We start from the raw sequence: 105767 nt of genomic DNA on the forward strand, positions 1-105767 counted from the left end.
TGGGTTCCTGCAGCTTCGCTGCTAGGACCCCAATAAAAAATACTTTTCAAATAGATTTTAAAAACTACAATTATTGAGGCATTCCCATCAGACAATCAAGGGTTTTTGTTGAAAGTGAACTTTTCCAAAAAAATGAAATGAGAGAAAAAGAAAAAAAACTTGACTTGAGAACAAGTAAATAAAAAGTTATTGAGAAAAAATTCCCAAACTGCAACCTACCTGTTGTGTCCAAAATCAGGAGGGTTCAAGTACCCTGAGATAATCTTCATATTTCACAAAACAAAGCGCCGAGAAACACCTGAGGTGAGATTTTTATTTAATGTCCACTTTAGCGATGGCATCGATGATGTCACCATCTCCAAGACCGTTGCTACACCAACAAAAAGCTGTGGAAGACTCAGAGGTGCGTGAGCTGCTGAAGAACCAAGACTCCATCTTCAGAGCAGGCAATACGTCAGCCTGAAGATCAGCGTGGGTCAACCTGTGTCGGGCCATCCGAGCAGCAAAGTGCATACATGGTCAGAAAACATGCTGAACCACATGACAGTAAGGAAAGTCCACCCCTTCTCCTCGTGTCCAGGCACTGTGTCTGACCACAGCCGATGTGAGGAGTTAACTCATGCCCCCCGAGAGCACGCCTGCTGTAGCAGGCCTGCTGGAGCATGCCTGCCATAGCATGCTGCTGTAGCACGCCACTGTAGCAGGCCTGCCATTCGCTTTCACATGCTGGCAAACGTCTTTACACAGACAAAGAGGCCACAGATCTCCAGGTAACATGTGGGCTACATGTCAACCATTGTTGAAGCTTCTCTGACTAACTCGTAACTTACTGAGCACATGGTCACAGCTGCCATCTTGTGCCCTCACCGTCACATGATCACGGCTACCATTTTGTCTCGTGGTCCTTTCCTCTTCTCTTATACAAACGTCCATACACGCACACACACAGACTAATAGTTTTCCTTCCATTGCTCGTTTACTTTGTACATAGGATTAGCTTAGTAGACAACAAAACCATTGATTTCATCATTGTGCCCACTTTAATAAACTATTATGCTATTTTAAAGGAGAAGTGGTTTGTGGTCATTGTGTATGTTCCCTGTGATAACTGTTGGTTGTGAAGGTCAGTGCTCGGATTCTTAGCCCTCATATCTGTTCTGTACGTATCATTTCTGTCCCACATTTACACGTGTAGACCATCATATTTTGAGACTGATACTGGCTTTTAGTTACACGCCTCTGACTTTTGTCAGTTGTGCCCTGTAGGATAATAGGATGTAATAGGTTTTAAGAATTTCACTGAATATCAATACCTGTCCTTTAACACTTTCAATATTTGCTAATAATGAATCCATCTCCCATTTGATGCCCCAACCGGAGTCTCCTGTGTCCTGCCTCAAGACCCTGCTGTTACCCACAGTGGACCCCTTGCAGCTCATCCATCGCCCTTACCGTTCAACGGACAATGCCGCTGCCACCACCGCACACTTGGTCCTCACCCACCTGGACAATAAAGGACACATACTGGATCTACAAATGCTGTTCATAGACTTTAGTTCAGCTTTCAGCACAATCATTCCTCAGCACCTGATTGGAAAGCTGAGCCTGCTGGGCCTGGACACCTCCCTCTGCAACTGTATCCTACTACTTCCTGAAGCACCGGGTTCCCCCAGGGCTGTGTGCTCAGTCCACTGCTGTTCACACTGCTGACTCACGACTGAGCAGTAATGCACAGGTCGAATCACATCATCACGTTTGCAGCTAGTCAGCATACAGGGAGGTGCAACGGCTAACGGACTGGTGCAGAGTCTGCAACACGTCTCTCAACGTGAACAAATCAAAAGACATGACTGCTGACTTCAGGTATCCACGGAGCAACCATTTCATACTGAAGATCAACAGATCCTCTTGTGAAGATTGTCAAGAACATTGAATTTCTGAGTGTTCACCTGGCGGAGAACCTCTGGTCCCTCAACCCCAGCTCCAGAGTCAAGAAAGCTCAGCAGCATCTCCATTTTCTGCCAAAGTTAAGGAAAGCCCATCTTTCAGCCTTCCACACACCCTCACCACCTTCTACAGAGAGACTATCGAGGGCATCCTTAGCAGCTGCATCACTGTCTGGTATGGAAACTGCACCATATCACATTCTTATTAGTCACTTTATTCTGTCTAAAGTGTTGACTTTATGTTGTCCTGACTTTCAATGCATACGCAAACCTTCAGTAACTGTCCGAGTGTTGTATGTAGCAGCATGACCGTCGCAGGAACGTTTCAGCTCACCATGTACTGTATCACCTGGAGATAGTTGAAATGACAACAGATCTCCCTTGACCTTAACCTTGAGATGAACTTAAAGTGTAGATGGAATAGACAGAATCCTGAATGGATGTGGCACCACCTCAGGTCCGATGCCACCAGGGTGGAAGAAGAGAACAGCTGGGAGCCGTTATCAATCAGCATGGGCTGGTTGGAAGTTGATTTACTGTCTGCCTTTGACCTGAAAAGTTCCAAACTTCCTGCCACTCTCTGGAAGATTCTCACCCAAAAGCGATACAGGTTGAGGTGCTTGAAGAATTATTCTTATGCACGATATGCATCAAAGCACTCCACTGATTGGCAGCCCAAGTTAAGAGAGCAAGTTTCAGATTCAATTACACTTGAGCGACATTGTATGTGTTGTAGAATAACATGAATTACTGAGAAAGTGTATGCAGTGTACTATTTGAATCAGAAATAAGGACTAAACAAGGATTATGCTCCATTATTTTACTTTTCTGGATGCAAATAATCTGTTTCTTTCTGTATACAGACAACTTAAGAATCCTTTCATCCATGATGTGTACAATCATGAATACACAGAAGGTTTGAAACACTTCATAATCAATCCAAATAGAAAAATCATTTGCATCTGATTGACTGATGAAAGTAGTTAATCTTTTTTCCAACCCAAATCCATTCACACACTTGAAAATGAAATATGCATCTTGAGTGAATCAGTACCTTCAATTATTCATCCTAAACAACAAAACAAGTTCGACAAGACAAAACTCTCTTCAGGTTTTAAACAACTGATGGTTTGTTCATGCTAAAACCCATGAAAAGTTTCGTTAAGGCAGCATCAAAATTTTCCAACATAATATACGTTAATGTAGAAGTCCATGATGGGTATCAAGAGGAGAGGACTAATAACAAGTGAAGCACAGCTGAGCAGATTGCTGCTCTCTGACTGCTTTAACTTTGTTACCGAGTGTGCTGTCCTGTAGGTGTGCCGTCCTGTAGGTGTGCTGTCCTGTAGGTGTGCTGTCCTGTAGGTGTGCTGTCCTGTAGGTGTGCTGTCCTGTAGGTGTACTGTCCTGTAGGTGTGCTGTCCTGTAGGTGTGCTGTCCTGTAGGTGTACTAGTTGGTAGGTGTGCTGTCCTGTAGGTGTACAGGTTGGTTGGTGTGCTGTCCTGTAGGTGTACTGTCCTGTAGGTGTACTGGTTAGTAGGTGTACTGTCCTGTAGGTGTACTGGTTGGTTGGTGTGCTGTCCTGTAGGTGTACTGGTTGCTAAGTGTGCTGTCCTGTAGGTGTACTGGTTGCTAGGTGTGCTGTCCTGTAGGTGCACTGGTTGGTTGGTGTGCTGTCCTGTAGGTGTACTGGTTGGTAGGTGTGCTGTCCTGTAGGTGTGCTGTCCTGTAGGTGCACTGGTTGGTAGGTGTGCTGTCCTGTAGGTGTACTGTCCTGTAGGTGTACTGTCCTGTAGGTGTACTGTCCTGTAGGTGTACTGGTTAGTAGGTGTACTGTCCTGTAGGTGTACTGGTTGGTTGGTGTGCTGTCCTGTAGGTGTACTGGTTGGTAGGTGTGCTGTCCTGTAGGTGTACTGGTTGGTAGGTGTGCTGTCCTGTAGGTGTACTGGTTGGTAGGTGTGCTGTCCTGTAGGTGTACTGTCCTGTAGGTGTGCTGTCCTGTAGGTGTACTAGTTGGTAGGTGTGCTGTCCTGTAGGTGTACAGGTTGGTTGGTGTGCTGTCCTGTAGGTGTACTGGTTAGTAGGTGTGCTGTCCTGTAAGTGTACTGTCCTGTAGGTGTACTGGTTAGTAGGTGTACTGTCCTGTAGGTGTACTGGTTGGTTGGTGTGCTGTCCTGTAGGTGTACTGGTTGGTAGGTGTGCTGTCCTGTAGGTGTGCTGTCCTGTAGGTGTACTAGTTGGTAGGTGTACTGTCCTGTAGGTGTGCTGGTCGGTAGGTGTGCTGTCCTGTAGGTGTACTGGTTGGTAGGTGTGCCGTCCTGTAGGTGTACAGATCGGTAGGTGTACTGTCCTGTAGGTGTGCTGTCCTGTAGGTGTGCTGTCCTGTAGGTGTGCTGGTTGGTAGGTGTGCTGTCCTGTAGGTGTACTAGTTGGTAGGTGTGCTGTCCTGTAGGTGTACTAGTTGGTAGGTGTGCTGTCCTGTAGGTGTACTGGTTGCTAGGTGTGCTGTTCTGTAGGTGTACTGGTTGCTAGGTGTGCTGTCCTGTAGGTGTACTGGTTGGTTGGTGTGCTGTCCTGTAGGTGTACTGGTTGGTTGGTGTGCTGTCCTGTAGGTGCACTGGTTGGTAGGTGTGCTGTCCTGTAGGTGTACTGTCCTGTAGGTGTGCTGTCCTGTAGGTGTACTGGTTGGTAGGTGTGCTGTCCTGTAGGTGTACAGATCGGTAGGTGTACTGTCTTGTAGGTGTGCTGGTTGGTAGGTGTGCTGGTTGGTAGGTGTGCTGTCCTGTAGGTGTACTAGTTGGTAGGTGTACTGTCCTGTAGGTGTACTAGTTGGTAGGTGTGCTGTCCTGTAGGTGTACTGTCCTGTAGGTGTACAGATCGGTAGGTGTACAGATCGGTAGGTGTACTGTCCTGTAGGTGTGCTGGTTGGTAGGTGTGCTGTCCTGTAGGTGTACTGGTTGGTAGGTGTGCTGTCCTGTAGGTGTACTGGTTGGTAGGTGTGCTGTCCTGTAGGTGTACTAGTTGGTAGGTGTGCTGTCCTGTAGGTGTACTAGTTGGTAGGTGTGCTGTCCTGTAGGTGTACTGTCCTGTAGGTGTACAGATCGGTAGGTGTACTGTCCTGTAGGTGTACTGTCCGGTAGGTGTGCTGTCCGGTAGGTGTGCTGTCCGGTAGGTGTGCTGGTTGGTAGGTGTGCTGTCCTGTAGGTGTACTAGTTGGTAGGTGTGCTGTCCTGTAGGTGTACTAGTTGGTAGGTGTGCTGTCCTGTAGGTGTACTGGTTGGTAGGTGTGCTGTCCTGTAGGTGTACTGGTTGGTAGGTGTGCTGTCCTGTAGGTGTGCTGTCCTGTAGGTGTACTGGTTGGTAGGTGTGCTGTCCTGTAGGTGTGCTGTCCTGTAGGTGTACTGGTTGGTAGGTGTGCTGTCCTGTAGGTGTTCTAGTTGGTAGGTGTGCTGTCCTGTAGGTGTACTGGTTGGTAGATGTGCTGTCCTGTAGGTGTACTAGTTGGTAGGTGTGCTGTCCTGTAGGTGTACTGTCCTGTAGGTGTACTAGTTGGTAGGTGTGCTGTCCTGTAGGTGTACTGGTTGGTAGGTGTGCTGTCCTGTAGGTGTACTGGTTGGTAGATGTGCTGTCCTGTAGGTGTACTAGTTGGTAGGTGTGCTGTCCTGTAGGTGTACTAGTTGGTAGGTGTGCTGTCCTTTAGGTGTACTGTCCTGTAGGTGTACTAGTTGGTAGGTGTGCTGTCCTGTAGGTGTACTGTACTGTAGGTGTGCTGTCCTGTAGGTGTGCTGTACTGTAGGTGTACTGGTTGGTAGGTAGGTGTACTGTATGGTAGGTAGGTGTACTGTCCTATAGATGTGCTGTCCTGTAGGTGTACTGGTTGGTAGGTGTGCTGTCCTGTAGGTGTACTGTACTGTAGGTGTGCTGTCCTGTAGGTGTGCTGTACTGTAGGTGTACTGGTTGGTAGGTAGGTGTACTGTCCTATAGATGTGCTGTCCTGTAGGTGTACTGGTTGGTAGGTGTGCTGTCCTGTAGGTGTACTGTACTGTAGGTGTACTGGTTGGTAGGTAGGTGTACTGTATGGTAGGTAGGTGTACTGTCCTATAGATGTGCTGTCCTGTAGGTGTACTGGTTGGTAGGTGTGCTGTCCTGTAGGTGTACTGGTTGGTAGGTAGGTGTACTGTCCTGTAGGTGTCCTGGTTGGTAGGTGTCCTTTTAACTTCTCCACTCTTGAGAAAAGGGTTGGTTAAGAGAAAATCTGGTGAAGTGTGCCTGGCACAGCCCGAAAAGTTGAACATGCGCAGAAACTACATTCAACATGGCTGACATGTGATGTTTAATGAGAGAAAACTATTGACACAGCTTCCATCATTCAGAACCATCATCCATCATTCCATCTGCATGATGGGAAAATATCTACTCCAGAAGAAAAACTGACTGGTTTCTGGAAGGAAGCGGGTTGGAATAATCCATTCTGGTACTGAGAAGAAGTATTAAAGCCAAACCAGAACATATTCCTTTGCTGCAGGTCTTCTAATGGCAAACAAGGAAAAGCACTAAAAATGCTAGTGGAGCAGATGAGGCTTTAAGGCCTTAAGCTGGCTGTGAGAGAGCTTTTCCCAGGCTTTCATTTGAGATTGGATGCTTATAATAGGGTGCTCAGATCTATCTGCCTTAAGATTTTGCTCAGAAAATAAGAATATGCAACAGATGTTCCAGACATTGTAAACATTATCCACTTAAATCTTCTAACAGGACCAAAAAGGTTGAAACCCGATCCAGCCTTTCAGCTGAAACTAATCCCAAAAGCCTAAAAACACCCTGTTTCCAAAGAAGCCACAAAGTCCACCTCAGCAGTGCAAGGGAAGTTTACCAGCATCTCTGACTGAGTTGATCCTTCTCCATGAAGCTAATTGAGTCTTATAGTCATCACGTGCATGTTAGTGGGTCTGGGCACAGCAAACAGACTGCACACTACCTCTCTTCCAGTCTCATCAGTGACTCAAACTATTGAATGGACCTCTTGGTGTGATTGACAGGAGTGTTCTTTGGTGTCTAGATATAGTCATCGTCCACAGGCTCTCCAGGTGTATCACAGTGATGAAGGAAAAGGACCACCACTCTCTGAAACACTCCTCTTCTGCTCTGCCTGCACTCTGAGATCTCCTCACCAATGGTCTCCATGCAGATGTCAGCAGACAGCTGTCCTTTCCGCCGCGGGGCGTAGATGGTGGCTAACACAGGGCACAGAGAAACACATCAACCTTCTGATTTTACTGTCACATACAGTACCTGCTGATTAGACAGATCACTTACTGCTTTCATCATCTTCAAAGTCACAGCGGGCATAGCTGTTGGGATCAGCAGCTCTTAGAGTCCTGAGCCAAGGGAAGTCTGTGATCATGCTGTAGGGAGCGCCATCCACCACACCTGAACAACACCAACACAGCAGGAGGACCACGTCAACAAAGAAAGACTTCTCAGAGGTCCCCATCCCTTTACATTGGCTCCCGGTCAGATACAGAATAGATTTTAAAGTTCTGCTGCTCGTCTACATATCACGGAATGGTTTAGGTCCAGAATACATGAATGACATGCTAGCAGAGTATAAACCCAGCAGAGCTCTGAGATCCACTGACTCAGGTCAGATAGTGGAGGCCAGAGCTCAAACTAGACCCGGTGAAGAAGCTTTTAGCTGTTCTGCTGCACACAACTGGAACAAACTACCAGCAGAACTGAAATCAGCCCCAACTGTAAGCACTTTTAAATCCAGGTTAAAAACATATAGATAGGATAGATAGATCTCCCAACATTACACCCAAGTCATTGTGTATGTTTGTAAGTTTATTTATATATATATATATATATATATACATACACATATATATACACACACACGCATATATAGATCTTATCATTGAAAAGCTTCCTGTGCACCTGCATGGGCTGACACACAGATCTGTCTGCGTGTGTTTGTGGCTCTTGACAGATCCAAAACGCAGTGGATTCATGTCAAATTTCATGTTGCCGAAGAGTTTTCTCTGAAAGCAGAGAAGCCTCTCACCTCTGTGCAGTCTGACAGCAGCACTGTGGGTAAGAAAACCAGCAGCTGGGGCACTACGCTTGCTCATCCTTTGGTTTCGCTGAAGCTAAAATGTGCACACTTTACCATGTGCATAGAATTAGAAACTCAATATTCCAGCTGACATTTCATTTTGTTCACTATGTGTCATTGTTTGGAGCAGCATTAATTTGAAAGCGAACTCAAATCTAATGCGACTTGTATGGCTTATTAGATTACCATTGGTTACACAGATAATAACAAAGACATGCGTCTTTGTTTTGAGATATTAGAAACAATCTTTTCTCAAAGATTGCAACACAAAAAGTGCCATAAAAAAGAAAAAATAGCAGACATATCAAAAGCGAGGACTATTAGTGAGACACTACTATATTTTGACTAACGTAATCAATGGAAAAATTTGTCAAAAATCCTAAAATTTCCAACTTAAAGCCAAAATTAAGTTTTAATTCTGATGCTGTGACTTGAGAAATAAATGTCACAACTTTCAAAAGCTTATAAATGTTGAGAGTTTCCACCAAGGGTGTGTGACTATGTTGATGCCATGACCCTGTCCAGAGGGCACAGAGGCAGGCAGGACATCCTAAACATGGACAAAGCATCCAAACGAGCAGGAAGCGAAGCTGACAACACCAGGATGATGCGCCTGGGTGAGAGGCCGTGGCTTTGAAATGGATCTGCTCACCACTTCTAATCATAAAAGAATGTTCTCAGGCTCCAAAAACATTCAAAATGTTTTAAACTTTGTTGCTGTGAAGAGCTCCATGCTGAGGTGAGAAGAGGAGAGCACAGAGACTCACCACAGGGAAGAGGCAAGCATCTAAGTTCAGTCTAAACATGGTTAGCAGGACAAGACATATTACAAATATATGAGTGTAGCAGAGAGCACATAAACAGTTCAATGTGCAGGTTCAGTGCTGGAGCAGGAACTTGTGACAAGCATGTATCTGCTCTGTCTCAAGCTGAGCCGCCTGCTCGTATTACAGCCAGCCTGGATCAGAGTCTCCTTTCATGAGGATTGTATCAATCCTGAGAATCTTATTTTCAGTTCAGCTCTCTAAAAGGAAGGCGTTTTGTTCAAAAAGCATCAGTTTTACACTGCATCTTCTACGGGCTTGTTGGACCCGATGAGGAAACTGGAGATAAGATACGATAAGATGGTCCTTTATTCGTCCCACTGTGGAGAAATGCAGTGTTACAGCAGCAAGGACAATAAGATAGAAAAAAAAAAAAAAAAAAAGATTTACAAGGAATAAAAAGTAAAAAATAATTTTTTACTGAAGAGAGAAGCAAAAACAGAAAAGATTTGGGAATCTGAGAAGAGGAACACATTGTAGATCCAGACATTCGTTTGTGCATCCCATAAGATTCTGCTCCTGTAAAAGTGCACTGCAGGTTAAATGTGTCACGGTGCGATTATTTTACCCTCAAGTGTGTAGATGTCCCGCCCCCAGGGGTACTTGGGATACTTCTTCACATCTTCTTCTGTTCTAGTGGCCTCTGGGAAAAACTCGTACTTGATCAACTCCCTGAGAGACAACACAAAGAGATCAGGGAGGTCATTTTCTAAAAAACATTTGTATTGCAAGTTGCACACAGTAGAATACTTGTTACTAACAAAGAAATTATAGTTTTACAAGTTTTCTACAAAAAGGTTTAAAAAAAACAAGCCGTTAAAAGAAAAAGGTTTTAAAACTGGATCAGTTAAAAAAATAGTTAGTAGAAAATCATTTCATGGATTTCTACACAAGATGGGAAAGGTAACTAAACAAAGTGAATGCAAGTCTAAGCTGGAAATAAATAGTGCACAGATGGCAGAGAAAAAGTTCAAAGAAGTCGAGTCTCCGGCAACAAATGAAATAAAACAGCAGAAGACAAGACAAAGGATCTGATCAACGATCAGCATCAGCTGATCTGAGTTGTCTTCAGGTGTTTTAAGACCGGCTCCCATACTTGATCAAAAATTACCCCTCCAACTGTTTAATTGGATCCAAGTTTCTTTTACATCCATAGGGTATCACCAAGCTCCCTCATCCACATTTCAAATGACGGGACGATATCAGACTTCCAATGCCTCAAAGGAAGTCTTTTGGCCAAAATAGCACCAAAATATACAGGTCCAGTTTATTTGTATCGCACATGTCATGCAGAAAACAATTCAGTGCTTCACATCAAATAAAAGCATTGCAGCGGGGAGTGGAAGAAGCATTAAAAATACATATGAAATATAAAAGAATATAAAGAGAAACAAATAAAAGAAAAGAAATGTTTTTAACCTGGATTTAAAAACGTCTCCATTTGGTGAAAGTTTAATCTCCACTGGCAGTTTGTTCCACTTGTTTGCAGCATAACAGCTAAATGCTGCTTCTCCATGTTTAGTCTGGACTCTGGACTGGACCAGCTGACCCGAGTCCTTGGATCTAAGAGCTCTGCTGTACTCTTCAGAGTACCGACTCAAGTCACCTGCTGATCACAGAATGGCCACCAGGGGGCAGGCTTTGTACAGCCTATTAAAAGCCTTTGAGTGAAATATCCCCTGTACATTTTGGGGCCTTCAAGTGTGATTTAATTTAATTTCAGATTTTTATTGAATTGTGTATCATGTTATCTTTGAACCGAGATTTGCTTCTCATGATGGGGCTGTTCAATAGGGCTCTGAGAGAGGTCCCCTTGCATGCTGCTTGCTCGAAACATACCTCCATGATATGTCTGATATGATATGTCATCTGCATAAAGTGACATATCGTGTTCTTGCCCTCTAATAAAGACAGATGATATTCTGGGGTGCTGGCGTGTCATAAGCAAACTGTCCATGTGCGTCTGGACAGCTGCATTCCTCCGTCCTCTGGAGCTGCATTCCTCCGTCCTCTGGAGCTGCATCCATCCGTCCTCTGGAGCTGAATCCATCCGTCCTCTGGAGCTGCATCCATCCGTCCTCTGGAGCTGCATCCATCCGTCCTCTGGAGCTGCATCCATCCGTCCTCTGGAGCTGCATTCATCCGTCCTCTGGAGCTGCATTCATCCGTCCTCTGGAGCTGCATCCATCCGTCCTCTGGAGCTGCATCCATCCGTCCTCTGGAGCTGCATCCATCCGTCCTCTGGAGCTGCATCCATCCGTCCTCTGGAGCTGCATTCATCCATCCTCTGTACCTTTAATGGGGGTGTCTGTCTACTGTGGTACATTGTTGTCGTCGAGGAACTGCTCAGCATCTTCTGGGTTGGTGAATGAGCGTTTGTCTGAGCTGACCGACACCACGAACATCGCTGGGTATCTGAAGCCGCATCTGGACTCCACCAATCCGCATCTGCATCTGATGCTGTCGAAATGCTGCCGTTGCTTCCTCACCGCAGGTCGCAGGACCCAGGACCCAGGACGATGTAGAAGCGCATGCCCTCGTACTGCAGGGGAAACCTCTGAAGAAAGTCTCAGGATGCTTTCCTTGCCTGGGTTATGATGGATCCGTGGGCGGTGGGGGCCCATCAGATGTTTCTGCCATTCCGCAGACCCTGTGTGCTCGGTCAACCTCGACAGGTTTGTTGCCAAAGCTTTCTTCTCCCAGTAGCTAGTTCAGCAACAAAGTCTGTGGGGTTATCCTTTTACTATTCCCTCTTTGACTCCAATAATGTGGATGCGTTGCCACCTGGAGCGAGACCAAGTCATCTGTGTCATCTGTGGGTTGTTTTTCGGCGCCTTTGGCTTCGTAACTGGGCGCTCCCACCAAAAGCGACCGCAGCTGCCACCTGCCATTCATTTTCAGGAGCGTCAGGAGCAACCGGCGTTCTGAGCAACAGGAGCGTCAGGAGCAACCGGCGTTCTGAGCAACAGGAGCGACAGGAGCAACCGGCGTTCTGAGCAACAGGAGCGACAGGAGCAACCGGCGTTCTGAGCAACAGGAGCGACAGGAGCAACCGGCGTTGTGAGCAACAGGAGCGTCAGGAGCAACCGGCGTTGTGAGCAACAGGAGCGACAGGAGCAACCGGCGTTCTGAGCAACAGGAGCGACAGGAGCAACCGGCGTTCTGAGCAACAGGAGCGACAGGAGCAACCGGCGTTCTGAGCAACAGGAGCGACAGGAGCAACCGGCGTTCTGAGCAACAGGAGCGACAGGAGCAACCGGCGTTCTGAGCAACAGGAGCGACAGGAGCAACCGGCGTTCTGAGCAACAGGAGCGACAGGAGCAACCGGCGTTGTGAGCAACAAGAGCGTCAGGAGCAACCGGCGTTGTGAGCAACAGGAGCGTCAGGAGCAACTGGCGTTCTGAGCAACAGGAGCGTCAGGAGCAACCGGCGTTCTGAGCAACAGGAGCAACCGGCGTTCTGAGCAACAGGAGCGACAGGAGCAACCAGCGTTCTGAGCAACAGGAGCAACCGGCGTTCTGAGCAACAGGAGCGCCAGGAGCAACTGGCATTCTGAGCAACAGGAGCAACCGGCGTTCTGAGCAACAGGAGCGACAGGAGCAACCGGCGTTCTGAGCAACAGGAGCGTCAGGAGCAACCGGCGTTCTGAGCAACAGGAGCGACAGGAGCAACCGGCGTTCTGAGCAACAGGAGCGACAGGAGCAACCGGCGTTGTGAGCAACAGGAGCGTCAGGAGCAACCGGCGTTGTGAGCAACAGGAGCGACAGGAGCAACCGGCGTTCTGAGCAACAGGAGCGACAGGAGCAACCGGCGTTCTGAGCAACAGGAGCGACAGGAGCAACCGGCGTTCTGAGCAACAGGAGCGACAGGAGCAACCGGCGTTCTGAGCAACAGGAGCGACAGGAGCAACCGGCGTTCTGAGCAACAGGAGCGACAGGAGCAACCGGCGTTCTGAGCAACAGGAGCGACAGGAGCAACCGGCGTTGTGAGCAACAAGAGCGTCAGGAGCAACCGGCGTTGTGAGCAACAGGAGCGTCAGGAGCAACTGGCGTTCTGAGCAACAGGAGCGTCAGGAGCAACCGGCGTTCTGAGCAACAGGAGCAACCGGCGTTCTGAGCAACAGGAGCGACAGGAGCAACCAGCGTTCTGAGCAACAGGAGCAACCGGCGTTCTGAGCAACAGGAGCGCCAGGAGCAACCGGCGTTCTGAGCAACAGGAGCGACAGGAGCAACTGGCATTCTGAGCAACAGGAGCAACCGGCGTTCTGAGCAACAGGAGCGACAGGAGCAACCGGCGTTCTGAGCAACAGGAGCGACAGGAGCAACCGGCGTTCTGAGCAACAGGAGCGTCAGGAGCAACCGGCGTTCTGAGCAACAGGAGCGTCAGGAGCAACTGGCGTTCTGAGCAACAGGAGCGACAGGAGCAACTGGCATTCTGAGCAACAGGAGCAACCGGCGTTGTGAGCAACAGGAGCGTCAGGAGCAACTGGCGTTCTGAGCAACAGGAGCAACCGGCGTTCTGAGCAACAGGAGCAACTGGCATTCTGAGCAACAGGAGCGACAGGAGCAACCGGCGTTCTGAGCAACAGGAGCGTCAGGAGCAACCGGCGTTCTGAGCAACAGGAGCGACAGGAGCAACCGGCGTTCTGAGCAACAGGAGCAACCGGCGTTCTGAGCAACTGGCATTGTGAGCAATGCGATGTGAGTGACGTGTCGCAAGCGACGCGACGAAAGTTGAGAGATGCTCAACTTTCACACTCGTGCTCGGAGCGTGTTCACACTCGTGCTCGGAGCGTGTTCACACTCGTGCTCGGAGCGCGTTCACACTCGTGCTCGGAGCGCGTTCACACTCGTGCTCGGAGCGCGTTCCCACTCGTGCGCGTTCACACTCGTGCTCGGAGCGTGTTCACACTCGTGCTCGGAGCGCGTTCACACTCGTGCTCGGAGCGCGTTCACACTCGTGCTCGGAGCGCGTTCACACTCGTGCTCGGAGCGCGTTCACACTCGTGCTCGGAGCGTGTTCACACTCGTGCTCGGAGCGTGTTCACACTCGTGCTCGGAGCGTGTTCACACTCGTGCTCAGAGCGCGTTCACACTCGTGCTCGGAGCGTGTTCACACTCGTGCTCGGAGCGCGTTCACACTCGTGCTCAGAGCGTGTTCACACTCGTGCTCAGCTGTCCTCAGACACTGGGTGAACTCTAACACTGTTTCCACGGTATCTGAAATAAAGCCTAACTAAGGTGGACTGCTGCATTGTGGTTAGAGCTGCAGAGATGCATTACTTACTGGCTGATGTTAGCGATGGTGTCCATCCAGCTGCGAATGCGTACTTTGTTGCGGATATTTGGAGGATTGCTGAACTCGTGCACTATAGCAATATGATAGGGATACGGTCCCTGGAAGAGCTGACGCTCCAGTGCTACTGAGTCAATCTGAAGAGAAGAGAGAGAAGCACAGAGCAAAGCTTTATAGACAGTACCTTCACTCTGTGTGCTCAGAACAAGTCAAACCGACCCATTTAAAATGAATAGGTACTGTAGGTGTACAAATAAGAAATGAATCATTTAAATTCAATGATTCAAATGTTTTTATTTTTCAAACAATAACATTTCTCTGCATGCTGTCTGCTTAAAAAGGTCATATTCAAGACACATAATGAACACATTCCAGAAAGAATTAAAGACCAAAGAAATATTAAAGACAAAAGGACAAAACCTTAAAGCTATTCCAAGCATTTAAAGACACCACCCATCCACTTCACCAGTACTTCCTAATCCTCTCCTCTGCACAGAGGTCCAGGACAGTGAGGTGCAACAAGGCAGGATTTAAAAACGGCCTCCTTCCCTCTGCCATTCATCTTAAATTACAGAAAAAGGGAACAGATACCCTAACTAACATATGTGCCATGTTACAAATGGATATTCTAAATGTATGCACACTGCCAGTCAAAGGTTTTAACACACCTTCTCATTTAATGGCTTTTCTTTATTTTCATGACTGTTTATTCTCACTGAAGGCATCAAAACTATGAATGAACACATATGGAATTATGTAGTAAACAAAAAAAGAGTAGCCACCCTTTGCTTTGCTGACAGCGCTGCAAACCCTTGGCCTTCTCTCACTTAGACTTAAAGCCCGACTGCTAAACCCTTGTGTATTAAATGTTTATTTAGAACATTTTCAATCATTTAACACAGGAAGAGCAGATCTGAGACAGAATTCTAGATCTTGAATCAATCAATCTTTATTTATATAACAAATGAGTGAAGACTGCGACTCCAGCAGCCATGATTCAGCAGCATGTTTGAGAAGTGCAGAGAGCAGAAAGGTTTTAACAAGCAGATCTATAACACTGCATGGGCGGGTTCAAAATGTCCAGCTGCCATCGGGTTACTGTTGGTGGCGAGTTGCAGAGAAAGGTGGCATATGGCGCTAACCAGGCTAACTGGATTAGCCACACTGTCAGTCATGCTAAGTGGATCCAGCAGTGAGGGGCTGCTGAAAAGCAGCTGGAGCTCTGAGTGGTGAAGCAACAAGTTTACCTCCGTCCTCAAGTGATGAATAGCACCGCGCAGAAATAGATTGGGGCGAGGTGCTGGGCGACAACGCTAATGACAGACTGGCCTATTTCCATTCTTCACTTCACTTTTTTTTATTTTTCTCACGACCACATACGTGGTATGAAGCACAAACACATATCAAACAACATTAACAAGCAAACGCAGCAAGCAGCGGGGCTGTAGGCTACATACTCATGTCATAGAACAAATATGACAAAATAGAACAAAACAAAACAAAGCAAAACAGAAATGCAGACAAACAAATAAATAAATAAATAACCCATATAATAAAGTCTCACTTAAACAAAGGGAGGACACACTTCAGGTAGGCACCTAACTTATGAATAACTCTTGTCTTATCTGACTGTAGTAACGAAATTAGTTTAAACATGGATGGGTGACTGACATAATATTTGGGGAGATATTTTTTCTGAGGAGGACAGCGACAGGGATAGCTCGTCTGAGGAAGAAAGGAAGCACAGCCCCCTCTGGATGCTGCGAGAGGAGACGGAGAAACCACTGACCCCAGAGATGAAGAAAGGACATCACTACTGCCAACACCAGATGGGTCTACGAGGGCAAGAGGGAGTCTTTTAGAGCCTCTCACAGCAGATGAGCACAGAGGACAAAGCAGGAGTGTCAGCAGGTACAGCGCTCTGTCTGACTCTGAGGACGGCCGCACAGCAAGCAGCTCCAGACTCTTAGGAAAGACCACAGATTTCTACCCGGTTGTTACCTTCTGGCTTTACCGGTAGATGTTAACAGTGAGCCGCAGCGAAGCAGCACCCATTTACAGTACTGCAACACTCACAGATCAAGTAAGATATCAAAAGCTTGAACTACTTGGCATTTTGCTGAGTAATTGCCAAACTGGCCTGTCTGGTGGCCCTCTCAGGAAAGCTCGTTATTCTCCAAACACTCTGACTGCTGCAGGGAAGACGATGACTGCTAATAGGTACTTCCCACAAAAAAATAGAATCTCACTTCATTTACAGAAAAACAATGGCAGCAAAAAGGGCCCATATCTGAGAACGTGCGTGGAAAGCTTCTGATTCCAGGTGTACGTCAGTGTGCTGAGGGTGAGTGACTCTGAAGTGGTCCACAGCTGGGAGTGGATGCTGGACTCTTTGTGGACACAGCATGCAGCTGTAAACTAAGACTGGAACATCATAGAAGCACAGCAGAACTTTGGGCAGCTCTCCGAGTTTCCATGGAAACAGAGCTGACATTCCAGATTCCTTACCTGGTGCATAGGTCGCATGTAGATGATGCGGTTCCGCTCAGGAGGCATCCTCAGGATCTGATCCAGAACCTGGATCATGTCCAGCTTCTTACACTGAGCGTAGTCAAACCGGTTCACGATGGGGGCTCGGTCTATTCGCAGCTGCTTCAGCACCCGACATCTGGTGGCTGCAGAGAGAGGGGAAGGATTTCTGACTCAGTTTACAAGTTCAAGAACAACTGTTAGAAAACTCTGTGAAAACTTGGATGAAGATCTGGAAGAATTGCAACTGTGTCTGAAGAACTCACAAATGCACTCCATTCATTATTAAAGGAGATTTCACACACACACACACACACACACACACACACACACACACACACACACACACACACACACACACACACACACACACACACACACACACACACACACACAAAGATTTCTGTGTGTGAGATGGGTGATGAAACTTTTGAAGATGCCCTTACAAAATCCTTGCAAGGATCCATAAAAGAAAAGCATCTTTTAAACTCAAATGCTCACCTGTTGAATCCCTCAAATTCAAAATCAGGACATGATTTGACTCAACTTTCACCCTTTAGTCAAATGTATGGTTTAAATGCTTTAAAGGGCATTGCATGTTGGCATGTCCAGTTTACACAGGTCATTTTTATGGAAACAGTATTCTAATTGGAAATAAAGAAACAAATTTCCTCCCTCAAAAAGTAGCAATAAAAAGTCAAAACTTAATATCAAGCTGGACATGCTTCCTACATTATTGTGATGTTTGGACATTCAGAAAGAGAAAAGATACCCACCTCATGTTCTATCCATCAGTCGAGTAGCTAAAGTGTGATCAACTGATAAATCAGACTATTTTTTCTTTCCCCGGTGAAAGTTTCTACGTGATGCATTTCAACCCATCCTTCAGGTATAAGTTGGCTTTGAGCAACATTTGTGCAACATGTAACTTAAGTTCTCATCCAGTTATTCCTTCCTACAGACAGGTGGTGTGGGAACGTACTATGACTCGGGATGGGCGTGATTAATCGACGAATTGATAATTGATGGTTAAGAATTTGGTGGATCACGTTGTTTTTTTATGGATAAAATGCTGGCTGTGTTGCGTAGTGTGAGGTACCGGTGCATCCCAGCAACGTCAGTCCCCTCAGAGCGGGTGTTTCCGGCGGCTGGACTGACTGCGGTGGCCTCTGACCCCAGAGCATGTTGATGTGCTCATGTTACCAACAAAAATCAGTCGACTGGTGCTGAAGTTGTATGTGAGTTAGGCCAACTAGTTACTTTTATGAGGCTCTGTTAAGTAGCCTAATTAACTGTTAGGTAGGCCATCTCTCTCTCACCCTCTTTTTGGATAGTTTTTCAGTTCCATTTTGACAAAACCTGTCACACCTAAGTAGTTTTATGTTTTTGGTTAAGGTATCGTTTAACGTGATTTTTTTTATCATTATTATTTTGGAACAAACGAGGGTGGATTGTGTTTAAGAGTGCCGGCTCGCAGCTGCAGGCTCCTCTGCTTTAGAGCGCCATCCTCAGGTTTAACCGCTGAACGGCAGTTTAACCGCCACAAGAGTTCTTCTTCTTGTAATAAACCAGGAAAACAAGCTGGATTTTCTATTTTAATTGCATTTTTAATATATAAAAAGTTAAATAATGGATTAATTAATCTTTTTTCTTTAATGATTATTTAATGAAATTGATCGTTAATTGTCCCGACGATGGATTAAGAAAATTGTATGGAATGCCCACCCCTAACTATGACTAATGAATGTAGGACAAAGGATAGGATTATTATGTGGGGGCCGCTGTAGAAGCCTCTTCTTTAATCTAAACTGTTGCTGCTGAACAATAAAACAGGACTGGGGTGTGTGTGTGTGTGTGTGTGTGTGTGTGTGTGTGTCTCAGTATCAGTTACACCAGTGTCGGCTGGTTACCATGAATGAACATCATCTTGGGACAGTCTTTCAGGACCAGGTCAGTGATTCCACAGTTGGTCAGTGTGATGCCCACCAAGTTTTTACTCTTCAGAGTCAAAACCTGTGCAAGCAAAAACATTTCAACATGTCAATAATACAAATAAGAGATGATGCCACATATCATTTTGAAAAAGTCGTATTCACCACAAGCATTTACACTGATAGGCAACAACACTAAAAAGCTAAACTACTTAGGAAGGGCTGAAGGAACACAAAAGAGTCAGATTGAAATGTGGGGAGTTCAGAGGCCAGACTCTGCCAGGATCCAATGGATCTGTGGGAAGTCAGCACAATCCAGAAAGTATCAGTTGCAAAGGTCCCAGTACAAGACACAGCAGGACATCCTCAGATGTTCTTTGTCCACATCCTGACTGCTCAGAGGCAGACTGAGGTGGACCAACTCAGCATTAGGCAGATGGTCAGAATGTTATGGCCCATCACTGCATGTCCAAAAAAGCAAGAGAGAAACCAAAGACAAAGTCTTTTTTCCAACTATTTACACAGTCAACATGAATAATGAGAATTACTGTGGTTGTGAACACCTCAGGATCCCCCAGGAGGAGCTGCAGGCGGTCGCTGGGGAGAGGGATGACCCGTTGGCTCTGTGACGGATGGCTGAATTGATAACTCCACCGTTTTCTGGTTGAGAACCATCCATAAGATTTGGAGGAGCCGACTTTCATCCCAGCTGCTTCAGACTCAGCCATGAACCGCTCCAGAGCAGCTGAACGTCACGGCTTGAAGAAGCCAACCGAACCACATGATGTGCAGAAAGCAGAGATGGAACCCTGAGGTTCCCACGCCCTCCTCTCCATGACTACACCTCCAGATCCTGGACAGGATCAGTGACCAGGGGCAGCCCTGTCACAATCCAACATGCACCTTAAACAGGTTCCACCAAGAATGCAGACCCAGCTTTGGATTTAGTTATACAGGGACTGAGGAGCCTACAGAAGCTACTCAGGTGCCCCGTGTTCCTGCAGCACACCCCCGGGGGACACAGTTGGAAGCCTTCTCCAAGTCCACTAAAGACATGTAAACTGTCCTGGTCTACTGTTCCACCACTTGGGAGAAAACCACACCGCTCTCTTGCAGTAAGTTTCAGAGTCTCAATGAGAAAATGTCTGGAAATGTGTGTTTCTGTGAAGCAAAAAGGGATCTGTGCCCAGACTTCACAGTGAAAAGGAGCTGCTGTGTTCACATCAGTAACGTGCAGAACTGCCACTGATAACAACAAAGACTACCACACTTTCATTTGGCATCTTTTTCCACTCGCTAACAGTGTAAAAAAGACTAAATAAATAACCAAGCATTTTGATTGTGACCACCTATGGCGCTTAGAGGTTGAATTCCTGGAGTTATGGCCAAAACACACACTTCTTAAGTTCAGGGTAAGCTTCACTTTTGGTCATCAATTCATCCTCAAATGAAAATTGAAGTTTGTAGTTCATATTTGAAGAAATAAGAAAGAATTCAAGAGAGACTAACAACCTGAGAGCATGTAACTGTCGTTAGCATGGAGGCCCAGTGAAGCCTCCTTCCACATGTCACTCTGACATGAATGGAAGACTGAAAACAAACCAACGCTGCAGTCAGGTTCTGGCTGTGTGTACCTGCACATGGTCATCCTCAGTGACTGGGTCTGAGGTGCTGGTTGATTTGTCAGTCATTCGTTTCCTTCTAACAGCGACTCGAGGCCTCGCTCTTGAAAGATCTACAGAACAAAAAGACCAAACACATCACTTCCATGACAATAACGTTCACATTTTACTGCCAATGAAGCAGCCAAATGAGTGCTAAATATTTGAAGTTTGTCACAGAGACACACAGCACATCTATGTAGGATGAATCAATGCAGCAAAATCAGATCATTTCTCTGTCACACATTAACCGATGTTAACATCACTAAACAAAAAAATCTAGAGAGCTCACACTAAACTGATAACAATTCAAATGACATATTGAGCCGATCACTCCTGTGGACGTGGAAAACAGCCATTTTGAAATTCATTAAATCAACTTACATGTGAAAGACTGAAAACTGCTCTTAAATATGCACTGTTTGTAGTTAGCCTATATTCTATTTTGGCCTTATTTTTAAATAATCATCACAATTACTTGAATTTAAAAAGATATACATCATTATTATTCATTAAAAACTACAAATTTACTTCGCCACTACGACCCTGACAAACACACTTGATCTTTTAGGTCAGGATGGAGATCTTTTAGGCCAGGATGGAGATCTTCTAGGTCAGGATGGAGATCTTTTAGGCCAGGATGGAGATCTTTTAGGTCAGGATGGAAATCTTTTAGGTCAGGATGGAAATCTATTAGGTCAGGATGGAGATCTATTAGGCCAGGATGGAGATCTTCTAGGTCAGGATGGAGATCTTTTAGGCCAGGATGGAGATCTTTTAGGCCAGGATGGAAATCTATTAGGCCAGGATGGAAATCTATTAGGCCAGGATGGAGATCTTTTAGGCCAGGATGGAAATCTTTTAGGCCAGGATGGAGATCTTTTAGGCCAGGATGGAGATCTTTTAGGTCAGGATGGAGATCTTTTAGGCCAGGATGGAGATCTTTTAGGTCAGGATGGAGATCTTTTAGGCCAGGATGGAGATCTTTTAGGCCAGGATGGAAATCTATTAGGCCAGGATGGAGATCTTTTAGGCCAGGATGGAAATCTTTTAGGCCAGGATGGAGATCTTTTAGGCCAGGATGGAGATCTTTTAGGTCAGGATGGAAATCTATTAGGCCAGGATGGAGATCTTTTAGGTCAGGATGGAGATCTTTTAGGTCAGGATGGAGATCTTTTAGGTCAGGATGGAAATCTTTTTAGGCCAGGATGGAAATCTTTTTAGGCCAGGATGGAGATCTTTTAGGTCAGGATGGAGATCTTTTAGGCCAGGATAGAGATCTTTTAGGTCAGGATGGAGATCTTTTAGGCCAGGATGGAAATCTATTAGGCCAGGATGGAGATCTTTTAGGCCAGGATGGAAATCTTTTAGGCCAGGATGGAAATCTTTTAGGCCAGGATGGAAATCTTTTAGGCCAGGATGGAAATCTTTTAGGCCAGGATGGAAATCTTTTAGGCCAGGATGGAGATCTTTTAGGTCAGGATGGAGATCTTTTAGGCCAGGATGGAAATCTTTTAGGCCAGGATGGAAATCTTTTAGGCCAGGATGGAAATCTTTTAGGCCAGGATGGAAATCTTTTAGGCCAGGATGGAGATCTTTTAGGTCAGGATGGAAATCTATTAGGCCAGGATGGAAATCATTTAGGCCAGGATGGAGATCTTTTAGGTCAGGATGGAAATCTATTAGGCCAGGATGGAGATCTTTTAGGTCAGGATGGAGATCTTTTAGGTCAGGATGGAAATCTATTAGGCCAGGATGGAGATCTTTTAGGTCAGGATGGAGATCTTTTAGGTCAGGATGGAAATCGTTTTGGTCAGGATGGAGATCTTTTAGGTCAGGATGGAAATCTATTAGGCCAGGATGGAGATCTTTTAGGTCAGGATGGGGATCTTTTAGGTCAGGATGGAGATCTTTTAGGCCAGGATGGAGATCTTTTAGGTCAGGATGGGGATCTTTTAGGTCAGGATGGGGATCTTTTAGGTCAGGATGGGGATCTTTTAGGCCAGGATGGAGATCTTTTAGGTCAGGATGGGGATCTTTTAGGTCAGGATGGGGATCTTTTAGGTCAGGATGGAGATCTTTTAGGCCAGGATGGAGATCTTTTAAAGGGAATAAACACATGTCAGCACATTGTTTACATGGGGACAGGGACTAAAGCCATAGTAATACCTACTCCACCCAGGTGAGCAACACATTAACACGTTTAACCAAGTGTGTGTTCAGCCAACATCAGGTTGACCAGTGCAGCACATGTAATGGTCCAGTTAGGACATATTTACAGTTAAAGAAACTTTTTGTTGTATATATTTCCTACTCCTCCACAATGTTTCACGGTAGACACTGTCATGCACACTTTGGTAGAACTCCTCAATCTGTACAGCACAACCGTTTTACTGAACTTCCTGTGTGTCATCATTATTCCACAGGTCCAAGCCTTCACTACCAAACCCAGTTTGCACTGCTCTGGGGTGACCCATAATGTGTCCTCTGTAACTTCAGTCTTACCTGTCTCAGGTAACAAAGGCACAGAAGACGTACGAGTGCAAGATCTCGTCAAAGGCCGCCGAGGAACAAAGTCCTGACGGGCTTGACTGTGCCGCGAACTAAAACCAACGGAGGCAGGTGGAGCTGGGGCAAGCTGTGGCTCCTCGTGTCCCTCCTGCTGTGCTGCTTTCCCATGAGGGGGGCTGACAGCAGCGTTCCTCGACTCCAACGTGTCCACACCGGCAGGACCAGAGCTCCACCGCTCCCCACCCTCCCCGACCTGTGCTTCAGACCGGGCACAGTCATTAGTCCTCACAGATCCTGTGGCTCTGTCTGTAGTTGATCTGTGGGAATTACCCTCCACCCCTCGCCCACATCCACCCACATGCCCCGATGGAGCTGCAGCCGGCCCCTCCCTGCTCATAGGTCCAGTGACTGGCCTCACTCTGGTCCTCGGTGTGGGCTGTAGCGTCCCACTGCCAGCCGCTGCTCTTGCCGTGGCCTCCACAGTCTCAGTGGCAACTCCTTTATTGCTGGTCCTCTTGCTGATCTCGGTGGCAGCCTTTATATCTGCCTTAATCTGTTCACTGGTCACCTGACAGCTTTTCTCACAGCTGCTCTGTGAAACCTGAGCCTTTGGCGAAGCAGCCACGTTGTTGCTTCGCCGGAGAGGAGTCTTTCCTTTACCTGAGAAAACACACACACGTTTATGTTACACTGGCGGATACATTCTCTTATCTTTGCAAAATAAGCTTTACAATCCTATCCTAAATAAATGTGCGTTGACCTATTTCTTTTAATAAATGAACTGGTGCGATCAAAGGAGTCTTTCCACTCATCCTTAAATCTGCTTATTGCTCTGTACATGCATGAATCTCACGGGCAGTTTGCAGGAGACTGTGTGGTGTATTTGCTGCAGACCTCTCTGCCGTCACTGTTCACACAGCCACTCCAGAGGTTGGGTTTGGGAGATGTGAGGGTCTGCCAATATTTGACCAGAGTGGGACACATTCCAATTGGCTGGATGTAAATTCACAATAAAAACTTGCTGAATGAAGATTTAAAAAAAAGAGCCAATTTGTTGGATCAAACTAAATCAACATGATCCATTAGAGTTGCTTACATTTATTTACTTGAGCTCTACTGCACTCATTTCACATTAGTTGTTGTTGAATGAACTAGTATAGGTTTTATGGGGCTTACTTGTGTTAGTCATGCTGTTTCAGATGGATCAGTTTTCATTCATTCAACAAGATTCAGTTTTGTTTAAGGGAACATTATGTTAACCCAACCCATATATTAAGTGGGCAAACAGAATGGCTTCAAGCTGACAGAAAGCAATAATAATGATGTGGATACTTGTTCCATGTTTCTTGATGTAAAATATTTTGGTGGGCACTGAAATTTAAACACAAAATTAAGTAGTGGAATTTTCCCACACAATGGGACTTGGCATTGTCTTGCTTCCCTGGTGCTCCAATACTGGCTTTTGAACTGTCCTTTTTTTTATTAACAATATGTTTATTGTTTTTTAGAAAGAACATTCAGTCACAGGGACAGTAACATTACAAATATCCCTCCTCCCCCCACCCCCGACAGCACAGTCAGGGAAAAAAACAAAACAAACAACAACAAAACAAACAACAACAACAACAACAACAAAAAAAAAAATCAATAGGGGTCCTATGTATTTATAAGAGGCAAGCCAGCGTCCACAAACGCCGCCCTTTGAAGTTTAGACATTAATTTCAGTCAAATAACTTTCCAGGAACTGCATAAAAGTGTCCCATATTCCTGTGAATTTGTTTAGTTTCCCTTTGGCAACATAAGTTAGTTTCTCCAGTGTCAAGCATGACGCCATTTCCCGTAACCACATTCCCTGTGTAGGGCTGTCCATACTTTTCCACCTCAATGCAATCACTCTCCTAGCCTGTAGCAGGGATAGATCAATGATGGGAGCAATTTTGGAGCCCGGTACAAAGTGATCAGGATAGATCCCTAATACACAGAGCTTTGCCTTTGAACTGTCCTTTGATAAAAGACTGGATGGTCCTACCACTCTTTCTCTCAGACATCCATATATTCTGAAAACTTCACATTTTGATTTGCCAGATAACAAAACATCTCTCCACTTCACCTAAGAGAGGGAACACTGGAGCTGATCTATACACCTTTTATTCTTTTGACATTTTATCTTGCTTTTGAGAAAGTTTTTTCAAACAAAATAAGTAGTCAATGAGCCCAAACAGGTTTTCACTTCAGAACTGTGTCAGGTTTGAATGTGGTGCCATCTGAGGAATCCGAGCCATTCTGTGTTGCATTTCTGAAGATTCTCTGAATCTATTTACATACAGTTTATACTGAGAAGCCCGATGAACCGTTTGCCCTGACAGATTTCCACAAAGTGGATTCTTACTTCACAAAGAATCACAGTCTGAGTTTTCAATTTTACTGACGATCCCCAGTTTTATATTCACATTACATAACTAGAGTTCTGGACACATTTCAATCTGGTTTATTTGCTGCCCATAGTACTGAAACAGCTTTGGTCCTGGTCACAAATGACCTGTTGATGACTGCTGATCGTGGCTCTTCTTCACTTCTCATCCTTCTTGATTTGTCAGCAGCCAAATCATTGTAGACCACCACATCCTTCTCCCCCGCAGACAGCAACTTGCAGGACTCACTGGCACGGCCCTGGACTGGTTCCGATCATACCTGATGGACAGATCCGAATTTGTCTCCATTGGGCGTGCCAGGTCACTGAGCCATCCTCTCTCCTGTGGTGTGCCCCAAGGATCAGTTCTTGGACCTCTTCTTTTTAATCTGTATATAGTACCATTTGGGCGCATTTTCAGCAGCTATGGGGTCTCTTTTCATTGCTATGCTGATGATACTCAGCTGTACCTTAAGCTAGGTAGCAATGTGTCTGAGACCCCACCCATTCCATCTTCATCATTACCAGCCCCCTCACCTTACCAATGATCCTCTCTCCACACTTACAGCTTGACTGGAGGAGATAAAGGCATGGATGCAGCAACATTTTCTCCAGCTTAACAGTTCAAAATGTAAGTGATTCCAATTGGTACTTCACATCAAATTCAACAACAAAAAATTCTAAGCATTACCTTCTCTGGCCAGAACATTTCTCTTTCCAGTATGGTCACCAATCTTGGTGTTATTTTTGATCCACAGCTCACCTTTGAAAGCCGTATCAAGCATATCTGCAAAATTTAATTCTTCCACCTCCGAAATATTGCAAAACTCCGGCCCTTACTCTCTCTTTCTGATGCAGAGAAGCTCGTCCATGCCTTTGTCTCCCCCAGACTTGACTATTGCAGAGCACTTCTCATTGGGATTCCTGGCAAGGACATACAGAGATTACAGTATGTTCAAAAGTGCCAGGATCCTGATGAGTGCATAAACCTGAACATATCACCCCTGTTCTCCAATCTCTTCACTGGCTTCCCGTCTCTGCCCGGATCACTTACAACATCTCTCTGCTCACCTTCCACTGCCTGCATGGTAATGCGCCATCTTACTTAGAAGACCTGCTCACCCTTCACTGTCCTTCACGCTCTCTCCGTTCCTCCAACACCAACCTTCTTCACACTCCCAGAACTCGCTCCCGCACCATGGGAGACCGGGCCTTTTCCTGCGCTGCCCCTCGGCTGTGGAACGCTCTGCCTCCACAGACTGTGAAACACTTTAAAAAAGCCCTGAAAACCTTGCTTTTCACCTAATGTTTTTAATGATCTCCCTTTAAATGCTCTGTCCTATTTTTTTCTTTTTGCATTTAATGGACTCACTACTTTTATTTGCATTTTATTGTCCCTGCTTTTAACTTATTAGTTGTCTTTTATCCCACTGTAGCACTTTGAGATTTTGTTGTAAATGTAAAGTGCATTATAAATTAAATGTATTATTACCATCAAACATATGGTTGTGACCACTCTAAACTTTGTTCACACCTTTTGTACAGGAAGTCGGCTGCTGCAGACTGGAAGGTGGCATTAGCCTAGAAACCAGACCTTCCTCTTCCTCGCTGTCAGAGTCTGAGATGACCAGCGGTGGCTTGGGAGCAGCAGAACCAGCTGGTCTGCACTGCTGGCTTAAACCACTGGGACCTGTGGGTGAGACAAGTGGAAACAAACAATTATAATGATTTCCTGAATGACAAAGTTGGAAGGAAGTCGTCTTAAGTACTAAAAGCGTGTCAGAAAACCTGCTTGTTCCTCATCAGGAGGTTGTGACGTTCCAGCTGGACAACTGGGCCCTGCCACGTCAAGCCCCCCCTCCTCAATCCCCCCTTCTGCTTCTTTCTGGTCTATCTGAGAGTCATTCTCCATTTTCCCTTCCTGATAGGCAACTTCCTCTTCCTCCTCTTCATCCTCTTCTTCCATCCTATTTATCTCCACTGCTTCTGTGAAAAGAATCAGATCTTTAAAACCTCCTTCCTTAGCACACATAAAACACTTGGTAGAAACAGCACTGACACTTTTTTCCACCAATTTGAAAAACTTTTCCATTTTGACTTCATGAACCCCATATCTGATATATGGGGAGTGAGCTACAGAAATGTGGTCGAATTGAACAAGGTTGTTGAGAATAAATCAAAGTAGCGGCAGTAACTGGCAGCTTTCTTCCATTGAGCGCAAAAGGGTTCAAACCTGCAAACTGCTATTTGTAGCTTTATACGTGTATTGTACTTTTTTTTTTTTTTTAAAGCCTTCCTCTGTAAAAAAAATATAACTTTTTCACCTAGTTAATATGTCCTTATGGTCTTATTTATGTTTTAGAAGAAAAATGACAAAGCTCCAGCATCAGCCTCAGAAAGGCGAGGTCAGACAGCCAAAATAATCTACATCTATTATCTGGGGCAATAAACCTGGAGGTGTCCAGGGCAGAATGTCTCTGCACAGCTGCACAGGGCTATTGGCCTGAGCACAACTCATGTAAAACCTGTAGCATATATTCTGCATGTTCATGCACACATTCATTCACTCAGTCCCATGCTTATCATACAGTTGCTATATCGTGATCTTGCGATCCTGCATGGCTTGGCTGGAGGTGATCCCATCTGAAGAGATATCTTCTGTTGTGAAAGGTTGGGAAGTTTTCCCCATGTGGTATTCTGTTTGAGCTGCATCAGCTCTTCAGCCAGATGAGAAGGTGCTCTAAATGCTAAGTGGACTACTCGTATACTGCTTTTCTAGTCGAGCTTTTAACACTGCATGCCACATTTTGAATTTGAAAGTATTTTTCTATTCTATTCATTCACTCACATACTCATACAGAAGGTCTTAGTCTATACAGCTACGTGCTTCCTACTACATACATGCACCGATGCGTCGGGTTTGGTGGGGTAAACAGTGAGGACACTTCAACAAGTGACCCCAGGAAGCCGGAGTCGAACCACCAACCTTCTGATTGGTGGGCGACTGTTCTTCCTGAGCTACAGCCGCCTACAGAGCGGTAGTCTGCTGAATTTCAGGCCATCTTTTTATGGTCCAGTTAAAGTTCAGGCCTCAGTCTGACTGAGAATCTGTGGTATGATGTAAGGATTAATGGACAAAGCAGACCACAGTCAGCTGTGGGAAGCTGGGGCAGTTTGCTCTTGAGGAATGAGTAAAATCCCTGTGGCAGTTGAGTCAAACTCATGACAAACCCAGAGACACTTCGAGTTGGAACAGCTGCAAAAGCTCCCAACAGTATTAAGTCTCAGTCTGCTTGTGTAGTCTTAAAGCATAGTAGTGTGGCATTTGAGTCTGGAATATGTTCATGCAGCCATGGATCAGTAGCATGCTCACTGCGTCTTCCTTAGTGCTCCGAGCTCGTCAGGCATCTCACATTGCCATTTAAGGGAAGAAATGCTTTAACCCCACTCCATTTTGCTCTTGCCTTGCATCCACACTGTTTTTCTTCAACTCCTCAGGAATTTGGGCTCTTATTTCAGGCATTAGTTGGCCTTTGGAAAGCTCAATTAGCTGCTCCTGCATTAAACAACTTTACCATTTAAATTGTAGTAAAAGGCAGTACAAATCAAGCAGCCTAGTGGAAAAAATCTTTAAAAATTTAGTTTTTCACAGAAAAAATGAAAAGTTCACAGGAAAAACACAAACATATAAAAGAAAAGCACTACTGGAGAAATTTCTAGTGTGAGCTATTCTCCAACTTGGGTAAGAAGACTTGCCATTTTGCTGCTGCGGCCTCTGGTTATTGTTGTTTATGTTGTTGACAGGCGGAGGAGCAGCAGGCTGGTTGGCCTCATTAGGGTGGTGGTGGTGGTTGTTGTCATTGTTGGAGTTCTGGTTACTGACCAGTGCTGAGGACACACCAATACCAGTTCCCGCACTCAGACCCACCCTGGCACAGCCCTAACACAGAATCATTAATACGCATCAGTTCTTACACCAACTCTGACAGCCACACCAATCCTTTACTTCAAATACAGTTGTTTCCATTTGCTCTTGTAAATCAGAAACTTCGCTTTCAACTATGAATCTGTTTGATCAGCCAAGTAACACAGCTGACTCTACAGAAGTGGGTGGAGGTCAAGCAGAGATAGGAAGAGGAAATTCTAAGGACTTAAGGAAATACAGCACAAAGGGGCTCCATCTGCACTCCATTCTGCTACTGCAGTTGACTTCATCTATGACCCGGTAGAACTACAATGTTCCCCAGAAAGACAACAAATGACATTAGATCATTTGGCTCTTCCCAGGCTGGTAATGGAAAATAAAGAAGTACAAGTTATCAGACACACGAGAGATGAGAAGCAGTCGTGCTCCCCTTCCTGCACCCCGACAGTAGGAATATATCAGTTCAACTGTCTGGGTTTGAGCAGGACTCTAGAAATATAATGTACAAATTAAACACTTTCAAGTCCTTTCGTTCAGTGAAAAATCTTCCTTTTCACATGGAACCTGGGGGAGCAGAACATGTGGTGAAAACAAACCATCATGTGAGGAATTCATTTCCCCAGCGAGGCAGTTGCAGCCCTGGACAGTTAAACAGGAAGGTCCGACAATGAGAGGCAGTCTCTGAATTGCACTTGTCGGTCCTTTCAAAATAAAAATTAAACAAGCTCTCAGCTTTTTGTCACTTTTTTTTTTTTTTTTTTTTTAAACAGTACAAAAGGGAAATATCTTTTGTGAAATCTTAAAGAATCTCATCAAAGTGGAATATCACACAAGACGAAGACTAAGGTGATGCCTTTAAGACATACTTTCCAGATGAAGAACATTCCTCTCATCAGATTCATTTCAACGTCTGAGTAAAGCAAACTCAGAGATTTGCATGGAAACATGTCATTCTTAGAATAAGTCTAAAGGCTGAGAACCGACTTGTGTGGCTGGACTGTTAAACAGCTTTTCATTTCAGTTCGCAGCAGGTCTAAAATGACAGAAGAAGTGTATATTAACAGCTGAGAGCTCAGAGCTGGCCGTTTGAATCATTCATGCTTGGCTGAGAGGATATAAATACATGTTCTGTCGCGTGCCAAACTCAGCTCATTTCGTCTTTACTCCAGACTTTAAATCGTATAAAGTATAAACTATAAGTGCATAATTAAACTTCAAAAGTGAGTTAACCTGGGCTTGATTCAGGCTCAATGTGGAGCATCAGTCATCACACATCCTTTCTGTGGAAACTGGCAGCACAGAAGATAGATTTTTCTGTTGAAGTGAAGCCTATTACACTTTTTAAATTAAAACCATCTTCAGATAATTCTGACCTGAACAGATTTTGATGAGAAAGTGGTGAATGAGTAAGGGCTGGTGATGAATTTACTGAGGAAAACTAGGAGTTTCTGGACAAGACTTAAAAAAATATATATATATTAAAAAAAGAGACCAAATCATTAAGTATCACTTTCTTTAGATGCACAAGAAGATTGCCAAAGTAAATACATAAAAGATTAGAATAATATAAAAAAAATTCTCAGTGCATGAGAGTAAAGCAATAATCAATCCTATAAAACAACAACAACAACAACAAAGCTCTGGAATTTGGACAGAATTGACATAATTGATGAGCTCAGACTAGACTCTCGCATCATGAGCTCTCAAATCAAAACGCTGAGGTTGTAGTCGGAAATTAAGCTTTAATCACCTGCCTGAGAAATTCAGGTGTCTGCATATGTAAAAAAGTTCCCACAATGCATTTCACGTGAAGTCACCAGTGTGAATTTTGAGCCCGTTTGTACTCCTCACACTGATTGGACAGTGATAACTCAGTCACTTTAAGTGGTTTTGTGGGCCTTCTGTTTTGCTGGAGGTCCTGAAGGTGAAGCTGATTAAAAGATGGACAATGACACCAGCCCATCTGAGACGCAGACGGCAGATACTTTGGGATGTTAAGGAAGCATTTATTCGGATGTATGAAGGCTTGCATTACTGCTCTTAATCTGAAGAACCTATCCCATATTCAAGCTCTTTGGTTTTAAAGAAAAGATGTGTTCTTACTAAAGAATAGCTAAACAGACTCAGAGTTTAGAAAATCTTTTTACTAGAGTTTGCCATAGAAATGACTGTTGGTATACATTAACTTTCTGTTGGTGTGAGATTATTTGAACCTCAAAGGATACACTACAACAATCAAGTTGTCCCTTTCAGCATTCCGTTTAGGTACCGATTTGGTTATGTAAGAAACCAGATGTCCAGTGGATAAAGTCACTTATTTACATGACTGTACCTTTCAAAATGGATTAATGAGGTGTATACTATGTGAGAGACATTATGGTCACATGTTTTACCTTGGGTGGCTCTCTAAACATCTGGTCAAGACAGATAAACTCCAGACAGGGTAGCAACTCAATGAAGTGGGAAAAAGATTCCAGTTTGATGGCATGACAGCGAACCAGAGTGAGATCGACCAGGCGGCTCCATCTGGACTGATCTGTGAGCAGAACCGGGCAGAACTTACAGCAGGTCCACAGCACAGTGCAACAGTTCAGCAGTTAGGAACCTCAGAAGCTCACCTGTGATCCAGTGGTGGGGGTTATGAAGGTGAGGGCAGTTGTAGATGTGCAGGTACTTAATATTAGTGAAGACCTCATTCACCACCTTAATGCCAATATCAGTGATGATGCCAGGGTTTTCAATGACATCAGCCAGACCGTACTTCACCAGCTCCGAATGATTCATCTTACCTGCAGTTAAACGATGAAAGATTTATTATTTTCTTCTCTCCTTTTAAGGTTTACACTCAAATTACATTCATACACTGCTTTTTAAATGGGGTATTTTCAGTGGATGAAATTGAATGAATAAACTTTAACCATCCCAAAAATTCTGACTTAGCAGGATACACAGCTAAACAGTTATTGGGTAGTTATTACTAGGGATGGGAATCGAAAACCGTTTCTTATTGAGAACCGGTTCCCAGTGTTTCAATTCCTTGGAATCGTTTGGTGATTTTGCAAACGATTCCCTTATCGATTCCAGTGGGCGCGAATCGCGTCACCACGCAACGTTGCGTGGCGAGTCCAGCGCAGCCAGCAGTCAACAGTAAACATGGCGCCCAAGCGGTACAAACGCTGGAAAGTTTGGTTACACATCCCTAAAAAAGACGACAACAGGGCAACTTGCAAAGTGAATATTTCACCAAAGGGAGGAAATACTACCAACATGCAATAACTATGAATGAATGTCGCGTTTTCGATCTGCTCCGGACTAACGTTGGTGAATCTGAACCCAGCAACGTTAGCAACGTTAGCATGCCCTCGGCTAACACTGCAGGTAAATAATAAACACTGCCTATCATGTCAGCACCATTTGCCTCATTGTAAAACCTGCTGTTAGTAACGGTTAAGGTTAAATGAATGCCTTCTCATGCATTACATTTAGATGAAATCATGAGAGACAGAGCCTGACTGGCTCAGAGCCAGAGGCTGGTGGTACTACCCCCAGTTCACCTCTACCTCCAGCTTCTCCTTTCACCAGAGCAGGAAGAGTTCAATTACCCAGGCCAGGATAGACCAATGTGGACCTCACCATTGTTGGGTTTGTAAGGTCATGACTCGTGTTACTTCTAAACTAAACAAAGTTGATGCTAATCGACCGGTTTGTTGTCCTTTTTCTCCAAATGAGAATCGATAAGGGAACCGATAAAGAACCGAATCGTTAAGCAGAATCGAAAATGGAATTGGAATCGTAAAAATCTAATCAATTCCCATCCCTAGTTATTACTTTAAGGGACTGTCCATTGACACAATACATTCCACGGCCCGTAACCCCAGCCACCGCTACAGAATACCAAACCAAGACCCAATTCTAAATCATCCTAAAACCAAGTCTTAACCCCGTAAAAATCACTTCGGTCCGTTCACAGGAAGTCTCTGTTTTTCAGTATGCAGGCAGATTTGCACCCCCCATCCCCACAAGAAAAAAACTAAACAAAAAAAACTAACATTGCAGAAGGAACTCATCCACATATCCCAGATGAAGTGTCTCAAACTGAGGAAACTCAAGTTCAGCCATTTTGAGAGCTGAGAAGACTCCATCTTTAGTCAGAGAGGGTTGGATGCGCAGCTCATGAAGCCTGTTAAACACACAGAGAATCAAGTGAAAGTGATGTATCCATTAAAACATTCAACATTCATCATGCGACAACCTTTTCTGCTGAAAGATACGTGGCACGTTGTGAATGTACGTGGAATGACCCTGTGGATGAGACCCTCACATGCTGCTGCTGACCTCATCACCACAGCTGATTACTCTACACCAGTGGTTTTCAAAGTGTGGGCCGCGAGTGAAGATAAGAAAAAAATGCAAAAATAAAAAAAATAGAATTAAATTTTTTTTAAACATCATTATAAAAAAATTGTCACATTTTTTTTTAATCAGTATTGTAAAATACAATTTATAATAATATATCATATCGAAATGTTATTTGCCATGCTTGTCTTTCTGATTGGCTGCCAGTCAAAACATCGTAGACCTGGCGGTTTGCGCCTGTTCTCAAGCTGCTCTGCTCCTCAAGCTAGCGTGTAGGTAGCTAGCCAAAATGGACGGGTTTTTGACTACGAAGAGACTGAAAGAACTGGCCGACTAAAATCAGTATGAGGCAGCAGACATTAAGTTTGGCTTTACAGCCATACAGAAAAATGGCCACGATTGCCCGAAATGTCTGGAGACCCTCTCAAATGAGTGTTCAAAACCTTCGAAACTTCAGCGTCACTTGATACAAAAACATCCGTCAGAGTCCGAAAAAACGGTTGACTTCTTCAGACGTAAAGAAGAGCATTTAGTCAGGCTGCATTCACACGGCGAGCTACTGTCCGTGAATAAAAGAAAGAAAATACGTTCTAAAAGTTGATGTTTCTTTACATATTTTGTAGCATTGTCTGTGGTTTGCAAAGGGGGTCCCCGGCCAGAAGCTAATACTGTTTGGGGGGCCTTGGCATGGAAAAGTTTGGGAACTCCTGCTCTACACCACAGTCCACTGCTTTTTCCTAATGAATGCAGAAATGTCTGCAGGGGGGCAGCGCTAACAGTGTGTCAGCTGTGGAACAGCTTTATTAGAAAACTGCTGCCCATATAGATCTACTCTGTCTCCTTAGGTAGATGCTTTAACATAGCAAGCCTCGAATGATAGGACATCTTAAAGGAGGAACGTGATCTAAAGAAAATCATGAAGGATTGAGATCAGAGATCACTTTGATCCTAACACTCATCAGTTAGGACGGTCAGAAAAAGCTTTTAGTTTGTCAGGGGGCATAAAGATTGAACTGGAGCAATGGAAAAAGCTCCTGTGGTCTGACCGGTCCAAACGGAGCCTTTTCATAGGGAAGCCTTGTGTCAACTGTAGGAGCAGTGTTTGGTTCTGGGGTTGGTTCAGTTGGTCAGGTTCAGCATCATGTCGTAAGCCCAGAAAATCAGGTCAGCTCACAACATGAACACACTGGATGATCGGAATTTGATAAGAAAGGTCAAACTGTGAAAGAGTAGTTCAGTGAGCAGCATTCTCACACACGGATCGGCCCCCACAGAGTCCAGACCATGTTGACAGTCTTAGAGATTTAAGCCTCGTTTCCACTAAGCAGTCCGGTACGGGTTGGTTAAGAACGGTTTGCTTATTTCAGTGTTTCCACTACCACCAAAGCGTACCGGTCCCATGGTACCCGTTACCATTTTTGTAACCCTTCTGCTTGGGGTACCGGCACACAGGACCGGTTCCCTTGGGGAGGAGCCAAAGCACACCTGGGAATTATCTAATTACTTTCAGGATGCCATAATAATAATAATAATAATAGATCGGTTTTATATAGCGCTTTTCATGATACTCAAAGCCACTTCCAGTGAATGAAACAACAGCAAATTCCCTAAAGTTCTGCCAATCTCTGTCAGTGAGTTCTGGGAGTGGACGTGGTCACCGTGTTGTTTCATTGCAGAGTGGTACAGGTGCTTGCACCGCACTTCTTCGCTGAGTCTGGATTCGAATTGGTCCGTCCTGTTTCTCGTTCTCTGCGCAAATTTTGACTGGTGCACGACTATGCGGCACCCTAAAAACAGACAGGGGGAAAAGTTCGGGGGGCTCGCCTCCTTCAGCCATCATACAGCCTGCAGAGCTGCCTGCTGCTCACTCACAGCAAGCGGAGGTGCGCGGGGGGAGGGGCACTACGCTGAAGCTGCACACGGCATGAGGGACCTCCACTTTCTCTCTGACAAGACGCCACAAAAAAAATTTATTTAAAAAAACGCTCATACCGCAGGGACGGTATGACAGGAAATTTTAGTGGTTTTGAAACCTTGACTTTTTAATACCGTGGTATACCTTGAAACCGGTAACCGACCCATGCCTAGTATGGACATCTGAGATGCTCCAGTGCCATCTTATCCAGTTATCTTTATTCTGCCCTATCAGTGGGTGTCCATGTAAACACTGGCTGTGTTACAGTTGGTTGCTCTGTGTTGTAATGCAGATTAGCGACAGCAGCAGGACAGAGGCATGATCAGGGCTGTATTCTGGTCAGATCTTTGATCAGTCTGAAAGCAGTGAAACACCCACACAGGCCTGCACCCCTCTCTGTACGCTGTTTGAGACAGAGTGGCTCAAAGGGAGGTGAAGCAGGTGATCTCTTAGCACAGCCTATTGAATGATCTCTGTAAATGAGTCCAAACTTTGTCAGAATGTTGTGTTTTTCTGTTTTTCATCAGATCCCCCAGAAGTAGCGTTTTGGGTTCAACCCTGCAGCTGCAGGTACTTCTTGATTGGGGCAGTAAGTGTTCATTCAGGGCTGGAAACATTTTCAAAGCACATGCCAACCACAGGTTGTTTGCTGATCTGCTCACAGGACCTTCAAAGATTCCTCAGACAGTTGTGCTCATCAGGAAATGGGGCCCAAAGCCATTTTTCTACTGCATGTATCCCCTCGACACGGGGGGGTGCAGCTCTGCATCACAGTGTGTGTGTGTGTGTGTGTGTGTGCGTGTGTGTGTGTGTGCGTGTGTGCAGTGATGATTGTGCTGACTCAGTGTGTGACAGGCTTTCAGTTCAGAGTACAGCTCAGTACAGTGTAACACCAAACAGAATCCTGTAGCTCTGAGTGGAGATGTGCCTAACCTACGCTGGTGCTCAGCCTAACCTACGCTGGTGCTCAGCCTAACCTACGCTGGTGCTCAGCCTAACCTACGCTGGTGCTCAGCCTAACCTACGCTGGTGCTCAGCCTAACCTACGCTGGTGCTCAGCCTAACCTACGCTGGTGCTCAGCCTAACCTACGCTGGTGCTCAGCCTAACCTACGCTGGTGCTCAGCCTAACCTACGCTGGTGCTCAGCCTAACCTACGCTGGTGCTCAGCCTAACCTACGCTGGTGCTCAGCCTAACCTGCGCTGGTGCTCAGCCTAACCTACGCTGGTGCTCAGCCTAACCTACGCTGGTGTTCAGCCTAACCTGCGCTGGTGCTCAGCCTAACCTACGCTGGTGTTCAGCCTAACCTGCGCTGGTGCTCAGCCTAACCTATGCTGGTGTTCAGCCTAACCTGCGCTGGTGCTCAGCCTAACCTATGCTGGTGTTCAGCCTAACCTGCGCTGGTGCTCAGCCTAACCTATGCTGGTGTTCAGCCTAACCTGCGCTGGTGCTCAGCCTAACCTACGCTGGTGTTCAGCCTAACCTACGCTGGTGTTCAGCCTAACCTGCGCTGGTGCTCAGCCTAACCTATGCTGGTGTTCAGCCTAACCTGCGCTGGTGCTCAGCCTAACCTGCGCTGGTGCTCAGCCTAACCTACGCTGGTGTTCAGCCTAACCTACGCTGGTGTTCAGCCTAACCTGCGCTGGTGCTCAGCCTAACCTACGCTGGTGTTCAGCCTAACCTGCGCTGGTGTTCAGCCTAACCTGCGCTGGTGCTCAGCCTAACCTACGCTGGTGCTCAGCCTAACCTGCGCTGGTGCTCAGCCTAACCTACGCTGGTGTTCAGCCTAACCTACGCTGGTGTTCAGCCTAACCTGCGCTGGTGCTCAGCCTAACCTACGCTGGTTACAATTAAATGAAGACAAAACTGAGATCATTCTGTTTGGTAGCAAAGAGAAGAGGGTCAGCGTTGGTAAATATCTTGAGACTCGGGCCCTTACAATCACTGACCAAGTTGGTAACCTCGGAGTGTTGATAGACTCAGATCTGACTTTCTGCAGCCACATCAAAGCTGTCACCAAGGCAGCTTTTTACCACCTCAGAAATATCAGCCTAACCTGCGCTGGTGCTCAGCCTAACCTACGCTGGTGTTCAGCCTAACCTACGCTGGTGTTCAGCCTAACCTGCGCTGGTGCTCAGCCTAACCTATGCTGGTGTTCAGCCTAACCTGCGCTGGTGCTCAGCCTAACCTATGCTGGTGTTCAGCCTAACCTGCGCTGGTGCTCAGCCTAACCTATGCTGGTGTTCAGCCTAACCTGCGCTGGTGCTCAGCCTAACCTACGCTGGTGTTCAGCCTAACCTGCGCTGGTGCTAAGCCTAACCAACGCTGGTGTTCAGCCTAACCTACGCTGGTGTTCAGCCTAACCTGCGCTGGTGCTCAGCCTAACCTATGCTGGTGTTCAGCCTAACCTGCGCTGGTGCTCAGCCTAACCTGCGCTGGTGCTCAGCCTAACCTACGCTGGTGTTCAGCCTAACCTACGCTGGTGTTCAGCCTAACCTGCGCTGGTGCTCAGCCTAACCTACGCTGGTTACAATTAAATGAAGACAAAACTGAGATCATTCTGTTTGGTAGCAAAGAGAAGAGGGTCAGCGTTGGTAAATATCTTGAGACTCGGGCCCTTACAATCACTGACCAAGTTGGTAACCTCGGAGTGTTGATAGACTCAGATCTGACTTTCTGCAGCCACATCAAAGCTGTCACCAAGGCAGCTTTTTACCACCTCAAAAATATCAGCCTAACCTGCGCTGGTGCTCAGCCTAACCTACGCTGGTGCTCAGCCTAACCTACGCTGGTGCTCAGCCTAACCTACGCTGGTGCTCAGCCTAACCTACGCTGGTGTTCAGCCTAACCTACGCTGGTGCTCAGCCTAACCTACGCTGGTGCTCAGCCTAACCTACGCTGGTGTTCAGCCTAACCTGCGCTGGTGCTCAGCCTAACCTGCGCTGGTGTTCAGCCTAACTTACGCTGGTGGTCAGCCTAACCTACGCTGGTGTTCAGCCTAACCTAAGCCCCCCCCCCCCCGGTGTGGCTCCCTCTGCACACTGCTACCTGCAACATGAATGTAGCTGATCCTGCCATTTTAATTGGTCTCACAAAGCACTTCTATGTATCCACTCTGCACATGCAGATGTTTGCATCTCATCTTTTCCTCCCTGTCAGTCAGTGAAACAAAGTGATGCCTGGTTGAATACCTGCGAGCAGCAGTGATGATGAGGTAGCCCAAGTCCACTTCCAGAGCATTCTTGCAAGCTCCGAACACAATGGTGTGGAGGTTCCGAAATCCTCCTGGGAAGATACAGATATGGTATGAAAGACTATCTGAATTACCTTGAATTAATTAGTTGGTATTAAGTAGATAGAATGAATTGTGAGCCATAACTGAACAGAGCAGTGTTCCTAAAGACAGTAACAGAGCAGTATACAACACATAAAAAGCACATTAAAGCTGGTGAGAAATGTTTGAAGACTATCCCACAGCAGGTGTGTGTTTGTTGGGAACATCAGAATAAGCCTTCCATCAGGCTCATCCCAAACTTTCTGTGGTGTCCAAATGGGGTGACAGAGGTGGCCCTGACATGACCCATGACACACCATCCTTCTCTTTTCTCTCCAAGTAGTTTTCAACAGCCTGAAGGTCTACTTGGAGTCACCGTCTTGTTGTACGACAAAGTTGGGACCTATCAAATGAGCTCCTGATAGTACAGCAAGACACTGCCAGATGGACTAATACTCATGTTTCAGATGACTTTGGAAAGATCAACTCCACCTCCATCTAAATACCTGGAAACCTCCCATGTCCCTTTTACACACAGAGGAATCACTCTATCATCTGTGTCATGACAACACCCCAATGTGACCCAAAGAGTCTGAACTACCTTTTGTCTGTCCATAAGACTCTGTTCAAGTTATCCTTGTGTAGGTGGTCCTTGGCCTCCGTTGGTCTCTTGGTCTTGTTTTGGGGTGCAGAGGTCATTTCTTTCTGAAAAGTCAGCCATGCAGGTCGCCACTGAGAGCTTAACTGATCCAGATGCTGCAGCTGGACACATGGCATCATGCTGACCCGGGAGTTCAAGAAGAGTTAAGCATCTGTCATGGATGCACAGAGGAAGGCGTCCTCCAGCAGGGAAGTTACCCTGAGCCTCTCACACCCACTGGCTGTCCTGTTTCCTGGGACATTTCTTGCATTTAGCATTTCTCTGAAAATCTGGCATCAAAGTCGAACTTTTAAAATGATTTCCAATGTCTTGAGAGCAGTCATGGGCTGCATTTATATAACACTTCTCTAATCTCGTTGACACATACAATGACTCCGAGTCTGTACAGCACACACAGTGCTCAGTTAAGGAGAAGTGGAGGACCTTTGGATTTGTGCGCTGGGGACGGAACAACTGCTCTTCCTCCGCCGCCGCCTGTATCGTCTCCTGACCTTTGTGAAGATGTTAAATCATTTGTTGAGAACTATTAGACTTAAAGGGATAGTTCGCCTCTTTTGACATGAAGCTGTATGACATCCCATATCAGCAACATCATTTCTGAACATCTTCTTACCCCCTGCTGCGTCCTGTGAGCAGAGTTCCAGCCTCGTTTTGGCGTTGACGAAGGTAGTCCGGCTAGTTGGCAGGGGGTAAGAAGATGTTCATAAATGATACTGCTAATATGGGATGTCATACAGCTTCATGTCAAAAGAGGCGAACTATCCCTTTAAGGTTGAAGCCATCAATTGCTTTCTGTAACACTGAACCTTGTGTTGTTAACAATTAGCGTTTAAGCCCTCTATGACTCTACAACATGTCTGAACAATTGGCGAAAAATAAAGCTATGGTGTAACGCTCAGAAATGTTCGTAGGTACTGGTACCAACTGGAGGGGAAACACTGAGTCACCACTGCTTAGGCAGGAGCTGACCTATCAGCGTGTCAGCATTGGAAAGGTCTCCATCTGGTGTGTTTCTATGCAGTTTAGTTGGGAATACAAATATGCAGGTGGAACTTGTAAAAAAAAATTCTGTCACCAATAAACAAGTCCTAGAAAAGTAATATTCTATTCATCGAGAGAGAAACACTTCCAGAAGATACGAAAGACTCCGGTAAGCCAACTCACCCGACCTCCAGCTGTCTTCCACAACATGTTGGATCAGCCCTCCCAGGAAAGGAACCCTGACCAGCTCCAGCTGCTCCAGGTTCCGGGCTGATGCTAAACCAGTAACTAGAGGCACGTATTTGAGGGAGTTGGTTGGTCCCGCACAGTTCCGCATGACAAAGGTTCTCAGGCTCACACACAAAAAGTCCTTAAATGGCTGAGGCTTGGTAAAACGGACCCACTTCAGGTAAAGGTGCCGCAGCATGGAGACACAGGGGATCTCTGGGACATTCACACCTGCAACAGACAATTCATGATTGGAACACAGCTGTGGTGTTTTCAAATTAGAGCTGAAAATACAAAGAGAAGCAGGCCCATTTATTTATCTCTGATCCTTTCAACACACTGCACTTCAGCTCTGACGCAGAGGCAGTAACATATCACGTCATTGGTCAAGATGCCCCACTCACCCACGAGATGCAGGGTCTGGATCTTGGCAGTTATGGGAATGGTGAGTTTGTTCTCTGCAGGAATGGGAAAAGCCCCGTTGCGGTTGCGAAACTTTCCCAATATGTGAACCTGAGGCATATAGTTCCAAATGGCTTCCACGAGCTCCAGGTGGGACGTCTCCACACCCTGAAATTACATGGAGTCAAGTCATAATCGTTTTCTGGAAAAAAAAAAAAAAAAAAAAGCTCATATATTAAAGCTAAATAAACTTTGAAATATTGTAAATCAAGCGGGCTGACGGAGCAGATTTCTGGAGCTTGTATGTTTAGCTTTTCAAAGCAGCGCACATACAGAGCAGAGAGTCCCTGCAGGGCAATATTTCAGCTAGCCTTTGTGGCCCCTTTCCCTTTATGCCTAACTTACAAAACCCTACAAGTAAACTCCAGACTGTGACGTGTACTCTGCGACACGCTGCCACCAGCATTCAGACTCAGAGGCTTGCAGCTGGAACTGCTGTAAAAGGGAGCTGTGCCATGTTTTGACCTGAGTGCAGGTTTTCTGGTTCTATTTTTTTCTACTGTTTACATCTGGCTTGTTTCATTATAAAGAATAGTTTATTTTTTCAAGATGGTGGAAATGTTGAGTTGATCAAATTATGTAAACCTCCCATAAAAGAAAAAATGTAATTTCAGGTTGTCAGACAAAAAAAAAAAAAAAAAAAAAAAGGAGTGGAAATACCAAAAAGTGTGAATAAATCTGAAAGTATCTGTCAGTGGTAACACACCGTGCTCCCAGTACATACTGACCAGCAGATTGGGACAGGCTTGAAGGGCCTCCAGGACTCCAGGAATACTGAAAGCCTCATAACCTCGGACTCGTCTCCTTTCCAGGTAGCGAGGGTGTAGGCCATATAGTTGCTCCAGATCAGGCATCTTTTTCAAAAGGATTAAAAAGCTGCCATCGGTAAAACCTAAGCATCAAGGAACAAATGGAGCATTTAACTCAATAAGCAGAAACCCCCCCCCCCCCAACTGAAAAGCAAGGAAAGGATATACGGCAAAAACATTTGACCATTTATGGTGTTTCACATTTACACTCTGGAATATGTCAACCAGCTGTTTCAGAATACAATGTTAGCCACAGTTTTTATTCGACCTCATTCCCATAACCTTGCTCTGAGGGTTAAGTATAAAGCTGCTTTCACACAGGATGGGGGGGTTAAGGCCAAGAACAGGAGATGGGTGTGCACACAAGCAAACCAAGTTCAGCTGCGGTGCCAGCTGTGAAGTATCCAAAAAGATATCCAGGATGTAGCCTGTTTCTCCAGACACGATCCGACCGGGATGCAGAACGGATCGAGAGGAAGGAGGAAGGAGGAAGAGCAGTCGTCTGCTATGGAGGAGGAAGGAAGGAGGAAGGAAGGAAGGAGGAGGAGGAGCAGTCGTCTGCTAAGGAGGAGGAAGGAAGGAGGAAGGAAGGAAGGAGGAGGAGGAGCAGTCGTCTGCTAAGGAGGAGGAAGGAAGGAGGAGGAGGAAGGAAGGAAGGAAGGAGGAGGAGGAAGGAAGGAAGGAGGAAGAGCAGTCGTCTGCTAAGGAGGAGGAAGGAAGGAAGGAGGAGGAGGAAGGAAGGAAGGAGGAGGAGGAACAGTCGTCTGCTAAGGAGGAGGAAGGAAGGAGGAGGAGGAAGGAAGGAAGGAGGAGGAGCAGTCGTCTGCTAAGGAGGAGGTCAGTGGTTCAATCCTGGCTTCTCCAGACTACGTGTCAAACTGTCCTTGGGCAAGGACGTTGCCTACTAATGCCTCCATCAGTGTGGGAATGTGTGCGAGAGAAAAAAAAGCCCATTTATCTCTCTGTCTGTCAGAGGAAACTCTTGGCATAACTGTTACGGAGGAGGAGGAGGAGGAGGAGGAGCTGTGGGTTCATAACATCTTCAGGGCCAAACAGTTCAGGGCTTCTCGTGTCACCCTGGGGCTGCACCCGTATGATCTCCACTTCCAGGTCTCCCCCAGGCTGAGCAGGAAGTAACAAACAGTTTGTTGGGGAGAGTCACACAGACTCACAAAGATGAGATCAAACTTCAGGCAGCAGATCACTTCATACCATGCCTGCCAGGATTCTGAGATGGGGGACTGGACGTGTCATCAGAGAGCGCTGCACCCAGGCTGAAGGAGTTCCACTTCAGCGCAGAGCACAGGCGACCTGACAAAACTCCAGTTGGGACCGGTGCAGATCCATTGTTGTCATGAATTGGTTCAGAAGCACCCTCCGCATCCAGAGTGACATCCCTTTAAGACTGGTGCAGATCTACTGCTCAGCCAGTTCAAAGCCAACACTGCAGCAGGACCCTTATACCCACTGCCCCTGGACCCCTTCCCATACAGCGGAGATGACACCTCAGGCAAAGTTGTCTTGTGTTTTTGCCACATAGCAGTGAAATTAACATTAAAGTCCAGGTCGCAGCTTTTCAGATTGTACATGCTCGTTACATAATACACCTCACTTCCGTTCAGAAAGAGAAAAGGATTGGGTGAGGACTGGGTTGGGTGCAGTGGCTCGTCTCACCTGAAGGCATGTACTCCCACCAGCAGCCAGCACACAGATCCACCACTTTGATGACACGCAGGTACAGAGTTACTGCTTCTCGAAGCTTTCTGGACAAGCATTCCATGCACATGATATCCTTCATGGGAAGGTACCTACAAAAGAGAAAAATATGTGGAACTTACAAAGCACTTTGCCCCTGAGCCTCAGATCATTTCCAACAGCTGATTTTCTTTAGATATATTAGGAAATTATATTTAGGAACATTTTTTATTTTAAGCTGTCTCAGCTTTCACGGAACTTGCATCCCACTCAGTGTAACAATGTAAAATACATGACAATGAAAACACTACAGTGGGCCCCCATGGTTGGACACCACTGATGAAAACACTTCAATTGAGTTAAAAGATCAAAATCCCCAAAAACAATATGCAAGAATGCGTTAGCATTGGCTAACTTCTGTCCTGCAGAACTGGAGGATCCATGGTACCCCAGTATCATCTGCTCCAAGAAGCTTTGTGTGCTGTCAGGAATGCTGGTTCCCCATCAGTGCTGACAGTCAACAGGTTCGGGACAGGTTCGGGACAGGTTCAGAGCAGGTTCGGGACAGGTTCAGAGCAGGTTCGGGACAGGTTCAGAGCAGGTTCGGGACAGGTTCAGAGCAGGTTCGGGACAGGTTCGGGACAGGTTCGGGACAGGTTCGGGACAGGTTCGGGACAGGTTCGGGACAGGTTCAGAGCAGGTTCGGGACAGGTTCGGGACAGGTTCGGGACAGGTTCAGAGCAGGTTCGGGACAGGTTCGGGACAGGTTCGGGACAGGTTCAGAGCAGGTTCGGGACAGGTTCAGAGCAGGTTCGGGACAGGTTCAGAGCAGGTTCGGGACAGGTTCAGAGCAGGTTCGGGACAGGTTCAGAGCAGGTTCGGGACAGGTTCAGAGCAGGTTCGGGACAGGTTCAGAGCAGGTTCGGGACAGGTTCAGAGCAGGTTCGGGACAGGTTCAGAGCAGGTTCGGGACAGGTTCAGAGCAGGTTCGGGACAGGTTCAGAGCAGGTTCGGGACAGGTTCAGAGCAGGTTCGGGACAGGTTCAGAGCAGGTTCGGGACAGGTTCGGGACAGGTTCGGGACAGGTTCGGGACAGGTTCGGGACAGGTTCAGAGCAGGTTCAGAGCAGGTTCAGAGCAGGTTCGGGACAGGTTCAGAGCAGGTTCGGGACAGGTTCGGAGCAGGTTCGGGACAGGTTCTGGCTCGTCTCCCTGCACATGCACTCCTGATCCTGACACAAATCTTTCCCTTTGATTCAGGAAAATCAAACTGTTTCCAGTTATCCATGACTACTCATTCTTGGTGTTTACTTCTGTCTTATTTGGACTGCATGTTGGATGGAGTTTTACATTCTTCATCTATGAAAGTCTGAATCTGGTATGAGGTTCGGTGAAAAAAAAAGCTTGATGTCCTCTGATCCTTCTGGGAACCCTGATTGTGGTGTGGACTAAACCCAGCACTGGGTCCAGATGTGCTCAACAATGTTCAGGTCCAGACTCTGGCAGGGACAGGGAGTTTACCCAAAAGCTTTCTTAAAGATGTTGTCCTGTTAGGAAGTAAACCTTTAACCCGTCTGAAATCCTGAGCACTCTGAAACAGCTTTTTACTCTCTTCCTTTTTTCTTTATCCTGAGTGGTCACTTTGCCACTGCAGAAGAATGGAACCATTGGCTGAAATGCCTGATTTAATCCATTGAGGTTGCTGAAAACGGCGGTCCAGTACCTGAACTTCAATCGTGATCAAATGACTTTGCTTCATGGTCTGAAATCATTCTCAAAAGCCCTGGGAACCAAATGAAGAAAGAAAATCGATATATTCTGGTCATCCGTTTTCCAAGTCTAACCAGGTCAACTGTTTCTCCTTGAAAGCAGGAAATGTGCTAATCTGTTTTTTTTAAGCCTGACCAAAAAAAAAAAAAAAAAAAAAAAAAAAGGTATTATTCCACTGTGTGAGCCCCAGAAGTGTTTGTTTTTGTAATACTTTTCTCTGCCACACGAGGGAGTCTAACTGAACCACTGCCCTGGATCAACATCTGGCAGACCTCGGTGTATGATCAGAGGTCTGGAGCCATTAAACCATGACACCATGATCTAAACGGAATTAAAAGGATTTATGAAAACAAAAGTTACACATACTGTGCCAGCATGTCATGTAACTTTACAGTGGCGTCTTACTTTTGGCCTGAAATGTATTTTGGCAACAGCAGGTGAGGGGGCTTTAAGCCCCAAAGGCTCATGGAACATGGATTTTTAATCAAACTCATACGTTCATCCGTGCTGCAGTTGGGTTAAGTATGGATCTGTTATGAACATGTGGATATCAGCATTTCTGTGACCGCAGTGAGGCTCTGTGTGTGAGCTTCCTTAGAGCCTGTTTGAGGCCTCCAGAGTCAGCGCTTCGTGTCACTGACTTAACTGCCCACAGTGTGTGAGTTATTTACCCGTCTGAAAGAGCATGATATGGAGACAGGATCCAAGGTGTGAATGGTTGTGCAACTGCCAGGGGAGGAGAACCAGCAGCCTCTTTCACATGAGATGCAAAAAAAGATATCTACCTCAACCTGCTGCTGTTGTACTTCACACAGGGCGACCCAGATAAGCCCTGCTCTGTCGTTGCATACTGTACTTGTGTAGAGGAATCAGCTGAGAGGGGATCCCAGCTTGTATGTAAGCACACACACGGTGGGATGGTTTCCCCTCTGTTTCTAACCGCTTTCCCTGCTCAGAGGCAGACCAACCTCCACCCCACTGCAGGGGGCAGGATGCATAATAAAGGTGCATCAGTCCCAGCTTGAAAAGGCACATGTTGATGGCTTGTGATGCACTGCATGCTGGGAAGGTGATGCTCAAGAACAACAACAAAGATCTTTGAACATGATTGCTCAGACAGGACAACTCACAGGATCTTCAGCTGAGCATGTGACACACATGTGACCTAAACAGCCCGCTAAGTGTGAAGGGTCTTTCAGCGCTTATGAGCTGATACTCCACACCAGCTGGTCAGGAACTGGGAAAGCCCTCTGTATGAAGGGGACACGTCTTCAAGAACCAAGAAAAAAGTCTCGTTCAGTTATTCTTATTCAAGCTCTAAAGAAGCTGAGCGGGTGTGGACACCACATCAGCACCATATAGAAGCTGAGCCATGGCTGCAACTCCACTGCTGTCAGTCCACTGCTGTCAGTCTGCTTGTTGAATGGAGGCGATCACATGTTTGGTTTCTTTCTATAGACATGCCCATGAGATCTTTCTGTTGAAAAGTTTGTGCACTTGTGTATGTACATGTAGAAATCCATATGAAGTGAATTTACTTGACCAAGCCAAGTGAAGAGTGGATCAAATCCACCTACTTAATGTCTGGTGCTACGACTTTCTTTAAATCAATATTTGAAATATGAATTATTCTCAGGTTTGAATTAACCCTTTAAGCGCCAAAGTCGCAATATTGCGACAAGAAGCGGTGTTGACTTTAACAGACGATAGAGCCAAGCAGAGTGTCAAATTTGCCTTATACTCCCGTCCACTAGTTGGCAGACATCCCCAACTTATACTTTGGGTCGGAATACGTCACACTGTAATGTAAAATGTTCGAGGAAGTCCATTCCAAGTTGTAGGAGAAAAAACCGGAGAAATTGTGCCACGGATCTTGATTGCTGAAGCGGTATTGCTGGATTACAAGAGTTAGAGACAAAATAAATAAAAGATGACTGGGAAAAAGTTTACTTATAGTGATGTGATGGGTTTCCTGTTCGCCGATTCTGATTCAGAAGGGGAAAATCTTTCTTTTGGAGATGACGGTAGGGCAACTAGTGAGCTCGCTGGTGCGTCTTTGCATGGCAATGGCGGTGCTGGGCAAAGCGAGGAAAATTGGAAAGGCTACGAGGAGTGTTGGTATTCGTAGGGGGGCTGGTGGGAATTGGGGGAAACAGTGTAGGTGAGAGTGGCGCTGGGACCAGCGTGAGTGTCAATTCTTTCTAGCCTACCGTGCTAGCCATGGTGCTTTACTGCGCGTCAATGCTGCGGCTGTGCAACGCACCAATGTCTCCAAAGCACAAAACACTACATTTTCCAACTCTTTGCCAAACACAAGCAGGGGTAAACGGGGGCTTAGTGTCCGTAGAAGGGCTGGTGGGTGTCGGATTGGCCGCAGGGGTGGTCTGAATAGGGCGGAAAGTAGCGAAGATGAAGCGTTGCTAAATGGGAGAGGGGGTGAGAGGAATGAACGTGGCCGGAGTGCCCATGGGAGAGGCAGCAGGGGGAGGCTAAACAGGGCTGGTAATGGTGACTGGGTCTTTTTGAGAGATGAGGAAGTTTTACAGGAATGGATAAAACCCTTTGATGAGGCAATTGGCTATCGTGGTGATAGAGAAATTCTGACTGAATCACAACCTCTTGATTTTCTGTCCCTCTTGGTGTTTACATGTGTTTGCTACTATATGGCACAGCAGTAGTCAAAATGTACAATTCTTAGTTTTATTATACTGTTTTCCTGTCCATTTGTTATGTGGTTAGCATAACAAAGGGACAGGGAATAATCTGTCTAAACAATTTCAACATCCATTCAAAATATCAATCTTGAAAGTTGGCCGCCACTATCTGGTGTCAAAGTATGCAAATTAGATTAGTAAATTATTCCCCACATACACTTAGGGTGATTCTCAATATTGTGCCAACTGTCTGTGTGCTGTGCCTTGCCATGAGAGGTTCCACACTCTAAAGAACTACAAACTGTAATCTGGATAGATGGGCACACTCTGCTTCTGAAAAACGCCTACTGTTTATATGAGTTTTTTGGTATAATAATGGTTATAATTTGCAACATTTGGCTTACAATTCACTGTTTGCTTGTCCATTTGATATGTGGATAACATAACAGATGGATGGAGGGGTGGATATGATGAAAAAAGTTCAACACTATCAACAATATCATTTATTTCCTGAGAATTATCAAATTCCAAAATGGCCGCCACCATATGACGTCATAATATGCAAATTAGATAGGAAAATTTACAACCTACATGAAATTCAGGTCATTCCCAATATGTTTCTCATTTACACTTTGTCTCTATCTCTAACCATTTAGAAGCCACAGCCTTTTGAAATTTAGATGTCAAAATCTAGTCTTTTTAAAAAAAAAATCTGGCGCCTAAAGGGTTAAAAGCGGATGCAGGGTTTTCAGATTGATTGTGCACAGTGCTGAACCTCTATCAAACTGAGCATACAGTGTATAACACGTGATTGGGTGGATGACTGCTTACCTGAATATATGACAAAGGACTTCATGGGACAACTCATTGATGTAGTCTTTGGGCTCCGTGAGCCTCAGGACCAGCTCCCCTCCGCTGCCACCCACTAACAACTGGAGTTTAGATGCCTTCCTCCTTGGCCCCATCACTTCGATGTCACTGCCCAGACATAAACACACATTGTACACACACACTTACTCTTCACTTGTTCTGCAGGTTATGGTTTCCAAGAATGAAGCTCAGTTCTGAAAAACATCCAAAAAAGATGAGGACTGCATCTAAGTGCAGGGGGAAAGGGAGGTGAAAGGTACGGCTCGTTGTTATGGGAATAACAGACTGTTCATCTCTGCGTGGGTGACTAACATAAGAGGGGACTTGAAATTTGGCAAAGCTCACTTAAGGCCAACCTCTGGTGATTAATGCACCCGGGGGCACCTTATAAGTCAGACTGTCTTTGTCCTGGATGGCAAACTGACATTATTTTGTTTTGAGCACACGTACAGTCGGTCACACACACACATATAACCTGTCTCAACAAGGAACTTAAACTGATCTGCTGACAGACTTTTTTCTGATTTAATTGAAACAATTAGCACAAACAAAGCTGTGTGAGTCCTCCCCGTTTGCTCACATATTTCAGTCAGGTTGGGACTATGCAAAAAAACGGCAGAGTGCTCCTGTTGACTATAAGAAAATAGATATATCAAATAAAAAGCTGCATTACAGCTTGTAACTTTTCCTGTCAAAAATCACAGTGGGCTGTTTGGGGTTTTTTCACTGAAGAACCCCCCCAGCTTGGAGGAGGGCGGTAAGATGTGCATGTTATCATTGATCATTCCATCAAAGTAAGACTTTCTTGAAATGAACATTAGAGAAATACACAACCTAAACATGGCTTCTCCCTCCTGACATCACTTCACAGAGAAAACTTTTTATCTCAGCAGTATCATCAGATGAACCTGGTCTTACTCACTTTTTAAGCCTTCCACTGAAGTGTCCATACATTTTTTTTTAATTGGCCTGCTTTGGTGTCATTACTGGCTGTTCTGGTACAGAGAAAAGGTGTGTATTTGTGTACATATATATATATATATATATATTAGAATCCATGACATGTCAATACCTGACAATTATTATTCTCATCACGTCATAGAACTTCGGAGTTTCTGTTTATTGTAGTACTGTACTTACACGTTCACTGATTCTTAAATCACCCGTTTTATTTAGCTGACATCACCACATCCATCTTTGGAGCACTAGCTGTCATCCTCAAAACCTTCAAACCACTGGAACTAGAACAACCCCACCTGACTGCGTTTCCCACCACAGGTTCACATTCAGCTAAGGTCATACACAGATATGCTTTCATTTACACCTTCAATTCTGCTCAGATTTTACGGTTGGGGGAGAGGAGCCAGGTGAGAAGGTGGACAGAAAGATGCTTCTGATGCTGAGCAGCTTCTGCTTCATCCACATCCACTGCATGGACTCCACAGTGATCTGACACAACTGAATGAATGCTGCAGACTATATGAACTGATGGAGCCCACAGCTCATCAGATTCTGTTCTTTTGGGTGTCCACAGACAGAGGAGCAGAACGCTGGAGGAGACATGGAGCTGAATGGACTGTGACAGACAGGTGGGACCACATCCCAGAGATGAGGGAGCAGTTGCCATAGTAACACACCACACCTTGCTGAGTGTTAACTTTGTGCCTAAATGTTTTTCCCTATACCTTTATAAAGATAAACCTTTATCTGTTTTACAGTAGAAGAACTGAGTAGAAGACAGTGTGCAGCTGGTGCCCGCAGCTGTCAGCATCAGGGATGACGCGCCGACATGTTGGCTGCACTCTGCTGTATCAGAGTCATCCACAGCCTTCCATTGCTGCTGCAGTCACACATGTGGGGTGAAATTCAGCATCCACATGAGCTGGAACAACAGTTACAACTAGTTATCTGGATATTCTGATGTGGACGGCCCTTCCTGAGTGTTTACAGACGTCGTGCTGAGGGCTGGAGCTTGACCACCCAAACACCCCCCCCCCCCCCAAATACCAGGCGAAATGACAGTGGATCTGTTAACAAACAGGGGGGCGTTTAACCTCACAGCTGCCACTGAACTGAAAAGGTCCTCCACACTATCTACAACACCCCAAAAAGTTCAAGCTAGTCTTTGTTGAAGCTACCCTGGCTGGTACCACTGCATGTGTTCATAAATCCAGGTATCCAGCAGCGGATACCCCGCTGAGCACGTGGTTAGCGCCGCGCGGCGTTCAGGGGGGCTTCTGACCTACCTGTGTGTGAGAGCACGCAGGTCGCGGTGCTACCGTTCTTCAGCCATCCTCTGGGAACCACTCTTTAACCAACAAGGCCCACAGACAAAGCTGTGTGGATGCGCTTCCTTACGTCTTCTTCTTCTTCCGCTCACGTTTCTTCTTCTTCTTCTGCTTACTGACGCTGGCGCTTAACGTTTGAGGCACGTTACCGCCACCTACTGCTGGAGTCTGAGACAACGCTCACTATTCCAAAGAAAGAAATATGGAAGTTTTTCTGTGCCATCAGAGTTTGAATACGAATTTCTAATATCGAATTTTTACAGCATCAAAATCAGACTTTGAGTTTGAAAAACCAACAGTGGAAAAAAAAATTCAGTGGAAAAAAAAACAACTTCCAAAAATTCAGTGGAAAAAGAACCAGACTCAACATCCGGGTAAACAGGGAGAAGCAATCGATCCCTGTCTCAATTCATCCAACGGCAGCCAATCAAGTTACGCTCCATTGGACAGATCAGCCATGTCCACCAACACGGGTGATGGTGCTTCGGTGAGTGAGTTTACTTTATTTGCCATTTGTGTTAGTAAAATTGAGTAATAGATATTACTCAATATCTATTGAGCTGATCTGATTAATTGAGACAGGGATCGATTGCTTCTCCCTGTTTACCCGGATGTTGAGTTTGAGCTATATATGTTTATGTTTTATGATATATGTTTGAGCTGTAAACTCTTCTTGCTTTTCATCAATTTTGAGGCTCTCAGGTGGTTCTTCATCAGCAGGCTTTTAAAGGTTGAAAAGTCAGGTTTTCTTTGGCAAGGTTGTTCAGTATAAGGTCAGTTCTTCTGTCTCTGAGGGTGATTCCAAATATTATATCCTCTCTTTTTAATGGATGGGGAAGGAAAAGTTCAGTTAAGATCCAGGCCTGAAAGTTTTCCCAAAATGTTCCAGTGTGTACACAGTAGAAAAAGAGATGGTCCGTCGTTTCAATATCGTTGTCCCAAAGGGTACGGCTGTTAGTGTCGAAATTAAATCTCTGTCTTAACAGTTCTCTGGACGGAAAAATTTTATTGAGAATTTTAAAATGTATTTCTTTTGCTTTCAGACTTAAGGGGTATTTAAGGTAAGCAGTTCTCCACTTGTTCACCTCTGAGTCAGAAAACAAGTTTAAAATGGAGTTTCTATTTGGTCGCGTAGGAAATATAAGATTAGTTAGATGCTGATGCATCCGTTTGTAAGTTACTTTTATCCAAAAGGTCAACTCCATACATTTGAAGTGTGGGTAATTGAAGGTTAGCTGTTAATGCTTATATTTTGAACCAAATATTTGACTGCAGTAGGGATAGAGTTCATTACAGTGTTAAACTGAGTATACGAGTAGTTTAAATGATACACTAAGCAAAAATCCTCATAGAACAACCAACCTCCATTGTCGTTTAGAAAATGTCTTATGGACCAAATGCCTTTTTCCATCCAGTGATCCAAACACAGAGACCTATTTCTGTGTAGCACACATCTATTATTCCAGATAGGAGTTTGGTGGGGAGTAAAACTCTGCGTGTACATAAGTTTCCAACATAACAACACCTGTTTGTGAAAGGAGGCTAGCTTAACAGGGAGTCTGTCAACACCAAAATCTATGCCTCCAATGTTTTTTAAAAAACATTTGGGAATATACTATTTCCATTTATTAAAAAACGCTTTCAGCCAGTTTATTTTTAGGACTGTATTTAAGCATTCAAAGGCTTGCAAACCACCATCTTTAAAGTCTTTGACCATGTTTGCTTTCTTCAAGGAGTGGACTCGATTTTTCCAGATGAAATTAAAGTTTAATTGATTTATAGCTTTAATATATTTATTGGGTATGGTCATAGAATATTCAGGGTATATACATGGTGATAGTGACTCCATTTTGGTTAAATAGGTTCTCCCGAACAGTGTCAGATCTCTTTGAAGCCGTCTATTTAACTGAGATTTGCAGTTCTGGATTTTGCCTTTTGGAAACTGAAATATCATTTGTCTTGTTGTGCTTAGTTTGTTTTCTGGGTCACGTGGCAGTACACTTGAGAAGTGAGAAGACCCCGGTAACCGTTGGTTTAGACCAAGGTACCAGTTCTTAAAATGCAGCTGAAAGAGCAGAAAATATTTTTCAAACTTCTGTGAAGATTTAATTGAAGATATCTACTTTTTACAAAAAAATTAAACTCAGCAGTATTTCTAATACAACAACAGTCTGACATTGTTTTTTTTTTAATAAACTTTATTTATCTTCACAATATCACAGTAACAGTAGTCATGAAAGAAATAGTGTACAGTAATGAACAAAGGACATAAATGAAAGAAGAACATAGTTAAAAAACAATGATATAAAACTGTTAGAACAGAAGAGAAAAAAAAAGGAAAAAAAATTACACAAGTAAATACAAAAATAAGTTATAGTCTTTCCAAATAGTTATTGTTTTTATAGCCTTTTTGTTAATCGAATTCTAGATTGAGTCAAGATACAATTTTACATGTATTACGAAGAGGTCAAAAAGTGGTTTCCTGTGCATTATTTTACTTTTATGAATATGAAATTTAGCAAGCAACAATATTAGATTGATAAGGTATGTGGGAGAGGAATCTTTCGCCTTGAAATCTGTGATACCAAATAAAAAAATTTCAAAGAAAAGAAGAAAATCTGGTTGGATATAGTTGGATATCAGAGCAACAATGTCTTTCCAGAAACTCTTCGAGCATGTACAGTTCCAAAACAGATGAGCAGATGTTTCTGGGTAAAGCTTACAAAAAGAACAGGAAATATCAATATCAGCTTTATATTTCTGAAGAAAGTGCTTAGTTGGAAAAAATTTATGAATTAATTTAAAAAACAGTCTGACATTGTTTCAAATGACGCTCTGAAGCAAAGACGTCTCGTGTAGTTAAACGTCACGTCGCCTCATCTGTCCTCGCCTTTTTTTCACATCCGGAGGGGGTTTCAAGGGGCAGCCCTTACAATGGCTACCACACACTTCCGGTTTATTTCATTCAGTGAGTTACCCTCTTAATCAAAAAAGACGACCAGACCAGACCACAAGAGACACCGTTGCCAGTCGCTACACGAATCAGTTCCATAGTATGTAAGTGTCTTAAAGCTACGAAGGGTAAGCCGTCGGGAGGGACCTCGCTAAAGTGCCCGCGCGACGCTTGTAAACACGGAAGAGTTTGGCCAATGAGAAGCTGACAGGAGTGGGTCGCGTGCGCGCGGATGTGCACGCGTTGTCTAAAGAAGTGTGGACGGTGTTGCAGAATGTTTGGGAAACTTTTCACTTCGCTGCTGTTTCTGGTCCTTTGCTGCCATGAGCCGGGTGGTGCGCAGAAGAAGAAGGAGGTAACGCAGCTGGAGGCCGTCACGGCGAACACTTCTCGCTTTCTTGCCCAAAGTTTCAGTGACTTTTTCCAAAGTTATCTGTTTGTTTCAGTACTGGGAGCTAGCTAAAGCTAACAACAGCCTGAACTGAAGCCCATGACATGTTACATCATTTACAGTTGTGATAAATGAAAAAATCCGCAGGGTTTGAACAGAGTTATTTAGTTATTTTTGTAACTGATACACCCGGTATAACTAATCCTAAACTGCTGTAAACTGTTGTGTTGGACTGACTGTAATTTAGTCTAAGTAACGTTACACTGAGTGACTTCAACTCTGAGGCCCTCAGGAGTATGTTTTAGACTGAACAAATATGGTCAGAATAATGGCTTTTGTTTCAGAGGCCTTATGGGATCTCTGTGTATGTGTGTCTGTCACGTGCAGACTCTGCTGTCAGAGAAGGTGACGCAGATGACGGACTGGGCCTCCAAGCGTTCGGTGGTCAGGATGAATGGAGACAAGTTCCGTCGATTCGTCAAGGCTCCGCCCAGGAACTACTCGGTGTTCATCATGTTCACTGCGCTGCAGCCGCACAGACAGTGTGGCGTCTGCAAGTGAGAAACTCCTCCAAACGTGTCCTCCTGTCATTTCAATTTGACTTGATGAGATTCAATGAGTCTTTTCTTCTCAGACAAGCTGATGAGGAGTTCCAGGTGCTGGCTAACTCCTGGAGGTACTCCTCTGCCTTCACCAACAAGGTCTTTTTTGCATCGGTGGATTTTGATGAAGGATCAGATGTCTTCCAGATGGTAAGTTTTTTTTTTTGTTTTTTTTTCCTTTTATTTTTTGTTGGCATTTTGTTTTTTGATAGTCCTCCATCCATATAACCCAAAGAGAAAAGGTATAGCTTGGTTTCAGTCACGTGGTCGTAAGGGGGTGCGGTTTTCAGATGGTTGTCAGGAAGTAAATATGACGACTACGTTTATGGAGGAAACCATTCCAGAGAGTCTGTATTGTAGAGATTTAGAGCCAATTTCTAGAATAAGATACAAACAATTAGTGAGTAAATATGTTGGGCGGGACCCGTACCTCATGAAGATGAGTGAATTTTCTGGAGAATATAAGGATTTGCCGACCATCGAGGCTGTGGACATAACCAACTATCTGGTCCTTCAAACATCATACTACACAAAACAACAAATGAAGGCCTACAAAAGTATGGAGGCGTACAATTTTTTTTGTAAGCGGATGGGTCCACAACCTTGGTACTAAACGGCTCCACGACGGATATTGTTTGGTCTTCGCCAGGGTGAGTTATATTGTTGTTATATTATTTTATGTGTTAAGATGCAAGCAGTAACCCGGCTATGTAATGTAACCATAGCAACGCATCTTAACGACGACGTTAGCCAGACAGTCGTTTATGTTTCAAGGTAAACCACTCTCAGAGAGCAAACAAAACCCCGCTGAAGACTTGGATAATTGCGAAGGAGGATGGGGATGTCATTGCAGCTCATTATAATTGCATGGCAGGGTTAGTAATTTATGTAGGCTAGGATGTTTACGACGAGATTACACATGCCTAAAAAGTCACAATGAAGCCCATATACCTACCGGAAACTTAATAATCATTACTAAGTAAATGAGTATTTAACAACACCCCAATGCTATATAAACGCAGCCACAAAAACAAAGTTAGCAGTTAGCAAACATACCTCTGACGAAGTGGTCGCTGCAGACACGAGAGTAAACAGACTCTGCTCCTCCCGACTGCAGACGTAGGTTTGAAATCCATTTTTCACGGCATTGTTCTGTTAGCTTTTTACATTTCTCACCTTTGTGTACGACAACCTTTGGTACTCTAAAAAAACTTTTTTCTTTTTCACGGGTAGAACGGTTGGAGCAGCCGTAAACAGCACAAAACACAAAACTGTAAAAAAGAAAGAATCCAATGCTTGGATGGCAGTGCTCTGAGGGCTTCAGCTCACTGCTTTAAAGAATTATAATTCAAAATGTCTTAGACTAACATACCCAGTGTTAGTCTTGGTAATATATATGGAAGGTGGTCCTTGACCCAATTTGTTGAAAAGCAGCAGTTTATCAACTTGCAGCACAGTCTTATAAGTATTTACAGAAACTGCACCTCTTAATTTCCACAATGGGACAGAAATTGGATTCCAAGTAGTACCAGTTCAGCTGTACCATATTGTTGTGGTGGAGGCAGAGCTGCCTCTGGGAGACGTCTTATGTCACTCTCATCTACTGTATTGGAAGAAGAAATGTTAGTTTCTTTGGATGTTAGCCATAGGTTATATTTAGAATGTTCCCATATTTTTTTGCTCTTCATAAATCATCATATGATTATTGCTGCTGGAATGAGCATCCTGTGGTGCAGAATAGCTGAAGAAGCCTCTGACTGAACGCATGCCATTGTTTCAACATTATGTGATGTAGAGGTTGGGCAGTGTTGTTCTTTATGTTCATCAGCCTCTGCAGGAGAAAGACACTTCTCTTGTTTCTCTCCCAAACCATGGCCTCTTGATGCAGTCGGCTCCAGAGCAGTCCCCAGCACAGAGCCAGCCTTCTTTATCAGTTTGTTCAGTTTCTGAGTCGCTGCTCTGATGCTGCAAAGCAGATTGAACCCTCCGCCACAGACTTATTGAAGATGTGCAACATCTTGATGCAGACATTGAAGGACCTCAGCTTCCTTAAGTACAGTCTGTTCTGTTCCTTCTTTTAGTCAGCCTCAACTCAATCATCTATTGTGTTTGTGTTCAAGAGGAGGTAGTTGTTCCAACACCATGCCACATAGTGATGAACCAACTCCCTACTCAGCCTGTTGTCCATCACTGATACACCCAACAACTGCAGAGTTCTCAGAGTATTTCTGGAGATGACAGGACTCTGAGTTGTACTGGAAGTCTGAGGTGTACAGAGAGAAGAGAAACGGTGAGAGTACAGACCCCTGTGGTGCTGCTGACCACCTTCTCAGACACACAACCCTTCAGTCTCACAAACTATGGTCCGTTTGTCAGGTGGTCAATAATCCAGGTGGTTGTAGAGGCATCCATCTTTATTCTCTGTATCTTCAGCAGCTTCTTATATAACAGTGCAGAGTGAATTGCCTGCTTTGGCCAGATGAGAGTGGGCTCACTGAAGCAGGAAGGTGACGTTATCTCCAACACCAACCCCAGGATGATAAGTAAAGCGTAGTGGCTCCTAAAGAGTGTTCACATGCGTGCTGAGGTCTTTCCAGGACTTTGGTTGGTTGGGATGTTAGAGCAACTGGTCTGCAGTCATTGAGGGCAGATTCATGAGATGTTTTTAGGTACTGGAACTGGCAGGCTGTCTTCCAAAGCTCTGGACCCTGGTGCTGACACCATCTGCACCTGCAGCCTTATTTTGGTTCTGGAGGCTGGAGGGGGAGGCAGAGGAGGTCTCATCGTGTCCTGATGTTGGTGAGGCTGTGTTAAGATCCATGACTGAGGTAGATGGTAAATGGTTGTAAATGCATTGAGGAGATTAATGACTGGATGTGCCACAACTTTCTCCAGCTAAACAAAAACAAAACTGAGGTAATTGTCTTTGGAGCCAAAGAGAAATGATTACAGGTCACCACAGAGCTTCAATCTATACACCTAGAAACTACCAACCAGGCCAGAAATCTGGGTGTAGTGATGGACTCAGACCTAAATTTTGAAAAACACATTAAGGCAGTAACAAAGTTAGCCTACTATCACCTTAAGAATATATCAAGGTTAAAGATCTGATGTGTCAGCAGGACCTGGAAAAACTAGTCCATGCATTCATCTTTAGTAGGCTTGATTACTGTAACAGCATCTTTACAGGTCTACCTAAAAAGTCAGTTAGACACCTGCAGCTCATTCAGAACTCTGCTGCTCGAGTCCTCACTGAGACCAAAAAAGTGGAGCACATCAGTCCAGCTCTGAGGTCTTTACACCGGCTGCCTGTCCATCAGAGGACAGACTTTAAAGTTCTGATGCTGGTCTATAAAGCTCTGAATGGTCCAGGACCAGAATACATCAGTGACCTCCTGACCCAGTATGAACCTTCCAGACCCCTCAGGTCATCTGGATCCGGTCTTCCATCAGTTCCCAGAGTCAGAACCAGACATGGAGAAGCTGCATTCAGCTTCTATGCTCCACATGTCTGGAACAAACTCCCAGAAAGCCTCAGATCAGCTGGAACACTCAGTGTGTTTAAGTCCAGGCTGAAGACACACCTATTTTCAGCTGCGTTTGAATAAAGCTCCAAATCTGAAGCTTGAGTTTCAAAACTTAATTGCATTTTAACTACTGATTTTATCTATTGTTCTTATATCTTTCTTTTTTGTTTAAAATTTAAATGCTTTTTATTTCTACTGTTTTAATGTATCTGTAAAGCACTTTGAATCGCCTTGTTGTTGAATTGTGCTATACAAATAAACTTGCCTTGCCTAGAGGGTGACATTATGGAGGTGCGGTGGTAGGGTGTGAGGTCTGTGTAGATGGAGGCAGGTGAGGAGCATGCTAACTTCTGACCTGAACCTATTGAAGTACAGGTTCAGCTCATTGTCTCTGTGCAGCCTTCCAGCAGTTTGTAGATAATATGGACGTAAGCTAACAGTTGAATGTCCTGGGTACAGATCCTCCCTTCACAGTAATGTGTCCAGGATCACACCATCTGTTGGTCATAAAAACTGCAGTACAGAGCTGCTGCTCCTAATGTCTCTGTGGGCTCATATTATCTGAAGGCCGGGTCCAAGCTCATCCATTTTATTTACTAGTCATCTGACATTCCCCATCAGAATCTAAATTTTCCCTCCCTTTTGTTCCTGCCTGACATCCACTGTGTGTCCTATTTAGCTCATCAGGGATATTGGGCCTTTTTTCAGGCTTTAGTTGGAATGACAACAGCTTCCAAACCAGCATTGTTTTGCATTGCAAATGAGTTCAGTAGAAATCTTTAAAAAAAACCAAGCACAATATGTTCTGAGCTACTGCAACTTGCTGCCACTATGGTAGCGAATATCATACTAATATAGATGATCATTTTAAAAAAAAAAGTTGTTGACATAGATGAAGGCTTCAGCCTTTATTTGAGGAAATATAGTATTTCTACAGTAAATATAAGCGAATACTCAAACAAACAAAAACGTTTAATGCAAGCCCCATTCTGAGGGTTCCAGGTAGTCTGAAATTACTACATGCTTCCCATAACCATTTCTGGGGGGTTAATGTCTTCTCTTGAACCTTGTTTTGTCCCTGGTTCCTAAAGTGGAAATCGACCCTAGTTGCTTTAAAATGTTCCTGTGGTCCCACTGCTGTCATTGGCCCCTTTTCCAGATGTGGCTTTTCACTCTGAGCCATTCAGGGCTGGTGCGAGGCTGGTGCGAGGCTGGTGCGAGGCTGGTGCGAGGCTGGTGCGAGGCTGGTGCGAGGCTGGTGCGAGGCTGGTGCGAGGCTGGTGCGAGGCTGGTGCGAGGCTGGTGCGAGGCTGGTGCGAGGCTGGTGCGAGGCTGGTGCGAGGCTGGTGCTGGAGCTAGTTCAGAAGCCCCGTCTGGAGGAGATTCATGGATCTATGGACATGTGTTCTCAATAGTCAACAGAGACAATGATATCTAAGTGGAACAGTCCAATCTGTAAATGCTGACATATATTCACTTTGAAGGGTTTTGTGCCCCTGTGTGAGTACAACTTCATGACAATAACTCACCAGATGTCATATATTCTGAGGGAATAGCGTCTCTGATGACAACCTTTTTTATTTGACATTTAAAGACAAATAAATGACAAGTCAGCCCAGTGTGCCACACAAATGATCTGTTTTGTCTGTATTTGTTTGTTTGCAGCTTAATATGAACTCTGCTCCGACCTTCCTCCACTTCCCATCCAAAGGGAAACCTCGTAAATCTGACACCTATGAGCTGCAGGTCCGAGGCTTTTCAGCTGAGCAGCTGGCCAGATGGGTGGCGGACCGCACCGATGTACAGGTGAGCGTTTGATCTGAACCGGGACCACATAATGAAAACCACAGCTAGTTGCCATGTTGGAATTTTAAAAAAAAAATCAGAAAATGGAAGCCTGTGATGATTGGTCCCGTTTGTCTGTTTTAGATCCGTGTCATTCGTCCACCCAACTATGCAGGGCCACTGTTGCTGGGTTTCCTCCTGGCTGTGATCGGTGGGTTGGCATATCTGCGAAGGCATAATCTGGAGTTCCTCTTTAACAAGAATGTCTGGGCCTTCTCTGCGCTGGTAATGGCTACCAACACAAACCTAATGATTCATCATAATGATTGTTCCACAAGCTCTTAAAAATGGCATTTTGGCAACCAAGTCATGAAGAGTTCCAGGTGTTATTTTGTCTTAAGGTGTGCCCTCTCTATTGGGCACAGGCCAGGACTGCAGGCAGGCCTGAGTTTTAGCTTCAGCCATCACCAATGCTGCAGCCCTTTTGGCCTCTGTGTGTGCCAGTGGCTCCTCTGTGTAACACCCCAACAGGCCCTGAAAACCTTCAGGCACCAGCTGTTAGAAGCCACATCTGCAGTTCAGGAAAAGGGACCATGTTCTTCTTAACGTGATTCCATTTTTTAATGTATTTTAAAGGTTTGAAAAGTGCCTCATTTTTGGATACTGTGCTTGAACACATCATATGCATCACGTGCACTTTTTGATCATGGAGATTAAGGGCACTTTACTGGTGGTTTGATTTTCAAAGGATATCTATAGCCGGATGAAACTGGGTTCCATGTATACTTTTAAGATTAGTTACATCTGTAGAAAAATGAGATGCTTTTTATCTCTGCGGGGAAAAGTGTACCTTTAAAATGCTTGAATTTGGTTTCCTGCCCCTGTGATGGGGGGTTTCCTGCCCCTCTGACACTTCCAGGCAGTGTGCATTTGGAGCTTCTGATTTGCTCACACCTAATGTTCCCACCTAATGTTGCTCAGAGCAGCAGAGTAATGGAAGTGGCCTGAGATCATTGCTGAGACGAGCGTTTGTTGTACTTTTAGGTTAATGTCACAGAACTTCGTTATTGCCATGATTAGAAACTCAGCATTGGCATGTGTTATTTTTGATAGTTGTCTTCTCGTATGTATAACTTGCCCACTCTTTAGTTTATGTTGCTCTCTGTAATAGAGGTGTGTGTGTTTTTCTTGTGTTTCAGTGCTTTACCCTGATCATGACTTCAGGCCAGATGTGGAACCATATCAGAGGACCACCTTATGCACACAAGAACCCCAACACTGGACAAATTGTGAGTTAAAAACCCAGTTCATGAATCCACTGAAGGAACTGTTTGGGCGTTGGCATATAGCTGTCCTGCGGGTGTGAGCTTGACACTTATGATTCCAACAATGTTTTCACAGCACAATGACCAACACAAAGTGTCACAGGGACCTGTTTTACTTTCTTCTTGCTTTGACGACTTTGGCCTGCCCAGCCTCATCGTCCAGTCAAGTTTATATGTACAAACAATTCAAAGTGCTACACATCAAATAAAAGCATTGCAGCAGGGAGTCAGGGATGCAAACGGCGCGCCTTTTGGCGGATGCTGCCTTTTTCACAGCTGTCTGGGGGACTTGTGTGAATCGTGCAGATCCGATGAGTTTTTTTTTTTTTAGGGGGGGGTTGTTGAAATGTCTTATTATAATTTCATCAAAGTTCAGCCCCGAATCTCTCTGGACTGACATAGAGACCAATAAAAGAAGCGGGAGAGTATTTATTTTATGTTTGCATCGGTAAAGTTTAATGTTCCTGTTGCATTTGAATGCACCGCACAGTTCGTATGACCCCACGTGGGGAGTACCTCAACAGCCAATCAGGGGCTACGCAGACCACGTTCAGCCTCTCAGCTCGGAGGTGAACTGCAGGCGCACGATTTTTACGTTATTTTCTGACCTTAACCAGAGAAGTAAAGCGCAGCTACTTGTGAAAAGGACAGAAAAAGGAGAAAAATCCCAAGTCACACTGAAAGAAAGTCAGAGCACATACCGATTGGAAGTCAGGAGACAAGTACGTCGGTAAGACGAGTCAGTTATCAAAATAAAGGCTTGTTAACGCTTACCGTCGTCCATGCTAATGCTAGCTCTGTGGCTAACAGGCTAACACTCACCTGTCATCTGTAGAGCCGCTGCAAGCTCTGTGGCTAACAGGCTAACACTCACCTGTCATCTGTAGAGCCGCTGCAAGCTCTGTGGCTAACAGGCTAACACTCACCTGTCATCTGTAGAGCCGCTGCAAGCTCTGTGGCTAACAGGCTAACCACTCACCTGTCATCTGTAGAGCCGCTGCAAGCTCTGTGGCTAACAGGCTAACCACTCACCTGTCATCTGTAGAGCCGCTGCAAGCTCCGATATCGGCGTAATTTGAAATACAGAGAGCAACGGTGAGAAACTTGTCTTTTTAGCTGCTCTGAGGCTATTTTTCTGTTGTTTCTCGGTGTGCTAAAGAAAGTTGTGGTGATAAGTCTATGAGAGTGAACTGAGGTTGTTAATGGTGTGATATTTTGGAACTTGTGTGTATTGAGTCATATTCAAAATGTCAGACTTTTTCAAAAAAATTGAAAAAAAGGGAACATGCCAAATGTTTCCAGCGTTGTCTCAGTATTCTTTACTTTTAAGAATTTCCAAGGAACTGGGACAGTGTATTTTCATATAAAGAAAATTTTTGTGTGAATACGGTGAGCCCTGGATGGCAGAGGTGGTGGCAAAATGTAATTATATGATAATTCCTGCGGGGGCGTGGGCTTCGATAATCTCACTCCTTTTTGACCATACTTCTGTTTGCATCCCTGAGGGAGTGTAAGGACCATTAAAAATACATAAAAGAACATAAAGAGACACAAATAAAATAATTAAAAACAAGCAACAGTCTAGATAAGTTCAAAGATATCGCACAGATTTCATGCATAGACACATGAGAACAGAAATGTCTTTAACCTGGATTTAAAAATGTCTACATTTGGTGAAAGTTTAATCTCCACTGGCAGTTTGTTCCACTTGTTTGCAGCATAACAGCTAAATGCTGCTTCTCCATGTTTAGTCTGGACTCTGGACTGGACCAGCTGACCTGATTCCTTGGATCTAAGAGCTCTGCTGGGTTTATATTCTCTGAACATATCACAGATGTATTCTGGCCCTAAACTGTTCTGGGATTTGTAAACCATCAGCAGGCTTTTAAAATCTATTCTGATCTAAATCTATTCTGGCATGTCCTATTGTTTAAAATAAAAGACTGTTCAATGGAAAAGTTTTTTATTTTTCTTGTTTTTAAATACAGACATTCAAAATACACATTTTCGAGCTGTAATCATAATACCGTGAAACTGTGATCTTTTTGCCTAAGGTTATCATACCGTCAGAATCTCATAGCGGCCCATGCCTACAGTTGTGTATTTAACAGTTAGTAACACCCTGACAAAGTGTTACCGTTATCCCTTCATTTCAAGTGTCCCCTTGAACTACATTTCAGGATGTGGTTGAAATATTCTCCCTATGAAACGGGAAATTCTTTCAAGAAGCTGATTCATCATCAGTTGTTGCACGTTCCTTTCACATAATCAGACCCGACATAAACACAACATATACATGCTTTTTACAACCAACTGTGTTTGGAGATGGGGGTCTTTCAACCTGACAGCCCATTCTCCCCACATGGTGCTCTCACACCACACATTAATTTTCTGATGCAGTGAAAAGCAGATCCAGCCATCATTCCATCATCATCTGAGGTTGTCGCCACAAATAGAACAAGGATAGAAGCTTCAGACCAGTCGGGAGGATTAGTTCATTCGGTTACTGTTTGCTGCTGGAGTTCTCAAAGCTTTATGACCAAAATGTATGGCAAACAAATCATTATCAATAACACTCCATAAAATCGGTACAAATTGCTGATAAAAATGTGTTTGCGATATCAATAAATAGTGTGTTAGGTGGTGCTCATCTGCGGTTGTTTTTACCTCATTTTAAGACCTGGGGAGGACCAAATATTTTTTTCTGAGTTGTAAAACCTTAGAATTGAAAGAGAATGAACTGTATTTTTATTTTTTATCATACCGGTTGTTTCTTTAAAGGTGCAGTACCTTTAGCACATCTTATTCTCCAACACATTTCAACCTGCTTTAAACCCTGTTTAAGTGTTAAATTCTTCACACAAAAGACTTGATAGCTTTGCAACAGTAGGGCTACACAAAACCCATAATGCAACACTGTCAGTAGAGGTTGATTGAAGCAAAATGTTTTGAACGGTTTTGATTTTTGCCTCTCCCCTTTCCAGCAAAAAGCTTGCTTATACCCTGGATAATACAGTAACTGATGGATTTAACTTTGTCGTTTCAGAGTTACATCCATGGCAGCAGCCAGGCCCAGTTTGTAGCAGAGACACATATCGTCCTTCTCTTCAGTATCCTTCAACTGTATGCACTGACAGACTTTTCCATTCAGCACACCCCGATGACATAACCAGAAATCCTCTCTCACTAATAAAAAGAAACTCAAGCTAAATGAAATCAGGGAGCCAATATTTTGTGACCCCCTGCTTTAAACAGTGTTGGACTTTCATGTGCCTCAGAAACATCCACAGCTTACTGAAGTCATCATCAACACCTGTCCCATGGCAGCTACAGTTTGTCTGTGTTTTGGCCTTTATTCCCAGAACAGCAGTCCTCTGTGTTAATCAGGAAAGGACTTTATGCTGCTGATATTACAGTTTACATCTGTGTATGTCATCACAGTATGTACTCAGTACAGGAAGCTAGCGCTTCAAACCACTTAACTGGTACCAAATCAAGTTGGCACCTCTACATCTCCGTCACAAGCTTGTTCAGTGTCTCTGCAGACAGTGAAAGCGTTGGACTGGAGACGTTTGAGCAGACTGACATGATACACTGTGGTCCAACCCTTGACCTTATTGTCAGATGGTGCTATAACAATGGGAATAGTTCTGCTGTGTGAGGCTGCTACTTCTGACATGGACATTGGAAAGAGGAAAGGTAAGACCCCTCTAATCATTTCTTTTCTTTCTACGGACAGTGGAACATTGTGTAAAGTCGTCACGGTCCTTCCGTCTTACTAAGAGTGAAGGTTGGGGGAGAACCCAGAATGTCCTGTACTTTTCTTCTCATGGTCCTCCTCGTGCCTGTTTGTTGGAAACCATTCTTTCATGCTCAGATGTGCACTGTTTTGCTTTTTCAATACTCACCTGAAGCCTCATTTTTCTCTACTGATGGATATCAAAGTGATGTGGAGTGATGATAAAGCCATCTCCATCTCGTACAAAATGCAGCTGGTCATCTTTAAACGGGAACAAAAAAACATGATCATGTGACACGTGTGTGGGCCTCACCCCATTATCTTCCTGTTTATTAGAGAAGTTGAATTTGAGATTTTATTGCTGTTTTTTTAAGGCTCGAGCCTCTAAATGGTTTGGTTCCATGGAACAACATTCCCATCATGTAAGAACTGCTCAGACTTAAGAAACTTTCAACCTGCTGCTGACAACCTGCTTCTTCTCTTGAGCTTTAAATTCAGATGGAACTTGGCAGATTTTACTGTGCAGCACTTTGGTTCAACTCGTGTTGTTTTAAATTGCCGTCCTTCTATGAGTTAAGGTGACACTGAATGTAAATGTGGGCTGATGGAATTGTGTTAGAAAAGCATCTGTTTCTGACCACAGAGGACAGATTTGACCGGGTTTGGACAAAGAAGCAAAACTGTCATTGAACTAAGCCCCAAACTTTCCCAAAGACGAGAAATAGCTTTGTCCCCGTGAGGTCAGCACAGTTGTTCCAGGTTAGTTGGAGCCAAACTGAACTGGTGGTTATCTCAGATGAGTTGTTTGGCTTTCAAACGGTCTTAAAATAAACTGAGTCCAAACAGAATTTACAATGCAAAGTCTCAGAGAGGAGCACTTATGTAGTGGAGATGTTTATAAAAGGCCCTTTTTGCTTCTTAGTTTTGTTTAATTGCATTTCTTTCATTTGTTCCATTTTTCAGCAATCTGACATCTCATGCCTGACACTGAAAAGAGACAGTATTTTTTTCTGCCTCGGTATGCTTCACCGTCGCTATCCGTCTCCGTTGTCACGGAGAGGCTCTCCGTCCTTTCGAAGTTCTCCGTCGGGCTGTCAGATACACAAGGCAGTTCACCTCCCGATCAGTAGGCGTCGCTACATTAGACGACCCAATCTCGGTGAAAATGGTTGATTGATTGTTCACCTTCCGGCTCCGTTCCACTCCTCACAGTGAACGATGGCGACCGAGAGAGAAAGACTGTTGTTGGAGTTGGAGCTTATTGATTTTGAAATGCAAATAATTTTGACCAAATGTTGACCGGCACACAGTAAACTCTTTCAAAAATGGCGGTGTTGTTGTTCTGAGAGGAAGGAGCTAAACCGGAAAAGTGATTCCGGAAATGATGTTGTTAGCCGACCAATCACAAGCCTTGCGATCTAGGAATTTTGGCCGACGCACGCAAGCGACGGAGAGCGTCTCCGGGAGGGTCTCCGTCAACGGAGAAAGGGCTCTCCGTGGGCGACCATAAATCAGCCTTTAAGTTCCAGTTCATCAGTATGCACAAAATGTACGTGTGTGTGTGTGTGTGTGTGTGTGTGTGTGTGCGCGCGTCTGTGTGTGTCTGTGTGTGTGTCTCTCTCAGTCATGTGCGTAGCAGGTATTTGTCTGGTGATGCTGTTTTTCAGCTGGCTGCTGTCCATTTTCAGGGCAAAGTACCATGGATATCCCTACAGGTAGGCATGCTGTTGTTCATGAGTTATGACCTGAGTTTGTGCTTTCTTTGCTAAAGTCTTTCTTTCTCTGTTGCAGCTTCCTGATGAGTTAGTGCTCACGATCGTCCTTCAGCTTCAAGGCAAGGCTCAACTTCAGGGCAGGAAGTTCTTAAAGGGCTTTCCATGGCAACGGTGAAAAATGACTGTTCTCTTAGCCATTGCTTGTCATCTTATCTGTTGAGTTAGGTGTGTGTGTGTCTGTCAACACACATATGCTGTGCCTTGTAATGTGTCAACCACAGAGCCGTCAGCATCACTAGGGTTTCTAAACTGCCGGGTGCCAAAAGATGTTCTCTAATTATGTCAGAGTTTGGACTTTCTGAAATGTTTTGGTTTTGACAGGTAATAATTTGACCTTGTTGACACAAATCCTGGTCTCTCTGTTTTACACTGCTGGAACCTAAAAAGGCTCTGTGTTCTGTTTTAGTTGTTGGTGGATTCAGCTCAACATGAACTGGTTAAGAGATGTAATTTTAGGCATGCAGTGTTTCTGGGAATAAGCCATGTTGGTCTGACTATATATGGATGAGATAACATGTCAAGTAACTCTTCTGTTGAGTCCCCATGTTAAGCAGTATACACACAGAATAAAGGTTGAATGACAGATGATTGTGTGCTTGTAACTTCCTGTCAAACATCCAAACATGATTTCTCTTTGTGTCCTCCTCTTCTTTCCAGCTGCCACCAAATATTCCCATAAGTTTACAGTCCAGATGTTGAATTAGCTACAGCTGAATTATTACATAAATTCAGTTTCAATTCATTTTATTTATATAGTACCAAGTTACAACAAATGTCATTTCATCTCAAGGCTTTTCAATGATACAGTCCAATTAGAGTCCAATTCATCTGTCCATCCATTTTCATATTTGAGGTCCTTGAAGCCTATCCCAGGGGACACCCTGGACAGGTTGCCATTCGATGGACTGGGCCACACAGAGACAAACGAGAAACTCAGTCCCAGGGACAGTTTAGAATCACCAGTGAACCTCACATGCATGTTTTTGGGTACCCACGCATACACTGGGAGAACATGCAAACTCCAAACAGAAAGGCCTCAGCCTGAAATCAAACCTGGAACCCTCTCGCTGTGAGGCCACGCTGCTAACAACCCCACCACCGTGCAGCCCCAATCATAATCCAAGTAATTCAATTAAAAATTGCTCCAATTCATACATACAAAGCCAGCAAAGGAAACCAACAGATTGCACCAAAACTTCTCTTTGATCCAATCCCCCGTCCTGAGCATTCATGTGGCGACTGTGGAGAGAAACGACTCCCTTTTAACCTGACAGAGGTGGAGTGAGACGACTGACGGATAATCTCCTCCATGCTCTGAGGCACCAGAAGGGGCCAGGACCAGGACCAGAACTGGGTCCTGTGCTGCCGCCGGGAGAGAAGAGCTCCTGCCTCACCACCAAAGGACTCAGCAAAGGATTCAGCCACAGCAGCCAAAGCAGCACCTCCAGCATCACGAACACAGGATTCAGCAGCTCCTCCATCGCCTTCACCACAGGCCTGGGACCCACCTGCTGCATCTACACCCTCCAGAGATGTTTCACCATCGTTCTCTTCTCCACCGTTACCCAGGAGATTTCCTGATCACCTTGAAAGCTTGGTGAAATCAGGGATTAAAATGGTTCCTCTCAAGCCAAACATGGCAAGATCAAGAATTCTATCCTCAAAGAAGCATCAAGCCCCTCTCCCTCCCCAGCCTACTCCACCGACCAAAGCCCCCCCAGCTCATTCTTAAGTAATAGTTTTATTTCCTCTCACAATCTTGATTTTATGTTTTTAACTGAGACAAAAACACAGCTAATGCAGTCCTGATTGAGTCTAGTCCACCTCACTTCAATTTTGTGTCTGAAACATGAGAAAAGCAGAGGGGTGGGGGTGTTTGTGCCATGTTCAGGGACAATATACCCACCCACAAGCTGTCATTTGTTTTGTTTTTTTCATTCAATTCAATTCAGATTTATTTATATAGCGCCAAATTACAACAAATATCACCTCAGGGCACTTAAATAGTATAGTCCAATTCAAGCCAATTGGAGTTGAGTTCATTGTAATCATAATTAATTTCAAAATAATCCAATTCATTCATATAGAGCCAATTAAAAAACAATTTCCTAGCTAAGGAAACCAACAGATTGAGAGCCTACAGGCTGTTGATTTTGACTCTATCAATGGTACACTGAAAATGAACTGGTTAAAATCTTTCCTTAACGATACAAGCTTCTGGTATCATTCCCAGAGATCTTCAAAGAACTTCGTGGCATTGAGCTTTTGTTAAAATGTGATTTTAATATTCTGAAACTTCCTGTTAAATTATTCCTGTTTCACCAGCAAGTCCTTTAATATTGGAAACTCCTCTACAATCATAACTTCACCCCACACAACAAGCCCATATGGAACAATAGATACATCACAAGCAGAAACAAGTCGCTGTATATCAAGGACTGGATGGATGAAGGTATTTGGTCTCTAATTCATTTAGTTGATGATGAAGGGTGTGATATAACGTGAAAATTTTTGCCTCAAATATAATCTGATCATCAATCGTAACTCCTTTGCATCCATAATAAAAGCCATCCCTAAACCTACTTTACATTTAATTCAAGGGATTGTTTCCAACTCCACTCCTAATTTTCCACTTCTTCTAGTTGGAAATTGTTATTTTAAGGCTATTAAGATTCTTAATAAAACAATTAGAAAGATGTTTGATGACATCACGCACCCTTTATTGTAATTTCGTAACTCCATTAAACAAATTTTCTCCAAAGAAGACATATATCCGTTGCATTCTAAATATCTAAAATTCCCCATTAATCCCAAAGTAAAAGAAATTCATTTTAAAATCCTAAATGGTGTATATCCATCCGGAGAGCTACTGAGACGGAGGTTTGGTTTTGAATCGTATGGATGTGTGTTTTGTGGAGAGGTTGAAACTTCTGATCACTTGTTTTTTCATTGCATGTTCTCCATTGATGTACATGACTGGCTGCACACGGGGATCCGTCTCAAACTCTTCTCCCTAAAAGACATTACTTATGGTGTTATTATTGTTAATAGTGAATGGGACTTTCTGGTAAATAACATTATTATTTGGAAAATATTTCATACACAAATGTAAATATATGAATGTAAAACCCAGATTTTTTTGTATTTCATAAAGATTTTCTTTCCTTTACCAAAGCCCTTAATATTATTAAAAGTAAAAATGCTATGAATCTTCTTAGTTTGTTTTAAAATTATGATTTGCGACAAAAGCCCTAGCTAACTTTATTTAGTCTTTATTTATTTTGTGAAGATTTTATTTTCATGTTTTCTGTTCTGCTTTCTTCATATGCACCTGCTCCTTTAAAATGTATATAAGATGATGTAAGCCATGTACTGTGTACATGATTTAATAAAAAATAAAATGTCTTTGGGGCCATTGACCTCAACAACTCCAAAAGTGAGAATGTAACAACAGCTTATAGGCCTAAAACAGCAAAGCTGAATAGTGCTTTATTAAATAGGTTTGCCCTTGTTAGTTACGTAGTCTCTTTAAAACTTTCAAATTAGTTTGTTATGAACGCCAGATAGAGTTGCAATGTAGGTCAAATGTGACCCCTATCGCATTCCATAAAGGCGCTCTCGAAGGCACCTCTTTAACTGCAGCAGCTTCAAATCTCGTGAGATGTTCGTTGGCTACGTTGACATGACGTCAGAGTTGTTCCGGCTCATAAAGGAACAAGTCTGTCAGAAACCTTATTTGCTATATTTGTGTAGGTATAGATGGATTATACCCAGATCTAGTTAATCGACCTGGTCTGTCATCTGATGCTGTGGACGAGCGGGTGCACTACAGCATCCGACGCACGTGAGGCTGACAGCCAGTGAGAAATAGCTGCGCATGCAGCAGACATCGTAGGCGTTTTTGTTTTGGTTGATACATTCTAGGCCTACCTGCAAAGCTTAGATAGTTAGCTGTCGGATTAGCGAGGTTTATGTGTGTCATACAGCACCGGTGAAAGAGGTGAACAGGGTCGGAATGTCTTCTTAGCGACACTAGACCGAACAATGACGGTGTGACGCGCATATTTAATGACAGAGGTATCGTATATGTTCGAAAGTCTATGTCGGAAGCCCATGTAGCCTGTTCGGCCGTCACAAACAACCTCTGAATGAGACATTTTCTCCGCGCTATCGCCCACCAATAAAATGTGGCTGAAACTATTCTTTTTGTTCATGTATTTCATAGTTTTGTTTGTGCTAGCCAGGATTTTTGAGGCTGTAATTTGGTACGAGACTGGTATGTTCGCTACGCAGCTTGTGGATCCGGTTGCCCTGAGTTACAAAAAGTTAAAGACCATATTGGAGTGCAGAGGACTGGGATACTCCGGACTGGCGGAGAAGAAGGATGTCAGCAAGCTGGTGGAGCAGTCAGGTAAGAGTCGGCACTCTGATACATGGCTTGCTTCATGAATAATGAATTCAATTCTCATATGAGAGGAAGTGAAACTGGTCAATGTTTAGCCTGTGAGCAGATTCATTAATGGCGTTTAAAGATTCAGTGTTCCATATTACCTCGCAGAGTTGGTCTGTATTCTAGGCTACCGATGAGCCAGGGGCACCGTGCTAAAAGCCACAGCAGCTGCTGTCACCTTGACCCAGCAGGGTGATGGGATCACTGGTTCACTTGCAACTAATTTACAGCCAGTGCTCTTCTTCATCAGTCGAATAGATGCAGGGAGTGCTGGCTTGGATTAGATTAGGACCGTTTCAAGTGTTTCACCAAAAAAATTAAAATCGAGTTAAACTAAAAATTAATGTTCTTTTTGGTGGAAGAAAACTCTTTATTGAGAAATTTGATATCTTGGAACTGTAACATAATTTGTCCAGGGCCCCTAGAACATTTTTATTTATTTTTTTTTGTCATAAGTATTGAAAAAGTTTGGGAGTTTAAAAAAGCTACACAGAAGTACCTGTCTTTTTGTTTATGGCCTCCATAGTTTTAGGATAGGCACCCAAAAATAGATTATTTTATTCAGTTCAATAATACATTGTACAAGGGAAAATTATAGTACTGTAGTATCTTATTAAAGATCTGCTTTTGCTATAGATGGATAAGTTGTTGTTGATTAAACCACTGTCAGAAGTCATGTTTGATATCTTTTGCTCAAATGGTGTTGAAAATATCAGTCTTATAATTATCATTTTGAGGAAGTCAAAAATGATAATCTTGGAAGTTCTGAGGTCACATGAAGAAAATTTAGAAGAATTTTTTTTGCAGATTTTTTTGTTTTTGGGGGGGAGGGGAGGAATCAGTCTGTCGCCAGCAAATAAATACTTCTCAATTTATAAAAGTTACTATCCTACAAAAATTTGAAATGAGAATATATATATATATATATATATATATATATATATATGTCAACCGGTGCCAACCTGGATGGGTTAAAACTAAGCGGAGGACACATTTCGTGTGTATGCATGACAATAGATCTGACCTTAATCTTAAGATATGATGGAGCTCGGTCATTAAGAGCTTTATATGTGAGGAGAAGAATTTTAAATTCTATTCTGAATCTAACAGGAACCCAATGAAGAGAAGCTAAAACTGGAGAAATATGATCTCTGCTGTTAGTTCTCATCAGAACTCTGGCTGCAGTTTTTTGGATCAGCTGAAGGCTTTTCAGAGAATATGTGGGACAGCCCAATAATAAAGAATTACAGTAGTCTAATCTTAAATTGGCAAATGCATGGACTAGTTTTTCTGCATCACTCATTTAATTTTTGATATGAGATGATGACAAATTAGATTTTCACTGTACTAAACTGAAGCATATTTGACTAATCAACAAACTGTAACTTGTACCTCTGAACTACAGAATTAGTTAAATTTAACATATACCTTTGTATACTGAAATGCACATGATAATTGTAAGCATCCTACATTCTCCATGCAGGCTAACACACATGTTGCACATGTTGCACTGCTGCTCAGTTCAAATTTTAGGAGCGCAGCTTAAATCTACTTCAAAACAGCACTTAAATAGTATTTTCCATCCCAACTGCCTTTCATAAGAGGTTCTCAAGTAGTAAATTGACAATGAAAATCATTGAATTTAAACACTTCTTCGTTGAAGAAAGTTTGATTTTATTAATGTACAACATGATTTCTGCTAGATGCAGTTCAGCTGAAAAAAATAAAATATGAATGCATTGTGTTGGTAAAAATGTTCATTTTAGTTAAATGTTTGATGCATCAGTATCTCTGATGACGAACTGCCCGGGATGCATCCTCTTCTGATACCCAAATAGACAAACTTAAAGTGTCTCTGGGAATACATGATTTCTCATGTTTAAGCTTGTGGTTGATTCAACATTTTTGCAGATATTGAGCTGCACAGAGAATGTTGCATTAAATATTTTGTTATTTTATTTGGATATCTTTACGTTGTAAACTACATGAAGATGGTGACAGGGTAAGGTCTACGGCTCTCCCAACACAATGTTCCTCATTTGTTTTCATTGGAATCTGGGGGCTGCAGTGTCATAAGAGGGTCTCAGTGATATTCTGTATTGAAAAATGATTGACCCAACTAGTACCTTCAGTTCTTAGAGCACATCTCCAGCTGAAAAGCTCTGGCCGTGAAGTACACGTGGAAACGGCAACTGTGAAAAGTCTTAATCAAAATGTCGGCACTTTCGTGTGAACAAAGTACCATTAACCCCCTTTTCACTCAATGTAACCATGATATTTGTGCTAGTATGCTTACGTACGTCTCATGCCAACACAACACAGACATTTGAAACGGTTTCTGTCATTGTTTGAGGTTCAGACTTGTGTCCTCCTAGTGTTGGAACAGCCTCGACTTTCAGCTTCAGTCTCTCTGCAAAGCCAGTGGTTCCTGTTTATAAAGCTGTGAATGTAGTGAATAAATCCAAACCTTTTCCTTAATGTGTTGCTGGCAGGAAAAACAAACTGCATCCTCTCTGATCTAACATTGCTGGATCTTTGGGGAAGCTGAAAAGGATCAACAAACTGGACAAACTGTTATCCATCATGTATAACCCCACCCATCCTCTCCACCAGCTGCTGGTTGGACAGCGGAGCTCCTATATCTTTTATACTGTACACTGTTGCAACACAATAATTTCCCAAATTGGGATGAATAAAGTATTTATCTAACTTGCCCTCACAACCAAAACTATCTCTGAAGCAAAGTATCGTGCTCTGAGAAGTTAGTTTGAGGAGATAGAAGGTGATCCTTCTGCATAAAAAGACTCAACATACGTATACCTTTTTTTTTTTTTTTTTTTTTTTTTTTTAATTCCTTTTTTTTTAGTTTTTTATCTTTGGGTGATGTTTAAGGTGATAATTCATCATTTTAACACTGCAGATAAGATGGAAAACATGCTATGGAACCTCTGCAATGTCAACTGAGTTTTCAGCCCTTTTCTTAAAATATCTATTTCTTACAGGGGAGTTGACGCAGGGGGAGCTGTACTCGGCCATCACAAAAGAGAAGGAGCAGACGGAGGCTGGAGATTCCAGTAGCACTCTCTTCAGTGGGGAGATGCACTTCTACGAACTGGTGGAGGACACTAAAGATGGGATCTGGTTGGTTCAGGTAAAACCACTCAATAACATTATTTGAAAACCTGTAGTGTGACACTGGGATTTGTCTCTAGCTAATATAAGGCATACATGCACAAGCACTGTGGGATAACACAGTTCAGTAACATTTAGATACTGGCCACATACGATTGTTGGATTTGGTTATTTGTGCCGTTGGTTAAAGAAATGGTTTAAACAACGTTTCTAAATATGTTTATGTAATGACATCTGTCCAGCCTCCAGAAGTGGTATTCAGATTTGGTTCATTGAGCATCTTTCATTCAATCAAAGTTTGATTTGCCTCTGGCTAGATTTGGAAGCTACTAGGTGGTTCAGAATTCTACATATCTGGACGAACTCAGAGGCTAAAGTGCTGAATAAATAAAAAGCTGAGCCCACACAAAGATGTGGCACATGCACAGGTCTTATCTGAGCATGTGCATTTCACATTGGGTAGTGACATGGTTAGGTTTGGGCTGAGCTGTATGGGACTCAGCTTAAGGCCTCAGTATGCTTCTCCGTCGCTATCCGTCCTTTCGAAGTTCTCCATCGGGCTGTCGGATATGCAAGGCAATTCACCTCCCGATAAGTAGGCGTCGCTACGTTAGACGACACAATCTCGCGACCTCTATGGTGAAAGTGGTTGATTGATTGTTCACCTTCCAGCTCCATTCCACTCCTCACAGTGAACGATGGCGACCGACAGAGAAAGACTGTTGTTGGAGTTGGAGCTGGTTAAACTCTTTCAAAAATGGCGGTGTTGTTGTTCTGAGAGGAAGGAGCTAAACCGGAAAAGTGATTCGGGAAATGATGTTGTTAGCCGACCAATCACAACCCTTGCGGTCTCCGTCGCCTTGACGGATAGATAGGAATGTTGGCCGACGCACGCAAGCGATGGAGAGCGTCTCTGGGAGGGTCTCCGTTGACGGAGAGGGCTCTCTGTAGGCGACCATAAATCAGCCTTTAGGCTCAATCCCACATCATTCACTCGCTATCCAAGTGTTTTTCAGCCCTGTTCCTGAGCTCCCACTGCCCTGTCTGTTTTAGAGGTTTTAAAACGTCAGCGCACCTCCTTTGTATAAATGAGTCATTAACAGGCTTACACAGAACTTGATGAAAACTGTTTGGAAGATCCTACCATCTTCATTGGGTGTGTTGCAGCAGGGAAACATCTCAACACTCAGGACGGTGGGCCCTGAGGACCAGGATTGTGAAACTTCTGTTCTGCAATGCTGGTTGTTTGCAATGCACTGGAACTCCTGGAAAAGCCAAATGCAACTCTTCTTCAACTTTACTTTGGCCTTCAACACAGGCATTCCTAACACACTGATGTTGATTATGGGAAATGTACACATAAGTGTGTTTGTGTGTGTGTGTATGACGAATAAGGATAATTAGAGCACGACATCTTGGTAGTTTTCATGTTTATCCCAGTTTACCGCAGATAATGTGGAGTGCTTTATGAATTTAACATGTACTGTAGTATAACAAAAAAATGGGATTTGAGGTGTTCTGTGTTTAAATGAGTTGGTCAAATCCAATTTATTTGTAGCACATTTCATGTACAAAACAATTCAAAGTGCTTTATATAAAATAAAAGCATTGCAGCAGAGAGTGTAAGAAGCATTAAAAATACATAAAAGAATATAAAGAGGAATAAATAAAATAATTAAAATGAATTTAAAAATGAGCAAAAGTCTAGATAAGTTCAAAGATATCGTGCAGATTTCATGCATAGACACACAGAAAAGAAATGTTTTTAACCTGGATTTAAAAATGTCTCCATTTGGTGAAAGTTTAATCTCCACTGGCAGTTTGTTCCACTTGTTTGCAGCATAACAGCTAAATGCTGCTTCTCCATGTTTAGTCTGGACTCTGGACTGGACCAGCTGACCTGAGTCCTTGGATCTAAGAGCTCTGCTAAACTCTCATCAGTTTATCACCCATGATACATCACATTCCCATACACCGCTGTCCAACAAGTCCAAATTAAGAGGGACTTTCATGCCGTGGCTGGACTGCCAAACATAATCGGAGCAATAGACTGCACACATATACGCATCAAAGCACCCGTGCTGTTGTGGAGCGCACTGAGCTGAAGGCCAGGTGGGTGCGTCTCGATACAGCGAGGGGTGGGGGGGGGCAAACTGCTCTGTAGCCCAGAGAAGGCATGCCAGATTTGCACAATATTGCCATGAACGAGGGTCTCCTACTACCTGAACCAGCCCAGGCAGACCAGAAGGTGTGGTGCCAGAAGACCCCCCTCATGGACCACCCCATCAAAGAGCCATCATGTTGAGGCAACAGCTGATTGCACGGCTTTAGTTGCAGTCATCGAGCGCCTGGCCATGGCGAGACGTTTTTTTTTTTTTTAAGCCATTTTCATATCAAACCATTTCTTCTTTATTTCGGTGACATTACGAACTACAGGTGACACAGAATTAACAGCACTCGAAATAACTTCCCATTTCTTGGCTTTAGCAGGTCCCGTAATTCCACTGCTGACTCTGCTAAAAATGACAGATTTTCCTTTCTGGATCTCTGAAAGCAGAACTTCAGTCTCAGAGCCCGTAAAGTTGTTCTTTTTGTGCCTTGTTGCCGTTTTCATGACTCAACACTTCCTGGCACAGGAGAGAGGAAGCACAGCTCCTAATATGGTATCATTTTGGGCGTGGAGTATGCAAATCTACTATCCTCGTGCACGTGCACGTAAATACGCACGGGTGGCATTCATCATTTACGCAGGTCGTTTACACACTTTTTCCCAAAGTTAAGAGCGTTTGTTGAATCTGACGTGGCGTGTTCGTACGAGACCTTCGTACGAAAAAAGTGAGAGAAATTTAGGAAAAAAATACGAAAATGTTCTTACATGAGGCCCAATGTTCTGTCCAATTCTCTTTGCAAACAGGAGGGGCTAATACCGTTTACAAATATACACTGAAAATAATAAAATAATATCCAAGACTTGTGGAAAGAAGAAGAATGATTTAGAAGCAGTAAGCAGCAGGAGGAAGCAGAGACACGTCTGCACTCTTCAGAAACAGGAAGTCAGAAGCAGGAGTTGTGTATTTATAAAAAATTAAAAAAGTTTATGGTTCTTTTATATGTGGCCCTCCACAGATTGTTTTTTATTTCCAGTGTGTCCCTGTGTGTCTGCAGGTCATAGCCCAGGACCGAGAGGCTCTACTCAGTCAGTCCAACTGGGGGAAGATGGTCCAGAAAGTGTCTCAGTTTGGCATCAGAACTGGAACCTTCAACTGCTCCAATGACCATAGGTGGGAAACTATTACTCCACCAAAAAAACCATCATTGAAACCAATCAGCAGTTACTTTGTTGACCTTCACTGTAAAAGAAAGGCTCAGTCATCTGACCAAGTGAACAAATTGTATTCACAACAAAAATATAAAAAAGTATCCATACAGTTTCGATTTATTTATTTTTTTTAATTCTCAGCCTACTTAAAAGATAAATGTTTTGATAAAACAAATTGGTACACTGATGTTATCCACAAGACCTAAAAAACTAATTTGGAGCCAGAAGCCAAACAGAAACGCTGTCATTTTGCATTTACTTCTGCTTTTCATGATGAAGTCTTCCCAGAAATTTGATTGGATTTATATATTTGACCTTCATAAACTGGTCCCAGCCTCTTAATGTAATTTACTCCAAATTTGGTCAGAAATTGCTTTTATCCTTGATGATATTTCATATTGAAAACAGTGAGATTGTTCCCCCAAACAGTGTGAAGTCAGTTTTTTTTTACTACGAGAGGGAATTCTTGTGACAGGAATAATCATACTGGGATGCTCATGAAGCTTGCAGTTATGGGTATTAACTTCTCGGGTTTTTGTCTCAGGATGGAATTTTATAAATGGGCTCTTTAGCGCCCCCTGGCACACACATGTCATCTACAGGAAATTTGGTCCACCTGTGTAACGTGCAAGTTCTTTGCATGATGCTGACTTACTGTTACACAATTTCTGAACTGTAAGAATTGAAACAAATGCTTACTAGTCAAATTAAGTAGTTGTCCCCATTTCATTAAATCCCAATGTGATATAGGTGCTATATTCCGTATAAACACAGTGTCAGAGTTTGGTTGGTACAGTTCCAGTATCCTTTCAGGGAAAGTGACCAGCTTAATTGTTGCACCTGCTCTACCTGGTGACCAAAAAAAACAGGTTGTCTTGTGGACATTTTAGCCTTGGAAAGATTTCTTTAAAAAAGGCTGGAAAAACAACAACAACTAAAGGCTTGCTTTTCTGTGTGTCAGAATAATCCCACATATCATTGTTTTATATTTAATGTGGAAAGAGGTGACAGATGAATGTTTTTTAAAAGAGGTACAACCTTAGTATCGCATTCATTTATTATTGACTTTACCATTTACTGAATTGAATAAAGTCGTCATCTTCCTTCCATCACAGGTCCATGTTCAGTAATGTGTTCCATCATTAGTACCATTTGTATCCAAGAGTATGTAAGCTGTTAATACAAAAAATCTTAGATTAATGGGGAGGCTGTAGTTCATCAGGATCATCTGCCAATTGGAAGGCCAACGGATTGATCCCTGGCCTTCCCTGTTTACATGTTGAGGTGTCCTCGGGCCAGAGGCTGAGATGTGGCTGGTGCTCTTTAGCATGTTCATAGATCCCAACTCACTGAGTGAGGGAGAAGTCATGACCCCTGTAGTATTAAGGCCAGGAGAGCTTTTTTCATCTTATACAATTTTCAGGACATAAGAGTTTTAAGGGATCAGGTATTGCTGAAGCCAGGCAGTTGTGAATGCATTCTGAATCTTAGAAAATAATCATCTAATTATTGTGTGAATATTTATAAAAAAAGTCAAACTTTACATAACTTCATGTTAAAAAGAGCTTAACATGTAGCCCAGATTTGTACAGTTTAACTGTTTGTTAAAAGAAACAAAAAATTTCTGAATTAGGAGTGAGAAGAGGAGCCAATACAGTTTTATTTTCCTGAGAGAACAGTAAGTCCCCCGCCTATATGGAGCTAAATCAGTTTCAGTATTCACAAATGCACAGGGCGATTTACAAATGCACAGGGCGATTTACAAATGCACAGGGCGATTTACAAATGCACAGGGCGATTTACAAATGCACAGGACGATTTACAAATGCACAGGGCGATTTACAAATGCACAGGGAATACATGTGTGAATCTTGTCCTGTGCATTTGTGAATATTGAATCTGATTTAGCTCCATACTCCTGTTACTAAAACAGCTCCACATAAATAAACTGAATTTAATTAAATCAATCAAGTCTCGGCACTGCATCTCCTTTAAAGAAATTGTTTGTCAAGAAAAATTAAGTGCACACACGCCTGTAGTAATATCCTCATTTGTTTTTATGATATATTGATGTATATTAGAATGCTAAAAGTATCAAATAGATCTGTATTAAAAATACAACTGCAACCACTCATCATAAATGACTGTCTTCAAAGTGACTCTGTCAAAGAAGTATGTGATGTCCCAGGTTAGATGCAGGTGGACAATTTTCAGATTAATTCCACATTGTAAACAGTTTGTAGATTTACTAGAGTTTATGCTCTGAAAGTATAAAATAATACTAGAGTAGTGACTTTTACTTGTAATTCACTCATACCCAAGCATAACTGATGTACTTATTTTTTTAAAAGCTGCACGATGCAATCATGATCAACATGAGCTCAGTTTGTGCGCAGGATCAGTTTGTCGGGCTGTAAGCAGGGCAGGTTTTGGTGGTCTTGAATGAAAGAACTTTAAGCTGTGCGCATGCTCTGTTTTCCTGTCCCAGCAGAGTGATCCTGCAGAAAAAGATTTGTTTGATACTGACTCCTTGGTTCTCTGTTCCATCCACCAGGTCATGTATCAAGCGTGGCTGGCGGCGTTCCACTCTCATCATGTCAGCTCCTCAGACTTCAGCCTCAAAGGGCAAAGTCATGCTTAAAGAATACAACGGCCGTTACATTGAAACTGAACACATCTTTCGCTGGATGACCTCCCATGTGGCTCATCGAATCAAAACCCTGCATCAGTCTGAGCAGCTAATGGAGGAGTGGCGCCCTGACCCAGCTCACCCAATAAAGATGTTTCTCTTTGCCCGTCTGTCCCAGCCCCCCGCCTTCTTCTCTTCCCTATCCGTCAAGTTCACCGGCAGGATTGAGTTCATTTTTGTAGATGTACGTCACTGGGACAACCAGAGCAGCCTGTCGGAGATCGGCGTGACACACAGCCCCGCTTATATCCTCAAAATGCCTGAGGGTATTTATCGCTATGGCAACAGGTGATGAATAAACATGAGGGTCATTTTCTGCTAAACGTGCATTAAAAAAAATCTTTGTTTCTTGATTCTCTCTGTTTTTTTTTTTACCTCCTCTCGTCGTCTTCTCTTCACTCGCCATCGTCTCTGCAGTACCGGCGAGTTCTTGTCCCTCGCTGCCATGGATACGTTCCTGCGTTCGGTCCAGCCAGAGGTCAATGATCTGTTTGTTCTCAGCCTGGTTCTTATCAACTTGCTGGCCTGGATGGACCTCTTCATTACACAGGTCACCTCCTCTATTTTCATCAGATAAAGTACACGAGGGCATTTAACACTTGAGATGGAGATAGTTGTACTTCTCACTGTCTTTCCTTTTATTTATATATATATAAATAAAAGGAAAGACACAGTGAGAAGCTTTGAAAGCTTTGACAAATGTACTGGACTAAGAACTAAATGTAATGGAATAATAGTGTGTGTATATGTGTGTGTGTGTATATATATATATATACAAACACTATTATTCCATTACATTTATTTCTTAGTCCAGTACATTTGTCAAAGCAAGCTATATCTAAACCTTTTACAGTTGACTCCTTGATGTTTGGCTCAATGGTCTTCTGTTTTACAGCTAAGAGTTATATTGGAACTATGAGCTCATAAAATGTGTTTTTTGTTTTTTAAATCATCTGTCTGTATGTAAAGTAGTTCACTCTCCTATGAAGTGCTTAACACTGCTCCTTGATCATTGTACAGTATAATGTACACACGCACCGGCCACTTCATTAATTCCACTTTTTGAGGACCATGTTGGATTCCTCTTTCCCTCAGAGCTGTCGTTATTCTTTGAGCCATAGATTCAGTGAGTTGCAGCAAAGGTTCCCCAGAAATGTTTGGTCTAAATTTGCATCTTTCTTGGACCTGCTCTCGTGTTCAAATAACCAATCTGAGATGTGGTAGCCTATCAGCTTTGTGGCATGGCCTGTGATCCTGCTGAGTGAAACCATTAGAATTGTGCTGGTTGTAAGAGTTGACCTGGTAACTAACCGGTAGACTGCAACATTTAAATGATGTTTAGAGCCCTCCAGCATGCCCTGCACTATTACACCATTAACACCAGCCTGAATTGTTGATATAAGATGGCATGGATCCATACTTTCACAATGTCCATACCTAGATCATCTGACTGTCACAGCAGTAATCAGGATGTTTTGGATCAATCAGATATAGAGTGAGGAGGTGCAGAGAACATGGAAAACCAAGGAGCATATGTGCTGGGATCATACAGGTTGTCAGATGATGCTCACGTGGCAAAGTAAGGGCAACTGAGGATGTTTAAGAATACCGCCAGGAGAGAACGGTAGAGAAAACCCAACCAAGAAACTGACTCGAATCAAATAAAACCATCCCAATAGAAACTAAACAGAATCTTCAAGAAATTAAGCAGATGCTAACTACTAAGGCAAACCAAGGACAGCCCAACAAACCCTGCAGATCTAGTCAAAACCAGATGTGAACACTTAAACTGAAACATCAACAGACCATGACACTTCCATCCTCCAGTTTAGGTCAGCCGGGGGTCCAAGGCAGCTTTTGTGTCCTGTTGGCTGATAGGAGGGGCTTGCATGTGTTTGACATGGTATTCTGCATAGCTCGGTGTTATTGAATGGTTGTTTGAGGAGCTGCTACCTCTCTGTGAACTCAATCTAGTCTTGCTATTCTTCTCTGACTGCTGTTATCTTTCTATTTTATTAAGAGAGAATAGCTGCTCATTGAGTGCTTTTTCTGACCTCTCGGATACTTCCGGAGATGGCTATACATGAAAAATATTCAAGGTCGGCTGCCTGGCAGTCTGCCATGCCACGTCCAAAGTAACAGGGATCACCTTTCTCCCCCATTGGGAATGCTTTCTTGACCATGTCTGCATGCTAAAATGCATTGAACTACAGTTGGATGATAAACAGCAGCTGATTGGTTGTGACTAAAGTGGCCAGTAAGTGTGCATATCTTGATAACTTCAACGGGCCCTTCTGCATCTTGAATATTTTTATTTTAAGCTGTCTTCATTCATTTATTCATTTATTCTTCATTCATTGTCTTCATTTATATCCTGTTAAACTTCTCAATCAGCCTCCTTACGCACATTGAAAATAGACCAAGTTGTTTTCTCCCTTTTTTATTATTGTAAGTTCATGTGTATCATTTATTCTTTTCATACACAGGGAGCGACAGTGAAACGATTTGTGGTTCTGATCCGAACTCTTGGAACCTACAACTCTATACTGCTGGTGTCCTGGCTTCCTGTTCTGGTAGGACTTCATTTGTATTGCATGACTTGTTCAGACTTCAGAAATGGTAAATGACAGATATTTTCCAAAATGTCTTCCTTCAGTTATATAAAATACAGTTCCTCTGGAAAGTAGCAACAGAAAGTCTTTCATTTTTCAGTTTAAATTTTCAGTTTGCACGCACTCACACACACTTACACACACTTACCGGATCTATGTGAGCTGCTGTGCTGCTCCATGTCACCCACTGAGCAGACTGCTCGCATCAGCTGTAGCATGTATGTAGTCAAACTGTACAACATCAAAACATTATTGTTAGCTTATGTTGAACTTTATTTTCTGCTTCGTCCAAGATTAAAGCACCTCCTCATAAACGCTACACAAATATCAACAGACAGACATTCACACCACGTTTAATTAGTCAGTGCACCCATTCTCCTTCCTGAAAACATGTTTCTCTCCATTTAAGACGTGTAAGATGGTACTATTGGCAAATGTTGTGAATTTCCAATTAAGTAGTCAAGTAGTTTTCTTTCCACTAATTTCATAGTATCAGCTGTAAGTGCTATTAGTGGGCAATTAGTTTATTTTTTGATAAAAGAAGCCTTCCAGAAAAAGCATGCATATCTTAAGGTAAAGTTCCCTCTATAGATCATATTCCAGCTGGAAATGTGTGCACATGGATTAGCTTTTTATCCCACCCTCCTCACGGCCACATTTAACCACAAATGATGAATGTGAAGCACCTCACAGATGTTGATGTATAATCCTTCCCGTTGGTGTTTGGTGGCTCCTGTCGATGAATCTCAATGACAACAGAGAGAACAAAATCCGAGAGAATTGGCTTAAGTGACGGCCATTAAGTTCCTTACAGAGCAGGAAGTCTCATTCTTTCCTTCATGTATTGACAAGGCTGAGAGTTTCCACCCAGCTGCACACGTTTCCCTTTAAGTTTCTTAACTTCTGCAGCAATGTGGACGGATGCATCTTTCAGGCCTCATTGTGTGTGTGTAAGCAAGGGTGATCAGGAATGCAAACAGCTAGTGTTTTAGCAAATTTAACTTATTTACTCATCAGATACCAATACATTTTAATAATTGCAATATGAAAACACTCCACGTGAAACAGGAACATTTCTTGACTAATGGTAAATAGATGCGACATAAACAGACAACATGAAACACGACTGAGGGATATGACCGTGTGCTGAAATTAACTATTTTCTAGGTGTGTTGTGTAATGAACTGGAAAGTATTTAAGCATGAATGAAAGGTGGAGTGGATGCGATTCCACAGTAAAGATTAACTCTGAGTTACGTGGCATCATTGAGAACAAGTCGAAACACATTTACCTCGGACACGTTCGGGTCAAAATAATTACTAGGATTCGGTAAGCTGACACTTTTAAGTGCTTTAATTTTCGTTAAGAAGAACATGGAGATAAAAAAAATTATGCCCAGAGGGCAGTCCTGAGACGGCTTCCTACAACAGGAGCACGGGAGTTGTTTCCTGCTCGTTTTGCTTGAGTCTCCTGTTGCGGCTGCAGGTATTCCCCTCGTCTCAGGACTGATTTCAACTGGACCCACAGCTGTTGTGGGTCTCACACCAATTTATCACATTCCATATATGGTCAGGAAACTTAGAAATGTGGTTATGCACTCATGAAGTTGATAACATGCTGGTTACAGAATACAAAGTCCATACATGTGATATAATATCAGAATTTTCTCAATAAAATAGAAGATCAAATGAAACTATTATCATATACTGAGTTGAGCAGGCGCTCCATGTACAGTGGCTACAGTCCTCGCTGCAGCTGGTCCCACATTGGACGGCCCTTTGCTGCATGTCGTTCCCCCTCTCTCTGCCCCCTGCTTCCTGTCTCTCTCCACTGCCCTATCCAATAAAGGCATAAAAAGCCCAAATAAAGACTTTTTAAAAAAAAAAAAGTGATGTGCTGTAAAATTCCCCATATGAAGCAGTTGCCTGAAAGGATTATTCTTTTTTTTTTTTTTTTTTTTTTTTTATAAATGCGTTACTGTTCTGGTAGCAGTTGGCTTCCTGTGATTCCTCTGATTCTCCAAACTGAGAGCGCGCTTCCTGCTGTCTGCTGCATGCAAGACGCCAGCTGCTCAGAAGAACCATGCAACGTTTTGACTGGATAGCTGAATTACAATGATTGATTACTACTAACTTATTGCTCCCTCCCTGCAGGCTCTTCTTCAGCTGCCCTATCTGGATGCTCTGTATGGTTACAGTCTGAAGCTGCTGCGGTATGCTGACACCACCACACTGGCAAGTTTGGTAAGGGCTGACTGGACCTTCTACTCATCCCATCCAGCTCTCTTCCTCTCCACCTACCTTGCCCATGGCCTCCTGGTGGACTATTTTGAGAAGAAACGCCGCTGTGGCACCAGGAGCCAGGAGGACAGCACCACCAACCTGGAGTGGCTGGCCAGTCTGTGGGACTGGTACACTTCCTATCTGCTCCACCCAATCGCATCACTACAGCAGTTCCCATCTGATCACTCGGACTGGGAGGATGATCCCAACTTTTTCTTTGAGCGTTTGGCGTTCCCTGACCTCTGGCTCCGTCCTTTAGTAGACTTGGACTACATGAAAGAACTGCCCACCTGGAGGCTCAGGCCAGTGGATCAGCAGGAAGAGGACAAAGATGGTTCCCTTTCAGACCCGGAGAACAGCGAGGTGTCAGAGTCCCCTCCTGCAGGCCCGAGCAGACGTCCACACAGCAGCAGTCAGGAGGGCAGCGCCTCATCCCGAAGCTCTTCCAGAAGTGAGAGCTCACCACCAGCTCACAGGTCTGTGGGGGGGGGTGACCTCGCCCCCCACAGTGTCTGTAATCATCATCAGCAGTGTGATTGGTCGGTGTGGCCCTGTGAGATGCTCCTGTGCTCTGAATGTGTGGTGTGTCTGGAGAACTTTGTGAGTGAGGAGCTGCTGATGGGTCTGCCCTGTGGCCATGCCTTCCACCAGCAGTGCATTGTGGTGTGGTTGGCAGCGGGCAGACACTGTTGCCCCGTGTGTCGTTGGCCCAGCTACAAGAAGAAGAAGCAGAGGGCTGCACACAGCAGCTCTGTGGAAAAGACACTGGTTGACTGATTCACTGCTGTAAAACTCGCATGGCAATGTGATGGCAATTTACTTAATGGAAGTTGGGACGGGGAAGTAATTAAGATGGAACCGGCTCGACTCCATTCCTGATGACGGCAAAGTCCTGACCATCATGCCACCTGAAACTGGCTGAGCCCGGTTCCAATGTTTTTTTTTAATTAGAGGGTCAACTCTGTATCCAACCACCAGACCAAAAACGGTCTCGCTGTATGGATTGAAATCATGATTAGAATTGTTTGAAAAATTGTAGTGAAATTATACAGGTGGCATACTGACCAACATTACAAAAAAAAAAGAAGAATGGGTCAGAATGAAAGAAATGTATCTGTCGGGGCTGCCAGGGGTACGTGCAGAAAGTCTTCATACTTGTTAGTCTTGTGGTTCTTCAGTTTTGATGTGAGCCCACAAACCCGGCTAGTTTCTGCCAGAACCTTCATTTGACATCACTTTAGCTTCAAGTCGGCACCAAACAAGATTCCTGCCTCTGCTGTCAGTTCCATGTTTGCTACGCCCCATCGACGACACCCCCCCCCCCCCCCCAGCTGGGCTTTCTTACTCAGAAACACAGCACACAGGCTGGTAGTCGTAGTCGGCAGAAGTTTTCCAAGATAACCTTGTTGAAAACAACTAGTTTGATGTGCACATGGGATTAAATCTCACACTAGATAGTTTGTGCACTGGTCTAGCACTTTGAAAAAAAATTCCTTTCATCAAAGGCTGCACACAAAAAGAACAGGTTTCTGGTGGGAGTTATCAATGACACTATGGGGCTTCTAGAAGGCCGTCAGCCCTTAATCACTGGCATCGATGTGCAATGACACACGTCACAACGGGAAGGTTCATCTAGTTGTATAAGTGTGTGTCAGTGAGCCCAGACTCACCAAAATACTCAATGATGTATCACAAAAGACGGGCTCCATGTTATAGGACTTCAAAAGGGCCCACACACAAGGCAACTTCTGTATTTATTCTAAAACATTAAAGAGATAAGTAACCACACCTGAAGTCAGTAGCCCTGCTGTACATATGTTGTAGTGCTACAAGATTCACAGATATAAACCCAACAACCGTAGACTTGTGATCACCCACCTAATATTGACCTAGTCCTCCTCATGCCTTCAGAAAAAAAAAAAACTCTGACCATGCAGGATGTGGACAGAACACCTGAAGATGCCCCGCAGGGTCTGGTTCCAGGATGGAAGCAGATTCTGTGGCTCCTGTATTAGGCGGGTGGTTTATATACGGCTGTGGTCAACATTGCTTTATTCATATAACAAATAAAAACTAAATGCAGTTAAAATTTCAATAATTGGTATTTTTATGTTAAGTAGTTGATGAGTGTTAAAGGTGTTGATGACAAGAAACAGAACAACAACCGACCCTGTAGTTCCCCCTCAACTTCCGAAGAACATTTGAGCCCCTTTTAGCTTATTTCTTATTAAAGTTCTACACGCATCAACTCTGTCTTCTACAGCAACAGCTGACACAGAGGGAATTTTGTTATACAAGATGCTGTGCCCATGATCCAGTAGATGCACCTTAAACAGCACAGCAGTGTTTTCACTAAACTCACCTTAAAACACACCGCATACACCTATAAATATCACACACTGCAGAACATGAACACAATACATGTCATATGGTTGTTACTGCCAAAATCTTGCCTTTGATAATACAAGATCTGTGTAAATTAAAATAAAGCTGCAAACGGCTATATTTGACCTTTTCACCTCCAAGATCTCAACATGTGACTGAGGAACTCTTTCTAGTGTAGACATGTGTACCTGTCCTCAATCTTTGTAGTTTTTACTGTTTTCATTGTGATCGTCTACGTGGGATTTCTGTTTCTGGAAATTGGCTGTGCTGATACTCCCAGCTTCTCCACTGTTTGTCTGTGCTCACTCTGACGCAGTTGCTTTTCTTTTTTTTTTTTCCCCCCCAAGTCATCCAAATTGTAGGTTTATTCAATAGCCAATTAAAAATTTTAAAGTGGCAAAGATTAAATAATGTAATTTATACCCAAGTCTGAGGTAAATTACAGACTTTGAAAAAAAGATATTCAAAAGTACAAGCACCTTAAAGATAAATAAAATGATGAATACCAGTAATGTGAGTGTTGTAGTTTTTCTTCCATCCCATGGTTTCAGCATTAGAATATACTGTAGCTTCTTACTGCTGTGGAAGTACTTTGAAAAGAGACGAGACTGTATTTAAGCTCTCACATTTTTAAATTTTTTTAAAAAACAAAAGGGTACATAGCCATAATTCATGGACAACTTGGCTGCTAACAACAAGCTAGCTCACATGTAGCTATTGTATATTGGAGAAAATAATGGAGCCGATCTGGCAGCACAGACGGCTCTTGGTTAAATTAAATATAAATATGAGATGTTGATATTCTTAAATTATTTAAGAAATACTTTGTTTAACCCAAAGGCAAATAATATAGAATTAAAATATATTATATAAAATGATACATTATTTATAATGTATCATTTTATATAATGTAAACATACATTAATCGGGGTATGTCACAATCTGTCATCTCAAGGCAACAGGAAAAAAAACAAATCAAATAAGATCCGATTAGAATCAAATCCCTTACAATTCAGCCTAGCTATTATAGCTGTATTCAAGTCATTTCAATCCAGAAAAATAAAGCCGAGCTAAGGAAACCGGATTTGCAAGGTTTGCGTCAGATAATGGGGAACTGGGACACACTGGGAGAGCGGACATATGCAAAGGATGTGGGACCAATGAATACTTCTACATCTACGACATCTCAACTGACAAAGAACCAACATCTGACCCAGTGACCCAACGTTCAAAAACAAAATCTACTATCGCAACTAGAGATCAATGAATGGCAAATGGACTGCACTTGTATTGCGTTTTTCTAGTCTAGCTGAACACTCGAAGCACTTTTATACTACAAGCAGCATACAGGACATGTTAGTCCATGTAGAATAGAATAGAAAAATACTTTATTCATCCCCCAATGGGGGAAATTCAAATTAGTCAAGAAGTTCAAAAAAATATATAAATATTTACAATGATTGTATATTAGCAACAACAATAATAATACCAATTCTAATAAAAAAAAAATACTACTGCTACTACTAATAATGAAAACTAATGAAAGTCCCTCTTAATTTGTACTTGTTGGACAGCGGTGTATGGGAATTTGATGTACCATGGGTGATAACTGATGAGAGCTTTGATGACCAAGGGGAGTGCACGACTCACAGAGGACTGGGACACCCCCGATCTGTCTCCAATCTCCCTCTGAAAGGTTCCAGTGGCCAAAAATCCAAGGGTGGTGAGGACCTGGACGTGTGGTGGAATTGGGTTTGATCGGCGTGCTTCTCTCTAGAGTTGCGGCTCTAGCAAGCTGCATATTTGCAGCAGCACAGTCCTTGGGAATCTTAATCGCAATCTCAGTCATTCGTCTGTCTCCGCAAGGATATCTACACGGTCTCAGAGCACACGCTCTCTCCCAAGAGCCTGACGCGCTAAGGCATCCAAAAGCAGAAAATCAGCCGCTGGTTACACTTCCCATTGACCTTGTTATATACAGAGTCAAATTAACCTTCAATTAGTGCATCATTTAAGTCCAACGGAATAATGTCAGCATCATTATGGGGTATATAATGTATATATTTATTTATGTTTGCTTCAAAGTAATTAAATATGAAATCCATAAGTCAAGCAAAGTTGATTGGAATAACAGCGGACTATTTTAGGAAACTCCTCCGACAGCTAAGATCACTTGTAAATTATGTTCGTACCTGAAAGAAAACGGAAAATACGTAAAGATTGGTGAATGCGCAAAATCACTCGTACGCACGACTTAAGAACAAATCTGTTCGTACGAACGGTTGTTGCATGAGGCCCAATGATTGTAGATTAGAATAATAATAATAATTATAAATGAATACATAAATAAATATATTTTTGAAAAACATCACAGTCAGCAGTCACTGTTAAAAAGCCTTCTGGCTGTGGGGACGAAGGACCTCCTGAACCTCTCAGTCCTGCAGCCTCTCACTGCAGCTGCTCCTCTGTCCTGCCAGGACCCTCCAGACCCTCCTCCACACCACTCTGAGGAGGGTACCACTTTTCCGTCCGGTGGGAGTGTTTTCCTGCTACGTTGCACCGCTCTCAGCACTTGTTTGGACATTATAGAGCATTCTCGAGGGTTTCCCCGCTGCTCAGCATCTCTTACTCTGGCTTATATTTCCACTGAATTGGATCCTCAGAGGGTATCAAAGGCCATTCCACCAGGGGGATGTCATCCTTCGCAGCTTTGCACGGGGCGATGACATCGGAGGACATCTGTGCTGCAGCTTCCTGGTCCTCTCCTTGTTTCTTCGTCTGTTTTTATCTGTGAGTTATTTCCAGTTTCTCTCTAACTCACTATAATGATTGTTTTGTTAGAGTTATTAATGTGGTGTGTTTTTTTTAGCATGCACTCTCTCTACTGCCTGTTGGCATTTGGAGAGGCACATGTCCTCTTACTCTGCTCACTGCTGTACTGTAATAGTGGGGAACTTCACGTCTTGCAACAGTAAGTTCCTTGTTCCCGCCTTGGCCTGATGCAGATGTTGTTTCTACTATGCTGCTTAGATGCACATGGGGTGTGGGCTGTGCCAGTGTGCATGATGTAGCAGCTCAACATGGAAGGATTCTTAGGTTATTCTGAGTGGATGTGTTACTGTACAGTCCCAGTGAGGCACTACATCCTGCGAAGCTTCTACTTAATTGAAACTGGGGTTACAGTACCTAACTAATGATCTGGCATGACAGTGTGTGGAGTATTTTCAGGGAGAGCTCTTCAAAGTGGTGGGGCTGCCAGACTGACAGTTGGGTCTCTGCAATATGGTTTGTGGAATGGAGAGCAGGATAGTGTTCAAATCAAATCAAATTTATTTGTATAGCACATGTACAAAACAATTCAAAGTGCTTTACATCAAATAAAAGCATTGTAGCAGGGAGTGGAAGAAACATTAAAAATACATAAAAGAATATAATTTAAATGGATTTAAAAACAAGCAACAGTCCAGATAAATTAAAAGATATCTTGCAGATTTCGTGTTATAAGACTTGAGGTTCCAGGATGGGATGTAAGGATAAAAGAGGTCTGAAAATTACTGAGGGGACATTCTTATTAGTGAGAATTTTATAATGAATATTGAACTTGATTATGAGGCAGTAAGGGTGAAGAAAGTGTTGGAGAGATTAGCTGCCAGGGTGTGGTGCAGTTGAGAACCCTGGCTGAGGCCAGTTTAAGAAAGACTTGATAGGTACTACGTACATATCCATAGCACTACGTTGCAGTACTCCAAAGAGGGAGTTGTGAAGGTATTGATGAAGGTTTCTGACAAGTAGTCAGGGGGTAATGGCTGGAGAAGAAGATAGAAAAGATATTTACAAAAAAAAGTGGAATTTTAAAAACAAGAATCAGTTGTAGATTCATCATCTGCGACAGCTCGCCTGAAAGCCCAACCAGGCCAAACTGAGCAGAACAGTGGCTGAGGCCAGTCCAACCAGGCCAAACTGAGCAGAACAGTGGCTGAGGCCAGTCCAACCAGGCCAAACTGGACAGAACAGTGGCTGAGGCCAGTCCAACCAGGCCAAACTGGACAGAACAGTGGCTGAGGCCAGTCCAACCAGGCCAAACTGAGCAGAACAGTGGCTGAGGCCAGTCCAACCAGGCCAAACTGAGCAGAACAGTGGCTGAGGCCAGTCCAACCAGGCCAAACTGAGCAGAACAGTGGCTGAGGCCAGTCCAACCAGGCCAAACTGGACAGAACAGTGGCTGAGGCCAGTCCAACCAGGCCAAACTGAGCAGAACAGTGGCTGAGGCCAGTCCAACCAGGCCAAACTGAGCAGAACAGTGGCTGAGGCCAGTCCAACCAGGCCAAACTGAGCAGAACAGTGGCTGAGGCCAGTCCAACCAGGCCAAACTGAACAGAACAGTGGCTGAGGCCAGTCCAACCAGGCCAAACTGGACAGAACAGTGGCTGAGGCCAGTCCAACCAGGCCAAACTGAACAGAACAGTGGCTGAGGCCAGTCCAACCAGGCCAAACTGGACAGAATAAAGGCTGAGGCCAGTTCAACCAGGCCAAACTGAGCAGAACAGTGGCTGAGGCCAGTCCAACCAGGCCAAACTGGACAGAATAAAGGCTGAGGCCAGTCCAACCAGGCCAAACTGAGCAGAATAAAGGCTGAGGCCAGTCCAACCAGGCCAAACTGAACAGAACAGTGGCTGAGGCCAGTCCAACCAGGCCAAACTGAGCAGAACAGTGGCTGAGGCCAGTCCAACCAGGCCAAACTGGACAGAACAGTGGCTGAGGCCAGTCCAACCAGGCCAAACTGAGCAGAACAGTGGCTGAGGCCAGTCCAACCAGGCCAAACTGGACAGAATAAAGGCTGAGGCCAGTCCAACCAGGCCAAACTGAGCAGAACAGTGGCTGAGGCCAGTCCAACCAGGCCAAACTGAACAGAACAGTGGCTGAGGCCAGTCCAACCAGGCCAAACTGAGCAGAACAGTGGCTGAGGCCAGTCCAACCAGGCCAAACTGAACAGAACAGTGGCTGAGGCCAGTCCAACCAGGCCAAACTGAGCAGAACAGTGGCTGAGGCCAGTCCAACCAGGCCAAACTGAACAGAACAGTGGCTGAGGCCAGTCCAACCAGGCCAAACTGAGCAGAACAGTGGCTGAGGCCAGTCCAACCAGGCCAAACTGAACAGAACAGTGGCTGAGGCCAGTCCAACCAGGCCAAACTGAGCAGAACAGTGGCTGAGGCCAGTCCAACCAGGCCAAACTGAACAGAACAGTGGCTGAGGCCAGTCCAACCAGGCCAAACTGAACAGAACAGTGGCTGAGGCCAGTCCAACCAGGCCAAACAGGCCAAACTGAGCAGAACAGTGGCTGAGGCCAGTCCAACCAGGCCAAACTGGACAGAACAGTGGCTGAGGCCAGTCCAACCAGGCCAAACTGGACAGAACAGTGGCTGAGGCCAGTCCAACCAGGCCAAACTGAGCAGAACAGTGGCTGAGGCCAGTCCAACCAGGCCAAACTGAGCAGAACAGTGGCTGAGGCCAGTCCAACCAGGCCAAACTGAGCAGAACAGTGGCTGAGGCCAGTCCAACCAGGCCAAACTGAGCAGAACAGTGGCTGAGGCCAGTCCAACCAGGCCAAACTGGACAGAACAGTGGCTGAGGCCAGTCCAACCAGGCCAAACTGAGCAGAACAGTGGCTGAGGCCAGTCCAACCAGGCCAAACTGGACAGAACAGTGGCTGAGGCCAGTCCAACCAGGCCAAACTGGACAGAACAGTGGCTGAGGCCAGTCCAACCAGGCCAAACTGAGCAGAACAGTGGCTGAGGCCAGTCCAACCAGGCCAAACTGAACAGAACAGTGGCTGAGGCCAGTCCAACCAGGCCAAACTGAGCAGAACAGTGGCTGAGGCCAGTCCAACCAGGCCAAACTGGACAGAACAGTGGCTGAGGCCAGTCCAACCAGGCCAAACTGAGCAGAATAAAGGCTGAGGCCAGTCCAACCAGGCCAAACTGAGCAGAACAGTGGCTGAGGCCAGTCCAACCAGGCCAAACTGAACAGAACAGTGGCTGAGGCCACTACAACCAGGCCAAACTGAGCAGAACAGTGGCTGAGGCCAGTCCAACCAGGCCAAACTGAACAGAACAGTGGCTGAGGCCAGTACAACCAGGCCAAACTGAACAGAACAGTGGCTGAACAGTGCCTTGGGTTGGTTCCGCTGCTGTTATCCGTCCTGTCCATCAGGTGGCGCTGCTGAGCCGGCAGAGGGTGTGCTGGGGCGGCCGCAGGTAGGCTGAGAATTCTGCTCCACAGAGACCGGTTCTGCCTCTCTTCCTCTTTTGTGTGCGCGCACTAAACTCAGCCAGTCAGACGCCAGTGGAGCTGTGGGAGCGCGAGCCCCTTCTGTTGTGTGATTTGTCTTCAGATTCCGTGAACGCTGCGCGCGCGGCTCTGTTTCCCAGAAGCGGAGGGGCACAGTGGACCGGAGCGGACCCTGTGTGTCAGTCAGCCCAGAAGCCGGCAGCTGTAGGACTGGTTCTAACCGCTTACCTGGATGAGAAGTCGCTTCGCTGAAGCCACTGGAACCGGTTTTATCCGCGAGAGGCACACATCTCCATCCTCGCGTGCACGGAGTTTCTTTCCCAGAACTCCAGGAAGGGTTGGTTCGGTACCGGAGGAGCTTGCAGGGGGCTTTGGGGTTCCAGCCGTCGCCTCTTGATGCTGACAGTTGTTCCCACATATTTGGCGGACTTGTCTGAAAGTCTCCAGTTTCTTCGGTAACCGCAGAACGTTTCCGTTACCGTTACCGTCATTATAGCTTCACTGTGGAGCCGGAGCAGAGAAGTTGGTTTTCCTCTGACTGCTTGTTAAACTTGTGTAAGCTTGAATCATGACTGAGTGGTGCGACTGCTGGCAGGGGCGCCGCTAGGGATTTTTGGCCCCATGAAAATCATTTTTACTGGGCCCCCAAACAGAAAATTTGTGATGCTATTTTACATAAAACTATGCATTTTAATGGTATTTCTGACTATCGTTCCCATATTTGTGAAAAAAGAAAAACATGACAGTTGAGGTAGGTAACACTGAGCACATGGAATCCAATGGAATTCATTTATTTACTGCAACACTGATACTCTGATTCTAAACTCTTAATTAGGCTACCTGAAAAATACAAAACATAAATGTAATGTTTCCAAAACAAATAAAGTTATTGTTACCAGTAAATTGTAAATAAAATATATTTGTGATTATAAGTTAGTTAATAACTTAGTGTCATATTATTTTTTGCCAATATTATAATTTTATTAGGGCCTCTCTGGGCCCCTCTTAATCATGGGCCCCTAGAATCCTTCTCCTTTTACCCCCCTTTTCGGCGCCCCTGACTGCTGGTGAAGTTGTGCTTCTGCTCCTAAAGAGTTGCTATTCTGTTCACGAGCTGTTTTTTTTTTTGTTTTTTTGCTCTGGGTGGTGGGGCGGGGGGCGTCGGGGCAGCAGCTGCATGCAGCGTATCTGTGCGCAGAGTGAGGGTTATTCAGAGCGCTGCTATGCAGACAGGCTGGAGCCACACTTAGACAGCTCCACAGTAACCTCACTCTGAGGCGAAGGCCCGGGCTGCACGCACAAAGAGGAAAAGCTCTCTCCACTTCTCAGTCCGCAGGGACGACTTGTGTGGAATAGCAGATGTTACACAGCTTTGAGCCCTAATGTGGATTATTCAGGATGCTGCTATGCAGACAGAGCGGAGCCACAGAAAACCTGCTGGTAAAATTAAAGTAACACACATGGCCGCGCACATCCTCTCTGTGCAGCTCAACAGCATGTGTTAGACACTTGTGTGCGTGCGTGTTTGCTTTTGTTTGGATCACTGTGTGCATTGCTGACCCAAACCCAAAAGTTAAATGGTGAATTTTATGGTGTTCAGATATTTAGTTGTACCTTTTTAACAAACTTTGTTGTTGGCGCAGAAAGTACATTTTCATATCGATGTTTTATTTTGTTGGTTAAATGCCGTCTTTGGTTTCACTTTAGCCTTTTTTTGTTATATCGATTGTTGAAAAATGAAGAAACCTCCACCTCTAAGTAATACCTGTAGCTCTCCTGACAAAGAACCAGTTCTGATGTCTGTGCCTGGCACCAACAAGAAGTTCAAGAGGAAGTCCCGTGAGCCCAAAAGACTTTTCACAGGCCCTGAGACTGAGAGCATGAAGGACTTCCCATTGGACATGTTGAATGTAGACTCAGAAGATGACATCCAAATGGGGATGCATGATGTCAGCCAGTTGGCTCCACACCAGCGACAGCTCATGATGACACAGGAGATGATGGCCAATAGTACGGGGATTTTGTCAGGACTACCAGAGGACAACATGGCTCCTGGTCAGAGTGGCGCCATTGACATGAGAATTGGCATTAACATGCCAGCCATCTCTTCCAGAATGTCCCGGTCACCTGCTTCTCCATTGTCAACCCATGAGATCTCCCATTGGCCCACCTCCATCTCTCAGCCTCTGTCCAACAGACTTAAGCTGGGCCTCCACTCAACTTTCCCTCTGTCGTCCTCTACCAGTGGCAGCCACTCTCCTGGCTGTCAGGACTTTTCTTTTGAGCCCTTGTTGCCGGGACATTCTGCAGACCTGTCTGTCCCCAGAGGCCCCCAGTCCTCCCAGTGTATGGAACACATGGAAATCCATGTCTCCTCCCCAAAGGTAAATACAGTGTCGTAAGTAAACGCCTGTTCAAATCTGCAATGCTCGGAAATGATTCAGCACCAGTTTAGATTATGGAGTGATTGTGTTTGTTAAGCAACTCATCCTGATTTCATTTCTCTGTCATGAAAATTAAAGACATTTGAAAATGTTGCCTCAGTAACTTCACAGGTTGTAACATCTCATAGACTAAACTGATTGGTGGATTACAGGCAGAGTTAATCAATCGATTGAGCAGCAATACAAAGAATTGTGATCAATATCAGTTTTAATGCATGATCACTGGATAATGTCATGAGAATACGTTGGAGACATTGAAGTTGTTGCAGCAGCACAACAGGAGATTGTCTGGGTTAGATTACTAATGGAGGTTCCAACAGTCAGTGGGGTCACATGGCACTGAAAGGATCAGATAATTGGCTAAATTACAATAAGACTGAGGCTACGGCTACACGAAAACGAAACAAGTTTTTTTTTAAAACGGGTACAAAAATTCTTGCGACCACACGGAAACGTGCTGCTGTAAAGACTCAGGTCCAGACGAAAACGGATGAAAACGATGAAACGATGCAGTACACACGCCACTGTGTCACGCCACGCTGTGAGACAATAGAGAAGTGTTAAAATTGGCTCACAGCGTCAACGTTTGACTGACGCGAAAACGTTTTAGCTGTAACAATGGAAACGAAACGAGGCCGTTTTCAAACTTTCCCACTCTGGAACCCGTTCTCAAAAACTATCGTTTTGGGGTAGTGGGAACGCCGGCTCCGTGTGGCTGCGACAGCGAAACGATAAGAAAAAGTATCGTTTACAGTGAAAAACGTTTTCGTGTAGCCGCAGCCTTAGTTATTAAGTGCAGGTAGACACCTTAATCTGACAAGAAATTTGATCGAATCGAGTTACTCGCGATCGGTTTAAGACCCCGAGATAACTCAGTTGAAAGTCAAATTAAACCTGCTTGTAGACGCTGAAGCACGTGGTGAATCAGACTTTGCGTTCTGCGCATGCTCCAGATGTTTTCCCGGGGTCGTGACCCGGAAGTCAAAGGAGACGATATTCCTGTTGTTGTCGGCGTCAGAAAGAAACAAACAACGCGATGGAGAATGCTCCGTTGGGCATCGAGTTTGTGCAACAAGCAGCTCATCACAGACCAAATGTAGAGGGACGTAGCTTCATCTTGCTCTGCGTTCTCCATCTTTCTTCAATGCCTGAGTTTGTTATTGTTGTTGGTGGTGAAGAGGTCAACAGGAAGTGGCTCTATTAGCAACAGTTGAAATGGTTACAGCGCCACCTATCGTATCGGAGTATGACACGCTTTGTGCCTCTGATCCGATTCATTCATCGCCATATATCCAAGGAGAATTACCCTTGCTCAACTCATTCTTATTGTAATTTAGCCAATAATCCGATCCTTTCAGAGCCATGTGACCCCGCTGACTGATGCATTGCATTTAGTTTAGGCCATGGCTGGTGGTTGGGTATATTGCGCAGACATTACACCCTCTGAGGACAGAGCGGGTGACTGGTCGGCAAATACACAGAGGCTGACATCACAGTATTTGCATTGTGTGGCTGGCTGATATGACAATGTTCTAATCTACAACTCCAGCAGGCATCATGGAGAAATGTAGGGCTGAGGTACAGAAGAAAAGGATTATGTTTCCTCATGATCTTTTCATAGTTTAGTTCACATAAAGCAAAGGATGATTGTGGATTCTGCCAAGGTTCGGTTGAATAAATGAACAACTGCCTTCTGGATCTGAGTGGCATGTTGGTGGAATATATTCTAAAAACCAAGCTGAAAAATGTAATGCCTATTGTTTCTGATCTTTTTCTTCTAGGAGTCTTCCAAAAAGCGTGTTGGGATGAGCGCTGATACGCGGGGACGTCTTCCAGAGGTCAAAGCCATCCAGCAGACCAGGAGGCTTCTGGCCAACGCCAGGGAGAGGACCCGTGTCCACACCATCAGCGCTGCGTTCGAGGCATTGAGGAAGCAGGTCAGGTTCTGGGTCCACATCTAAAACTGAAAGGATACTTCAGTGTCCCTGCAGGACAGTAAAGTTGATCATGTTTTAGAACACGCAGGACATGTGCAAGTATAAACTATAGCAGTTTGATTGGGATTAAATTGGGTCTCTTTCCCAATTTAAACAAGTTTTGATTTTCGTAGAATCTTTCTTTGTCTTGTTTGTCCAATGTCACAAAAGATGTAAGACAACGACTTTTTCTTACACCCCAGCCATACAAAAAGGATTCCTGATCTAAATTTCCTGTGGTAAAACACAAACAAGGTGAAGAATTCAAACACTGTTTAACGGCAGACTGACCACTCTCCTGTGTATCTGATTATTAGGTTATCAGGTGTATTAAACTCTTCTTATTCTTATTTCTTATATTGGTTTTCTTGTGGTGTGGTTGTGTTTATGTGTTTCTTTGAGCTTTGACCAGAACCCACTCCACATACTTGACAGTAGTTTCCCTCTTTTTCTTCCACTCTCCAGGTGCCGTGTTACTCCTATGGGCAGAAGCTCTCCAAACTGGCCATATTACGCATTGCCTGCAACTACATCCTGTCTCTGGCTCAATTGGCTGAGCTGGACTACAGTCCAGACCACAGCAGTGTGAGCTTCTCCCAGTGCGTGGAACAGTGCACCAGGACCCTGCAGGCTGAGGGCAGGAGCAAAAAGAGGAAGGTGAGGCAGCACTCGTTTTCCATTTTAACACATGTGATCGAGTGCAGAAAGGACCAAAGTCTTTGTTTACAGTTGTGGATAAATAGGTGAATGAGAAACACATAGATCTTTGATCTCAATCAGATTTTTTTCTTGATTAAAAAAAAGTTCTAAGAAAAAAATGCTAGAGATTCCCTAGAACCCCAGCTTAAATGTTTAAACTCCAGGGCATTTGAAGCGCAATCCCATTGCTAGAGGTTGTCAAATACTGATAGTAGGACACAGAGAGGTGCGTATCTGCGCTCCCTGTGTGGAGATTGCGCTGTTTGCGCAGCCTGTCATGCGAGGCTAATACGTGGTGGCTAGGGGCAAGCGCTAACCCTTCCACGTAAAACAACAACTTGCACACTGCAGAAACATCACACCACTTTATAACCCATCCGACAATAAAGTCACAAGCCTTACCATCAAAACCATATGCATGGTTCTCACATTACTGGCATGGGGACGTTACAAAACAACTTTATAAACAGCATGTCACTCACCGGCTGGTTGTATGCTCGCGCATGTGAAAGCCCAAAAGAGTCGATGGACGATAATCCCATATACAAAACAATTATATTCTCTAGAAAAACTGCGTTCAAGTATTTAAAACATTACAACAATACATGCCCAGTAATATTGTTGTAATGTTTTAAATACTTGAACGCAGTTTTTCTAGAGAATATAATTGTTTTGTATATGGGATTATCGTCCATCGACTCTTTTGGGCTTTCACATGCGCGAGCATACAACTAACCGGTGAGTGACATGCTGTTTATAAAGTTGTTTTGTAACGTCCCCATGCCAGTAATGTGAGAACCATGCATTTGGTTTTGATGGTAAGGCTTGTGACTTTATTGTCGGATGGTTTATAAAGTGGTGTGACGTTTCTGCAGTGTGCAAGTTGTTGTTTTACGTGGAAGGGTTAGCGCTTGCCCCTTAGCCACCACGTATTAGCCTCGCATGACAGGGTGTGCGAACAGCGCGATCTCCACACAGGGAGCGCAGATTTGCACCTCTCTGTGTCCTACTATCAGTATTTGACAACCTCTAGCAATGGAAATGCGCTTCAAATGCCCCGGAGTTCCCCTTTAAATCACATAACGAACCTAAACTTCCTAAACTTGAATGAAAATAAGATCCCAAATTTATCGACACGCATATTGTTGGGCCTTTAGCCACTTCTATTCACCCCTCTGTTAAAAGTCTTGGTGTTTATTGTGATAGTTTTTCACTTTGAGAAGCAGCTTACCTCAGCTTTTAGGTCTGGCTTTTATCAGTTGAGAGCCACAGCTGAGGTGCCTAATAATGATTTGGAGAAGGTGATTCATGTTTTCATAGAACATCTGGTGGACCGGTCATCCATACATCGCCTGCAGCAATCCTAAAATGCAGTGCGAGCACATTAACCGGTACTGTCCTCCCTCCACTGTTACCTGTTAACTGCAGGATTGATTTGACTTTAAAAACCCCGTTTCCCTGGTTTAGCTCGCTGAACCGCTTCATTTCTGCTCTCCACTCTGTGTGTGTGTGTGTGTGTGTGTGTGTGTGTGTGTACGTGTGTGTGTGTGTGTTAGGGGCAGCTTTGTCCCTGCTGCTGTTACCCACTGAACTAGACAAGCTTTCACACTTATAGACAGATACACTTCCACTTATTTAAAAGGTATTTTATTGAGTTTGTAATCAGGTTGTTTTCTGTTGTTAATTTAAGAGACTATTCATTTGATGTTATTGAGTGAACTTTTTTATATTTGTCTTGATCCTGCTGGAACCACAGTACTTTAAAGCTGCAGTCTGCAACTCTTTTTCAAGCATAACGCCTGGAACTGTCCGGGGATTCTGAAAGTAGTACATTAAATACCCCAATACAAAAAAAAAATAGTTCTCTAGGTCCCCTATATGTCCCGCTAGGTCCCTCCAAAGCCAGCAGGTTTGTTTACAAAATTGCAGACCGGACCGGTAAAAGGTAACCAATCAGGTTTACGAGCTGGGCTCTGCTGCCTGTCAATCACCGATTGTGCACGCGCGATACAAGGTAGGCTCGTCCCCACGCTTATTTATCTGGACTATTGAACTTCATTACGGGCTAGTCTACTTACTGTGTCTTCCATGATCGCAAATGACAGGTGAGTTGATGAATGAGGAGTCGTGTGGGCGCATCTGGCGTGCACTTAGACGTGCACGAGTTCTCATGTGTTTTGATGAGGCGGGACAGGAAGTTGAATAACTTTTTATTTTTCGGTTAAAAAATAAGCATTTCTTGCATTTTGCGACTACGGAGGTCACCGTTTTCAACTTCAAGCGTTCTGATAGATCATGTAAACTCTTAAAATGCCAAAAAGTAGGACTTTACGTATGACAACAACAAATCTTGCAGACTGCAGCTTTAACCATTTTACTGTTTCAAATTATTTATCTAACTGTTTTATCATTAGTTTGGAATTTTAATATGTTTTTCTAGATTTGATGTTGTTGTACAATAGCATTGTCACAATACCTTTTAACTGGGATATATTAATATTAAATACTTGATACCATCTTTAATACCGCAGAGGGGAAAATTACATCAAGAGAAATAAAATGTTTTGATAAACAGCTCCAGATGAACTTTAATCAATCACAGCACCGGTGTTCGCTGCTGAAAACAGGAACAGTTGCACAAAAATGAGTACTGCTTAAATCAGCTCTGATAAATAAGTGTATTGATAAAAACAAATTACAGAAAAAAACAAACCATTGTTTTATTTTAAAGGGAAAAGTAGAAGTAGGTAACAACAAAAATTTATTAACCCCAGCCAATTTATTAACCCCAGCCAACAGTTAAACTATCTGTTCACCACCAAAACATTTCTCAGTATTGATGTTAAGATGGAATAAATATGAATGTGTGAAACTGCATGTTGTTTGGCTGCCACTTCCACTGTGCTGCACATATACTGTGTCCTCTCAGAGAGTCAGTTTAACTCCCTTTATATGGATAATTAGAATGAAAGTTAGTGAATGGCATCACTTCCTTTACACTGTGTTTAGACTGAATGAATTTTAAAATCATGTCAGTTTCTCCTGCAGACTGATTGGTTGATTCCTGCCTTTCAACATGCTTCTGACAGACCTGCCGCAGGTCCTCAGTGCAGTTTGTGCTTTATGTTGTCTCATGTTCAAAGTTTATGATTTATTTATCCTCACAAATGCTGGGCCACAGCGACAGCTGGACTTGAAACACACAGTGCTCCTTCTTTCATATTTTTGAAACTGAACAACAGTTTCATGTCAGAAGGAGATCTTTGTCAGCTGATTTCACATCGTACCATCATTATTAACTCACAGAGGGGCTGAGTGCTGTTTCTTTGGAAAATGAATCGATAGTTAAACTGTGAACTGAAGGAGAGAAGATTAAGATTAAGATTTATTGTCATGCATTCATGCAGAACTACAAACTGCTTGCAAGACAGACGCAGGTAGATGAGGACCTTCTCAATGTGAATTGTTCCCAGTTGATATCATTGTTAGACAGGCTCACACACACACACACACACACACACACACACACACACACACAGAAAACGTATCACAGAACAATAAGTTAGCTAGTTGCTACTCTCAGGCTAATGCATCGTCACAGGCCTATTTATGACATTCCAGCATTAGGGTTGGGGTTGACTTGCTCACCTAATGTACCCCACCTCTGAGGGCAGATGGATGAGATTCTTTAGGTACTGGAAAGAGGCAGGGTTTCTTCCACAGCACTGGAACTTTCTCCAGACTAGACCAGGCTAAGGTTGAAGAGGTGCTGTAGAGTTCCATGTAGCTGTTCTGCACAGGTCTTCAGGACCCCGGGGCTGACACCATCTGGACCTGGAGCTTTGTTCTGATTCAGTCTCTCCAGCTGCCTCTTCACCTAACTATCATCAGAGTCAGGAGGAGTTGTTTGGTTTTTAGGTATTATGATTCCCATATAGTTAGAACACACTCTGCAGTCCCCTTTCTTAAAATTGGCGCTTTTCCACCAGCTCGCTTCGGCTCGGCTCGGCGCTCTATTGCGTGTTTCCACTAGCACGCCGTACCTGCAACCGGCACGATTTTCCGTATCACCTCAGCCCTGGTTCCAAGCGGGCCGAAACGTTACTAAAACGTGACGTCAGCCGACTGCCTTCCACTGATTGGCCGATGAGTGTCTGTCACTTTTCAATACTGTTTTGTCTGGCGGCCAGGAGTCTTCTCTGGCTCTCTTCTCTTGCCTTCTGTGCGACAAAAAGCCACAGGGTGAGCAGCAACACGAGCGCCTCCATGTCCTCCATGCTATCCTCCTCGTATGTTGTTGTTGTTGTTCTGGTCGCGCAGCCGTGTTACGACGACCCCGCCCACGTTGAGGAGGCACGAAGTGAAACTCGGTTGTAATGGAAACACAACCAAACCGAGCCGTGCCGAGCCGTATCAAGCCGTGCTGAGCTAGTGGAAATGCACCAAATGTGAATCACCACCCCACTCTGCCACTCCCCAGTTGCACATCTTCATGTGACATTGATCAGCCACAAAATGTCCAAAACCTTCAGCGTCTTGGAGCAAATCTCATTCATCCTTGGCGCCTTATTGCCGGAAAATTTTTAACTACCATATCAACTTCTTCCAAGGTGATAGGCAAGTCTTCCCCCAATTCCTTAGACTCTGCTTCCTCAATAGAGGACATGCTAGCTGGATCTGGGAAATCCTCAAGGTGCCTACCCCTTCCAATGATATCATCAGTTTGGGTCTGTAGTTCTCCACCCAGGCCAAGCACAATATAGGGCAGGGCCTGTTTTCCCTTTCTGATTCATCAAATGGTTTGCCAGAACATCTCCGAGGCCAGCCAAAAATCAACCAAAAGTTATGGGCTCGCTGAATTCCTCCCATGCCCAAGTTCTAGCTGCCGCAACCACCAATGCCTTAGCCTTTTTAGCCACTCCATACCTGTCAGCTGCTTCAGGTAAATCCTGGGAAAACCAAGTTTGAAAGGCGTCCTTCTTTAGCTTGACAGTCTCCCTTTCTGCTGGTCTCCACCAGCTTATCTTCCAGTTACCCCCATGACAGGCACTGTTGACCTTCTGTCCACAGCTCCTGAAAGCCACGTCTGCTATGGAGGTCCTGAACATCATCCATTTGGATAACATTTGCCCAACCATCCCCGGTAGAAAAGAAAAACTCTCCTGGCAGTTTGAGTTGAAGATCTCAGAGACGGGGGTCTCCCCCTAATGTTCCCAGTTCATCCTTACTACCCATTTGGTCTCACCATGTCTCTTCAGCAGTCTTTCTTGCTAACGGGTTCAGCTCAACACCAGTTGGTGGTTATCAGTTGAGCGCTCTTCCCTGACGATATGACTACAAAGTCTATCATCGATCTTTGGCCTAAGGTCGCCTGGGACCGGGTACACTTATACACCACCCTGTGCTCAAACATGGTGTTTGTCATAGACAATCCATGACTAGCAGAGAAAAAAAATCCCTGCACAGGTTCAGATCATGGACACTGTTCCTACTAATCACACCCTTCCAGGTCACTCTATCCTTGCCCACATGGTCAATGAAGTGCCCCAGAAGAAAAATGAAATCCCCAGGTGGTGTTCCAGAGGGGGTGCTACCTGGAGACTCCAAGAAGAACGTGTAATCTGAGCTGTTGTTTGGTGTGCACACACACACACACACAACAATCAGAACCCTCCTTTCTGCATTTTACAGCCAGAGCGAGGTGACCCTCTTGCTTACCAGGGAGAACTCTCAACACTGAACTGCTAAGCTGGGGGCTTGTGAGTACCCCCACACACGCCCAGCGCCTGTCCCCCTGGGCAACTCTGGAGTATGAGTCCAACCCCTCCCCAGAAGATTGGTTCCAGAGCCAATTCTGTGCGTGTAGGTGAGTCAAACTATATCTAGTGGGTACCACCTCCACCTCACACACTGGCTTAGGCTCTTTCCCTCCCAGCAAAGTAATGTTCCGTGTCCCAAGAGACGGTTTGGGACACCGGGAAACAGCCCCGGTAACAATGCTTCAAACGTTAAATTGGTGAGCCCATGTAAAGGTGGCAACCTGTTGCTTCTTCAGGCTGAGCCCAGCCAAGACACCTTACCTGGGGCTAATGCGTCCAAGAACACAGCTCTCGGGATCATGGGGGGTACTCAATCCCCTCCACCATGTAAAGGTGGCAATTCTATAGAGGGGACATCTTTATTCCCATTTATTTAGTTGCACCTATGAAAATGCCAAAGATAACACAGTTTGACAGACAGAAAATAGTATTTCTGCAGCAACGAGGTGATTCCCAAAGAGCTGAAAA

At 44.2% G+C, this 105767-nt stretch overlaps 4 protein-coding genes across 5 annotated transcripts in view; 3 read left to right on the forward strand and 1 right to left on the reverse strand.

The window, feature by feature from the left end:
- Positions 1 to 5110: 5110 nt before the first annotated feature.
- On the reverse strand, positions 5111 to 51211 carry fbxo38 (F-box protein 38). Its single transcript, XM_075480819.1, has 21 exons — positions 51066 to 51211; positions 48781 to 48927; positions 43506 to 43639; positions 41751 to 41914; positions 40965 to 41130; positions 40516 to 40791; positions 38608 to 38701; positions 33195 to 33325; positions 31764 to 31934; positions 31539 to 31681; positions 28977 to 29160; positions 27009 to 27206; positions 26755 to 26910; positions 22805 to 23470; positions 20273 to 20373; positions 18618 to 18720; positions 16687 to 16853; positions 14170 to 14315; positions 9452 to 9555; positions 7261 to 7374; positions 5111 to 7178 (listed from the first exon to the last, which is right to left on the reverse strand). Exons 2-21 carry the CDS (start codon positions 48912 to 48914, stop codon positions 7000 to 7002), a joined length of 3531 nt encoding a protein of 1176 aa, XP_075336934.1. The 5' UTR covers positions 48915 to 48927; positions 51066 to 51211; the 3' UTR covers positions 5111 to 6999.
- Positions 51212 to 54003: 2792 nt separating this feature from the next.
- Positions 54004 to 67751, forward strand: magt1 (magnesium transporter 1). Its single transcript, XM_075480820.1, has 10 exons — positions 54004 to 54415; positions 54839 to 55008; positions 55086 to 55203; positions 60246 to 60386; positions 60510 to 60650; positions 61565 to 61654; positions 64737 to 64800; positions 65315 to 65389; positions 67054 to 67144; positions 67221 to 67751. Exons 1-10 carry the CDS (start codon positions 54293 to 54295, stop codon positions 67234 to 67236), a joined length of 1029 nt encoding a protein of 342 aa, XP_075336935.1. The 5' UTR covers positions 54004 to 54292; the 3' UTR covers positions 67237 to 67751.
- A 3148-nt stretch (positions 67752 to 70899) lies between these two features.
- Positions 70900 to 88581, forward strand: rnf103 (ring finger protein 103). Of its 2 annotated transcripts, XM_075480821.1 has the most exons (7): positions 70900 to 71615; positions 74657 to 74805; positions 77952 to 78067; positions 80660 to 81082; positions 81212 to 81344; positions 83281 to 83367; positions 85560 to 88581. In XM_075480821.1, the coding sequence occupies exons 1-7, from the start codon at positions 71390 to 71392 to the stop codon at positions 86463 to 86465; spliced, it is 2040 nt and encodes a 679-aa protein (XP_075336936.1). In that variant the 5' UTR covers positions 70900 to 71389; the 3' UTR covers positions 86466 to 88581. The 2 variants fall into 2 exon arrangements, with proteins under 2 accessions (XP_075336936.1, XP_075336937.1); XM_075480822.1 differs by lacking the exons at positions 81212 to 81344; positions 83281 to 83367; positions 85560 to 88581 and having other exon boundaries at positions 80913 to 81075.
- Positions 88582 to 94392: 5811 nt separating this feature from the next.
- Positions 94393 to 105767, forward strand: part of atoh8 (atonal bHLH transcription factor 8) — a 22061-nt gene continuing 10686 nt past the window's right edge. The window contains exons 1-3 of the mRNA XM_075480823.1: positions 94393 to 96745; positions 98587 to 98742; positions 99247 to 99438. Coding sequence (XP_075336938.1) covers positions 96098 to 96745; positions 98587 to 98742; positions 99247 to 99438 — 996 coding nt within the window. The 5' untranslated portion in view covers positions 94393 to 96097. The remainder of the gene's footprint in view (positions 96746 to 98586; positions 98743 to 99246; positions 99439 to 105767) is intronic.

This window comes from Odontesthes bonariensis, chromosome 13 (genome assembly GCF_027942865.1).
Source record: "Odontesthes bonariensis isolate fOdoBon6 chromosome 13, fOdoBon6.hap1, whole genome shotgun sequence".
Taxonomy (NCBI): domain Eukaryota; kingdom Metazoa; phylum Chordata; class Actinopteri; order Atheriniformes; family Atherinopsidae; genus Odontesthes; species Odontesthes bonariensis.

Bases quoted from the DNA above. Each gene is read 5' to 3' on its own strand.
- fbxo38 (XM_075480819.1), bottom strand. From the start codon at position 48,914: ATGGGGCCAAGGAGGAAGGCATCTAAACTCCAGTTGTTAGTGGGTGGC. The intron at 41,131-41,750 runs GTCAGTATGTAC...ATGTAATTTCAG, and splicing joins AAGCCTGTCCCAATCTGCTG to GGTGTGGAGACGTCCCACCT. The intron at 7,179-7,260 runs GTAAGTGATCTG...GCCCTGTGTTAG, and splicing joins CTTTGAAGATGATGAAAGCA to CCACCATCTACGCCCCGCGG.
- magt1 (XM_075480820.1), top strand. From the start codon at position 54,293: ATGTGCACGCGTTGTCTAAAGAAGTGTGGACGGTGTTGCAGAATGTTT. The intron at 60,651-61,564 runs GTAATGGCTACC...CTTGTGTTTCAG, and splicing joins TCTGGGCCTTCTCTGCGCTG to TGCTTTACCCTGATCATGAC. The intron at 64,801-65,314 runs GTATCCTTCAAC...CCTTATTGTCAG, and splicing joins ACATATCGTCCTTCTCTTCA to ATGGTGCTATAACAATGGGA.
- rnf103 (XM_075480821.1), top strand. From the start codon at position 71,390: ATGTGGCTGAAACTATTCTTTTTGTTCATGTATTTCATAGTTTTGTTT. The intron at 81,083-81,211 runs GTGATGAATAAA...TCGTCTCTGCAG, and splicing joins ATTTATCGCTATGGCAACAG to TACCGGCGAGTTCTTGTCCC. The intron at 81,345-83,280 runs GTCACCTCCTCT...TTTCATACACAG, and splicing joins TGGACCTCTTCATTACACAG to GGAGCGACAGTGAAACGATT.